This window comes from Calonectris borealis, chromosome 18, assembly GCF_964195595.1.
Source record: "Calonectris borealis chromosome 18, bCalBor7.hap1.2, whole genome shotgun sequence".
In the NCBI taxonomy this organism is placed as follows: domain Eukaryota; kingdom Metazoa; phylum Chordata; class Aves; order Procellariiformes; family Procellariidae; genus Calonectris; species Calonectris borealis.
In genome coordinates this window covers 782,213-926,391 of record NC_134329.1, presented here as the reverse complement: position 1 = coordinate 926,391, position 144,179 = coordinate 782,213, and the positions used below count along the sequence as shown (strand labels likewise).

Below are 144,179 nucleotides of genomic sequence, written 5' to 3'. Positions count from 1 at the left end.
GAGGGTCACTCTTTTGAGGAACTGGACCAGCTTTTCCTCAAATAGGCTTATGTTAACCTCCTCCCCATTCCAAACAAAGGAATCTATTAGCAGAGTTTAGACTAACTATATTTCGATAAGGAGAGGCAGCAGCAGTGTCCTGCTTCCCCTTCCCTCTCCAGGTCGGTCCTGCTCCTCATCCAGAGCAGGCACAGCTCAGAAACGCTGCCTGCTCCAGCTGAGTCTGCTCCGCCATCAACAAAGCAGCCAGATCAATGCCTCGCACAATCAGGTGAGGTACCTCCCTGCACAACATGGTTTCCCCCAGTTTTTTGAATGACTGAAGCATCCTTGGCTGCCGAGTTGCTGTGCTCTCCCTGTTTCTAAGAACAGCTAGCGTGAAGAAACATCAAAGGGGACTTTCCAGTCTGCACTTCGTAAAACACAGCACTAGGCAACAGCAGATGGGAGCTGGCATTATTAAATATGCATAACCTCGCAGATCACAAGGTAGCACTTTGCTATCCTCTAATTAAAAGGCAGCTGCTTCCTAATACAGTGGAAAAAGCCTGCTAGAAGACACTAGATTTTCCCAGCATGATGGCTGATTGATGAGGAGCCCTGTAGCTCTTTGCTGCCCAGCTCAGAGATGCCAAAGGGACCCTTCAGCCTTCTGCAGCCTCTTTCCAGAGCTGCTGAGAGTCTCTGCTCAAGAGGCCCTCCAACCAGGCAGACAATGGGGATCTCACTTGATTTGCTAAGCCAGTACTGAAAAGGTTAATGCTGAGAAAAGGTGGAAGAACTTTTGGACATCCATGCCAACTACAGAGCTGCTTCCTGCACAGAAGAGCTTGGAATGAATAAAAGAAATATTGTTGCACTGAATCAGTCCCTCTAGCAATGAGCTCTGGCTTCCCATCGGTTATTTTCATTAATTAATTACATTTGTATTCATGGAACATGCAAGCATCCCAATCATGGTCCAAGGTCCCACTATGCTGGGGTCTGAACAAACAAACAAAACAAGACAGCTCCTTCTCCAAAGAGCTTCAAACATGGAAAAAAGAGATGAGATGACTGCAGCCAGCGAGCCACAGGGTGCAGTGAGATTGTCTTGGCCTGGACGGGGCTGCTGTCTGAACATACTTTGGGCCACCACTGTAGTATTGCATGCCAGTGTGATACCAAAGGTGCCTTTTGCATCATTCGCTTGTGCATGGGATATGGAAAGCCCAACTGGATCCTCAAAGTGATATTCCTCTAGAGGACATGTTCTAATCCATGGGCTCAGCTGGGAGAGACAGGGTTTTCCCCCAGGCTCAGCACCCCTTTTTTCCATAATGCAGAAAGCAGGTAGTGAAGGAGGCATAGCTCTGGCTTTCAGGACCTTGGCACCTAAGTGCTGACCAGAGCCCAGGGGTGCCGCCCAAAGCATCCTTGCCCCTCACTGATGAGCCTTCCAGAGGACAGAGCAGGTTTGAGATCCTACGGGAGGGATCTGCATACAGGTTCTCATGCTCAGCACTATCCTCTACGGCATTGTGGGATCAAAGAGACACTGACTCACAGTCAGCAAGATGCAGATTGCATGTTAAGTGGCTGCATACAGCTCCCAAATGAAGCTTCCTCTTAACAAGAACGGAGTGATTAGAAAGGAGCCAGTTATTTATGCTACAGAAGAACAGAGACGATGCTGAGATAATATTCAGAGGTGCTTCCCGTTCTAGCAATAATGAATCACAGACTCTCCCCTGCCTCTCACTTTTTTGTCCCAGTTCCCAGCCCCTTGCTGAGAACCTTTCCTGGTGGCTGGTGAAGTTAATGTGGCCCCCCTGCGCTCTTCCAACAGCCTTGAAACAATGCCTAAAAACCAGGCATGCGAGGAGAGGGATAGGGAGGGAAAAAAAAAATCAACCTTGAATCATATATATTTTTAATGTGAAAAACTAAAAAGCAAACAAACCCTGGATCCATTTCAAAGCCAATGGGATGAAAAGAATTTGCAGTATAAATATATTAGGTCTTTTTTCCTGCCTTCCTATTTATACCTTTTCAGCTAAATCAAGGGATAGATTCCGCCCAGTATCTCCCAGCACCACAGAGCCTTCATGGGTAATATCACAGGCACCCAGGTGTGTGCGTGGTACTTAAGGTAAAGCACAGCTAAAGACTTTGCAGGAGCAAGGCCTGAGCTTGTTAGTAGATCTTAGATACGAACACTATATGTGAGGCAGAGAGGGCTACAGTGATTTTTGCATAATCCCTCCCAGGATGTGAGCTACTAAATCTGCAAATATTTGTCAAAGATAAACAAAGAGAAAAGGGTTACTTAATATGAAATAATGCCCAGTGAGGAGCCCTCCTGGAATTAATTTAAGAGGGAAGATAGGCTGAAGCACGGATTAGAGCCTGCTGCAGAGATCAACTCCAGGGAGGAAGGCTGGGATCTCATCAAATGCAGCACTTAGCCCTGATGAGGATCCCATGTGGCATATGCTGTATTTTTCTGGTAGCTCCTGTGATGACCAGGGGAGTCCTCTCCCCTTGCACATGGGGGTGTTGCCCACCTGGGCAGAAGCTGTAAGATTGGAAGCCAGGTCTCCTGTCTCCCTGTTCACAGCTCCCCAGTTCAGAGGGGCTGGCCTTACAAGCAAAAAAAAAAAAAAGGATGAGGCTGCCTAGGTAGACAGCAAGGCACTGGGAGATGAAGTCCTTGGGACATCATGTCATCACCATAGGACTAGAGGGAACAGTGCTAAATTCCCAGATCAAAACAACCTTTCTGACTGGTAATAGCAACCTGATGCGCACCCCCTTTGCACGTGTAGGTGAGCTTGCACGTTTCCCTCTCCACCAGGTTCCCCCTACCCTTCCCACCAGGTTAGATTTCAAATACACTCACTGCAGTAATGCAGGATGCATCATATGTATCTTGAGCAGCTTCCCTGCACTTGGAGGCAGCAGAAAAGATGTGGAATTTATGAGTAACCTTTTTGTTTTTCTCCTGTGAACTGTTTTCAACATTTAGAAATCATTTGAATATTATGCAAATTGAAGTGACTTGGCTTCTAAATATCATGAAAAATGCCCACTCCGGCAGCCTGTGCCATATGGAAATTACCTCTGCTGAGATGTTGTGAAATAAATCACCATTAAGGGAAGGATGGATTGGCCAAAAGTGAACAGATGACATGCTAGAAGCGAGGTTTGTGGTTAACTCATTCAGTCCGCAGGTCAGCGGGCCCCCCAGGACAGATCCTGTTCTGGGGGGAGGACGGGGTGCTCACACTGTGGAAGGGCACTGCTCTGCCATGGGCAGGCAGGTTGCCTCTGTGCTTTCCAGGCTGCCAGCTTGAAGGCAGGTCATGGGAAGTTGCTGATTCACCTCCATTTCAGCAAACCGTGTGACTTCAGGGTGCAATGCTTGGGAAATGATTTGGCTGGAACTGCTAAACGAGCTGATGTGCTGGGCACCAAGTCAGTCTCCTCAGGAAACAAAGAGATGGTGATGGTCCAACTGCAGTCTGGCGTCATGAGCAGATGATGATCATTGTCAGCCCTGCACCATCCATCCATCCATCCATCCATCCATCCATCTGCAACTGCAAACAGACAGAGAGACATTGCCCATGCACCCAGCCTAGCAGTGTAGATGAGACCTAGGAGGGAGGATGCAGATATAAGTGGTAATAGCTACAAGGAGACTGGGAGAGAGTGCAGAGGGACTCGTGAGTCCCCATGAGCATGAATCAAGGCAGGAGGAGGAGAAATTTCGCCAGTCTTGGTGCAGCTGCTTCCAAATACTGTGGAAGAAATCCTGCTAGAAGACACTAGATTTTTCCTGCATGATGGGGAGAGCAGAGGAGAATGGGGAGGCAGAGGAGGAACCCTGTGGCCCTTTCCTGTGGAAAGGGATGTGGGATCCATACCATGGGGCTGCCTGCATACAGAGCAGGGCCTGGAGTGGGGTGTGGTGAAGCACATGGTAAGTGGGACCACTCGTGCTTATTTTTATCAGGGAAAATAAATTTATCTGTTTAGCCCCTCTGCATTTGAAGTAAACATTCTAGGAATAATCTACTACAGAAGTAATTAACTCTCTCAGCTCTATAGATCCATTAAGGAGATTTTCCACAAGCTCAGAGAGATTCAAATTTTTTTAGACACGGGTAAAAACTGTGTTATTTACATGGGATAGAATCACCAGCTCGGTCTGCATATAGTAAGTGATATAAACAAAATGAGAACTGATCACAGGTCACAAGTCCTGGGTTGGTTCTGGCTTTGCTGAAACTGCCCAAAGGACTCTGGGCTTGGGTAAGCTGGATCTGGGAAAATGGCTTAGAAGAAAGAAAAGAAAATTGTTTGGAGGCTAGGGGAACAGCAATAGTGGGTAGGTCAGAAGCTGAGGACAGAAAGAAAGAAAAATCTGTGGTCCAGCTGCCGGTCCTCTGTGGAGCTAAATGCCCCAATGTGTACCGAGGCAGTTGTACATGATGGGAAGGTCTTTGGCCCTGTCCTCCATGCAAGAATGATGAATGAGCAATCAAGTAGATGTTGCAAAGAGACTTTGGACAGCAGAAGCCAGGTATGGCTTCAGGAAAATGTGCCCACAGGGGTGAAATATTCTCAGCAGGTATGGGAAGAGACACTAATTCCAGGTAAGAGGGGGAGGTTTGGAACTAATGCTTCTTTCAAGGGAAAGAGAGGTTTGGACGAACAAGCCCCTCTTCAGGGGCTACCTAACCCTCCGAAGAACCCCTAGTAAAAGCATCTTACGGCAGCAGAAATTCGGGAGCTCAGCAGAGAAGTGATGGATGGACGGGTTTGCAGCCATCCATTGCTAAAACTGGACGCTGTGTAATGTTGTAACCACTGCCCGTGCCCCAACAGTACTCAGATATATGGAAATAAAGATGGAGCCGTGAGCAGGGCTCAAGGTCTCCTGGGATGGGCTAGCATCAGTGGGTGAGCCAGGGTGCCCTATAACTGCAATCCTTGGCCTCAGTGCTGCCACTGAGGTACAAATGCAACAGCGAGTGCTTATGGCTCTGGGCAGCACTGCAAGGCTTTTCTCCGGGGCTGGCAAAGCTGTTTGAAGTTAGAAAGTGCTCAATAAGTGCTGAGGATTATCAGGCAGGTATTTCTGTGCTCATTTGGTAATGAAAAGCTTTACATTCCCCTGTAACTGGAAGCCCCTTTGATGCAGAGGACAACACCGATTCTCTGCTTCATTAAATCCCATTATAAACATTCCCCTGCTCTGCTTAGCAGCTGACTCCAATTGAAATTCAGTCTGCCCAGTGGAACTAAACTCCCCCCACCACCCTCCCCTGCCTCCGAGTCGTGAGCTGTATTTTCTGCAGTACCGTTTTACCAGGAAAGGCAGGACAGAAGCCTCCCTGGAGAGCACACCTAGCCAGATGCCTTTTCCCCCCCTCCTAACAAGCAGCAGGACGCTAAGTTGACTGCAGGCAGTGAATCAGAAATTGTAATTCTGTTGCTCTTCATCCCATGGGAATTCTCCTCCCTCCTGACACAGGCTGGGTGAAAGCAGCCCTTCCCAACTCCACCACAACCTGGGGATTAGAGCAAAATAAAGGGCTAGAGAGACGCAAGAGGAGAGGGGCTCTGGAGTCTATTTTTTCTCCCTTTTCTGCCCCCACAACATCCAGCAGGCAATATAGCCTTATAAGGCAGAATTTCTGACGCACTGGGAAGAGGAAAGGTTTATTTTGAGGTTTCCAGCAATGGTGTGAAGTGCAAATCTCATTCAATAGCAGCTGACTCGCCTAAGTATTAATTGATTTTGCTGCGAGGCTCCCTCGTGCCCCCTCACTGCCTTTCCCCCCTCCTTTGCATGATGTGTGCGCCCACTGTCATTTTTGAGCAGACGAACTCTGTCCCAGGACCCTAGAACCTCCCCTGCTCTCCTTCTCCCTGCTCCTTTCACCAGCTGGTTCCTCTTTTCTCCTTTATGTCTCACTTGTGCCTTCACTGCTGTATCATCTTCTCTGTCCTTTTCTGTTGCCCACCTCAGGTGGCATCTCTGCCTTTCATCTCCCATTTTGTCCGGAGAATCTTGGCCTTTTGTATCCCATGTTTGTTGACTTTCCACCCTGCTCCCAGCATATCAGACAGGTCCTTCAAACTATCTTTGCTACACTGCCCACCAGAACAGAGTCTGACCATATTGGCAGGTCAAAGAGCAAGTAGTCCAGAAAAGGTAATAAAATGAGTTGTTGTCTAGTAACTCATAAAGCTGTGATAAAGCCTACTTTGCAGCTGTATTGCCTTCATATTCCTCATTCGTTTCCTCCCTTTGGTCATTGACTTGTGCGTTAAAAAACTTCCTTGGGGATGGAGCTCCGGAGCTGCTGCAGCACTGAGTGAGGGCCTACTGTTGTCCACAGGCTGCTGAGCATCTGCCAAACACATAGTCATACACTCACACAGCCCTTTCCCAATGCTGGAGCATGGTGAAGCTTCTGCTGTGTGGCTTCAGCCTTGCCATGTGCAGCCTTTGCCTCCTGCACTCATGAGGAGAAGCTATGGGAGACCCACCACTCTGTGTGAGTCCATCAGGACTTGCCTGGCACAAAGGGTCTCCAGGGCTTTGGGGTTTTTAGGCAGTACCAACTTTATAGAAAAATACAGCCTAGAGAGGCATAAGCAGCTAGGGAAATCTTGCTTTCAGGGCTGGTTGAGTGATGGGTTTCCTCTGAATAAAAATGTCGATGGAAAGTGATTTTAAAGTTTCCCTAAACATTTTCTATTCTTCATTAAAAAATTAAAAGGGGGGTTTATCTGAAATGTTTTTGTTAAAAGTTCAACATTGTGCACAAGAAGAAACTTTGAAAAAAATTAAAGAAGTAGTTTAGTAAAAAATATTCAATTCTCCATCAAAATATAGCTTAACTGGGGAAATATTAAGCAACTGTAACAATATTGGATCAGGAGGGAAATAGCCGCAGATAGAATCTTATTTCTTAAAGCTGACTTTTCATCAAAGCTCTCAAGTTTTTTCTGCCTAAAAATTTCAATTGAAAATGTGATTTTGTATCCCCACAGGAATCAGGTACTTTCTGAAATCAATTTGGTTTAGTCAAGAATCCAACTTTCCATCCAGAAACAGTTTGGCATAAAATGCTTGCCTTTCTCTCCACATTTCAAATGACACCCTCTTCCCCTCCCCCCAGATCCCTCTTCTGCACATCACAGAAATTGCTGTTGAATTTGTTCTGAAATATTTGTAGTCCCTGAAGAGGTCATTAAGTAGTTCTTGGTCTTTATCCCCTCCTAGCTGTTTTCTTTTTTCCTTTTTCTTTTCTCCTTTTTTTTTTTTTCTGAGCATGATGAAAGTCTTACCTAGGTGGACTGCAGTTAGGCACATGGACTTCCCATATTTATTGGGACTTGGAGCTATAATGAGTATAATAGTATCCCTCAAATATTGATCGTTATCAAATTAGTTACATATTAATGGAACAGGCCCGAAGGAACTTTTTTTGCTATAAACCTTTGGGCACTGTTCTGTGTACAGAATAATTGATGGCATGTTATAAATGTTTGATTGGCATGACTTTGCGATGGTGCATTACAACGCATGAGCTGAGCTAGTTATTCCAAGTGAATGCCTGTTAAACACCAGACCACTTTACGCTATGGACACCATCAAGAGAGCTGCATAAACAGGTTTTAGGCTTTTCAGAGGTTTCCCTGATCCCTGCATCTGGTCTGTCCCAATTGTCATAATACCCAGGCTGAGTTCCCAGGACACCAAGGCAAGGGACAAAGATGCCCTTAGCAGTCCCTAGGAAGAATCCACATGGATTCTCCACATGCAACATTTCAGGTTTCCTTAACATCAAAGGGACTGTTTACTCATTTCTTAATTTGACTTTTTCTGAGAGCAAAATCCTCCCCACTTTGTGGTGAAAAGGGAGGTAGGAGATGCTGCAGAAAATGCTGACTGTTTCATGCTGCCACCAAAGGCTTTACGAAGAAGCCCTGCCAAAGGCAAAGATCTGGTCAGCTGGGAGCCCCTTGCCTTGTGCAAAGCCTCAGGCTTTGTGTATGGGGGCTCCCATACAAATTTATAATTGGAGAATTAGGTGCCACATGAGCAAAAAACAAATAGCAAGTGCCTATTTCACAAGGTCTTAAAAGCACTGGAGAGGTGGATTTATATAAAAGATAATGAACCATGGTATATTTGTTACAAAGCTAAGCAGCTAATCTGACATCCCCACGAAACGACTGCTGTGTTTGCTACTGCTTCTGACGGGGTAATGTGCTGTGTTTGCTAATGAGATTCTGTAACAGGGTGTTTACCGGGAATCCCATTCAGCACAAGCTCAATTTGAATGAGTGTCAGTCCCTGCAAGACCCTGACTACTATCATGAGTAGAAGCAGTAGTAGTAGTACTGTGCGGTGCCACGTGCCCCCGCCATGAACCAAGACCATGGTGCTACATGGCATACAGAGATAAAGGCAGGGAAAACATCACAATTGGAACATCTCAGCACCTTAATGCTGGGGTTTGTCTATGCCTTTTGGCTTTGATTGCACTGACTGCCACAGCTGCCTTGGGACTTGGAAAGAAAAATGTATCTTGTATTTGGAAAGTTGTTCCCCTGAGCTGCAGGATTGGCAATAGCCTTTGGGAAACTACCACTTCCACACGACCATCACCTTCCACCCGATACACTGGGACTATAAGATGGACATGCCTGCAAGACCTGTTGCTATCTCCACTCTATGGTGATGGAGCCAAAGTGAGAACATGCCTAGTACCAGAAAAGTTGGAATTTGCTTGCTTTGCCTTCAAGCAACACAGCTGTATCCATGCAGCTGAATCACAGAAAGGGTCCTTCCAGGCTGCATGGACTCCAGCACTGCCACACGGCTGCATCCTATTTAGCTGATCCTGCTTGAAGGAAGAACTGGTGTCTCAAGCCTATGTATTTCCCTTGGCTATGAAGAGTGGTCCTGGATGACCCAGATACGTGTATCTTTACTGGAGCCATCTCCAGGCAGTGAGCTGGATCCCATCTTCAGTGCTCATGTCTCCATGGAATTTTGGATTTGCCATACTTTCAAGCATGACAACTCCCAGCACATCTGCTAAAAAAAAAAAAAAAAAAAAAAGAGAAAACATTGAGATTACTACATGCAGTGTGGGCTAACCCTACCCCAAGAACTCCTGGTGGCAACAAATGTTCCCCATTCAGCTTCATCCCCACTCTACACACAGCCATCAAATCCCTTCTTTGTGAAGCTGGAGTATTTTCCGCCCATATGAGAGCTGATCTGTATCTCTGTTCATCCTCCCTGCCCTTTTCTAAATGTTTTTTTAAAATTCTACTATAGTCTTCTTGAAATGAGACATCCAGAAAGGCACATGGACTTCAGGGGGCAAAAGCTCTCTGGGTGCTTCACTTTATGCTTCTCTGGTCCTTATTCCTTATACTCACCAAGTGCTCTTTGCCTCCTGCTGATTAGAGTGCGCTAATACCTTCACAGCTATGTCAAGCTTTTCTCCTTGACCAGCAAGAGCTTGTTTAGAGCTCACCATTGTACTAATGTGGAAAGGATTGATTTCCCCCTGTGCTTTCTTTTGCCTTTATCAACACTGGTTGTGCCATGTAACTCCCAGCCCTTCTATATTGTTGAATACTGCTCCGTTTCTTCATAGCCAGTTTCAGATTTGACTGTTTTCAGAACCAGCACATCATATGCAAATGTTGTCTCCTTTCGATTTGCTCCCTTTTCAGGTAGTTTATGAACATTATACAACCCAAATCTCAGCACAGACCTTTGGGGAACTCTACTGGCAACCAGTTTCATTTATTCCTGCTCTTTATTCCTCTCTTTTAACCTATGATATGTTCCCACTTATGCCAAGACATCCAGTTCTTGAAGAGCTCCTAATGAGAGAGCATGCAGGATGCATTTGGGAGATCCATGTGTGGTATATCAAGCTGGATCAACCTTCTCTACATGCTTGTCATTCCTTCAAAGAGCTCAAACTAATGTCTGAAGCATTTCTTCCCCCTGTACATCCATGACTACTCATTTATTCTGCACTACAGCTTTTTCCAATTTTCCCAGTGCAGAAGTCAGACTTACTGTTCTGTGCTTCCCCAGGTTCCCTGGGAGTTCGTTTTAAAAACTGGTATCTCATTTGCCACCTATTCCTTTGGCACTGAGACCAATTTAAGCAATAGGTTACAAGCCACAGTGAGCAGCTCAGCAATTTCATATCTGAGCTCCTTTACAATGCTTGTGTGAATACCAGCTAGTCCTGATGATTTGTCATTATTCACTTTAACGAGTCAGTCTAAGATCCTCCTTACCGACACTTCTGTCTGAGGTTGTTCCTCTGTCTTGCCTCTCCCACCACCCGAAGGCCCCAGTGAAGGACTGTCTCCATATTCTAGTGCAAAGAACTAGCAGAGCTTTTCTACTGTCACCTTACCTTAACGAGCACTTCTCCACACTTTGGACACCTGTTGGCTCTTCCACGTCTTCAGCAGATTTCCTGATGGCCTCTCCGTATCAGTACTATTAGCTGCTGAAGGACTGAGGAGAACTGAGGATTAGAGAAGGTTTTGTCTTTTCCTGCTTTTTTTCCATGTGAGCCCAAATGCCCAGACAAGTAATAGGATGTCCCCATGAGAGGCAGTATGAAAATAGTTCCTTCAAGCTGGCCTTTGCAGTCAACTGGGACAGCCTCAATCAGCCACGCATGAAAGAAGCAGGCTATATCATCTGCCTAGAATTTCTACCAGTCCCTGGTGATCAGGCTTGGAAATGAAACATATGGCAGACAGAAGCTTTTAAAAGAGTTTAAGGAGTCCTGTGTAGCTGTCTTTTAGTTTTGAATTTCCCCCCCCCAAAATTCAAAAAAACCTTGGGGGTAAAATGTATTTTTTCCCCTAGTGTTACCTATTCCCCTTGACATCCCTCCTGTGACTAGTCCCTTCCAGCAGAGACTGGATTTACCTACAAATCAAAACCAGACATTTTCCTGGACTCAAAATACTGTGTATGTCTCATTCAGATCCAGCTGAGGAGGGGAGTGAAATGGGAGTACAGCTTTTAAGCGCTATATATGCAACCCAATCTCCACGATGCCACAGCACGCTTGGCCCTCCTCTCCATCATGGTATTTCTAAAAATGGCCAAAGTCCTTTAAAGACTGGGAGTCCCATCTGAGCTCCTTTTCTATCCAGGGCCATGCCTTTCTGGTGCACAAAAGTCTGTAACCCACAAATAAATATTATTAGAGGCGTTTTCTGTACCTGTTTGTGAGCACTAAGAAGAAATGAGCACTGATCACTGCTTGCCATGACAGTGACTTCATGCTCTGTTCCACGTGAGCCCCTCCGACCCGGGTGCTGAGCACACTACACAAACTCCTGGAATAAAGGATTTGGGCTGGCATGAGCAGGGAGCTGCAAGAGCTGCACCACACTGGCATCACATAGCCATTAGTCAGGTTCCTCATTAATGTTTAATGAAAAGAAATGCTTACAGAATTGTAACTGGAAAGAAACCACCTGGACAATTAAAGACACCGTCCTGAGCCTTCAGCCTGCTCCATTTCCAAGGAGACTGCCAGGGTGAGTGGATTGCAGCAGCAGAAGTAGACAAGGGGAGAATCTCCCCACCTTGCAATCATGCACACACATTCATACTCACACTCTCACACACACACCCTTCTGGATATGCTTGATCAGCAAACCTAGGAGCTTGTGGAAGTCCCTGTGGCATGAAGGCAGCACCATGCAGAAACCCAGCTTCATGATGATGTGCATGTACCAGGATGCTGTCAGTGGGAACCACAGTCTGAAGGTCTGGACACAAAAGCTGTATCTAACCCTTCCCCAGGCACGGCTGCAAAACAAGGACATGTTTTGCAGTGCTCACTCCGAAGGGCTACTGAGTGACGCTGCTTTGGCTGAAAGCAGTTTTAGCTGTCCACACAGGTCACAGATGCTCTGTAACAGAGCTGAAGCAAAATGTCCTAACACTGGGGAATCGAGCTATGAAACAGTCCCAGCTGCAGACTTTAGAGCATTTGCCACCCTGTGGGTAAATGCAGCTTTTTGGCTAGCTTGATTTTGTCCCAAAATGGTGAGAAGGGCCCTTTGGTGAAGGACAAGGGGACCTTTGCAGAATGGTACTGAGGAACGTGTGCCTTGGTGGTCAGTGCCTTCCACTTCCTGGGTTTCCAGAGTCATGGCTTTTGCTACCATATCAATTTATTTGTGGGGATAAACTTCCCTTCCGGAGTTATACACCGCCACCACCTCCCCCCCCAGCATTTATTCCTCTGGACAAATTTGCCATCCCTGGCTTAATAAAAGAAACAGAGCGTTAAATGCAGCCCCAGCAGCATGAGAACCTCCACACAAATTCCAAAATGTCACTTTGGAAGTTAGCACTTCATCTTTTTTAGCTGCGAAGGGTAAAGATCCTCCTCAATGTAAATTAGCACTGCAGCAAAGATGCCAAACCTTCTTTTCCTCCCCCAGTCGTGGTAAGATTCAAGATTGCCGCATGATTAAGCCCTGGCAGCTTTCCCTCCCCTCCTTTTTCTAAAACAAACATTAAATTATGAAAATAAATGTAAAAAATCCCTTATGCTACTGAAATCTGGATGTTATGGATCAAATGGGCTGAAGTCAGAATATAGAAAATCAAAAGGTTGCAGAGAAATATCAGCTCTTCATCCTTCATTTCACAGACTTTAAATAAGTATTAAATGATTGCATTGAGAAGGCAGAATATTAGAGAGGGAATTGGCTGAAATTTTGTAGGAATACTTTTAGTCAGTGAAAATGCAAATGTGTTAACAACAAAATGTTTTGCAAATCCATATTTGTTTTGCAGCTTGTGCATCTATTTAAAGACACTTGGGCAATATCATATTCTTTGGTTTCCATTCATTGTGCTTTTTATAGTTTGAGGTTCATTAAAAAAAAAAAGGATGTTCCAATTTTAAATTGAAATGTTTGTGGTTTGTCAAACAAATTTTCACTTTACCTGAAACAAATTCTTTGAGTTTCTGGTTTTCCAAAAATTTCAGTTCCAGTTTTGCTTTAGCTTGGAATTAAATTCTCTGTTTCTATGAAAAAATCTGGATCTATAGATAATCTAGGACAGAGTTGAAGTTTTCTCCAGAACCTCTCCTTTTGTATTTTTTAGCTCTTCAATTTGCATCCTAACTTTGGGGAGCTTTTGACTTTTATTGCTAAAATTTATTTTAGTAAATATTTAGTCAACAAATTAGTCAGAATCTCTTCTCCTTCCTTTCTTCCTTCCAAGTGCAAAGTCCTTTCGTGATGAAATCTTCAGTAGTCAGTGCTCGGAACGAAAGGACACGAGTAGGGGCATTCTTCATACTCAGCTACTTAGGCCTGTTAAAAGCCTTTGCCACACTCGAAAATTGTCATCTTCAATATTTTATTATATGCTACCGATGGGCCATGCAACGGTTGTACTTCTACATCACTCTCATTAAGTTCCCAGTATGTTAGTGCTTTCTTCATGGTCACGTTGCTGTCCTCCCTCCCCAACATACTCACCATCTCCATGTGCTTGGGATAGTTGCAATGGACCAGTGCTCCACTGGGATGTCCTTGATCAAGCCCTTCTTCTGAGATTCATGGGTGTGAAGGGAAGTCCCAGTGGAAAATGGAAGAAGTCAGAGGTCTTTAAGGATGAAGCCAAATACCTTTAGTGCTGAAGGACATGGAAGGGGATGGACATACTGTGAGCCAAAAATACATGGAAGCACTATGCTGTGTGCCATGGAGACCACTGCAACCAAGTGTGTAGTCCATGGGAGAAGGCCAACGGACATCACACGGACACTGCTCACTGCATCCCTCAGTCATTCTCTGTCATGCAGCTGAGCATCTTGGGTAGGAAGGAGAGACCCCAGCCTGTGGAAGACAGTCCCCAAGCAGGTGTCTTCACAGTACAATACAAATCCCATCTCTTCTCATAAGACTTCCATCACACAGGAAGGCAGAAGAGTATCTCCATTTCCTAGGCAGATGATAACGAAAAAAAAAAAAAAGGAAGGAAGAGAGTAATGCCCGATTGGGTAAGCAACCTTCTGGAGCTAGTCCTACATTTATTGTGGCAAGAGGCTAAAACAAATATTTCTCTTTCCCAGGAGCAGACAACCTTATTCATGCTCTGAACCCTCCCAACCCTTCCAAGTAGAAATCTTAATAGTCACGATTGGGATTCAGTGAATCAACTACCAAGTGGCAGAAGAAGAGGAGCTTCCAAACCATGCCTACAAGTGGGCTGTGTTTTGACACTACGGTTGTACTCAGATAAAATATGCCAGAGTGTTTGGTGAGGAGGACACAGTCCCAGTGCTGTGACTGACCGTGATGGCCATGTCTCAGGGCTGGGGAAGCATCATAAAGCATGCTTGAAATTCATGAATTGTACTAGCTGAGAAAAAAGCTGGAGTCCTGAGGAGATGCAGGTATAAAACTGGAGTGAGTGTACACTGACACTGAAGCTGGAAAAGGTGCTGTCCGTGCTCTGGAGTGCAGCACCCAGGTATGCGTGTGGGTGAACCAGACCCCTCTCACCTCAACCCAGGGGTAGGGCATTCACCAGTGGTCTTCCAGTCCCGCACCCGGTGTTTCAGGAGTAAAGCTGGAAACTAGAGGAGGAGCAAGGAAAGGAGAAATTTATCAGCCCAAATTTATACCTCTACAGTCTAGGCGCATGCAGTCAAGCTAGAGGTTTCAGCATGCAGGTCACTGCTTTTGCTTACTTAGATATCTCCCTTATAGCAAGACTGATGGCTTTCTGGCAGAGATGATTTCTCCCTGTTGACCATAATGGGACTCTAGATGATTACTCAGATGGAGACATCTCCACTCTGCATCAGTGTTCGGGCAGATGAATCCTGCCAGGGTCCCAATCACTTTAAGACATGCCTGTACACCAGGAGGGAGCACTCTGCCTCACATGATTAATGGCTCAGCATATTGGACGGGTTCAGGAGGGTAAGGATCCTGTCTTTCTTGCCCCATAGCCCAGTGTAGATTGTGTCTATCCAGCCTATAGCTCTCTCTTGAGCCATAGGAGTGCTGGGTTTCCATCCCAGCTCCAACACAAGCCACGTGAGCAGCTACGGAGTAAAACTCCCCCCTCCTGTAAATCAGATTAAAAACAACTCACCCAAGATAAAACAATTCACTTCTTGTCAGAGGAAGTGTTTCATTTGACCCAATATGAACTGTTTCACTTTACCAAAAGCTCTGTAAAGTTATGGTTTTGGGTCAACCTCACACAATTATTTTTTTCTGGATCACTGGCCAAATCAAGAAAACAATTACTTGCATATCTCTGCTCGTGACAATCAGACAAGGCAGTCTTATCCTCCATTTCAAAAACAGCAGAAGGAGGTGAAAGATCTGAGCTGTCACTAACATACACGCAATGTTGCCAGCTCCTCGGGCCTTCCAAGGCCCAGAAAAACAAGCGATTTTACAGGAAGTGGTAAAGTTAATTATTTCTTGAGCTCCTTTCCCTCGAGCAGTGAGGGAGGGATGGGGCTGTGATTCAGAGAATGCACGTGGCTTGGAGATTCATAGAAAAGTGTGCTCTTGTGCAGAGGTTAGCGAAGAAAACGAAATGCAAGCAAAACCACACATCACAGCCGGCACTGATGTTTCTAGGAAAGTGAGTGTAACCCTCAGAGTAGGCATGAGCTGAAAGAGAGTCCAGCACCTCTATCAAGAGCTGTTTCTGATTAGACTTATTACAGAGGTGATCTAATAATGACTGATTCTGGCCTGAAGATATTGATGATTAAATATTTGCAGTTTCTTAGAGACGTTCTGGTGATTTTTTTTAATATATACGCTGGAGGACAGTTCTACTCTTGCTGCTGCCATTTCTTTTAGTAAATGAGTGCATGTGAATCAGGGAAATTCAGAAAATGGGAAGCAAATGCATTGCAAGTTCAGCATAATAAAGGAGAAATGCTTTCCAAGGCTGTTAGCTGCAGGTTCACATCTTCTTCTTTCTAGCAAACCTTACAGCCTTCCTTCATGCAAAGGGATTCACAATTGCAGACAGCACTGTTGTGGTTTAACCTGGCAGGCAGCTAAACACCACACAGCTGTTCACTCACTCTGCGTCCCCCCAGTGGGATGGGGGAGAGAATTGGGAAAAAAAAAGTAAAATCCGTGGGTTGAGATAAAGACAGTTTAATAGAACAGAAAAGGAAGGGAAAATAATAATAATAATAATAATAATAATAATAATAATAATAATAATAGAATATACTAAATAAGTGATGCACAATGCAGTTGCTCACCACCCGCCGACCGATGCCCAGCCAGTTCCCGAGCAGTGGTCGCCCCCCCTGGCCAACTCCCCCCAGCTTATATGCTGAGCATAACATCATATGGTGTGGAATATCCCTTTGGCCAGTTTGGGTCAGCTGTCCTGGCTGTGCGCCCTCCCAGCCTCTCGATGGCAGGGCATGGGAAGCTGAAAAGTCCTTGACTATGTAAGCACTGTTCAGCAACAACTAAAACGTCAGCGTGTTATCAACATTATTCTCATACTAAACCAAAACACAGCACTATACCAGCTACTAGGAAGAAAATTAACTCTATCCCAGCCGAAACCAGGACAAGCACAGAGGATGCACTGTGTCTGTTCGAGCCATCTATCACCTGGAAAGTGATGGTTGGGGCTGTAGCTGCCAGGCAGGATGCATGGGAATTGTGGGTGTTTGTTCGCTGGTCATTCTTGGGGTGATTTCCATTGTGGTTTCCAGTATGTCCCTTGTTTTCTTTGATGCAATTTCCTTCTCCATGGAAAGGGACAATCCACTGAAGCAAATTCCTCTTGGAAGGACAGGGCTGAGATCAGCAATCCTGATCTTCACTTGCCCTTGACTTTTATATCTGGGATCAGGAACTAATTTCTCACAGTTTGTGAAATGATGGCACAATGTGCAGCAGGCTGTACCCAGTAAGCAGGGAATAACTGGCACCCAGAGTAAGAGCAGCAAACCCAAACAGGCCAGTCCGACATCCCACATAGCAAGGTTTCCTGACCTTGCTATTTCTGCCTGAAATGTGAATTTATGGCTTAGCATTTCCTCTTTCTTTGAGCAGACTGAAGCATTAGGGTCCACTAAGGCAACACCCAAGAAAACGTGGGTGTTGGACATGCCTCTGGGTGTAACACAAGAGCACACATCCTAAATTTCAGTCCTAAAATGCCATCTCAGGCTGCAGCCTAAAAAATCTGCTGTTTTGGACTTTGTGCAGCTACAGGGCTCTGGATTTCTATGCAAGATCTAGCCCTTCCAATCTGGACCCCACAGTGCACAAGCTTCAATGTGTCTAATTTTTTAGCAGTACTAGCAAAAAGTCCAGCACTTCTTAAATAGCTAACATTATCATAAATTGCAGTCTGTACGTCATTTTCAGATGCAGTCTTCCATGCCTGCAATTTCCTACCACTGGATCTTGATCTGTCCTTATCTGCAAAATTAGACACTGTTTTGCTATCAGTAATCTGCACCCTATGGGTCGATTTTTATGCTGTGACTATTATTCATAAACTTCACTTTAATAAACTGAAAGATGGAGCTCCTTCTGTTTGTCACACTCAGGCAGATTTTCCAAACCTTGACTCATCCTTGCAAGTCTTTGTCTACCTTTTCCAACCTGACAACATATTTTAACAATGTGGATATCAGATATAGATCGAGTAGTTTATCTTGCTCTCCCTAATATTGTAGACAGAAATCACACCACCTCTTTCTACCCAGTTAGCATTTCCCTATGAATGAATTTTTGGCTCATGTTCACCATCCCAGTTTCCTTATCTTAGAGTGAGCTTCCATTAGGTGGTTACCTCAAATGATCTCCAACTCATTTGTGGGGTCACGGCTTTACCATTTCTCATATCACAAGTATGATCTGTGCTGTCCGTGACTTGATTTAAGTCCTTGTGTCCGATGGGTTAAGATGCACATCGTTCACTTGAGCGTGCCTTACTGTGTGAACAGGATTGGCCCTTTACCTGCCATCTCTCCAGTTTTCTAAGACTACTGTACCTCATTCCAGCTCAGCAGTGAAGAAGTTGAATGATTTGGGGCTGAAGACAGACCCACCAGAACAGCTAGGTTGGTGGGCAGCTCACTCGGCTGGGGCTGTGCAGCCTGAGTGGGGGTTTGCTACCTGGCACGGTCAAAGATTTGCCATGTGGGATGACACCACACCACAGGGGAAATAAGTGACTGCCTTACCAGCTTTCTCATCAAGATGAGAGGAAGATTTTAAATGATTCCTGTGTGCTTTGAGAAAAAAGGTGCTAGTTACTGCATAATACAGTTTTTTCCTCTGCTGCCCTTATATTTTCCATCATCAGTGATGATGCCAGGGTACTTGATTCTTCCCTTGTCAGAGGAGAAGAGCAAGTTTCAGAGCACCTGGCCAGTTTTACTTGCTGCTTCCCAGGTTTCTGGAGGAGGACTGAGCCTCTTGACAGCTAAAAATTTACACCCAGCCCCTTGTGCTGCAATCTGGTGCCTGCGGTGCTCACAGAGAGCTACTCTCTTCCTATAATAAAGCTATCAGAGCCTCAGTGCGGGCTCCCTCTGCTCTTCACCCAAATCAGAGTGGACAGTGCTGTTGTGTTTACCACACCACTGTGCAGGTGTGAGATTTGGACGCTGTACAGAAAATTTGTCCAGCAGCTGGAGAAAGATGCACCAGAGGAATTTCTAGCTTTGCTCCGAATGGGATAGCAAGACAGGCTGTGCAGCAAAAACATTTTGCAGCTTGCTGAGTGCATCACCACTGGGGTATGATTAATGAAGGCCCAGCTGCAATGGGACAGACACGTGGGTCAGATGGACACAAAAACACCCCAGCGGTTCCAAGAACTCTCCAAAAAAGTGCATGTCAGCCAGGTCTTTTGAAATACCGCTTGCAAAAAGGCAACAATAGAGCAACTACCTGGGGGAAGGCTTGGGCAGAAACAACAGCCCTGGGAAAGAAAAAGCACCCAGCGTGAACGGTGCAGCAGCAGGGCAACACCGTTCCGTCCAGCTGCACAGGATCCATCACAGCAGCACCACTTCCAAATCTATCCCTTGAGATCAGAACCAAACTTGAAGTGTATTTTAATCAAAATTCAATCACATTAGGAAAGAAATATGCTTTTAAGACAAATACCCACTGCAGAGAGAAATAGAAGCTAATCGGTTTGCAAAAGACCCCATAGCCAAGGCCAAGAATCCAACATGTGCCCCAATGGGTGAACACGGGGCCAACCCAATGGGTTGGGTCAAGCAGCAGCTACAGGCACAATGCCAGCGGTTTGTTACTCATCTTATGGGCTCCTCCTGCCTGGCATTTGCCAGTGGAGACCATTGGATGAAGCGGTTGTACTTCCCTTACAAATTTATAACCAGAGGGGACTGTTATGCTGATCTTTTCTGATCTCCTGATGATCACAGAGCAATAGCCATCCAGCCCCTTTTATGGCTAAAGAAGAACAGATGCTCCAGCAAGATGTTAAATCTTCATCTAAATGCTGTATCTACACAGAATCCTCCATGTTTAAAGGCTGTGGGATAAACTTTGTACTTTGCTAGGGGAAGAAGGGAAACATTCTCTTTACCCTGGAAAGCTGGTCTTACTGCCTGGAAAGAGGGTAACACCCCCCTGCACACAAAGCATCTACACTCTGGCCAGACCCCAATTTCTAAATTTTCTCACTAAATATGAACATAAAAAAAAGATACAAGGAGGGAAGAAAAATTAGAGGGGTCAGTGCACAAAACAAGATGCAGCTATTGGGAAAATATGAGAGCCACCAAGCATTAATTCCCTGCATGGACATGGCTGTGACACTGTGAGGGCTCTTGCTGTGTCCCATGCAGCCCCACAGAGCTCCATCAGTACTGTTGCAGGGAGGCTCTGCACTGTGCTGTACAGTGCATGGTAAAGATGCCCCAACACCCTCATGGTTTATGTGGCCGGGAGTATTTTGTGGTGTGCAGGGTATGCAGTGTGATGCCATTCACACTGGGATTTTCTCATGTCCCATGATTTCCAAGCGCTCTTTCTCAACAAAAAAAGTATTATTATGGTGGCTTTCTGCTACCCATCCCTTCAAATTCAAATGATGTGAGTATCACAAGCGTGTCTAATTCACATGAATAATTTATGCGAAGTAATAAGTTCCTGATACCAATAAACAGAATAAATACAACTCCCAGAGATGACATTACAAACTAGAATTCATTTTTACATAGATATAAAACTGTTATGATCAAGTAAGGGGAGAAATAATCTCCATCAATAACAATTCCTTATTTCTTCATTGTTTTATTTGCACAGTGCTACATCTCTGTATAGTGTACAATCCATCCAGCTGTCCTGGGGATGCCTATGAAGCTATTCCAGCAGGTATTATATTAATCATTTCTCATCACCAGACAGACATTGTTGGAGGCTTTTCTTGTTTTGCTTGCAACATTAGATCACTTTTAGCAACAAGCAGAGTAGGATTTAAACATATTTTCCCCTGCAGATACTGAGACACAGTCTTATTTGTAAAATACATATTTTCACTGTTAATTTCATAGTGACATTCTCTGCACAAGACATAAAACGGCATTATTGGACACCAGTAGCATGTCTGAATTCAGGAGCTAAAAGTCAGTGAAAATATTGCGTGTCACTCTTTGTTTGTTTTGATTTTTGCAGATTTTTTCTTCCATTCAGGTCCAGATCATCTTTTCCCATTGTTTCCCAACTTCTACCATTTTATCACTCGCTAAAGGATTTGAGAGCTCAGCAGAAACATTTTGATGCACCATCTACTTGACATTCTTACTTTTATGGCTGTATTCTGTGGACAACCCTAATATCCTACCTTTCACGTAGCAACACTTTCCTTAAAATGGATGGGGGAAAAAAATCCTTTACTGGGTAACTACTGTTTTTCCTCATTGTTTACCTGATTTTCTAAACTGCTTAGCAGCTCTGTTGCACAGACTGTGCAACAATCACCTAAAATTCATGTACTTTCATTTTTGACAGGAATTTGGGATTGTCAGTAAATAGGTAAAAAACACCTGATTTAATACTTTGCAACTTTTTAGATTTAGTTAGCCAGATTACAGCAAGGACAATATTCAGCTGCATTTAGTAAGCAGCACAAATTAGAATCATAGAATCATATCATAGAATGGTTTGGGTTGGAAGGGACATTAAAGATCATCTAGTTCCCACCCCCCTGCCACGGGCAGGAACACCTTCCACTAGACCAGGTTGCTCAAAGCCCCATCCAACCTGGCCTTGAACACTTCCAGGGATAGGGCATCCACAACTCCTCTGGGCAACCTGTTCCAGTGCCTCACCACCCTCATAGTAAAGAATTTCTTCCTTATATCTAATCTAAATGTACTCTCTTTCAGTTTAAAGCCATTACTCCCTGTCCTATCACTATACGCCCTTGTAAAAAGTCCCTCTCCAGCTTTCTTGTAGGCCCCCTTTAGATACTGGAAGGCTGCTATAAGGTGTCCCCAGAGTCTTCTCTTCTCCAGGCTGAACAACACCAACTCTCTCAGCCTTTCTTCATAGGAGAGGTGCTCCAGCCCTCTGATCATCTTCGTGGCCCTCCTCTGGACCTGGTCCAACAGGTCCATGTCCTTCTTATGTTGGGGGACCCAGAGCTGAACGCAGGACTCCAGGTGGGGTCTCATGAGAGCAGAGTAGGGGGGGAGAATCACCTCCCTCGACCTGCTGGTCACGCTTCTTTTGATGCAGCCCAGGAGACGGTTGGCTTTCTGGGCTGCAAGCGTATTTTGCTGGGCCATGTTGAGCTTCTCATCAACCAACACCCCCAAGTTCCTTCTCCTCAGGGGTGCTCTCAATCCATTCTCTGCCCAGCCTGTATTTGTGCTTGGGATTGCCTCAACCCATGTGCAGGACCTTACACTTGGCCTTGTTGAACTTCATGAGGTTCACATGGGCCCACCTCTCAAGCCTGTCAAGGTCCCTCTGGATGGCATCCCTTCCCTCCAGCACGTTGACAGCACCACACAGCTTGGTGTCGTCGGTAAACTTGCTGCGGGTGCACTCAATTCCACTGTCCATGTCACCGACAAAGATGTTAAACAGCGCCGGTCCCAATACCGATCCCTGAGGGACGCCACTCGTCACTGATCTCCACTTGGACATTGAGCCACTGACCACAACTCTTTGAGTGCAACCATCCAGCCAATTCCTTATCCACTGAGTGGTCCATCCATCAAATCCATGTCTCTCCAATTTAGAGACAAGGATGTCATGCGGGACAGTGTCAAATGCTTTGCACAAATCCAGGTAGATGACGTCAGTTGCTCTTCCCTTATCCACCAATGCTGTAACCCCATCGTAGAAGGCCACCAAATTTGTCAGGCATGATTTGCCCTTAGTGAAGCCATGTTGACTTTGACTGTCACCAATCACCTCCTTATTTTCCGTGTGCCTTAGCATAGTTTCCAGGAGGGTCTGCTCCATGATCTTGCCGGGCATAGAGGTGAGACTGACTGGCCAGTAGCTCCCTCAGTGGGAATCTCTCTCATGCTCAGCATGGAAAACATCAGGTCCTTTTGGAGGGGGAACACCTCTGCAACTCTTAATTGCAACTGTTAATTGTAGGGCTGGAAGCGGCTGGCTGGCTAAAAATGGGAGCTGTAGATGATAAAGGGAAGATGAAAAGAGAACAAAGGCAGCAGCCAAGTGCAAAGCCTGTGTGCTTTGGAGGGCAAAGCCGTGGGGATGGGCAGCCTGGGGACACAGCAGGTCCCTGGCAAAAGGGCCAGTCCAAGCAGAATTTCAAAAGGCAGCAATTATGTGTGGAAGAGCTGAGTTTGGAGACAGAGGGTGGTGTCAGCTGGGGGATGAGCCCAAAGCATCCACGGGGCTGCGCTTCTTGGACTCCCTGGCGCATCCGTGCTCTCCCCTCTTCTCACACCATCAAGCTGCAAGCCAAGTCTGCGATCAGCTACACAAAAAGCTGTCGTGGGAAGGTGAGGAAGGAGGAGTTTGTGGTCTAGCCCAGCTGTCTCAGATGCTGTGAGGAACCGTGCAGGGCGTGCATGAAGCTGCAGGCTCAGTTCTGGCAGAGCTGCCTGTGCTGCCCAGCCATGGGTGCAGGCAGGGTCTGCTGCACAGGTTACGCTCAGGCCACCCTTCCAAGGGTTTAATCACACTAGGGGAGATAAATGTGTTTTAATGATGAAAGCTGCAGTGCCAGGGCAGGCTTCTACTGAAAAGAAAGGATGCCATAGCAATTATCTCGGACACCTATCAAGGAACCTACAGTTCTTTGCCACATTGTACAGGTGTTGGGAATAAATTTAACTTGGTTTGTCTCCATCACTAGTCTGAGAAAAATCTTCCAAAAGGGCTCAGGGAAATAATAACACTAAAACTGCTAAGAAAACTATGGAGGTCTTTGATTGTTTTTTCAATTACTGTATTTTCAGGAAGATAAGAAATCTCTTTACAATTATTTTCATATGAAGATTTCATTTTCCCACACAGAGTTTGTGATTTTCCCTCTCATTTGATCTTTTTCCAGTTCAAAAACATGGGCAAGTGGAGGAGACCACCTCATTTTTAAAAGGCAAAGCTTTGATTTTAATTATTCATTATTTCATAGAGAAAGCTACCCTTGGAAAAGGTTTGATTTTATCAGGTGGCATGAGCTGGGAAGCCAATATCCATATGAGAGAAGTTGAGTTTTCTCCATTCTCACAGGTTTTTCAGTGGCCAAAGAGAAGAAAAATCCACACACTTTCAAAGTCTTGTAAAGAAGTTTGTTTCTCAAACATTTTGCTTAAAAATAGAAGCAGGGAATGAAAAAAGTAATTGAAAATTAGTGTCACTCCTTCAAAAGCAATTTCCTTCAGAGAAACACTGTTTCCTGAATAAAAAAAGATACTTATTTTTGGAATTTTTCATGCTACTCCAATTAACACCATCTAGACAAATACTCTTGTTTCTGAGTATAGGACAAATCTAGCCAAATCCACACATATTGTTTTTATCACATTCCTATGGCATTGGATATGGATCTTTTCTGTCCTCTATCAGATCTAATGTCACTATTTAAAAATCCCGATGGCATTTTCCTGAGTGAACCATATTTATTTGCAGTTTGACCTTGGGTTCCTCTATACTAACTTTGGCAACTCACTGCGCAAAAGCAGTTCTCTTTATCTTCAAATAGTACTAAGATGCTTCGTATGGGTTGTCCTCTGGAAGTCCCTGGTGCTCTGGGTTCCTCTGCAGGAAGCAGCTCAGGTTTGGGTAGCTACCTTTAATTTCTCTGCTTGTCAGCAACACTGTGAAGATATCAGTGCTCCGTCGCCCATGCAGATCTATTTTAAGTGTGGGATGTGAAGAAGGGATGGTCACTGTCTCTGGACAGTCCCATCATCTGAACAGGGGTCTCTACATCAGTGTGAACATCAGGCACACAGTTCCTCCCGGGATTTGGTTTGTGCCAGAATTCAAAGCAGCTTTTCTTGCTCCATGAAAGCATGATCAAAGCCTCCCTCCCTTGAGCTGATTCCAGCAATATTCCTCATCAAAAAAAACCCCCATATTTGCCTGTGGTTGTCTTCTAAATAAATCCTGCTATCTCAGGAGGCTTGGGGCTGCTTTCTCACCCCCAATCAGCTTCAGTGCTGCTGGAATTATTCGTTTCTCTTCATCACCTTTGGAAAAAATCCCCCTATTGTAGGAATTTGAGATGTTTACATCTGCTTATCTTCCTTCTGATCTCAGGATTCGTATAATGTTAGCTGTATCATTAGTTCTGCGCAGATCACTGAGAAAAGCCTTCTCGCAAAGCTTTGCCTCTGAAGCCAACCCAGCACTGGTGCCCCGGTGAGAGCATTTCCACCTTCCTCTCCTGTGGCCTCAGCTCCCTTTATTTATCTTGATAGCTTGCAAAAGCTTGTTTTATTAAGCAAATCCAATGGCAACCCAGTGGTTGCAGCCAGACCCTGTTCCTCCTGCACGTCTGTACATAAAAGAGGTTACATTGCCTCTAAGGTCTGTATGGACAGTTCCTGTAAAACACGACATTGCTACTAAGGTTTCTCTTTCAGAGGTGCTTGCACTGTTTCCTTTCCAGGCAGCCACCTGGCACCTGCCTGTGCTGGAGACCTGCATCCATGACAGTGAGCAGCAGTTTCTTTCCATCCATGTGCTGATCAGGCAGAGTGGAGATCCAGTTCTAACCTCAAAGCTAAGCAAGTTTGCCTGACGGCACATAAACTCCCTCATGGGACATATATAACCTCCCCCGGAGCAGAACCAGGTTTAAAACACACTGCAAAATTGCAGGGGACCCGGGTGCCCTGGTGCACAGGGATGTTCTTGCTCAGGTGCAAAACTGAAATGAACTAAATGCAGGAGAGCCAAGACAAAATAGACTGTCCAAAAGCCTCCAAACCTTACTTCTGTAACTGCCATGATGGGTGCAGCTGAGCTGAGACCAAAGTTCTGGCTCCAGTGGGTGTGGTGGTCCTTGACCCCACTCTGAACGAAGCCATACCTTTATTGTCTCAGGGAAGCTACTCATAAGACCGTTGTTCCCTTATGTACCTGTAAGACCACACTACCTGGCCCAATTTTTATGTTCACTCAACTTATTTAGCATTGTGTTAGGCACGTGAGGTGGGAGAACATTTCAGGGGCAGGAACTGGCATTTCAATTCACCATGAAGCTTTATGATGCACCAAGGGATGTTTCAAGAGTCAGCTGCATCTACACTGTCACACTGGAGCATTCCCAAATCCCTCTTGTCTTCACTGCCCCCATACTGATCTCCATCCACTTGGGTCCTGCCCTGATACTCCCTTGGGAAGAAAACTCAAATGCAGCTAAAAAACCAGCGTACATTTGACTTCTACCTCATCAGCCTGTGAGGTCCTGGCACACCAGATATGGCTCCTACAGTGGGGATTGTGTGCCAATGCAAGAGCCAGGCCCAGCGCCCATGGCAGCGTGAGGTTGAGTGTGGTGTCTGGGAGAGCCTGTCCTGGTGCGTCCAAGACTGATGGGTGTCTGTGTGGGCTACCCTGGGCACTGCCCTCTGCCTTGTCCCAGAGCATGCACGGTTGTACAGCCCATCACCAAACACCCCCTCCACGGCCACCTGGCAAGAATTTGGGGATTGAAGTCACCCTATAATCTCCTGCTTAAGGAGGGCTGCATAAACCAAACAGCAGAGGGGTGGCAGTAAGGCTGCAATGCCCCAGCTCAGCGTTCAGGTCGATGTGCTGTAAGCACATGGCCATTGCCTGCCCACCAGTAACACCAGTTATGATGCTCAGGGAGAGAGCAGTAATCCCACAGCATGAATATTCCTTGGAACTCACTAAGCAGAGAGTATCAAAGGGAGAGCATCTTTCTACCAGTCCCATCAGTGTCTTATATAAAAAGTTAAAATTACCTTCTCTACCCTATCCTCGATCCTCTTAAATCCTACCCCAATCCCTACCCTGGGAATGACAGCCAGCACGCTCACCTTCTGCAGATCCCTGTCGGAGCTGGTGCCTTCAAGAGCTTGCGTCTGCCCTGCACCAAAACAGCTAACACTCGTCTGTCTGCGCAAAAACACTTTTTAATTGAGCAGCCCCGCTCACCCAGGAATTTAGCTAAGTCTGTAAAGCTGGTTGCTTTTATCTGTATGTGCCATTCTGCCAGATTGATGTTATCTGCAAATTTTAGATTTATTTTTAGATAATTGATAGAAATTTTGAGAAGTACAAAGACTTCACTGTTTCCTTGAGATCCCGACAGAAATGTCCCCATTCAGTGACAGTTTTGTGTTGATTACTAGTGTTTTGTAGTCTGTTGTCACTTCCCAACCCATTTAACATGGATTACGTAATGCTCAATACTAATGTTTAAAAACAGAGTATGATGTCAGATCCCTTGCAAAAACCTTTTATGGGTTATATCTGTCAGCTCCATGCTGAGGGAAACTTCAGTGCCATGAAGCCCAGCTATTTTGTCAGTGTGTCCTGCTTATTCATGCCATACACAATGGTCCTTGAACCTCATGACCAAACAGCACAGAAGCAAAATTCAGACTTCAAGGTCCAGGAACCTCAGTCCAAACAGGAATTCACTCTGCCCTGAGGACTGACCCTGTTGTAGCAGAGCTCCTGTATTCCCAGTCACTGCTCCTTTTGAAGGAAGTCTCGTGGTACTCCAGCAGTAGCACAACCTTTCTGCAAAGATGTTGACCTGCTCCTGCTGCTTTTTTCAGCACATCCCTATGATGCTATCAGCGCAATGAATGGGTTACCCATAGGGAGAGGGGAAAGGAGCTCTGCAGGGACCATGCTCAGCAGGTCAGCTGTTGCCCTGCTCCCCAAAGTCATCCTGGCTCCGACCCCGAGAGCGCTGCAGCATCAAGTGATGCCTGATGCATCCCTGCAACGCTCTGGCCCTATAGTGCCCTGCCTGGTCCCCTCCCTCTGCGCAGCTCCACTCTCGCTGTCCTGCCCACCCACCAGGGTGGAAGGATGAAGGCAGCTCTGATGGTCTCCCTGTGGCAGCCTCGTCTGCGCTCAATCCAATTAATTCTCCCTCCTGTCCACTGACTCTTTAAAGGTGTAAACACCAGGCTGTATGAGTGCTTGGCAGCAGTCCAGGAGCAGCTCGATGTGTCAGGATGCAATAGGCACTTGCAGTGGGGATTTTTATTTCTTTTTTATCACCAAGCTCAGCTACAAACAAACCTTTAATTAATTCCTCCACAAAGTTCTGCTGAGCTTGTGGCCTCCAATTCTCCTGGGAGGCTAATTAACCTGATCCTCTCCCTCCATGCTCCTTTCTCAAGATTGTCAGTTTTCACTTGTTGAATCTTAATGCCTTTCACTGGTGTAACAATCTGCTCTTCTTCACCAGATGCCTCTCGCCCCCAGTGCGCAGGCTACATTTATTTTTTGCCTGTATGAGCTCATGCTACAGCTGCTTGAAAACCAGCACAGCTCACACTTCTTTGCAGGAAAAATTGACTTTTTGCAAAATTTCCCCTTAGCACTGGAAAAGGAAACCGCCCTGGAATTTCAGTTTTCCACTAAAATTTTCAGTTTTCAAAAACTGTTGCGGTTTTTTTCTGTGAAAGCTAAAGTGCTGTCGAACACATTCCTGTTTCAATGTTTTCAGCGAAAACTTGAGGAAAAAGAAACCAAACTGATATCTGCACAGATACAGATGTACGCAGGCATTTTGGGCAAAAGCCCATTTTTCAGAAGGGGGGACTATTTCACTCGGCTCCATCTTGATCAAAAGCCCATTGATTTCAGGCGTGAGGCACCAGGCTGTTTTCGACATGCATCTCCAACCTTGAAAAACATTTCCTGAAGCTGAGAAAGAGAAGCTCGTAAAAGCAATTGGGTTGTTTTGGAGGCTATGCTTTCTGTCTTCTTGTGACTCAGTTCCCTGAGATTGATGTGGGAGCACTGAGCTTTCCAACCTGCCCCAGGGAGTGACACTGGGCGGAAAAGTGCTTGCAAAGCTTCAAGACACTGATACGCACCATGAGCCAGTGGCCATGGAAATGCTGAAGGCACGTGTGGGGTTCAAGTGCAGGAGAATGAACTGGCACCCTAGAACCATGGAGTCAAGTGTGGGAAATGGCATCACTGCAGAATACGGGCACGAGACATATGTTTGCACCTTGTGGGAAAGCCACAGCCACTTTGTTCTATATAAAAGCAAGGTTAGGACAAGGTGCTGCAACGCTCCCCACGTACAGGTGAGCTTGTGTAGTCATAACTCACAGAGATCACCCTCTGCACCAAAGCATACCATCATGGGGGAAAAGCCTTGTATGATGCTGTAGCCTAGGGACAATGACCCCCATCTAAGAGGGATTTCAGGGATTTCACAACCAGCCCAACATGCAGTGTGAGAAGGAGCAGGGGGGATGCCCTGGGACCTTTCTTTGCCTCTGGCATCCCTCCTCCCCTGGCTGGCCACTGGTGAGATTGCTCTCCTGAGGGACAGAAGTAGAGGAGGGACCAGACCTGCGTTCCTCGTCCTTGGCAGAGCTCCCAGGGCTGGGCTTGGGGAGGGGAGATGGCCTCCGCCTGATTCTCTCGGGGACCGGTGTTATTTCCAAGCTTTTGCTTCCACTGGAGAAACCTGAAATAGAATCAGTTTAACAGATTATTTTATTGAACACAGAGTTTTCCTCTTTTCAGCCCTCTTGATGAGGGGGGGTGGGGAAAAAAAGTGGAAAACCACTGACATTTTTGTTGGGGCCAAACTCTTTTGGCCACTTAATGCCTCAAAGATTATTTGCATGTTGGTATAATTTATACCACTCTCATTAAAGATGGCTGGGAAATGCTGCCTGTTAGCTAAATGTTTGGGAAGGAAAAGAATAGAAATATCACAATTTTGTTTTTTTTTTTTTTCCTTGGATTTTTTTAGTTTTTTTAACCTGTGTGGCATCCTCAAAGCAGTCAAATCATAGATATTTTGTTTGCTAAAAGGGAGGAGGTTGGGAGTGACTTTCTGGCAGTTTGCTGCTCTGACAAGCCAAATGCCATATGTGTTTTGAGTGGATTGGAGGGCAGCAGTACCAAATTCTGCTCTCCAAATGCCCTGCTCTCCAAGCACCTGGAAAGTGCTGCCTACAATGGTCTTAAAATAATCTCCCCATTTTACAACGGTCTTGAAAACATCCATGACCAGCTCAGAAGCACTCAGATACCATAGCAATAAGCACCAGGGCATTTACAGTACTATATTCAGAGCAGGGCTGGGTGAAACAGGCCACACGTTAAGTGGTGCCTGTGGAAAGGCGAACAGAGCAGTCGTTCCACCCTGAGTGCTCTCCAGCTTGAGTGAGGTGAGGCTGTGTGGGAGAACTATGAGATCATTTAGCACCATCCGAAGGCATGCTTGAAAGGAGCCTGCAGCAAGACCGCGTGGGGAGGCAGCCCTGGTCTTCCTACTTGTATAGCATTTGATTGAGCATCACCCTACCACAAAGTTGCTCTTCAAGCCAGGCTTTCCAGCTACAGCTGTCCATCTTGTCTGAGGGAAATGAGCATCTCCAAAATTGACTCAGACCTGCTAAATTCCACTGTTAGTGAAACATGAGACTAAATACAAAGAAGAAACTGTATATAAGTGAATATCAGTTTTCAGCCTGATTCGGGAAAGATGCCGATTGTTGCTTAGTTAAGGATTTAAATTCTCTGCATATATTAATTGATAAGCCCTGGATGAAAATGTAGCAGTTGGTGTCCAAATCCCACTTCTGCTATCACCCTTTAAGGCCACCTGGGGCATTTTACCCACTCAGAGCCTCCATTTCTCCCATAAGTAATGACAATATAGGGCTGAGCCCTTCCTAGAGAGACTGAGGTCTGGAAGAGAAGTACTGCACAGGAGCTCTGCCTCACTTCATAACTCTTGGGACACAGAGGGCTAATGGTCTGTTAACCTCTCTGCTTTGGCTAGGTTTTGCAGTTGCAGGTTGTGGCAAAGGATGGAAAAGATCCCAGGAGTCCTAACGTAACAGCCTGCCAGCCCAGCAGTATGGTCCTGGGTCTCAGGGTACAAACACCCTTCCAGGGACTGGTCCCCATTCCCTGGCGAACCTCCTATGGCCAACATAGCACCTGGACTTTGTCCCCCCAGGTAGCCTGCAGCCTCATCCAAAACAGGAGACAGCACCTCTGAGTGCAGGTGTCCCAATCTCTCTTGCTAACACAAGGCAAAACAGACCTGGAGGAGGGAAGAGGAGGAGGACAAACTTAAAATAAGATTGTTGGGGAAAGCAAAAAAAGAAAAAAAACCCACCACACACCCTCTCAAACTCGCATGCTTTGAAAATGTGTGAGTTTCTCTGAGGCTGCAGAGATGACAAAGAAGGAGCTCCAGGGAATGGGTCTAGGGAGGGGGCCTCCATGGAAATGAGAAAGCCCCATATAACAGCACCACTTTGCAAAGGCCCTGCAGGGGTGGAGAGGGATGCCAGTTATCCCATCACAGCATATTAGTGCACTTTGTTTCTGTATTATTACCCTCCTGTTGCTAGAGCCATTAAAAACTGACTCTAAATAGCTCGGCATGGTGATTTACTAATTGAGTTAACTTGGCTGCAGTGACTCTGGTGCTGAAGGATGTGGTTTGTGATTAGATAAGACCATTCCCCATTTCAAAATGAACAACATATTAAGAGGTTTTTCTAGGTCATGCTGGACTGCTCAGCACAGCACTCTGCCAAGCACTGCACAGCCCAGGGCCTGTGGCCCCAACCCAAGACAGACAGTCATTACAGCTAATGAAGGTTTGTGCTTTCCTTCCCCTGGAGGAGGCACGGTGCCTGAGAAAATCCCAGGAGCATCTTCAAGCTGGAATCAGTCTCTTCTGTCTTAAAGTCTAGGGAAGGCCAGGCCAGGCTGCTTGGACTTTCCAGGTCCTGCTGCCCCGTAGTGAGTGAGGGGTCCCCATGCTCGCAGAGGAGGCACGTGCTTAGATCTCCCCACAAGACGAAACTTTGCTTGTAGACCTCAGTTCAGGGCACAACGATGCCGTGGCATGATGGTCTTTCACGGCAAAAACTACTGGTCCCTCCCCTGCATTTTTCATGCTGTCTCTCCCCCAGATCTGCCAGCACCATGCTGAGACTGGCCAAACCACTTGTTCTAGGAACAGCAAATGCTGGGTCAGACTTTTCCTCACTAGGACACGTCTTAGATGCATCTTCCAAGTTGTTGAGAGCTGGAACAGACCCACACCAGGGAGGACATGGCAGCTACAGTCTGCCTCAGTTTTGCAGCTGTTGGCGCACAGAGGTCCTGGGCTGCCCGCAGGAGAGTTGATAAGGTTGATGGATCTCATTGCTCTTCCATGCACACACCTATAGTGTTAGGTGAACTAGTTCCTGAGTTCACATGGGGCCCAGCCTCCTTGGTTGTCCACACTAGTTAGCACTGGTGACCATTTAGCTCAGCTTTGTTGGGTCTTCCCTTGGCAGGAAGACATACGGCTGCATGGGGCTCAATCGTGGCAACCGGTTGCACAACCTAGAAGCAAGTTGTGTGATGCTGAGGTCCCACCAAACCTCAAGAGTTGCACCACTCCATAGAAGGAGTCAGCCCAAGGGGATGATAAGATGACAGCCTACCAGCATGTTCATTTAGGTCTGCCCCAGTGTTTCTCAGACCCTCGTGTCCTCCAGCTCAGGCTGACAAAGAGTTTGAGGCAAACCCTACATTTCTAACATCGGAGAACTCAGTACAAAGGGATTCTTCTTCCCTCAGTAATGCTGAGGCTTACACCTTTGCCTGCACCACTATCCCAAAGGAGCAGCCAAGGGAACTGCCGGGGACAGGCATGGGGGAAAGCAAATCTGGAAAAGGGCTGGGGACAAACCATGAGGAAAGACCACTGCAGCCAGGGTCCTGGAGCCACCTTTCCACCAAAGTGCTTTCAGCTGTGGAGATGCATTTGAGAAGACCTCCCACCGATGAGCAGCTTCTGTGTCACACCTGCCTATGCCTGCATTGCTCCACAGTGGTGGCGGTGGCTGAATCTGCCCCGCTCAAAGCACGGAGGGGAGCTGCAACACATCAGAGGAGACAAAGCTGCTCTCCTTGCAGCTCAAGCACCAGCCAAGTGGGTGTACTGGAACATGAAATAAAACTCCATTTAACAAGAAGCCTGAAACTTTTAAAAAAGTGAAATCATCTTGGATGGAGCCTGGTTCCCCCCTGTCAGCTGAGAGCTTCAATTGGCAGCCAGACGAGCACCTGTCAGGGCTGGGCTGGAGTCATTAGCAAGATCAGAGTGCTGGCAGAACAGTGGGATGCTGGACTCGATGACCTAATTTGCGTCCCTTCTAGCTCAAAAAAGTCTGTGATGTATTTTTAATGAAGCGCACACAATAAACCGCTAACATAATAATAGAGGCTCACCTCAAAGCTCAAATAGGCAGGGAAATCAAGGTGAAAGTTTCTGAATTCATCATTATTATGTGTCACTCATCTTCACTATGACAAACCCTGGGCACACCAGATGCTTCCTTTCCAGTCTTTGGTACACGATTTGGAGCCCACCCTCCTCCTCATTTTTATCAAGCAAACCAGAAAGAACCTGGAAAGTATAAAGCTTGGCTAGACACCCCTTATACATATATGCATTGTTCCAGCCCCACAAAAGGTTTTGCAAGCAGCTAAATTTAGTGACTCTGGAAAAGGCTGGGGTCATACCTTAGACAAGATTCAGGCCACCTGGGTTGCTTTTTGTTCTGCTAGCCCCTTCTCATCATATAGCTGATGTCTGTAAGGTTTATGATTTCATGAGATATGTCAGGGAGCAGCAAGAGCAGGGCTGCTCCCTCAGGGAAGGCATGCAGGAGCTGAGTGGGATTCCACAGCTGGAAGGGGCCTCACCAGCCACAGCCTGTCCCACAGGAGCCGAGTGAGGAAACAAGACCAAGAGATGGTGGCCAGGTCCAGCCAAGAGTCCACATCATAAGGCAGTATTACAGCAACGAGGCAGGTCCAAGGTGAAGCCAGGAAGTGAATCCACAGGTCAGGACCAGGTCCAGTTAGGCAGGGAAATGCTTATCACCAATGCTTATCACCTGCTTATCACCAAGCAGGTCCATAGTGAGGGGAGAGATCCAAGGTAAAGCCATGAAATCAGCCCACAGCTGGGATTCAGAGCAGCAGGGCTCCGTAGCCAGGCAGGGACATGACTATGGCCAAGCTGTAGACCAGCGTTCCTCCAGCATGGCTCCGGCAGGGACTGAAGGCACCAGGCTGAACATAAATAGAGCTCCTTGGCCCATGGTTTGGGTGGAGACCCCGAACAAGGCTGGTCAGCACCATTAGGACCTATGTTAACTGGGGGCCTTGGCAAGATATATGAGCCGCACCAGTGATACAGAAACACATAATGGAAAATGAGATGTCCATGTGTCACAGTTTTCTCCTTCCCAGAACTATTAGGCCACTCTGGCAAGAGAAAACAGATTTTTTCCCTGCAAACACCCATTCCTTCTGGGATGGCTCCCATTTCACCCAGTGGTTGGAAATAATCTCTTAGGTTGTTTAAAGACCACAACCCCAGTGGAAATAAGTAATATATTCCAAAGGTGGAAACAAATCAGAAGCCGAATGCTCCTCTGACTGCATAAATAGTCCTGACCTCTCCAGGTTACAAAAGTTGGCCAAGAACAATCTGGTCAAAGACGAAAGCACCTCCCAGGTCCAACCAAACCAACAACACTGCAAGAACTTACCCACATGGAGTGCGGAGGACCTTGGTATTGAACCCCTCTGGTGAGCTGCCATTGCTGGAAACACTCCTAGAAGTGACACACAACCTCAAAACATACATAGTAAAGTCAAACATCCCAGTGTACTTCCACCCCCACCCCTAACTCATAGAAATTAGGTGTGCATATGAATGCATTCCCAGACCTCTCTGTTTGGGAGACTTCAAGTTGCTTTCCCTTCAACACTCTCATCCCCACAGTCCCAGCAAGGTCAGTCTGAGAGCAAGGGAGGGGCAGTGAGGAGCAAAAAAAAAAGCATTTAGCAAAATAGAGAATTTAATAGTCTTGCTTGGAAACCTTGTTAAAATTTCAACTTTTACTGCCCAAAGCAAATGTGAACATTTAGTCCTAGCGTCTTGAAGTCAACTTGAAATTCATGTGAATGTCTGACATCGCCGGGTGAGGAGCGTGCCTGTTATCCAGCCTTGCTGCATCTTGTTTGAGCTCAGTCTCTAATTGTCATGCAGAAAGGGACTGAGCCTTCCAGGTAACCCGGTGTTAATTTCACTGCAGGGCGGAGGGGAGGATGGAGACAGCTAATGAACGAGCAAAAGTGATTGATTCCTGTCTCAGTGTCAGGACACTGAATGGCTGTTTGTCAAGAAACAAGAAAATGTCACTGGGATTTGTAAGCGCTTGTAATTATTACATAAAGCACTTTGACTAAGAATCGCATAAGATAACTTTCTGAGACTGCTGCTCTGAGAGTGTGTTAATACAACCACTGGCTCTTCTTGACATTTCTGCAAACAACTTATAAATATTCCATGGGAGTGGCAGCTCCTGCTGCCGCTGTTGCGGTTTGAATGGAAATACCGGGGGAGAAAAGAGCAGCTCTGCCCTTATTTAGCAAGCGTGCAGCTAAATAAGAGTCCTCTGTCAGCCCACTCCAGGGCTTTGCTCCAGTGAAAACGAAAAGCAGTTGAGCATCCTGCCCTTCTCCTGCTGAAGGAGAAGCTTGGATGTGTGTGAAGACCCAGCACAATCTCCTACCACCAGCCCCTCCGCACCCAGATGGGCGCTGGGAAAGAGGTTAAATGACTCACCCGAGGTCTCGTATTGTGCTTGTGACACTGCTGGAAATTGCAGCTCAGCCAGAGCTGTCTCTGTTGCTTTACCCCAAGGCTCAGAGGCTAAACACAGACTTCCTCAAGCAGGGCAAGGCAGCAATGGGGAGGCTGATGTCTGGGGGCCTGGGGGAGGCAGCACCATGTGTATTTGGAGGCTGTCCATGGTGGGTGCTGTAAAAGAAAGATGCCGTGCCACTCCTCCCAGACACAGACACGCTAGTGCATAACGCGCCTTTCTGCTCACGGGCAGCAGGGAGGATCCCCGGCCTGTTGGGGCGATGGGAGGCATCACACAGCAGACCTGCTGAAAGATGCTGCTGTGCTCCTGGAGCCTGCCCCAGGGACAGGCAGGACCACATCAGCTGTCCGTGCCATGAAGCTTCTGGTCCTTCTCTAGAGGCGCTGGATGAAACTGCGCTCAACAAGCTTGTGCAGAAAGCAGAGCAGGATCTTACAGCTCGGGCAGCAGCAGGCACACATGCAGTGAGTTGCAGGAGTGCCAGTGCAAACCCCGCTGACCACAACCAGCCAATAGGTGCAGCTTCACTGTTTTAAAATGCTAGCTACCCACCCACATGGAAAAGTCCAGCACTCCCTCCTCATATTGGATTTTGCGGTCATTCCCTTTCTGCTTTAAATCCAAGTGATAATACTCAAAACCAGCCACAGAACAACAAATGCAAGTGGGAGCCAGCCACGACACCACCACAAAGGAGCTGAGCCATGAGCAAACCACTGCCAACAGACCCGACCCACAAATAAACCACTGCAGATGGACCCTGACACAAGTAAACCACTGCAGACAGAGCCACCCACAACGAAAACGCTGCGAAGAAGCCCAGCCCATGACTCATCCCAGCTAGCGCGCCTGTGTTGGTGCCATGCGGAGTGCGGCAGCCTATCAAAAGCTATGATTTCATCCCAAAAGACGTTACTGTTTTTATGCTTGATGACAGCTGGGCCTTTTTGGAACCTGCTGACCTAGAAGAAGTCTCTCAAACTGTACTGAAGGTGGGTCATTTCAAGATTTGAAGTGCCTCATTGTTTAGTGAGTGGGCAGTGCATATCTTTATTTTCATTGTGCCTCTCCTTTGCCAAGTCTTCATTTTCCCTATTTATAGATGCCCTGGGAAGCAATTCCATTAAGTCTCACCTGCCTCAGCATTTCCCCATGCGGTGCCCTAGTTACAGCCAAATCAAGGGGTCTCTAATTAGTGTTTCTGTCTCTAGCCAGATTCAAATGTTTGGGCTTGGCTTTAAAGGGAAGGTCTCCGCATAATTTCACAGATTCCTTGCTCTCACCATGGCTGTACCCAGAGTTTGTGCTATCTCCAGAGCTTCCCATCAGCAACCGTGACACTGTGGTCCAATACCATCCCTAAGAAACCTTTGCCTCTCTTGCCTGTTCTCTGTTCTTTTGCCCACCCCCATCCCTTGATGACTCTGGGGTTTTTTATCCTTTTCTGCTTTTGAGAAGGAGGCAGAACGGCAATAGCTCTTCTTCCTCACTGTCTAATGATAGGGAACTAATCTAGAAACACAGCTTTGAATTAGAAAAGCCTTCCAGCCTTTATTATTTCTATGCATCATGTTTGTTTGTAGCAAGACTCAGCTGCTCAGATAATCTTCATGTCAGAGCAGAGAGATGTGGAAACACCACTGGCTCACAAGGTTTAGGAGGTCCTGTTTAGGAGCAGAGATCTCAGCCCTGTGGAGTCACAGGCATGAGCTTTTGGGGAAGGATGGGGCAGAGATGCCATCTGCCTGCAGCCCAGGGCCAGGGTTACAAGCAGGTACTTGTCCTCACAGACAGGTAACTGCAGGCATTACTGCCAGAAGCAGGTTCCAGTCCCCGACAGAGCATTGCCAGCTCTCAGCACTGTCCTGAGTCTTGTGAGCTTTGGTGTTTCTCTGGTGGTTCCCCGACTCAGAGGAGGAGTAGGGAGACTTCATCCTCAGATGAGAAAAGCTTGGAAACATGGTCTCCAAAAACAGTATGCAGCTAAGCAGAACTCAGATGGGCTTCAATAAGAAGCCCCACGTATTTAAGCTGATTTCTGTTTGGGGACCTGAGTAATGTTTTTTAGCAGTTGGAGAGTCACAGTGCTGCTGTCTGGAGGTCCAGCTTGGAAATGGGAGTCCCCTGTCTCAGGTGAAGGGCAGGAGAGGCAAAGGAAACTTGCATGTCCTCTCACATCCAGTGAAAGAGGGGCAAGAGGGGAGGAAAGCAGCTGCCACGAACACATTTGTGGCAGACTCCTGAAGTCTGAAGCCAAGAGAGATCTGGGGGTCTAGCTCTGCCTGAGCTTGTCTCCCTCAGGGCATCTCCCTTGCGTGCAGCAAAATGACTGTTCCTGAAACACTGTTGGGAATGCAATTTGCTGTGTGCAGCAGGCAGAGAACAAAGCTACCAAGGTCCAGTGCCTGGACAGGGTCAGCTTTGGCTGGCCTTGTCCTGCTCCCAGCCTCTCGTGGTCATCTGATGATGTGTTTCCAGCAGGGCTGATTCAGCAGCTATAGCAATGAGGTTTAGACCCAGCCCTGTGAGGGACTTTCAATGCACAGACCCAGACTGTTCATCTTTTGAAGGCTTGGAGAGGGTCTGGACAGTGAAAGTGAGGAATCCTCAGGAGACCACACCTTATACTAGAACTGCTTGAGCTACATGTGTCAGAGCATCTAAGTCCTTTCCAGTCAACATCTAGGATTTCTTGCCAACCAGGCCATTAGTGGGGTTTCTTTCACACTGCATTACCCCTGTCTTCCTCCCTGGTTTTGATCGAAAAGGTCTTGCTGATGGAAACGGTGACAAAGCCACAGCATCCCTGTAAAAAGTTTTGATCTCGGTGAATCAGAGTTATCCATTAAAAAAGAAGAAGAAAGCTTTTAAAACCAGTTTGATGAAATTACTTTTACGTAAAATATAAATCCATGTCAGATGTTGCAACTTGGCAGCATGGTAGACAGAGATAGGGACCTCTGGAGTGCGGCTCAGGTGTGTCAGGCACCTAATTTAGGATGGGACAAATCACCACCTGAGGACACAGGCTTTTGGACTCCACTTCCCCATCCATAGGCAGAGGTACAGTCCCATCTCCCTGCCCTTTGCAGAAGGATGGGAAGATGGAGGGAGGGGGCAGAGGATAAATACACTTCACATGTTACCCTGACAAGGAGGGGCATAATCATCTCCTTGGCTAGCTTGGAGCCTGGCAGTGCTTACAGTGGACCTGGAAACCTGGATAAAGTGTTCCTCTTTTGGTACTGTTCCTGCTTGTTGCAAGGACAAGTGTGGAACTGGCAGCAAAGGATAAGTGTGGACCTGTGGAGGCAAATGCTGTCAGAGAAGTAAGCATGAACACAATGTCTTTCCACCATTGCTTGAAGGCCTGTGTTTTTACTGCATCTTCAATAGTGAGCACTGCATTATCAAAGGTCTGCATGGTGACAATGTGTCAGGGACACTACATGCAGCTCTGTGCTGTGTGATGGGGAGTCCATTCTTGCCAGGACAGTCTGGACGGCAACCCTCATCCATCCAGAGCCGTTCTGGCTCCTCACTGTTGACTTTGTTTTTTTGATTTCACTCCTGGCATCAAGGATGTGAGCAGAAAATTGACTGTGACTTCCACAGTGAGAAAGGAAGAGAAAGTATCATGAGATGGGGAACAGTCAACAAGGTCCTGAGCCCTGCTGGGTAAATCCCATTTAACTCAGTGACATCTGAGTGTAAAATAGGTCTAGGAATATCTGGAAGACTTGTGCCAACCCCAGCAAAGCACAAAGCAGAAGCAAAACTGCCTTCCTTGGAAGTCCTCAAACCCTCCCTACCCTCACCAATACCAGAGCTCACCCTTTGCCTCTTCCAACTTCCTACAGGTGTTCCTGCTGTCCACTGCATCTCCTTCTTCAATAATTTGTCATTCAAATGGCCTTCTAATGCCTGTAAACACAGAAATTGGCATCTGGACAGCAGGAAATCTAGGAAATTAGCACAAGGGACTCTTCTGGGCTTGGGGCCAATATATAGTCCTAGGAGCCACTGAAAGCACAGCAGAGTCAAGCTCTAGAAAGCAGGAAGCGTGTCACTGGCTTGGCATAAAGCGACTCCTAGTCCATTCAGCGTAAGTGACAGCAATGCGCTAGTCTGACAGGGAGCATCAAAGCCAAACTCCCTGCGACATCGATTTGGGCATGGACAAGCCCAGGTCTCAGCTCTGTTCAGAGCCCATTTAGTTGCTGTGGGGAAATGCCACAACACGCAGCTGTTCTCTTTTTTTCTTTTTTTTATTTCAGGTTCATCCTGATTTTTGCCACCTCGTCTGGTTTCCTCATGCCCACAGATCTGTGGGCACTGATCCAAGCATTTTGACCACAAGACTCACTAACTACTGTACAAGGGAGACACGCGGTGTGCCCTGAGACTATGACCAAAACGGGAGTTTCCACAGCAGCCCGTCACAGCATCCAGCAATTCTTCTTTTCTATGGACTTTGGAGTGGTGCTGACCCTGTGGCCAAGCCAGGCTGAGCTGTACTCTGCTACTGTGGTTCAGCTTCAGATGTAGGTTTGAATCCCTCAAGAGTTTGAATGATGCTTTTGGATGAGTAGGAGAGGACAGAGCCTGCTTTGGGCATGCAGGACCTTGGAAAATCCTTCAGTACTGGCATGAATGGGACAAATCCTAGCACGTATAGCAGAAAACAGCTGGTAACGTACTGATCACTCATCTGTGTGTGTGGATAAGCATGCATGCAAACTGGACATGGGTGCAGACATCAGGATTGTCAAGGCTGTCTAGCTTACCAAGGCACTTAGGAATCCAGCACAGGGCACTGACTTCTTGCTTCATCCTTCGGGCAGGACAATGTATTTGCATTGAAACATGCCTGGCTCCTCTGCAGAGGCTGGTCATGGAGCTGGGATGGCAGCAGTCAGATCTACTGGGATCCCAGGGCCATGCTGCATAGCATCTCCTGCCCAGCGATACAGCTGGTACTGACAGATCAGTCCCCATCTCAGTGCCAGGAGTGAGCTGTTCACTAGTACGGGTCTATGCCACATCTTTTTGGCAGTCCCAGTGATGGATTTGGAGGAGACAGATCACAAATGCAACAGTTTGGGCATTGCCCTCCCTGTCATTCACACAGGTGGAAACTGGCTGTGGCAGAGGTAGAAAGTACCCAGCAACACCCCATGAAGTTGTTGCAGGTGGGCTTCAGATACTGCCACGCTGGCTGCCAACTTGCAGCATCACAGTCTCTCTGGGATGTGAGCCATCCAAGCACCCTCCCTTGCTTCTTCCCATGGTCATTGTTCCCTCCTCATGAACCACCAAGCCTAGAGCAAGGCTGGCACTAAGTCATGGCCCTGCTGATATCCTTCACTCCTGGCTTGCAATGGTCCCTCCCTCCTCCATGTGTGGTTGTTCTGTGAAGCTGAGCACCGGTCCCAGTGTTGTAAACCCCAACGGTGGCTGGTGCAGCCTGGAGACCCTCAGCCTGACTTGCACACATAGTCCTCTAGTGCATGTTCCTAAGACCTTGTTACACCCATGACGCTGCTCTTGCTCTTCTCTGGCCCACACTACATGCCATCTGCATGTGACAGGCTGGTCTTGCATGCATAGACCTCAATACCGCAACAGTCTTCCTGAAGAGAGGAGCACAGAAGAAAATCTATAGGTTGATAAGGAAAAGCAACCTCCTCGCTAACTCTCTGCACAATCTGCCATAACCTGGAGTACATGCAGAGTGTACTGGGGGGTTGTCTGCAGTACAAGAAGTGCACAGCTAGATCGAGGCAGGTGCTTTATGGCCCACTGTGTAGTATGGGGGCACCCAGACATCAATGTTTTAATTTTCATAGCATCCCGAGGTCAAAGATGGGCATCATACAGAAGATGAAGTCAGTTGCACTGTGACTGGTGGCACAGCCAGGAATGGTCACCAGCTCTCCAGCACAGCCAGCCTGAGCTGCAAGGCCAGGAGCTGTGTGTTTGGGTAGATACATCCTATTTCTTAAATCCAAGCCTAAGTGCTGCTCCACTCTGGAACTACCTTCTGGTTCATTAATCACAGAGCTGAGTCCAGTTATCTGTGCATATCAGAAGAAAAATGGCGCTGCCCGACTTCTTGGGATTGCTTACTAATGTTCCTCTACCTGCAACCTCAGCTCCAAGGGGCTGGGCTAATATTTCCTGCTATTCTGAGCATCCTGAAATATGAATGATGTTGGGCAAATGAGTGGGACAGTTCGAAGGGAAACAGGAGCATTAGCAAAGCATGTTCCATGCAAGGAAACCCGTTGTTGGCACCAGTTAAAGATTTCATAACCATGCCGTGTATGTCTTATTTATTACTGTCATGTTAAATGCTCAACCTGCCTTCAGATCACAGATTACTCAACATCCTTTCAATTTTTCAGCTTTTTAGATGGTTAGCATACTTCACCCCGTGCAGATGACAACCATTTAGGAAAAAGAAATCTTTATTTTATATTTTTTTTGTATACTTGTACACAAGTAAAATAAAATGCATATCTATATATACTGCAATCTCGTGAAGGAAAAGGTAGCATTCTTTAACAAATGCTGCCCGTAAACATGGCGTGATGGAATGAATACGGAAAAACTGCAATATTCATAAACATAGGATTAAAACAGCATCAAATTCATTACCTCTGCAAATGGGAACCTGCAATATTGTTCAGTGTGATGTCAAGTTACAAACAGATTTTAGACATTCTTTTCGGAGCATTTCTTACACTTTTTTTTTTCCTGTAAATAAACCGTATTTCTTTACCATCTGCTGTAGCAAAAGCTGCTTTGTGGGCAAGTGCAGTTCCGAAGACCAAAGGTATAATTCACAGGATTCAGAACAAATAAATTATGTACATCTTGGTGTTTGTCTTTTTTGTTTTGTTTTTTTATAAAGGCATCCAGTTAACTTTTGTGTAACAAAGCTTTCTCAGGGTGGATGGTAGTTTTGCTTTTGTTTGCAACATTTATGGAGGTCAGCAAAAGTCTAGTATTAAAGTGTCATCAACCCAGGAAAAGAGTTAATTTTAGCAGAATAACAGTAAGCTCCACACCAGGGGGGGGATCAAAAGGCTTAGGCTGAGCTGTAACGTGGAGCTGTTTCCTTGCTGGGTGAGGCGGCACTGGGCCTTTGATTTGTTCTTTTTAGAGCAGCCCTGCCTCTTTTTGGTTGGGATTGTGGAAGGTTCAATAGGCTCTAGAAACTCTGGTTTCAACTTGGTCAATGGAGGGTCTACAATGCTGGGAAAGGTCCCAAAGGGGGAATCGTTTATCTGCTTGTTGCTGCCATTTTTGGAAGGGTCCGTCTCAACGTACTTGGTTTTGGACATGTTCTCCTTATCCTTGAGAGGGTTGTTGGAAGATGGCCGGCTGCTGTGGGAAGAAGGACCTGCCTTGCCTTTAGCTTCATAAATAAAAGATTTATCTGTTTCTGGCTGGCAGCACTTCGCGGAGCCATCGTGGGAACCGAGAGGGGGGACCCCAGTTGGCAATTTACCAGATCTGGTCTTCGTGCTAAAAACGCTTGTTCGTATCTGGTTGAAGGAGTCAACGCATCCTTCCAAGTCGGCGCTCTGCAGCCTTTTGAGGTCTCTCCCTGCCAAGCGGGGGGGAAGGTGGCACTCTAGCTCCGAAGACGATCCTTTAAACTGCTTAAACCAATTCCAGAGAGACCGAGCCTGGCAGTCACAGATCCACTGGTTGCCATTCAAGCGCAGGTACTGGAGGGACACCAGGGGAGCCATGGTTTCCCCCGTGAGCACGGTCAGGTTGTTGTTAAACAGATACAAGGTCATCACTTTCCCAAGGTCATGAAAAGACCGGCGGTGAACCAGACTGACCCTGTTCTGGTGCAGAAGCAGCCGGTCCAGGTTGATTAGCCCGCGAAAGACGTTCTCTGACAAGCTCTTGATTTTGTTACCATGCAAGAACAGGTAGGTGAGGTTTGCGAGATCTATGAAGGTGTCGTCCAGCAGGTTCTGAAGATTATTATCCTGAAGGTAGAGGTATTGCAAGGAGAACAACCCTCGAAAAAGCCCTGTGGAGAGCTCCAGGAGCCCACAGCGATCCAGGTGTAAGGTGTGGAGGTGAACAAGACCCCGGAGAGTGACAGGGTTGATAGATTTCAGGTTCGTGTTGTCACTGAGATCTAACTCCTCCAGTTTGTTGAGCCCATAGAAGGCTCCAGGCTCAATGAGGCTGATGTTGTTGGAGTGGATCCAGAGAATCGTCATGTTGCGGCAGGAGGTGAAGCTGGTGGACCTCACAAGGGTTATCTTGTTGTTGTGCAAGAAGATGCGCTGGCTCTGGATGGGTATCTCAGTGGGGATTGCTGTCAGTCCTTGCTGCTGACAACTTATTGTAATCTTCGGTTCACTGTAGCATACACACGCCCCGGGGCAAGACTCCACTTCTGACTGGATGTTCAAGCAAAGCACCAAAATCAGCAGTTTGCTTCCTAAAGGATAACAAAAATAGTATGCAAATTAGCCAGGGTCATGAGAGAGCACTTTCCTTTGCAACTAATAGATGAACCTGAAAATCACCCTTCTAAGTGGTTGCCACTAACCACAAACAACATATGCCAGGGGAGCCAAACAATTAAAATGCAGAATTAAAAATGCTAAAATCAATATACACTTGTAGTTACAAAGTCTGAGCACCTCTTCAGCCTTTCACACTTTGGTGGCGAAAAAGAGAGTGATGGTTGTGTGTTTGTATTGTGGGTCCTGAATGCACATCTAACATAAGCCCTGTTCCAAAGAGCTTACTTCTGAGCCAAGGGGCTGTCTTCTGGGGGGCCATTTGTCTCTGTCACAGGCACATTTAGTACAGTTCAGCCTATGGGAAAGCATCTGCCCAGCTGTGGCTGATGCCTGCAGCCATGGGGTTGTACTACAACTCGGTGTCCCATTCCAGCAGTGCCACCAGCTCCTTGTTTTTTGGGATCATTGAACAACTCTCCAGAACAAGCAGGTGTCCCTAGATTGCACTCAAAATGTAAGATGGAGATGTGGCTTTTGTGACTTTCCGTGAACAATTTCTGACTGATCTGATCTTTCTGTAAGAAATAACTGTGAGGGATTCCCAGAATAACTTACAGGTCAGACCTGCCTGTAGAGGTCTTGGGGCCAAGAGCATCCTTTCCTTCTTTTGGTCAAACCTTTACGCCACATATTCTTGCTTCCCTTCCTCTCTCCCTTTTTTCCCTTTGCATCTGTGCAGCCACTGAGGCAGAGGAGAAAACAGCATGTTTTTCCAGAGGGCAGTACTGTTGTTGGAGGAAATCATGTGCAATGCTTGATTCAGGGATTCCTCAAAGTTTGCAAGGCAGAAGTAGGTTTCATGTATCCCAAGCACGCAGGCAGCCCACTGGGGTTGAAGAGCCCCTGAGAGGAACATTTTTTCATGGAGGAGATGACCACCCGCTTTCCCGGGAGCTGGGGTGCACAGGAATCACAAGGAAGCATTTTGATTCACCAAATGCACCAGCCCCAGCTGGTCTTGGGAAAGGGCCCGGAGGATGGGCAGGGAAGGGCAGAGCTGTGCAGCCAGCATCATCTTCTGAAAGGGGACCTGGGAGGAAGGGTCAGCGTGAACCTCCATCTGAGACACCTGCAGAGAGACCTGCTGTTTCCTACCCACAGTGGGGAAGGCGGGGAGGAGAAGCAGTTTCAGCAGTGCTTTACCAGCAATTAGCAGCAAGTAATTAGATTGCTTCCTCTAAACCACGTACGGGAGCTAAAATGAATGGGCAGCAACTGTAGCAGCGGGAGGCTCCGTTTGTGAAATGCCACATGTGAGCAGGAACACGTGTGTCTCCTTCCCAGCTCATCACAGCACCTCTGGCAAAAAGACACGCTCCTCCCCATCACTGGGGATCCCCAGCCCAGGGACAACAGCAGCTTTCCCTCTTCGCTGTTGTGGGAGGTTTTTTCTTCCTTGAAAGACTGAAAACATTGTTCAGGCATGTTGATGCCTCATTACACCTTAGGGTAAAATAGCAGAGCTCAAAAAGTCAGGCAGAAAGAGACAGCGATGCAGACTGGGGCAAACTGGGGAGACTGGAGAGCGCCCCGTTGCTTCCAGCCACACATGCACGGTGCAGCATGCTGGCTCCCGCGGGGCCAAATCCTGGAGACAGCAGTTGCATCTCACAGAAAAGCCTGAAAGGCAATCACAGAGCTAATGAAATCACATCATCTCTGCATAGAAGTGGCAACTTCAAACCCCAACAATAAAGAAGTAAATCACACGGAAATCTCACCAAACTCTTTACTGAAGCAATAACAAAGGTATTGGAGAAGCCAAGGCAGGAAAGTCGCTTTTCTGCAATAACAGGCTGGGATCCCAGGCCTGAGTTTCACTCTCATCAAAATAATTCACCGTGTGCAGCTAATAAATCTGTGGTAATCCAACAGTCCAATATAGGCGGGAGACTCCTATATATCACAATCCACATGGGAGAAAAAATAACAGCTCAGCATGCAGAGATAATTTGAGCATGATATTATTAGCTGCTGAGCATCCCTGGAAGGCAGTGTGTTGAGCGCAGTACTATGACACATTCTGGCTGGCTTGTCATGTTTTGACATATCACGTCCCATTGTATGGAGCGAAGTAACACGAGACAACTGAAATCCCCTGGTGGAGACATGTCACACCAAGAGGAGCCTCCTGGGAAATTAAAACAATGCTGGCAACCCTCTGACCAGCACGATTCCTCTCCAGCTGATAATGAAAATCTGTAGCCAGAGAAATATGACTTTCTGAAGCCTCTTTCTTCAGTTTCATGATTCACATGATGGGGGCCGGGGTGGTGCTGGAGCAATGGGATTCACCTCGCTACGCAACACCACCCGCTCCAGCAGAACAGCGCTTGGACTGCAGACACCGCTGCAGGCTCCACGGCTCTTCCCAGCTGCTCCTCCCTGCCTTGGCAATATCGCAAGAGCTACAGCCTACTCGGGGAAAATCCAACCACAACGCAGATGCATCCCACATGCCTTATAACTATGTGACACGCTCACAGCGGAGTGAATGCAAAGAACCTTTCCTATGGGAGAGGAATCACAATGACAACGGTCCTGTTCCAGCTCCAGTCAGGGGAGACAAGTGCATAATAAATATATGTATACATGGGGAGAGAAAGAGAGAACATGAAGCAGCTGGCAGAGAACAAGCCATGCATATGAATACCGCCCTGCCCTGTGCCACCGCCTCCTGACAGCCATGCTCCTGCACCCTCTGGATCACTTGATCGCTTGTGCCCTGAGCGTGCACCACCAGCCCTTTCCGATAGACAGAGCCGGGCAGCAAGGTCCTGTCCCAGCCTCTGGGTGTGTGCGGAGCTGGAGGCACGCTACAGCTTCTCCCCAGCACAGAGGAGCAGAAGGGAAGGGACAAATCCTGCTCCGTTCTGAACCACAGCTTTTATTCTCCCACTGCCGATGCCTCTGAGGCTGCTGGGAGCTGTGAGTCAGTGGCACTGATAGCTGGCTGCCAGTGGAGCAGCATAGGGAAATTAATTACAGGCAGGGCTAGCCTGTGTGCTTTAATTAGCGACCTGGTGTTCTTGAGCTGCTCGGATTAGCTCCTTCCACCGGAGACAGTTACTGTCAATCATCTCCCAAAGCTTTTTTCCAGTTAGTTTCCTGCCGTGCAGCTCAACCATGTCCTGACTGATCCATGACAAAGCTCAGCACCCAGCAGTCATCAGAGAGTCCCTGGCCAGCGCAGGGCCTGAAGCAAGTGCAGGTGTGGGTGCAGTCCACGGACAGCCTTGGGAAGTCAAGGTGATGCTGCAGACCCTTTCTTCCTGAGACAGACTGGGGTGTGCTGTGGCGGAGACTGGAGGGACCATGTCTTGGCCTTCCCCTGCTCCTGCAAGGAGCTTCTCCATCACTGGTGTTCAACCAGTAACTGTGCCTTGCGCTCAGTGTGCCCCAGACCATAGTGGCCACCAAGTGCCATGAGCCATCCAGACCTTGCACCAGGACAGTTTCATCCATCCAATTCTAGGCAATATTACCTTGCTTTTTCTGATCAGGTGCCAAGTGACTACTTTAGGACAGGGATAAGCACAAGGCAGGGTCCTGGGACAGGAAGGTTGCTAAGACCTGGTATCAAGCCACTTTAACACAGCCACACAGTTTTAGGATAGTTTGAAGCACAACAGAGCTTGTTCATGTCTGCCTGGAATATACCCCCACATTTTCAGGTAATCTCTTACTCTAGACCAAGTCCTGCAAGATCGAGACAGGCCAACTGTATCACTGCCCTGTGCCGCCGGGGTTGGAGCCCATCAGTTGGAAACAGGCATGTGTTTTGGGGCCCAATGTCATGACACAAAGCACAGACCCTAGCCCCTTTATGCTGAGCTGAGCACTGCAGCATGGTGTGGAGCATCACCTCACCGAGCCTCGTGCTCTAGCATGGAGCTGGGGCCATAACGCAGAGGAAGGAGCTGGAGCACTGATCTGAGGACTGCATTGCAGAACTGGGCAGAGGAACCAGGCACCCCAACACCTATCAGCTGGGCACCCTGGCACAAAACCAGGTGCTCCACCTTCTTCTGTTCTCCTCTCCACCTCCCCTTGTTCCTCCCCCTTTTTGATGACCTCCTCCTTTCCATCCTCTTCCCCTCCTTCACAACCACCATGTCCCAGGGCTTGTTCAGCTGAGGTGAAGGCAGCACCCAGGCAAACCAGTCCATCCCCAGAGAGGCTGGGACACGTCCTGGCAGTGCCCAGAGACTGTATTGCTGCCCTGTACACCACGCTGCAGCTTGTTTCCCTTGGCACAAAGCAGAGGAGAAGGATGAAGACCTTCAGAGGGTGGCCAGGCAAAGATCACACAAACACAGCTTAAAAATTTCCAGGAATAGTGAGAGTGTCATGGGCTTCTGCTCCTCTTGGGACGCACCAAGTATCCATGATGCTGAGGGGTCCCAGTGGGTGCTGCCCTGAGCAGAAAGGTCAAAGCCCTGGTTGAAGGCAGATGACAACAAGAATCCAGAGGACCTGGGCAGAAAGAGCCCAGCTACTCCGCAGCCTGGCTGGCACATGCAAACACCATAGTTTGTTTTCCTGGAGCTCTGGCTGTGGGCTCCTTCCTTTTCCAGGAAAAACACACCCTGCCCTTAGGCCAGAAGTACAGGAGATATTCACTGTCACAGGGAGGAGGGAGGTCAGAAGGTCCACTGCATATCCGTTCCCAGAAATACGTGCCAAATCCAGGTCCCAATGGGGAACTACAGCGTCCTTCCCTCGACCTGCCAGATAAATCCATCCAGAGCTCTGCATATGCAGTGTGCTCCCACCACCACTGCCGACTGATTGACGCTGGACCCTTCACCACCTGCTGGACTCTTCCACCTGCAGGACTCAACCTTAGTGCCCATTCCTGAGAAAAAGGGTCTTGGTGTGACATCCATTCCTTCATCTCTTAGATGAGAAACCATTCCTACCCCTTCCAGAACATGATTAAAACTTAACTGGATAGTTCCAGTCAAAAGCAAAAGATGAAAGAAAATCCAGTACCTGGAACCTTCAGTCCCTCCAAGACTTTGGCTTTGAGTTCAGCATTTGTTCCTCCAGAGCTTTCTTAAAAGCCAGAAACCTCCTTCAGTCAAACTGCCGCACTTCCCCTTTGCCATCTCAGAAGTGTTATGACTCATGGAACTGGGAAGCAATTAAAGTGGGTCCATTATCTGTCTTTCCGCTAGTCCCCTGTGCGATCGCATTGTCAAACATGGCAATTAGAAAGAAAAGGCTCCGGGGGCCTCTAATAGATGCTTTGCAAACTTTTTAAGAGGCCAAAGCAAAATGCAATTTTCTGCAGTTTGCAGAGCCGTGGCCTTTCTCTGCCGCTCTGAACTTGTCTCTATTGATTTGGAGATATTATAATGCGGCTTTCCTACAGTGGAGGGTCAATAATAATTTGAATTCTCTCCTGGTTGGACATAAAGGGAGTACTTTACAATACAAAGCCTTTTGCTGATGCACACAGCACCTTGCCTTTGTTTATAGTACGGAGACACTATAGCTGCTTAATTCCCTGTTCCGAACCGATAGTGTTTGAAATTCAGCACATGGCTTTGAAAGACACTCTGCAAAGCAGCTCAAGTGTCTCCCGCTTTGTCCTGTGGCCAAAGATGGGTCTATGTGTGTGAGTGTGTGTGCGCCAAAAGGAAGAGGGCAGCACCTTTATGCATTTCAAGTCAAAGGTGAATTGAGAGGTGAATGAGGAAGAATTGGTTTGGATGAGCCTCACCCCAGGCTGGAGTTTCTCTCCCTTCTGCTGCTTCCTCCCTCCACTGCAGAGAGGAAGGCTGGTTCATGATGGTGCAGCTGGAGTGGCTTTAGGGTGAGAAGAAGAAGAGAGGAGTGATGCTCTGCCACCGCTCAAGCATCTGGAAGAAGCAACCAGTGTTACAACTCTGGGTAACTGAGGCCCCGGAGCGGGTACAAACAGAGCAGGTCTCGGCACGCAGGCGCCCACTGCCGTGCAAGCATCCTCAGGCAACTGCCTGGCAGCCAGCTGCAGCAGAAAATTTAGGGGCTGCTGCAGGTCCTGTGGCATATCTGCAGCTGCATGGGGATGTTGGGGTGTCAGGCACGCCTGTCAAGGCGAATAGTCAGTGTGGCCACTGGAACGAGCGAGCTGACCACAGCTCCGTGTCTGCCCCGGGCTGCTGAACTGCTCTCCAGGCTCGGCTGACTGGGGCAGCTCCATCTCCATGGGCTGTTGCTGCAGCTCAGAGTCCCAGCTCACACCAAAACACCTATGTCTTGTTCCAGTGCCGAATCCCATCTGCCTAAAAAAGGTGGCTAATTCTCTTTTAGACACCCTCAAGAGTCTGAGACACCAACACCAGTGCTGGCAGATTTGACACAGGTACTTTAGGAGACCTCTGCTCTTCCAGCAGCTGGAGCTGGGTGTGATATAAATGGCAACAGGCAGCAATGTTTAGGCACCAGAAGCCCACCCCTAACTTCTATAGGTACACTCTCTGATCCCACATGCTCTGGGACTGCATTCAGATCCATTAACCTTTGGGACTGTGGTGCTCTTCATTCCCATTGGCAGTACAGCCTCAGTCCTGCTTTTTGGTATACCCAGCCTCTACTCTGAGCGAGACAGGATTTCAGCAGAAAAAATATCATATGTGGTCAGAAATGAAAGGTCATTTCCGTAATGCATCCAGGCAGGGGATGGAGGCAATAGATGTGCCATTTCCTAACTTCTGGGTGTTCTTCTTTTCCACCTAAATCATACTCCCTTAATGTGATTTTTGGACTTAATATTGCAGGGATATTTTTAAGGGAAGAAGGTAAAAGCGAGTTATATCATGTGCAATTCTTAGAATCCATCCTCACAAATCTCCAGAGGGGTTTGAATGCTGATTCTTCAGCATCGCTTAGGGCTGAACTACATGACTCATTATGTGAGCTGAGTGCAGCACAAACCTTAACCAGGGCAGCTCCATCCGTTCACGGGCATGTGCCAAAGCAGCTCCCGGCCGGCGGAGCTCCCCATCCCTGCCAGGGGCTCTCCAGCGCTCCCAGCATTTTGGCAGCAGCGTCAGTTTAGCCTAACAACATTTGGGCAGGGTTATACTTTTGGTGGTTTGCCAGCACTCCCTCAGCAACATCAGGGAGCTAAAGGAAAAGGTGATAGTTAACAGTTTATATTTCAGCCAATTTGAATATGAATTTGATGAGGAGCAGAAAAAAAAAAAAAAGAAAAAAAAAGCTTCTTCTCTAGCCGGAGGGTTTTCCTCCTGCTGAATTTCAAAGGCTTGCTGCAAGTCATGGAGGTGTGAAAAAGTATCAAAGAAAAGGTCATGAGAAACCTTCACAGGGGAAAATATCAAGGGATTTAAATGCAGGAGTCATTAGGTCCCTGTATAACAATAACACTAATATCAATTATTATAGCCTAGTAATGCCCTGTGAGGCCAGGAAATGAGAAAGAGAAAAGCCCTCGTTATAATACGAGAACATGAGAAGAGCTGCACTGAGTCAGACAAGGGCCCATTTGGGCTGGTCTGACACAGTGGTCAGGAGCAGATGCGGATGGAAAGGCAATACTAAATGGTGTGAGTGTTGCCTTGGCATCTTCTCCAAGCTCCGGGCAAACAGTGGCCCAGGGCCTGCCTGAGGCAGAATTTCCCTGACTCCTTAAAGCCTATGAAACCTTCTTTCCACTCTCGCAGGTTTTCTCCAAGCCCTAGGTCATTGTACGACTGCTACTCCAGACATTTTTGCTGTGCTTCTCTGCATCTCTTCCAGCTCCTCTTCACTGTTGGGGTGGGAGGATAATACCCGGGATGCAACTGCAGCATGGACTTGTGCAGCATCTAAACTTGACATGGTTTAGATGTCCTGCTCTGTCCCTTACAGCTCCTGCACTCTGCCTGCCATCGTTCAGCATCAAACTGAGCTTTTCAGAGAGCCCTCCACAAAGTCCCCAAGATCACTTTGCTGAGTGGCAACAGCTCATTTAGAGCCCATCATTGTGTTTGTTTAGGTAAGGGTCTGGGCTGTTTGCCAGTGTACATTACTTTGTATTGCTGAATTGCATCTGCCATCTAGTCTGTGGTTACAAATTTTACCGTGAAACCCCTTGCTGCAACAAATCATGTGCCCAAATATCCACTTTCCTTCAAGCAGAAATATTATCATAGTTCACTGTTGTGCCCAAATCTTAAAATGTAAGCTGGTTGTAGCAGTGATATCTTCCTGATCCAGCAGCCAAGCTGCAGCAATAGTTCACAGAAATAAGGACTTGGTAATCCCAACTTATCAACACAGGTTAAAGATGCTCCTTAAAATGGTTTACATAAAAAGAGGAATAAACTTTGCTCATATCTTTGATATGAGGTTATTCCCTTAGGCTTTAAAAAGCTGACCTAGTTATCATGCTTCCTATGGATAGGTATAGGAAAATCCTATGGATATCCTAGGCCATGCTTCAATGAGTGCTCTTGCCAGCTCTATGCTCTGCCACCTCACCTGGTGGGACTAAGTCTCTGCCAATTCTATCAGCAGCAGAATTTTCAGCTTCTCGTGTGAGATGTAATAAATATGTCTGTTTTCCACCTATCCTATTTCCAACCATCTATCCCATATCCGGAAGGGAAAAGGGAAAAGCTTATGACCTTAAAGTAAAAATATGGAGAACCGTAGAAGAGGCCTCGTATGTGGGTTTATACCATTCAGGGCTGGGCCTGACACCGTTCAACCCTGGTCCTTTCCATGCAGATAGTGTAGGTCCCAGATGCTGCTGGCTCATGCAAGCTCTCCCAGTATTCCTTTCTTCTTCCTCAGAGGCGAGCTGGTTTCCCCGCTATATGCAGAAATGTGTCCCCTTTCAGGATGTGATCATGTACGGTTGCTTAACGCTGGAATAACCATGGCCATGCTCAGTTCTCCTAAAGACATAACACAAAGCCTTGCTCCTGGCCCTCTCTAGTGTCCCCTCCATGACTGTGACAGCGCAAAGGTCCCTGCACCACAGCTTCCCCCAGGCCAATCTCAGCATCAGCCTCTGTACCCAGTACAGCATGTGGTATTTGTAGGGATCTGGCTCTGGGCAGGTGAGTTTGACATGATACCGTGCCAGTTACCAAATACTATGGCAAGAGCTCGAGGAGAGGCAAAACTCTCATGCAGATATCCAGTGTCGGGGACTGCCTGTGACAAAGGCAGGAGTCCAAGGCAAATATCTGATGTGGAAGTCAGATGAGAGGCAAGAGGTGTGGGCAGAAAATGCCCAGTGCCCAAAGGGAAAGTGAAAGCACATGGCCTGGAATGAGCATTTGGAGCACCTATGGCATCCCTTGGAATAATGAGCACGAAGGAGGGAAAAGGAAGAGGATGGGCAGGAAGGCTGTAGGCTTGCTGCAGGAGAGCCAGCAGAACAAGGATAGACAGACATCCATGACAGCCTGCAGGTACAAGTTGAACTCTCCAAACCCACCTGTCCTGCATTCATCTTGGACGACCAGTCTGAGTAACTGCTGTGATCCTAAATCCACCACGCAGAGCCGCAGTGGTGCACTTATTGCAACGCTGAGCTTGGCCAGACTGAGCACAGGGCGCAGAAAAGGAAACGGGCTCCTTCCCCACAACCTGGGAGAAATGTCACATCTGCCTTTTTTCCAAGTCATGGCCACCAATGGCCTGTATTACCATAGCTGTCCCTGCCACACTGCCTTTTGCAAAGTGTCATATGACTAAAATCCATACCCAGCCCAGTAAATCCTAGCAGATCCCGGGTTGCCTAAGAAAGCAGATTGAAAGAAGCTGTGACCAGTCCCCAGCACAGTGGGTGAGGGCATCATAAGTGGTCACAATCCTCATTTCCATCTTATCTGGATGGGACGCATCCAGCACATTGCATGAACAGAATCATCTATGATATTGCCACCATTCAATCCTCACACTGTGAAGAATGAAGTGAGAAAATATGCATTGTGAATCACAACTAGCTCCTACAGAAGTTAGTATTATCTGTGCCATATTTGTAAAAAATCAGGGACAAACGTGTCCAAAGGAAATAAACTCTGGTTCCTGAGTTGACTTAGATCTCCCAAGGACCCCAAAGTATCTCAAGAGTGCTTCAAAACATTATTACTAGGAAGCAGAGTTTCCTGCGTGTCCAAACCTGGCACTGGTGAAAGCAGTTTGCGCGAGTGACTCACAGAAAGGAGAGGTAAAGCTCCAGATGGCATTTACACCTGCTCTCCCCCAGCCATCTGGGACGGCACCCCACCTGGCAGCTGCGAATCCCACTCCCACATCTTCAGCACTGGAAGTGTCCCATTGCACCAGGCAGCATTTTTCTTGTTTTTCCTCTAAAATGACACTTATTTCAGCTTTTGCTTACAGACCCAGCATCTGCAGATAATGTGGAGTTCTAGGAAATTCTAGGAAAGAGCCTGGAAGGGAAAGTTGCTCCAAAAATTTCCCATGACCTCAGTTTGGTTGTCTGCACGGATGCCGACAACTCTTGCAGCTGAAGAAACAGCTTGGGAGCTAATGCCCCAGGCAACACAAGTAGGATGGGGAGAGGGAGAGCATTTTAATTTCAACTTTAAACACAACTACTTTTTCAAAGAACAGCTAGAAACGAAAACATGAGAGCAGACACGGGTGACTGAAGGTCATGTTTCTCTACCCTGCTCACAACTTGATGCTCTCCTTTCTGAGCCTGGATGACCAGAGCTCTCCATACCACCCCATGAGTTGTCACCTTGGATGGTGGAGTAGCAGAGCCATGCAATGAAATGTAAGGTCTCTACCACGCAGCTGCCTTACAGCAAGCTCTGTGGTGCAGACACAGGGCATTTCTCAGCACTCCCCTGGACACCTAGCCCCTCCGTCCACGCGATGGGACAGAAGCCCAGTCCAGCCATGCTTCCCCCTCTGCCTCCTTTCCCCTGTCTCTCTTGGCGTCCCTCCCAGCTCCCTGGCACGCATCCCTGCTACGTTCACATGGCTCATTCTTTCATTCCCAGATAAAAGCTGGGACCGATTTTTAATAAGTGTGCAAATTCAACTGCCGCTGTCTTTATCGGTTGTCGGCTTTGTCTCCTTTGCAGTTTCAGCATTAGACATGCTTGCCTGCCCTTCTGCAGCTCTCTCATGCACTCTTGCCAGATAAGAAACACGACACCCACAACTCTATAAACGTATTTCTCTGAGATGTGCAGGCTCTGTGAAGCCAAGCTAAACAAGAATACAATAGGATGCTAATGATACGCCTTTCTGTTTGCGTGGAAACCGGGAAGCGAGCAATGGGGAAAGGATCCCAGCCTGCAGCTGAGGCAAGGCTTGAACCTCATTGAAGGCAGCAGCCCCTGGTGCCTGGCTGAGCTGTCCACCTCTCTTACAACAGATATCCACCCTGAGTTCAGAGACCCCATAGGATACCACCAGAAATTTGCACCAGATTTCCATGCCGAAAGCCCTCGGTTCAACTTCCAGCCTTTGGGTCTCATTACAGCTACAGTAGATTACAGCACCTTCCTGCTTTTTAATCAAGGTGGATAAAAACTCCCTATTCAGACTTCAGCTTCCCCTCTTTATCTGGAGATCATGTTCATCCATTTCATCACTACAGGACATTAAATGTTCATAATCACCTGTTATCCACCATGGCCCTTAAATCAATTTTAGAGTCGCTGCCCTCGAGCAGGCAGTCTCCCAGCCTGACGGAGTGGCCTACATTCTGCGCTCGGAGATGGATGACCGAGCATTTAGCTGTATTAAAATTCATGTTGTTTCACTGTTGCGAGTCTACCAAGCAATTGCAATTGCTCTGCATTAGAGACTTACCTTCATCATTATTTAGCATGGCAAAATTTGAGTCAGCTGCAAACTTTATGGGCAACTAATTTATACATATTTTCCAGATCATTCATGAAAATAGTGAAATACATTGGGGTGAAAGCTGAATTCTGCAAAGCTACCGTGCAAGCAGCTTGTTCGGCAATGATCCTCCAACAACAATCGCATTTTGAGAGCTTTTAGCTGCTTGTTTCTTAAACCATTTAATAACTGTCCATTGATTCAATAGAGAGTATATTTTCGACCAAGTAAATCAAGTGCCTGACATAAGTCTAAATATATTATGAAAATCCAGATACATGAGCAGAGACTGGGGTTTTTTTTGTCCACATCTAATATACCAGGACATTAGTCCGTGCCTGGGGCTTGTTGGCATTGTGGCAATATGATTAGTAAATAATAGTGACAGCAATATCTTTAAAAGCAATATCAGAAAAAATTGAGAACTCAACTGGATTTAAGAATACTTTCTGGGAAATCTACCAGTTGAAATTGATGGTATTTCTATGCCTTTGATTTTTAGCTATGTTAACATTTCCTCTTTCTCCTGCAGCACTGAGATCGAACTGACCAGCTTATCCTTACCTTCTGGGCTTTCCCACTTGCTGCTTTAAACCAGTGGTGGGCACTGGCCTTTCCTGCCTCTGGGACTGCCCTGGTTTTCTGATTTATAACAAATTGGAACTGGGACCTTGTCAGCTAATTTTGACAGCGCTGCCATGCACAGTCCTTAGGAAGAGGCTTGCACATCCATCCACGCTGGATTGCTGTCACTCTCCATAAACCACTCCTGATGGATGGTGTCTCACCTCAGCTGGGCATCCCTCTCCGGAGATGCTACTTCACAGCCTCCACAGGCAAGTTGCTTAAGCACTCAGGACCACTTCAGAGAAAATAAAAGATTTCCTTAGCACTGACTCCATGAGACTTGTTTTTCTCCAGGACCGGGTGGGTATTCATGTCACTCTACCACCGCCCTGTCAACCAACAACCTTTCCTTACTTTCCACAGCAGGCAAGGTAGGCATTGCTGTCCCACTGCTGGCCTTGTCTGAGAAAGGGGTGTTGTAGCAACACACTCTGCTTCAGCCCCTGAAGCATATTACTTAATTAAAAGAACCAAACCATGAAGCTTATTGAAGGCAATCTTCATCCTATAGCCAGGACCTGCAAATCTCCACGGGGACACAGACTTCACAGCCTGCAGTTCAGTCACTCCATGCAGAGCAGTTTTAGTGCAGCAGGGCTAATTTCCCCTAATACTAAGTGGCTATTAATATTTCATGTTACGAAGTGAACTTTTTTTCCATTTCATTTGCCATCTTTATTTGTTTAATTCACCTCCTTCAGCACTGGGAGGGAGACCAAGGACCAACTGCTGATTTGGGGGAAATAGGAATCATGTCATCAAAGGAATTAACTGAAGTGAAAAAAGGAAGAAATTGGTCAAAATATGAATAGAAATTACATCAGAATCACAAAAATGCACCTGGGAAGCTCAATTCTGCAGGATACCCCTGAGGTTAAGAGCAATAAGATCAGGCACCAAAACAGCACCTGATAGGAAATATATACATTTACAAGCAGAATATCCCATCTCTTACAGCTTGGAAAAAGCTCATCCCAGCATATTCACTGTTACTTTCTTCGGGATTTCTCACACTTGATGCAAGCCAAGGAAAGATAAAAGTAAATCTTGTGGGTTTGAAGACAGAAAAAATTACTCCTCGTTTTCCCCTGCTCTCTTTTCTCTGCCAAAGAGGAAGCAAACTCTCCTTTCTCCGGGGAAATAGCTTGCGCAACTTCTGACAGGAGCAAGGACAAGGAAAGCAAACCCTGCCGGTTCCAGCGGGCACTGCCCAGACAACACGTTTCAAAAAAGCGTGCTTTGTGCCAGCCTTGGCATACAAACCTCTACAGTACTCTCACCTCCCGAAACCAAAACTCCACAAAATCTGCCCAGCAAACCATCTCAGCCCAGCAAACCCCCTCCAGCCTTGTGTGGGGAATCAGGCCAGGGATCTCACATAGGGAAACCACAAATACTTCAAAGTAAAGCTAGGAATTTCAGATTGTCCTTTTCTGCTGGTGCCTCTGTCTCTGCCTTCCCTAGAGATTTTTTCAGAGATGTAGCATTAAGCGAACTTGGACAATCTCACCTTGATTACAGAGAGTTAGAAAGGCTCCTGCATTACTACTTACATCCTCATGAAAGTCAGAATTTAGATGCTGCCATTTCTGCTTCACCACCCTTGGCCTCTGCCTTGCTATTTTCCTTCTAAGATGTTATCTGGACCCTGCAGAAGTACAAAATGGTGAGCAAAGGGAAGCACAAGGCTTTGCTCAGGGCAGAGGAAGACTTAGGTTTGTGACAGGGTGACATCCCCTTCACCCCCACCTTTTGCTGAGAAAACAGTCCAAAATAGCTTCCATTGTTGGACAGCTTGGTCAAACTGGCACCATCCAGTAGCATCGTGTAACAAGCAACAGCATCCTGACACACCAAGCAACCAGGGAAAGCACACAGAGCAAATCAGGTTGACAACAAAGGGAATTGTAGACAAATTCTGCACTGACGGATAAAATGTCACCTCAAGGAAGGGTGTCTTCCCAGTGCTTCAAGGACCAAGCCTGTGCTGTTTCCAAAGGGGGGCAATCTCTTCTTGACCTTGCACCGCTTTTATCCTGGTCTCTGCTGATGTGTATACGAAGCATCTCCTGCCTGCATCCCTCTCCTAGCTATCACCACAGAGTAGCCTTTCTTCTTCACACTGCCACAAACCTAAGTCTTCCTCTGCCCTGAGCAAAGCTTTGTGCTTCACTACTTTGTACTTCTGCAGGGTCCAGCTGCCGGGGAGGTCTGTGTCCTGCCCCGGAGGCATCCATGCTCCCTGTGTCTCCAGCCATGTGTGCTGCTGGGTTCAGCTGGTGGCTTCGGCTGGTGACTTCACATAGGTCTTGCACTGATAAGATACCTTCTGGATCTTTATTCTTCGCAGGTGATAGCATCCCCCTGCTGAAGCCACCATGTGTCCCGCATCCTTAAGATAATGCTTTCTGAATCCCTAAATCCCCTTTACTATCAAAATATTCCAGCTCTTTTCCCGGCAGTCTAGAGGTCACCGTATGTTTTTTCCATTCCCAAATGTATGGTTTGACATTTGCTAATGTTAAAATCCAGCAGCTATTTCTTTCTCCTCTCCTCTTACGTGTTTAAATCCTGCTGAAGGTGACGCATGCCTCTTAGCCCTCGTGTTAGTTGCTGGTGCCCAGAGGCTATTATCAGGGAACCGGCTAATCCTAGATTTGGAAGGTCCCTCTGGGGCTTCCTGTGACGGGGTAGGGGGTGGGGGTGTCTGATGGCTGGGTTTGCTCAAAATTGCTGCCTAAATTAAAAACAAACAAGTTCGATGTCCTCCTGTTCATCTTCCCTGGGACTGTGGCCGGTTCCCACAGAGCAGCATCCCCTCATCTCCGGCTGGTCGGAGAGCAGCAAGATGAGTGAAACAACAGTGGCCAGTTGCTGGGACAAGGGGAGCTCTTGCAGTGGCAAACCTCCCCCATAGCTGTCAGCACCTAACATGCAACTGCCACAGCAGTTCTCAAACTCAGCTGCCTGCGAAGCCAATGGCACATAAATTTTCTTGCCACCTACCAGCGTGAGGGTGCACGCTGCCACCTCCAGGTGTTGGTGGACCTCAGCATGCAGGGGTTTGCTTGGCCAACTGAGTATGGAGAGGCTTGCAGGCGTGCCCATTGGTGTATAACCGTTTCACCCATAAGCCTAATGTGGTGAGAGACCTGGTTGTCATATCCCCCCAATGCCTGACTTGAGGCAGAGACCTGCACCTTCACCTCCAGTTGGCTGGGCAAGGCAAGCAGATGGACGACACACACTACAGCATCGACCAGCTCACTCCTGACACATTACATGAAACAGCAATTCATACTGGACTGGAGGAATGACTACTACTGGTTGAAAGATCCCAACTGAAGCTTAATGTTAACTGGTTGATATATCGAGAGGAGGACGTGTGCTGTGATAGGCCATTGGGACCACTGTTAGACCCAGACTCATTAGGCACTCTCATTAATGATCTAGATGAGAATGGGAGAAAATAGCAGGTTAATTAAATTTGCCCCTACTGAGCTGGAGAAGCTTTCAGCATTAGTGGGGATAGATAAATGACAGGGAGGGTTGTGGAAAAAAAAATGGCAGATTGATACAGGCTAGAAAAATGCAGCTACTTCTGGGGAAAATGATCAGCCTTCCAACTAATCAGTGTGAAGGTGAAAGACTATAGATAAAAGAGCCATATCTGAGGAGCTGCCAGAGAGCTGCAAGATGATGGCTGATAATGAGTGAAGGGAAGGTGGTTTACTTGGGAGTGAATTTTTGCTCTGTGCTTGCATTGCCAAATGTTAGTTCTTGCCTGGGGCTCCTAGAGACTATCAGAAAGAATACAATTGTTATTATTGATCGCCGTTACAACAGCTCTTAGGTTCTGATGTTCTTGCTTAACCAAAACACCAAGAAACTTATGGAAGTGGTGAGAGAAGGAGCATTATCCACAGGTGAACTTGGAGGACCAGCTCTGTGCATAGGTTGAAATGTCTTAATTGTCTGTCCTAAGGGCTGCAGAATCCTGGGAAAATACAGGATGAAGCAGTGTAGCTGAAGGAGGAGCAACTGCCGTATGAGGCATTATAGCAAGGCTCATCAACAAGGAGATATGGAAAGACCGCAGGGGAAAACATGCTGTCCGTCCTCTCTATTTCAAATTTGAACCTCAGAAATGAGCTGTGCAATGGCAGGCTACTCCATGTAGTCAGGTTGGTACCCACATGAAGACAGAGCTGCAGAGAGCCAGTGAACCAAACACACACCAGGTCAACCCTAGGTAGGTTGTTTGCAAAGAGCTGGAAAAAAAATAAAACCAGAAAGTTTTGGACAAAATAGTCCCAGCTCAATTTCTACATTAGATTGGAACAGAGCATCTGGATGTAAAAACATCACTCAGACCAGCACAGCACCACAGGTCAATGTTATTGGGCCTCCTTTTCACCATCCTTATGCAAGGGAAGGGAAGGACATCTGGGGCTCCACAAAAATAAATTTTTCAGGAGAAAATGTTTGGAGAAAAAGGGACATCAAAATATCACCTTTTAGAGGTATAAATACTCCCAGGCCATGACAGATAGTAATACAAGTCCCCCCCCAGCTCTGCTTTGCACACGAGTCAGAACTTCACTGAAATTTGCCAACTTAAACCAGCTGCAGTCCGAGTGGTCTGTGAAATAACAGCAATGAAAGTCAGGGCCTGTGACACACAAGAAATTTCTCTCCAGAGGGGAAGCAAATGTGAGACAAAACTCTTTGAGAAAGAGGGAGACTAAGTGTACTTAAAACCATTTCTAGAGGGAGTAACTTCAAAAAAGAGGGAGAAGATATTCAAGGCAAATATGGAAGTCTGCCTACTTAAAACAGCTACTGAAGAACAGAGACAAGGCAACATGGCAATCTCTGAAAAAAAAAGTTAAGGCTTGATAGTAGCATTAATGCACAAAACCAAAGCAATTTCTTTAACAATGGCAAAATAATTTCTGCATGTCATGAGGAGCATACCCACAGCTTCCAGAACCACAGGAGCCCTCACGCCTGGAGGGGAGTTCAGCTATTCCTGATAATCACAACAATATGAGGGAAGCCCATGGCTGAAAGAGATTTACAAGAGACAAGAGACTGAGAAGAAAATCTAAATGAGAAAGAGAAAGAGAGAATTGAAAAGCACTTGCAACAAGAGACACATAAGGTTTCTGCTAAGATGCTTGTAAGCTTTGGTGCATCTGAGGCTTGCACGGCCTTGCAGAAATTAATAAATAGGTGATGTAGGGTACTGATTTAAAAAAATAAACATATATGTATATAAATGGTTGTCAGCTACAGACCACTCATTTGAATATAGATTGTGTAACCACTGATCAGATCACATGCAGACACAAGCAATTCAGCAGAGAAGACAAATGAAATACAAGAGGCATGAAATCAGCATTTTTAACTTATGAGCTAGTTATAAACTACCTAATCTGAGAGAAGAAACACTCAGGATAATAGGGATAGACCAAAAGGCTTCAATTTAGTTCTGTGTTGGTGGATATGGAAGATACTGAGAATGTGTGGTACTTTAAAGAAGATATTGAATTGGTTTTGATGGAGCAGAAGATCCCACCGGCCTTCCACACCAGTGACATATCCTCTAAAGGGGCACATCATCACCTCTGGCTTTTCTGCATTTGCTTCACCCACCCTTCTTGTAATAGGTCAGCTGGACCTCAGTGTAAATTTACCATCAATCACCCCGTCTCTGTGGACTATCTGAAATAATATGCAAAGTCGAGAAAAGGTACCATAGCTTTGTCTAAGATCATTAAGAACATTTCAAATCATATTTGCGTGAAATTTGAACTAATGAATGCACCGACGTGACATCAAGAAGGACCAACCTTTAAGAGAAATGGTCTGAGCTGAACTTCAGATGAAGTCACTGACCCGTTATCCCCAAAAGAAAGTACAAATAGTCTGACATTTTAGAGCATGACCTCTCCAGTGACTCTGACATTAGAAAGAGAAAACAACTTTAGACTACAAGAAGCGTTTACATAGCTCCAGAAATCCAGGCTGACTGGAAACAACCAGGTCCAGTGCCATCCCATCACATTCACAGCACTGGTATGGCAATCTGGACTCTGGAAGAACTGAGTTAGAGAGGGTGGCCAAACACAACACTTTCCAAGCAAAAGCAGATGTTGATGGACTGCCTACCTAAGCAAAAATGAAGAAGTAAATTGAGATATCCTTGCATATAAAGAGTACTATGTATTTTTAGACACCTTTAACAACAGTGAGTTAGTGGACAGAGGATGAGAGAGATCCTAGGAAAACGGAAAGACTATTTAAAAGGGTGGAAAGCAAAGCCCCTGTGTATAAACTGTGATCTTTTAACAACCAATAACATCTCTCTTAAGACGATCAGCTGAAGCTCTCATTACAATGTCACAAAATGATGCTTTTCACACAGACTCTGTAGACTGGCCAGGCTCTGAAAACTGGTGAGCTCCCTCAGCAAAGTGGTGGCCCCGCACATCTGCCCAGAGAGAAGAGCCATTCCTCAGCAACCACTCAGGGCTGGTCCAAGGCACATATATCCTGGGAGCAGAGCTGTCAGATCCCACGCAGGTTAAAAATCATCAGTTTCTAGCAAAAGACACTAGTGGCATCAATTCATAATGATGATGATGACGTAGGAGCATCAGAGCACAAGGAGAGGCTCCTTCATAGACCTATGTAACTTGAACGTGTCTACCTGCACCTCACTGCCAAATTCACAAGCTTAAAGCTGTACTTGTGCATCACTAAGCAGCATCTCAATGGTTGGTGGGAGACTCCAGAGAAAGGGGGGCAACTTCAGGCATCTGAACTCTCCGGATCATAACCACATCCAAGTGGATTCAAGAGGAAGCGATAAGCATACTGAAGGGCTGGATCAGTAACCTTAGCAGGAAGAACTGAAAAATGAAATGTGTTGAGCATGGGTCTGGCATGACAAATACAAGAAAAGCTTGCAAAGAATGAGGCAGGAGATGAACCTGAGACCAGGACAGAGAGCAGAAGGGAGAAGGTCTATTTCAGTCCCTGCTCAGAGGACTGCTTTTGTATTTGACATGACACATCTGGGAATTAAAAATCAGAAATGCTCCACTGAGGAGGGATGAGGAAAAAGGACTCTCTTCCCTGCTGTGTGCTCAGGCAATAAGCTCATGCCATCCTCTGCTTGCTCCCTTAGGATCCTTGCACTGCTGGCTGCATCTGGGCTCAGACGCAGAAACTGCACCCCCACTCCCCACCACCTAACAACAGTACATCACTTGGGGTGGCTGTTGAAAGCCAGAAAGCCAGCCAGCATGGACCACAGCGCTTTCTGACTCAGTCTTGGCTCCTAAATCTCTCTTTCACCCCTGTTGGCAGAAGCATAGACAGGCTTCACCCTTAAGCTACCATGAATTATTTGGAGTTTATTCCTTGCTGGCCTGATTTTCAGAGGCATCCCAAGCCCACAGCTGCAGGTGGGTGCCAGTGAGATTGACAGAAGGCGATGAAGCTCATTTATGTCTGCACTCGCAGTCAGAGCTGTAGGGGAGAGGAGCATCCTGCACAAGAATGCCTCGAATACCCAACAGCAGCCTGGGTGCTGCAGCCCTGCATGTCACTGTGCCATGGGAACATACCCTCCCTCACCCAAGACTGAAGAAAGTTATGAGATTCACTAACTTCAGGACTTTTCATGTTCACTGAATACCTAAGAAGCTCTAAGACTGCAGCACCTGCATGCCACATCCCCTAAACAGTGGGAATAGCTGCTCTGCCCTATTATACAGCGGGGATGTATGGCTTACCACACTGCAAGGAGGGGAGTTGGTGTTGGTAGAGTGACCAGGGCCAGAGAAGTATTTTCAATGTTAGGCACCAAATATGGCAGGCTTCGTGTTGAGAAATTATTAGTAAACGCTTGAGTGAAAAGATGTCAGGCCCCGGAGAGAGGGAGGTCATCAAGGGTTTGCCATCCTTTGCTCCTAAAACATCGTTTTCCAAACAGCTGCCACACAACTGTGCACTACGACTGCTACAGCAACCTCTCCCCAGTGCTGAACTCCAGTCCTTGCTCCACTTTCTGCACCCAAAAATGCCCCAGCCTCACTCAGAAACCAAAACAGCTCTCATCTCCAAGTAAAATCTTTTGGGGGAGGGATGACATTTTATCACAACTCCCTTGACACTAACATTGCAGACAAAACAAGAGGGAACTCTGAAATGCATTTAAACTAGGAGAATTCAAAGAAGGAAGTCAAAACATCACCTGTGGTTTCCTAGACAGAATATGACCCACACGATGACTTCCCCGAGTGAGATTATAGAGCTGTCACTCATTGCCACGGCACAAGACGGAAATTAGCGGATCAGGCTGATGATGAATGTATCTTGTCTTCACGTTAAATGTAGGCTGCTCTAATCCCATTGCCCCCCTCACTTGTTTGGCTTCGGAAAGGCAAGGGGAAGGGAGGCAAGGGGCAGGAGTCCCACCTGAGCCTCAGCCCGGCCATCAAAGGCAGGGAGATGTGTGGGCACTCACGTGCTACAGGTCTTGCTAACTTTCAGGATTTTATTACTGATCTTAAGATATTTAGCAAATTTTTTTAAGTCCCAGCTTCCGAATTCAGGAGTTCATCACAGCTTTCTTTCTAATGCTAATTTTTTTTTTTCTGGCAAAGAAGATGAAAATGCTAACTCATCTATCTCCCCAAACCTCAAAAGGAGGTGGTGAATGAAATGTCCCAAATTGTGTGTTCTCTGAGAATTTCCTTCCCTATTCAAAGCTGAGGTTTGTAGCTGCTGTGGGCATACACGGTGGATGAGAAAAGGCTCAATGACAGGCTCACAAATCACAGCACCCCCCAAAGAGGGTGACACCACTTTCCTGAGCAACAGGGTACCATTTTCCATGATGTGCTGATTTTAGCTGGCTTCCCTGTGGCTCCAAGCAGGGTAGTGTGGAAAGAGCTTGAGAAGGTCTCAAAACCAGCCAAAGCCCGAGTATGCACTGTCCTTAGACTGAAAAACAGTTAGCAAAAGTGAGTTTGAACAGAGGGAGCATAACGCACAGGGATTGTATTGAAGAGGATGGTTTGAAAGGACAGCGAGGAGTGAGGAAGATGCTGACAACCCGCCAGCGCAGACTCTGCGCTCAAGGAAGCGCGGCAGAGGCATTGCTTAGTCCGACCTGTGGGTTTTGATTTAAAGGGCTGTGCCTTCTGGAGTCCAGATGACCAATAAGTGCTTGTCGCTTTTAAGAAAGCCCTTGTGCCTTGCAATAATTCACCACTGATTGCCTACATTTCCTTAAAAGAGCTCATTTAGAGTTGATTTAAGTACTCTTGGGGAGGGCAGGCAAGCAGGAGGGGGTGCGGTGATTTACGGACCTGGTGTCAGCTGCAGAAGCAGCAGAGGCTTTCCTGTCTGCAGCAGCGATGCTGGGGACTGGCTGGAGGGTTACTGTGGAGAATGTGAGGGCCAGGGACCCCCCAAAAAGGGCCATGGAGATGATCCATGGCAGCCAGAACTCTTACGAAATCCTGTTTCCTTTTCTTTAAGGGGCAGCTCCGATGCAAGCATGGATTTGCTGTGTACCACAGATCCCAGATACTGATGATGTTTGCAGTTGCGTTTCACTATTCTAATTTGGGGGAGGGGATCTGATTAGTCTGGGCTACAGACTCTGGGACACAATTCAGCTGAGAAAGTGCAGATATTTAGAAAGAGAAACATCATGCTCCGGACTCCATTGACTGTAAAGAGTGCAAAGATGACTTGCTTAGATGTAGACATTCAGGTTTGATCAGATAAATGCCACTGGACAACCAGATCAGATGTACACATCCATACTGGGCTGATCCATCTTTTTTTTGAAGTGACATCTCCTGCAACTGACATCGCCTTCAGTGAGAACTTGTGTGGACCTTGAGCATAGTAGGTATTGCCCCACTAGATGCTAGTTTAGAGACCCTCCTCGCTGACGTCTCCTGGCTCTGCAGATAGCTGTTCGGCTATGGACAGCCTTGGAAGCAGAGGCAGAAGCTCAGTAATGTGTGTAGGCAAACCCCTGATGGTTTCCTCTGTTCCCGATCATTGCACGGCATCTCTGCTGAGCATCATGCCTGAGTCAGAGATGTCTGAGAATGAGAGGCAAGTGCCTTCCAGGACTGTCCTGCTCTTCATTCTCACCCACAGCCCACTGTGGAGCACAGTCAACCCCAGGAGCTGGCTGGCAGGTCCCTGCAAAGCTCTGTCTCCTGACAAGGAGTGGAAAAGCACGAATAATCCAACAGAGTGCAAACTTTTAACCACATATATCCTTTCTTTGTAGGTGTGCTGCCTCTTTAAAACACTGTGGCTTATATTTCTATACGTTCCTATCTGGAAGGACTGAAAAAGAAGAAGAATAGAGAATAGGAATAGCAAAGAAGAAAAGGATCAGTTTAGAAATGAGCAGAATGGGGAGCTTTCTCCCTCCCTGCCTCAAGTCGCCCTCTCCATTACTGCCCTCTCAAATTGAGAGCAAGGCCAGCCAAGCAGGGAGCTACTCCACACTTGCCCCAGTGAGGTGCAGAAGAGGATCGGTGCCTCTCTCGTGTTCATTGTTTCCAACTCAGAATTCTTGTCTCTGATTCCTCCCTGGATGAGGACGAGAGAGCTCTCATAACAGGGACTGGTTTCCATAGCAAACCCAACATTTTCAGATGGAGAGGCTTAGCCCTGCATTCACTAGAGCTGAAAAGAAAAGTATTTATTCCCCCATAAGCATGAAGGACAGGGAGAAGTCTAATGCCACGTGTGGTTTATATTTCATGAGCTTCTTCAAAGCAGAAATAGCCTGCTAGTGAGTGCCTGCTGGCAGCTTTTCTCTCTCTAACTCAATACACGAGTTGAAGCCTTTGCAATTCAGAGCTGAGTCTTGCTCCCTATTTATCGGTTTGTTGGTTTCACGCAGTATCCGAGGGCCAGTGGTGGGCCACGCTGTGCACAGAGGGAGGACATGCTGCTCTTGGCCCACGTGCATTGCTGAGAAGCAGAGATAGAAACCAGCACAAGGGCAAAACTGAATTGAAGGCACCGTAACCGCAACAGTAGGCATGGTAGGACAAGATAGAGGGGCAGCCACTGGACATGAGATGGAGATGACCAAGAGTGCTGCATCCAATGGCAGGCAGGAAAACAGAAAGCAAGAACCAGGGACACATGGGATTAAAAGCCAGATTCTGGAAAGCACCTGGGGAGGGGTTGGGCATTGCCAAGGCCAAAAAAGATAAGAGCCCGTGGATTAAGAAGGGTGGGGCACCCTCATCATCAGAGCTATTCTCAGCTCTGCTCTATACCACCCTGCCTGATGGCGGTCATGCTCCATGCTCCCAGGGAAGCTGAGACTGGACCATCAATGCTCTACAATCCTACAGCAACCATGAAAGTAACACAGGGGCCACACTCACCCTCCAGCATCTCTGCTTCTCATGCAAAGCTGTTTGCACAGGGACATGCCCATGTTTTGGGCTCTGGCTGCACAGCTGCATGGAAAAGGGTGGAAAGGACTCTTTCCACATGCAGCTCCCCATGCACAAGTCCATGCGATATACACAAGCTCTAAAACAGCATACGGCATTTCTTACAGCTAATCAGTGTTGTGGATCTGTTGATTTGTGGTTCTGCTGTTTGAATTCAAATGGGTGAGTTATTTCATCTTTTTCCACAGCCATCTTGACTATAAACCACTTTAAAAATTAAACCCATGCTCCCAGAAGCTAGGGTTTTCAACAAAGGAATGGTGTTACAGAAGGCTGGGAGGGAAAACTTGTTTAGCTGACAAAGGAGAGTGAGAGAGATACATTGCCAAGGCCATGAAGGGTTACAGAAAGCAAGGGAAATTATTTCTCTCCTCCTCTGTGACTAGGGATCCACAGCTCACTTCACACAGGCTCTGTACAAGTCAGTCTCCGTGGTGTCATCTGCAAGGCTTTGGGGACTGGGAAGAGCCTGAGGGTGGTGGGGGCATCTTTGCCTGCACAGGGGCCAGACCCATGCTTCCAGGGGCACATACGAATCAATCCTTTTCTGGACTGGTCCTTGGCATGCAGTACTGAAGAGCACCCCAGGAGAACAGGGATCACCACCCAGCCCTGACCCAGAGCAGTGAGGGTATTCGCCTGTAGTGGCAGTCCTGTCCCCAGAGCCCTTCGGCAGGACTCGTGCAAGTGCTGCACAGAGTGATGTGTCCCTGTCCTCCAGAATGAGTTATCATGTCTATGCAGAGCAGACAGTGCAGGAGTTTATTCCTCCTCCAGATGGAGAGATCTGCATTTGCAGTGGACATTAAATTCATAGCAAAGAAAAAAAGAAAAACTGTGCTGCAGCCATAAACCTCCTTCCCTTAGCCAGAGAGCACAGAGTGCTTGTGGGGCAGTAGAAGGGACGTTGTCCAGCCCATAAGAGACAGGAGGGTACAAAGCACTTGTCCTCTGAGAGGTCTCACCTTTCTCATAGCGACACTAAGGGGAGGACAAGCATTTAGCTCTTCCTGCGCCTGACATCCTTGTGCAGAAAATGCACCAAAGTATTTGTAAATGTGCTGGCAAGCACCAACTCAACCCCCCCACCCCCTGCGTTGCTTTTTCCTGGCTACGAAATGAACATCTTCAGTCACAGATCGGGGCTGAGCATTTTGCAGGTAGAAAGGAACACTCTGTTTCCCAGCTTGGTGCCGGCAGCTCGTGGTGCGGCCCTGTGCCCAGCTGCATTTCGGGGACGGTCTGCTTCCTCCTTTCCTCTGCCCTATGACATTCCCTTTTCTGTGGGAGGTGAGAACAGCCTGTCCTGCAGCCCTGTGCCCAAGCCCTCTTCCATGGCCAGGAACAGACCCCCATGCTCTGGTGCAGGAGGAGACTTCCAAACCCATTTACCTGTTGGTTAAGGAAAGATGGTAAAGGAGGGAAGATGCTCTTTTATGTATTAATTACATGTCAACTCATTTGCTCTAGAACTACACTGGGAGCACATGAAGAATTACCGCATTAATTAGAGAGTAAACGATCCCTTACTCATAACAGTGGTCTCCCAGCTTTGGCAGCCATTTGTTAATAGCAATGAAAAGCACCAGATTTCATTACAGAACATAACAACACACATTCAGGGCAGCAGTGTTCCCCCACCAGAGCACAGGGAAGTTATTTGTCCCACTGAAATCAGCAAAAGCTGCTGTATATAACGCTCCTAGCATCTCACGTGTTTGATTTTGGGACCAAGATCTTTTTCCTCCAGCTGAAATATCTGTAGATGCCGTCGATGCAGCTCATCAGAGCAATGACCAGCGGCAGCTTTCACTCCTCTGCGGCTCTTCCCAAGCCAGAGATCCAGCAGCCTGTGCATTCTTAATTGACAGAATTAGGAAGCTTATTTGAAGAATACTTGAGTCCTCAGAGTCTAATTTCCTGCTGTATAAATAATACATCAGCAACAGCAGTCTCCAGGAAAAAAAAAAAAGAAAAAAAATAAAAACTAAGAAGCCCAGATAAATATTCTAGCTTCCATCACACTGTGAAAATCCTTTGCAGAGGTTTTTCACAATAGCCCCCAACTGCATTGTACCATTTCTCGCCTCGTCTGATTTAACGAAGGGGATAGGAGCTGAAAATTACACACTCGGGCCTCGCCACTGCAGGCGTGATCACACCTTTTGATGAGCACAGCGAGAGCCGGGGCTCTCTGGAATAAACACTCCAGCCTCCCAGTACGAAGCCTTCAGCTGTATATCCAGTGAAGCCCCTCACCTGCATTGCCAGGAGCCCTCCCAGCCCCGCTCAGCAGGTGGCAAAAGGGCCCACGATAGCAAAGCACTGCAAATCTCCCACCCAGTGTCAACCCCGGCGCTCCCGGTTCAGCCCCCACCCCTGCCTTTCCCTCCCATGGCAGCCTCGGGGCTGGCACAGCTTCAGGAGATCTAATAGCAAGTGCTTATGTTATTAAAAGCTACGTCGTTGTACATACATATTCATGGGTGGGGAGAAGATGACAACTGCACAGGCATCTGTAATTTTGGCAGATCGCAACTTTTTGGGGCTGAATTTGTAACTGCAAACTCCCTCACCAGGTCCAGATCCAGGGTGAAGCGTCAGTCTGGAGTATCAGACTGGAAAGCGCCGCTCTGGTCTTGCTGGACCACTCCTTGCCCCAGCATCATCCAATGCTCGCGTGTTCCATCCTTAGATCATTTTGCAAAGATCATTAGATCATCCTTAGATCATTTTGCAAAGCTGTACGCAGCAGCTGACACCTGGACTTTGATTTACTCAGCACTGGGACCTCTACGTTTTGATTTCATTCTTGCTTCGGCCCCACTCTGCTCTGCAGACATTGCTGAGAGATGCAGGGAAAGCTTTGCCCATCTTTGCTGGGCAGCGCTGAGCTCCTGGTGCTGTGGATACTGCCCGCAGGGAGCCATCACAGCCATGGGACGAGGAAGGAGCTGCAGCATTCGGGTGTTCAGGGGTTTGCCTGCCAGAGCCATGCTGTCTGCAGGGCTCCCACAGACCAAAGAGCAAACAGGCCTCCGGAAGGCTAAAAGGAATTGAGAAGGGGAGCTCCAGGGCTTCATCAGAAGTGTTTCCGCAGCCCAAATATTTGTATTCCTCTGATGCGGGATTTACAAGCACACATTCAACTCCGTCAGGGAGAGCCTGCAAATATGAGCGAGGTCTTTATGTACTTACCACTTGCTCCTGCGTTCCTCTGTCTCTCTGGCTTTCTGTCTTGTGTTATCTGTTATTTTTTGTGTTCCTGAACCAGGGAAATGTGGTTTCTGGCAAGCGAGCCAGTTAACGGGCGCTCTCACTAGAGGCAAACAAGCCCTGGAGAAGGGGGGCACCGAGGAGAGCTGGGGGTGCCCGGCTGCAGTGTAACTGCTCACAGACTGCCCCTTTGCTTCCCCACAGCACGCAGGGCTGGGGAGGTATTGCAGCCTGTCCCACGCAAAGCCCTAACGTCCCACGCAGGGATACGTGGGCAAGCGCGCAGGGGCAGAGGTGCCAGGCACCCCGAGCGGTGCGGAGACCGCAGCCCCGGCTGTAGGCTGCGGCTGCCCTGCTACAGGCAGCTCCACAGGAATCTCTGCTGCCTGCACAGTCGTTTCCTTCAGCTGGCTCTCGACAGGTAGCCCCATAGTTTCAGGGGAATTCCCTTGTTCTCACCTGATGGGCAGAGTAAAAGAAAGGGCTGTGGCAAATGGAGTTGTTCCTTTCCCCACGCTCTGCCTCACAGGACCACAGCATCATCTCTGCCTTGGAGAGATGAAATCTGGAGCAAACGCAGCAGACAAAGGGGCCCGTTTGAAACAGCGCTGCCAATAAATAATTCATGGGAGAGAAGTGGTGAGTCTCAGGGGAGCCAGCGCGGGGATCTGTGAATCTGGATGAGTTTGCAGTGCTTTAATTATGCAAATTGACAAATGTCTCTACACTGAGAAATTCTGCTAGTCCTGCAAAAGAGCAAGAGCTGGAAAATGGCAAGAATTTCCCAAGACCGCGTGCCTAGCCAGCTGCCAGCCACAGCTGGCAGGGTGAATCTCACCCTGCTAGCTCTGCTCCTTTAAAGGGCAGCCAACAGGATCCCCCATGCAGTAGATATAGAATATAGTGCCTTGACAGCTTCAACTGCTCTACGTAGCCACGGCCTCAGCCCCAACCCCTCTCTTGCACCAGCACCCTTTCCTCCCAGGATGAGGCAGCTCAGGGAGTGAGAACGAATAGCCAGCTCAGGGCTGTTGTGGGATCACAGATCATGAGTTAACACCAGATAACTTCAGCAAGGACAGCTGGGGATCCCCTGAAGACCTTTCCCACTGATTAGCTCAGCTGTGATAAAGGCAAAGGGTTGTGTGGGGAGATGCAGTCTCTTTCCCTCAAAACACATGGGTGGGAATGTGGGACACTTTCTTCTGCATGTCTCAGAAATTGCTGCTTGGTCCTCTGTTCCTGTCTCATGGCCGCAGCCTGGGCGCTGGTCTCCCCCGTGCTGGCCCCAAGCCCTGCATCAGCGGAGCCAAACACCCAAAGGATGGAGGACCTGCAGTCGCCTGCTGAGGGATGCTCACTTGTGCCCGGGTGGATACAGGGGCTATCCATCATGGCTTGATGAAGCACAGCCTTTGCCTTTGCAGAGACTTTTGTCACATGGAGCTTTTGGAAAGCCGAGCCTTCCTCGGCCTGTCAAAGATCCAGGCAGAAATAGGGCAGAAGGAAGCTGAATCTAGGGCACCGGGGGCTGGCAATCTCCCCAGAAGCAGCTAGTCCACGTGGGGTGCATGGAAGTCAGCCCCATTACAGTGCAGGCATCCCCCAGAACCCCAGACACTTTTGGCGATGAGCAAGAGGAGGGACCTGAGGTCACTGATGCTGTTGTCCCCACTCCCCCCATGGCCTTGCACGGTCAGGGCTGTAGAGCTGAGGGGCTGGGTGGGACACAGCACCCTCCTCCTGTGCTGCAGGCTGGCCAGTTACAGACTCCAATTCCTCTCTGCAAACTATTCAACAGATAGTTATAATTTCCCCACTACATTAATAGTTGTTGGTTTCATTTCTGAAAACTGAATTTTCTTCTGTTTTGAGGAGAAATACTTGATTTTCTCTAAAAATATGCAGTCCTCTGTTACCCAAACCCAGACACTTTCACTGAAAAATTAACACTGCTTCTGAATTTTTTTTGTGCTTGTCTCTTTGGAAGAGGGTGGGAGAAGAAAGTAAGGGAACTGTATCATTGAAAAAAAAATGGGAAAATGTCAACACAAACAATATTTTATGCAGAAATGCCTGGTTTGATTGAAAATCCATTTTCTCACAAAATAAATTTTTCATGAAAATTGTGTCAGAGCCAAATCCAAACAGGGACAACCTGGAGCAGAGACAAGCCACCTCATTCTACTGATGGTGATTTATGCCCTGCTGCCTGGAAGCAGGAGCTGGTGGCAGCTGTCTTGTCCTGTCAGGTGCAGTAAAAATTGGTTGAACCTCCCAATCCCAATGCAAAGCAGGGAACCACGTGGCTCTGGTTTTTGCTCAGGTTCTTCCCAGCACCTTGGCAGCCAGAGCATCACGTTGCTGGCTGCCCCGCTGCCTCCTCCCTAAGCAAACCGTCCTCTCCCGTCGCATTTTTGGCAGCCTGATACCGGGGCAAGATGAGGGCAATGGTTGAGGTGAAATGCAAGGTCTATTCAGGGGTGATCTGCTCTGCCACAACCCAAGCTGACACAGCTCAAAGCAGGAATAGTGGGGCACAGCCCAGCACCACATGATCCCCAGGAGCCCGCTGTTTCTCAGGCTTTCCTTCCCTAGAAGAGACGGGAAAGGTGGCACTCCAGAAGTATCATACTCCACTCTAGGGCTGCAGAGCAACTCATAAGAGGTTTGGCCCTTTCTCAACGCACCCATCACTCTGTGGATGGAAAAAGCTGCTCATGACTGCCAGCCCTCAGGGCTGCATCAGCAGCATGTGACACATCCCAGTTTGCAAATGCCTGCAGAGCTGTTCATCCAAGCAGGATGAGCAACTGGCCCTTCAGGGGACTTGGGATATTCTGGCACCAGCTCTGTGCTGGAGGCAGGATGCTGGCAGCTGGATGGGGTATCCAGATCCCCTCCGTTTCTCAGTCTCCATCATGGGTTTGCTAAGTGAGCCACCGGTGTGTTAAAGATTCATCACCCGCCACAGGCTCAGCGCTCACAACAGTCATCAGGTCAGAAGCTGGTGTCTTGGAGGTGCAGGATCTGCCAGGGGTCTGCCCTGCACATTGCATGGGTGGCTGCATGCCAGGAACAGAGCCGGGCAAGAGCACACACCTCCCAGCACCCCCAGCACAGTCACTGGAGCTGCTGCTCACATGGAGAACAAGGAATGAAGACCAAGAACTACATACGAGAAATGTGTTCTGGCCACAATCCCCTTCCTGGCAAACAACTCCCATATACAGTGGGTTATCCCCTGCACTTCCAAGCAAAGGTTTGGATACTGCACTGCACCGGCAGCTCCAGGATAGCTTGCAGCATGCAGGAGCCTTGGCTGGATTTGGGTAATTCTTGGGTAGATTTTTGGGTATGTCTTCAGGTCTCTGCGCTTCCATTCATCTGCTACAGTCATCAGCTCTGGGAACACGTCAACTCCTGCCAACCCTTCCAGCTGCCCTTGCTGCTGCAGTTGCGCTCCAAAATCAGAGCTGAGATCTCCCCTGTGCGCCAGCAGGACACACGTCCGCACGTGCAGAGACCAGCAGAGAGCACAAAGGGGCCAAGAGCTTCTCACCATGGCACGTCCAGCCCCAGACCTGCCATAAGAGCAGAGGAGCATGGTATGGTCCTACCACAGAGCCAGCATTTGTCAGACGCATCAGCTCCTTTGCCCTGAAACCAGGTAGAGATGCATGGCTCGTGGCTGGCTGGAGCCATGCTTTTGATGCATTGCAGCAGCAGGTCCATGCCAGTGGCCACGTTCCTTTGGGACCACCGAACCCTTTGCAGGGTTGCACTGCAAGCTCTGGCTCTTCTGCAGCGCAGCTAGTGAGTCTGTTCCCCCCCTCCTCCCTGGGGAAGAGACCGTAACGATCTCTGCCAGGTCCTTGGGTGAGCACAGCCTTATTTTGCAGTTCTTTTTTTGGGCAGCTTGGCCAGGTGGAGAGAGAAGGCTGCACCTGACCTTGAGTGGGGATCAGAGGTTGGTGCAAACTCGCTTCATTCGGCACGGCCCAAAGAGGCGAAGGCCCCATTATTTTCTGCCTCAGCACTGGAGACAGACAGCAGCGTCTTAAAACAGGATTCTCTCATCAATCATTTATTGGATTTATGCAGCTTCACTTAGGAACCTGATTTATATTTCCTCTCAATTTACTGCATTTGAATTGTTTGCAAATAGGCACGTGAATCATCGGTTGGAGCAGAAAAAAAGCTATTTTCAAGCTTCATTTAGGCTGTTCGAAGCATTAATTTTTAGTTGCAAAGGCTATTTTTTGCTAAATTGGTTTTTAGATCTTGTCTTCCTTCTGCTGGGTTATAAATTTAGTGCTGCTGGAGCAAAAATCATCAGAATTGGATTTTTCAGCCTTCTGAGGCAGGTGCAAGGGCCCCATTCTGTGCTGGTTTGCACTGCGGCACCAGAGAAGATAATTTGGCTCTTGCTGTTGAGACAGAAATACTCGTCCTTCCCCCCCCCAGCACAATTTAGCACAAGCTCTTGAGGACAAACTGAAGCCCTGCGCACACTCTCCTGTCTTTCTTTGGCATCAGGATTGGATTTTTCCTTCAAGCATATTCTGAATCCTTAAGCTACCCTCCAAGGCCATCTTTGGTCTTCGAAAATCACCTTTGAATCTAGCATGGGAAAAGCCTTCAACTCAGCTGTTTTAAAGGTGAACTTGTTTCAGGGCCACAGCATCTCAGCAGCATGTGTGGGTGGTTGGTAAATGATGTTTTATTTAAACACAAAGGCATGAGATTCCAGCTCATTTCAAACAAATCCTTCGGTGGGAAAATATGCACATATTTTTGACACAAATCTGTCCGTGACTCCATTAATTCTCTGCCAAAGTGCTTTACCTGCTGGAGCAGATGATAATTCAGCAATGTAAACAGAGCCTTTTAATTTCATTTTGGGATCACGAATGGAAACAAACTGATTAACAAAAGCGGGGTAAACAATGGTTCTGTCTCCTCCTGCTAGTATTAATATTCACCTAGTATTCATGCTGTTCTCCCAGGAGCCTGTGTCAACACAGCGAGCTGGGTGCTGTGATGCCTGCACATTGTGCTGAGCCGTTCGCATCCAAGGACAAGGTTCAGCACCAGAAAAATGGCTTTTGCAGCATGCATGCGGGGAGAGTGCCTTCTCCACAGCAAGGTAAACCAGCAGAGAGGGGAATGGATCCCCTTGGCTTCTGCTGCCTTCCAGGGAGCTCCATCTTCCCGTGGCCAGGGGCTGCCCCACCATCCCTGGGGTCCACATCCTTGCATGCCCGGTGCTAACGCTGCAAGGGAGGGACTCTGAGGTGGGACGTGAAGCTGCCTGGCAGGTGAGCCCTCAGGCATCCCCATTGCTCAAGGGCAAGCGGAAGGGATAAACCTGTGACACCAGAGAGTCCCTGACAGCAACCTCAGCCTACGCACTGACGTGCATGCTTTGTAATGCCCCGGCAAGGCGGAAAGTAAGCAGTGTTTGGGAGGTGACAGAGCACGTATAAACGTGTCGGTAATCTGCTGTAAATTATTTAAGCACAAGCATCGGGGAGTGCAAAAATGTTATCCCAGCTTGAGCAAGGCAGAGGGAGGTGTTCAGAGCAGGTCAGGTCAGGACACCTCCACCCATATTGCAAAGCCAGGAGAGACCGTGCACCCATCATCCATAGAAGCACGGGGAAGAGTTGGCTCTGTCCGAGGGTCGGCAGGGCACACAGTGGGACTGGGGACAGGGGTACATTACAGCTGCTCCTTCTCCACACCACTTGATGCAACAAATGCATGTTCAAGCAATTAAAAATAGCCGAGACGTGGCTCCTGCCTGGACAGCAACTCCACCACAGCCAGCTAGCTAGAATTTGGCCCATGCTGAGATGCACACAGGGGTGGCAGACAGCTTGTGGTAAATGTGCCCCTGGCTCCTGGGAAAGGGGAAGGGCTGCAGGACAAGCTACAGAGATCATGCCCAAGCCACAGCTGAATTAAATCTTGATCAGGTTTGTGTGTCATTCCAGCTGGCAGAGAAGAGAAACCTAGAAGAAGACAGCAAAGTTTTGGTGCTACAAACACAGCTTTTACTTGTTTTACTTTTGTGCTAAACACAACAGCTGCTCTTTTTGCTTTGTAGAATGATAGGCTGGACATCTGCAAGGGACTGGCACATGTAAGTCACTGCAGGGACAGAGTAGGCGAGCATCGTTTAACACACCTCTCAACCCAGTATGAGTCACGAGCACCATGATGCGAGAGCTGGTTTGGGGAATGCAAACACTGGAATCAGAGGATGTCATCTCCATTGGTAAGTGAGACCTCAGGAAGCCCTGAAGGAAACGCTTATGCCCAGCCTGGTGTGTTTGGGGACAAGAAGGAGAACAGAAAGAGAACCCTGCAGGTCTTGTAGTGAAGTGGTAGCTGCTTACAAGAGATCAGGGAGGTGAGAGGAAGGCACAACATCCACACCAGGCTTTGCTGGGCCTGGGAGTTAAGAAGGTGATGTATAGACCAAGAACTCACTGAGATTACTTATACAGATATCTGTATACTTATCCTAAAGCCCATGACACTTTGGATCCAAATAACAGATTGCACTGGCTGTTGTAGACCACTTACTTAATCCTGGGGCACTCCAAGGTGTTGGAGATGTCAAGCTATTTGCTGACCTGGGTAAGAAACCTGGTCGCATGCTTCCTGCTCAAACTGTGGCAAGTCAAGGTCAGGGGGACAACACATTCCTGCTGGAGGGACCAAGAAAACGGGTGGAAGTAAATTCAGGGTGAGTGCTGAAGTAGAGAGCTGTAAGGCAACAGCAGAGCTTTTCAACAAGGGGACTATGAAACCATGAAAAGTAAGGGTTCTAGGAAGAAATTTAGAAATTGTGTAATAACACTGTAACCACCTGTGTGCCAGTTTGTTGCAACTTAATTTGAATTCCAGGGTTGTCATAAATATTAAATAAACAATGATTTCTGAAATACTCTTATTGCAAGTTCTTTGTGAAGTGGTGAAAAGGTTCCCTTTGCAAGACGTGCTGGTAAGGAGAGGGAAAACCGAGCTCACACCGTGAGAGGACACCAAGGACCTCCTATAGTGTGTAATATGCAAACTGTTACAATATTTCTTAAGACTGCAGTTCAATTACCTCTTGCAAGAAGAGGTAAACAGGTTGAAAATCAGCACTTTGTTCATCAGAGAGATTTCTTCTCAAATCAGCTTAAGAGCATTTCATTAGCAGGCCTGCAGATGCTCAAAGGCTAGCAGCAAGACCCCAATATAAGGAAGGTCCAACAGTAGTAGAATAAAAAGATCCTTGAGATGATGTCTGTGATGTAGGTAGAAATGACTCCAGAGTCCCCAGCATATCTTTGGATCCTGCATTTGAGCTCTGTGGTTCCCCTGCCAAGGGCACATCCAAGCAGTCGGCCAGCCCAGACAGGCACCTGGTGTCTCCACTCTCATTTTGTCCAGGATGACATGCCAGGAGGGGTGGAGCAGAGGCCAGAGGGATTCATCGATCGAGAGCTGGGAGTGGAGCTGGGTTTGCTGGTTGGCTTTACCTACCTGTTACGTTCTGTTAACTTTTTGTAATGGGTTTATGAAGGTTGTCAATAGGAGGATCCCTTTGATTTTGGTGAAATCAGCCAAACGTACTTTTATTCTTTTAACCCCATCAAGAGGTAGGTGTGATCTCCAGGCCACACTGGCACACGCAGGACAGCAGTCCCATGGTGACAGCATCTTGGTGCTGGTGGCACCTGGTGGTCCAGCCAGACCGACTCCTGACCCAGCACACACAATGAGAGTCTGGAAAGCTGAGGCAGACACTTGTCACCATCCTCCAAGGGACATGTGCGAACCAGTAACATCAGATGTCCTGACTACAAAGAGAAAAGTCCTTGGGAGGAGATAGCCAGGCCCCTCCAGCTTGGAGACAGCTTGAGGAAGGTGAGTTACTGGTCCCATCACACTCACAGCAAACCTTCCATCTGATAGATCAGAGCACCACAAACTAGGAAAGCCAATACAACTATTATTTGGGAGCTTTTGTTTAAAAATAATTCATACTGTTTCAGAACATCTGCAACGTTTTACGCTACTTATGTTCGCTGTGTGATTTATACACGTTTTACCAAGCAGCTGCATGGTCTGTCTGTCTTTGAAAACTAAGCAGTTAGCACCAGTGTACTCTGGATTTTCATGCACACACACACACGTGCACGCATAGACACACAGAATAAACCAACCAGAAAAAAAACATCCGTGGTATGCTTTATTGTAATTTTAGAAAACCGTTAAAAAAAAATATAGGTAAGAGATAGAAAGAAATCTCAAGCTTCTAAAAGTTAAATCCCTGTTTCTGCAACACTGAAGCAGCTCTGAATCTGGGTCTTAGCTGCTCCTGTGAAACCTCTTTTTAATTCTTTTTTTTATACAAGAACTGGCATATTGAACCAGAACAAAGATCATCAGAGCTTTCATCCTGTCTCTGACACAGCCAGCAGCCTCCACTTAGGTAAGAGTAGGAAAAACAGAGCAAGAATATGATAGCCCTTACGCTGACACACCATCAGAGGTAATAGTCAGCGGTTTGGAGACTTCCAAAATTGGGATTGAACAGGAACCATCCACTTTATGGCCACCAATGGATCCCAGAAAGCCAGTTTGCCTTTCCTGTCTTTAAACTCACTCTCTTCTGACTCCCACAGCATTCTGGGGCAAAGATTTCCAGAAGGGATGGATGTGCTGTGAAGCTCCGGCCTCGCCTTTTACTGCGTGCTACCAGCGTTAAAAATAGCGACTAATTACTCTCTGCTCATCTGCCCTGCCCCACTCATTGCTTTGGAGACCTTCATATAAAAGATCTCCAAAAGTGTAAAAACCTCTACATGGGTCCTTCCCCACCTGAGACCTATTTTGTACCTCTGATCATCCTGGCTGCCCTTCTCACAGGCTTTTCCTTTACTACCACATCTTTTCTGAGGCAGGGCGACAAGAAAGATATGGATTATTCAAAACACGGACAATACCATGGACTTATTATATATATATTAAAAAATCTTCTCTCTTAGTGGCATAAAATCTTTGCACATTCAAAACAAATTGATTCCTTGTTAACATTAAAAAGTGATCTCGGTTTTCAATGCACGAACAAAGTTGCTGTAAAATTCTTGTACATACAAGTTGACATTTCCAAATGAAGCAGTATAAAATTAGCGTCATACTCCCAGCCGCAGGGAATTAGGAAGGGTTTTCTAAAGCATCTAACTGCTGGAGGAGCCAAAGTCCCAATAAATTCAACCTGCAAACTCTGATGATGGGATATGGTCAAACCAAAGCCCAAAGCCCCTTGGCTCTCTCATTGGGAGACTCCTCAGTGCATCAGAAAGTGGAGTTTGCTGCTCAGCAAATGTGTATCATTCCTATAGCAAAGTATTTCCTTGGGCTTTGGCACTGCTTTTCAGTATGGATGAGCATTTTAAGCACTAACCTTAAGAAATAAACTTCTTCAGAAGAAAAAGTCTCTATGGAAAAGCTAAGAAACTGCTAAGAAACTAATTAAAGAAACAAGCACAAAACAACCACTTTAGCAGCACAAGCCTGTAAGTCGACAAGAAAATGCAGACCTGCAATATGAAAAGAAATAAAACTAATTTAAATTTTAAAAATATCTTTTTTTTCCCCCAATTGCTTTGTGCTTATCCCTACTTCTCTGCACATAACAGCCCCTGGCCACAGCTCAGCCATTGCCATTTCACACACACATCGACAGTCCTCTGCAAAGCTGTGTTTGAAGCAGATCTGTGCTCATTCGGACCACCAGGTCCTCCAGCAGGGTCAGGAACAGTGTCTGGGGCAATGTATGTGCCTTCACCAAGGATCTTCCTCCTCTTAACACGCAGTCCACTACAATCCTCTGCAGGGCAAGGGATGAAGCCCACAAGCCTGGTCGCTGATCTCTGGCAACTGTGTGTGCCATGGGGTGAACAGAGAGGCCTGGCCACGCAGGAGACAGGTCAGGGAGATGAAGGGCGAATAAAGCTGCCCCTAAGGCAGCATCCCTTCCCGGTCCACAGTCACTGGCTGGAAAGCCCTAGGAGACAACCGTGTTCTCTGACCTCCTGCATTGCAGAGACAGTAAAACCACCTGGATTTAATTCTGCTTCAAGCTCAGAGCTGATCAAGAGGGAAATGCAAAATCTGTCTGCTGAACCTGCCAGTGACACCAGAACCACCATCGCCCTTGCCGTAGCAGCTAGCTCCTGTTCCTGTTAAACATGTGCTTTAGCTCCAGCTCCTGACACCAACCCTTATCTAACCTTTGTCCACCAGTCTGAAGAGCCCTTTTCACTCAGGTGTCATCTCCTGCATGGGCCTTGGCAGCCGTGAGCCACTCCAACAGGCAGCCAACTCAAAGATAGGTATCTGAGCTGGGGTTGGTGTAGCCATGGTGGGCATGGGACCCACAGCTCTGTGCAAGACCCTCTGCAGGCAGACGACCCTGCTGACTGCCCCTCTCGCCTCCTGGGAAGGAAGCCTGCCCCATGCAGGTCCAATCTCCTGCATGGTGCTGGTGTGACCTCCTCCTCCAGTTTGGAGTCCCTCAGGTCTGTTCTCGGGCCTTCTGCCTCCTCTGTCTGTATTTCTGGTGCCACTTGGCTCAGCTGACTTCAGCCAGAGGAACTTACAGACTCAAAACTTAAAAGAGCAGCGCACCCCAGCTAGCATCATTACGCTGTGTCTTCCCAGAGTAGGAGCAGCACAAGCATGGCACACATGGTAGGACCCATGTGTCAAGGCTGTGGTCAGACAGCCCTCTCAGGAGGCACAGCACTTTTCACTGACAGCATCCATGCAAAGGCTGGCCCAGGTCTCCACGAGCCCCATCAGAAGCACCCATTGTGGATGGCAGGGCAGGTCCCTTGGGAGGCAGCTGCGGCTCTAGTCTCTGCCAAGGAGAACAGGCTGTGTGGGGTCGGCGGCGTTTCCAGTCACTTCATAGCCTGAGCCTCACACTCAGAAATTGCAGCAAGATGGGAAAGGTCGAGCACTAAGAGTCCTTGATGCAATTCTTTGCAAAACCACTCTGCAACCTAAAAACACTCAGCCTGCTATTTAAAGAGGGGACTTTCCCAGGAGACAAGGTTGGCACAGAGAATAGGAGAGGAAGGAGTTATTAGCCTTCCTATGCATTGTCTAGGAGAGCTTTGCTGCTAGCATAGCCGTGGCCTGGCTTCGCCTGAAACCCATGGAAATGAGTTGTTGTCCGAAACGAGTGTTGCAGACTCTGTGCAGGGAGGAATTCCTGCAGAAAGTGTGGCCAAGCATGGAAAAGGAGGAGAACAAGCAGTGCCTGCTTGGAGGTATTGTGCAGACCCAAGTGTAACTCCCTGTCTGTCAGCGGGAGTAGGAACAAGCTCCTGGCTAAGGGAGATATGGACATGAGCTCTCTCCAGCTAAGCTCAGGCTCATTCTTGCTTTCTGCACCAGCCATGACATTGCTGGTGCCTCTACCCCCTGCTGCACTCCTTTCTGATGGGCACAATGGGGACAGCTCAGCATGAGACCATTCATGTAGGGACATGGGCAACAGGGCAAGTGAAGCTCAGAGTCACCATATGCCTTGGAAAGGAGACAGACACCAAGAAGCACGGCATAGGGGGACAGCAGGACCAGGCTCCTCTGGGTGGACCACAGGTGTGTGGGTGTTGTCCCTGCCGGAATGGAGGTTTTGTAGGATTTGAGCCCATTCTGTCTAAAATCAAATGCTGTTGCCCAACTGTCAAGTTTTGTCTCTGTTCAGACACCTGCAAAGCCATCACCTCTGCACCTTTGTGCCTCTGTTCACCCTCTGCAGACAGGGAACCGCAGCCCAGCCTGTCTGCTGGGGGCCAGCGAGGACAACAGCAGCAGAGGAAGGGTCAGGTCACAGGCAGGGGTCCTGCCTGTCCTGGGAGCCCAAGGGAAAGCCGTCCACCCGCTGAAGTTTGCCACGGGCAGCGTCTGCAATCTCAGGAAAGGGTCCTGAGCCAAAGAAGAGGTGCTGCCCTCTACTAGCAGGGCTCCTGGTCCACCCCCAGCCCTTCTCATGTGTTCCCCCCACCACCCTGAGTGCTACGAAAATGCTGATTTTTCACTTTGCCTGTGTTTTTGCAGTGAAAGGGAGTATTTCTGTAAAACTCAAAGAGCTCATTATGAACAAAGGAGGAGGAGTCAGCAGAACCAGAGGGATTTCCACTAGACAGATTTGCAGGGCAGGGAAAGAAGAGGGAGAAACTTTGTGCACATGTACATCTGTCTTTGCTACACGCCGTGTGTGCCTGTTGTGCACACACACCTGCAGTTCCTTCTATGTCCCTGCAATTTAGGCACTTTCTACTTAAAACTGGCAATTAAAAATGTCACTGCCGTGAAAGCAGGCCCGCTGAAGGACTCTGATGGTTCTAGCTCAACATCCCAGGATAACCATGTCCAGCAGGCTACTAGGAATTTCTCCTGGACCTACCACAGCTCCCAGTGGTGATACAAACCAGGGGGACCTACTAACCCACCGATCTGATCCCTGCAATCCACAAGGGCAGTCACGCTCCGAGAGCAAAACTGAGGAGTGATGACTGGCTTGGGGGGGAGCAGCAGGTGGTTGAGTGCGCACCAGTCCCTGGTCCCCGCAAGTTGGAGACAGGTCCCAGGTCAATTCTGGTCCAAGTCTTGGTGCCGCTCTCCCTTGGCATTGGCACGTTATCCTTGTTATCCTAGCCTCAGCTGCCTTTTCTCTGCCAGCAGGAGAAATGAGCTGGGACGCTGGGCTGCTAAGAGCAGATGCAGCCCAGCAGGACTATCAGGGATGCACAGCACCAGTGTGCAGGGTCATTGCCTTACTGGCTTGGGCTGTGTGAGTAGTTCCCTGGTTTGGTCATAGTCTCCAGCTCTTTTGGGAGGTCTAGGGCCCTGGCATGTCTTCTTTCTCCAGCTGAGCCTGGATTTCTGACCACTCCTGGAGAATGACATTTCCCCCCCTTTGGAGGGAAAGGACGTGTAGGAGTAAAGCCAGTTCACCTCTACTTTTGACCATTTTATCCACCTCCACTTAACGCCTGGGCCCAGCCATTAGCCACACCTTGAAATCTCCAGTGGCAGAGTGGAGTTGGCAGGCATTGCCTCCTCCCAGGCTGGGAGGAAACAAGGTGGAGCGCGTCTCCATCCCGTGCACCAAGCACTGGCATTGAGCAGCGAATAAATGCAGGGGAAGGAGGCAGAGCGGCTGCCGCTGTCCAAGCAGAGGAGACAAGAGGATGGGAGAGCTGCTGGCACAAGGCCAGACAGCTTCACACAGAGAGGAATAAAGTAGAACAAAACTTCATTGCCCGTATCCAAACGCACCAGATCCAACTCTTCCTGCTCCCCAGGTCTGCGAATCTGCCAGGGCATGTCCAAAAACAGTAACAGCTCATAAAAAATGCAGCATCCAGCCAGTGTCATAGCTCAGGTCACAAGTGCTGGGATCGAACGCCAGCAATAAACATGATCATACATCAGTGGCCTTCTGCAAGTCCAGAAGGGAACTGGCCCATACTGCAACACAAGGAAGGCAGGATTACAGTATCGCTCCGGTGCAAAACCATCCCATTCAGAGACAGGCACAAGCGTGGTTACAGCCAGGGGGATCCACCCCACGCTGAAGAGGGGGAGCAGTTGCAAAGAGCCTAAAATGATACCAACAGCCAGGAAAAAAGATGTGAGGTTGAAGACACATGATCTGCCTCTCCTCTAAAGAGAAGCTAAAAGTGGTGACCTGATAACAGCACCTAAGCACTTTCAGGGAAGAAAACTACAGGGAACTCAAAGGTTTTTTAATCTAGCAGAGGATGGCAAAGCAAGATCCAGTGGCTTAAGGTTACAGCCAGAGAATTCAAATCAGAAATGAGATGAGTCACAGTGATTAACCATAATCATGAATGGTGGAGGGAAACAGCAGCTCCTCCATCTACTGTTGCCTTCAAAGCCAGACTGTCCAAAATACAAGCTGCATTTCCACACCCAATCTTGCAGGTGTAGCAGGGCCAAAGACCTGTAGCAGCCAACAGTGCATCTCTCACATCCCTGCTCCCAAGCCTTACCAGTGGGAAATACCAGATCTTGCCCTCTTAGAGAGCTCTTGCTGATGCACACAGCCCTGGCACAGAGGCAGGCAAGGCTCTGGACCTGCCTTTGCAAGTATTTCCCATTCTCCCACGGCATGTCTGGGGCACTCCACTGCTGGCCCCATGTACCATCTCTCTTTCAACAAAGCCCCACAGCAAAAAGCCTCGATTGACTGATGTGAGGCATGTGGCAGCCAGTCCCTGCAGCATGGCAGGCCCAGGCTGTATTTAACACTTGCAACTCTTTCATCAGATGTCCCAGGTCTGGGTTCTCAAGACAACCCTACAGCCCTGTATGGCCTAAAACCAGTGCCTCACACTGCCAAAACTGGCCCTTTCAAGGCAGGACTTCTACATTCATGGTCCCTTCCACTCCTAAAAGCAGATTATAATATGCATACGCATACAGGGGCACACAGCAAGCCCCAGCAATGCAAACGGCACACAGCTACTTCTCCCCAGGGCCTGCTCACTCTTGCTGCCCTCTCTGCTCCCAGGTTCTCAGCATTTTGCTGAACTCAGTGCAGCAAAGTGATGCACACAGCTTCCCCCTGCTCGAGGAGGGAAGGAGGGTTTTGCAGCACGTGCACCATGTGGCAAATGAAACCTGCCACCTAACCTCCTGAGCACACTCTTGCCTTGGCCTTCATTGCTGTTTCATTGCCAGCTTTGCCCTTGGCCATCTTTGTCCTGGGCCATTTGCTCATGAGCTGAGCATCACCCTATTGTGCCTGATTTTCCAGCCTCTCCCGGCGCCCTGCATCACACACTGAATTGTTGTTTGCGACACCTCCCAGTTTAGCACCATCTGCACCTTTCATTACCATGCTGCATGTGCCTGCCTCCAGCTCACTAATGAAGCTGTTAGATAAGAAACACCAATTGCCGTGTGTGTCCCCCGCACCCCACGCACAGCCTCAGCACCCCACTCTGCGCCCTGCCATTACCCATCCTTGCCCTCTGTTTACAACCCCCCAGTCAATCTTTGCTCTTTATGACAGCGCTTACAACCCAGGCTGTTAAAACTCAGTCTGAGACAAAGATTTCAAGTGAGTCTGCACCAAATGCTTTAGTAAATCTCAGTCTTGCACAGTCTCTTCATTTTGTAATTCCAGTCTAAAGGGTAGAGCCAGCTGAGATGCCTTTGACAGAGCATTTAAAAAATGCAGCACTCCTGAAAGGGACCACAATGAGGAATCACATCTATTTTGACAGAGCTCCCCAAACAAACACCTCAACACAATTTGCTTTTATTTCTTTGTTTCCTGAACACTCAAACATCTATTCCAAAATGGATCCTGTAGCTTCATTTTCATTGGTGAAAAGAATATATATTACTCTGCTTGGGAAGTACAGAAAACAAGATGCTCCCATGTTTGCAAAGCAGCCGGGATTGTATTTCCATGGGAAAACTTAAGAGTTATTTTTGTTCTTCCTTGGGAAATTTGTGGCGGGGAGAAGAGGGGGCTAACACTGAAATCTCCCACAGAATACAAATGTTGTTTTTTCAGCACCTCTTCTGAATAGTAATCCAGTTTTCTTAGCAGGATTAATTCCTTATAATCCTAGGGTACAGTTTGCCCTTGTGTCAGCTCTTTCCTCAGCCCTTGTTCCTGAGCTCAGCAGTGTCAGATAGCATTGCCATGAGTTGCCCCTGCAGCAGGACTGGGTCCCAGGTTGCTGAGAGGTCTTTTTCTCCAGTTACCCCTTGTCTACCGGAGCTAGCTTTACAGGAGAAGGGCCCCATACCTGTCGGGAGCTGCACACTCAGCACCTGCACAGGTTTGCTGAGGCCCAGTTGCTGTGTGCCCAGTCCCACTAAGCTGTAGACACCATGCTTCCCTCTTGCACAAAACTCCTGTGCAGGGAGGCTCCAGTTACGGAGCTGGACCCATCAACCTCTTCCAAAGGAGCATGCATCCTGCGGGGCTAAGGGACTAAGCAGCTCTGTTTGTATCACCAGGCCAGGTCCCTGTTTCAAGGACACAGATCTCCCCTTCCACACCAGGGAATCGTTTAGGGACTCTGGGTCTCAGCTTCAGCAGTGGCTTCCCCAGAGGGGGCCACAGGAGCTCAAAGCTGCATTGGAGGAAACTGTCCTCTGAGACCTCATGCCATCATGATGTTTGTCATGGAGCCGTTCAGCAGCTCAGCAGCAGCTCTGTGCTCAGAACCAGCTGGGACACCAGTTGACTTTGGCCCAGGACACCCAATTTCTTCTCCCGTTTCCTCCTTCAGCAGGGGTGAAAGGCACCCAGGCATTCACTGCTGCCCTGGGCCATCCTGGCTGCCCGGCCAGATCAGCACCAACTTTTTCCTGCCCCAGCCTAGGAGAGACCTCTCCATCAGAAAAAGTGCATTGTCTTCACCTGAAGACAGCAAAGTTACAAGGCAGGGAAAAAACACAGCTGGGACTGAAGAAACCACCCTGGCTTCCTGCTGAGTGTAAAGGGAAGAGGTGATCCTACAATCTTCTCCGTGGCCAGGTAAGCATGGGCTCTGCAGCATTACAGATATGAAGGTGGTCCAGGACTGGCCATGGCCAGCTTGGATTCCCAGGGTGGGAAAGCTCCAAGATACAACCAGAGAGGATCCCTTGGTCTGGAGAGGGAAGGTAAATTCACAGCTTAGCAAAACACAAAAGGCATCCAATTGGCTAGAGCACATCTTCTGTTAGTCAAAATAAAATGTAGATGCTTAATTATTAATCAGCTCATATGCAAAATAGGTCTCATAGCAGAATGGGGGAGGGGGAACGCATTGTTCCTTAATAATAAATATTTAACATGATACAGAACAGCATGAATTTTTAAAGAGAAGTTTTTGTACCTGCTGAAGCTCTCGAACTGCTAAAGAAGCAGAACATCTTCTAGCAGCAATGCCAGCTTCTAGAGTGGGCAACAGCCATTTCCACACGGACTGTAGGGGAGGAGGAAGAACGCGAGAGTCTGGGCCCCACTAATGGCAGCTTTGCAACCATCATCCTCCTACAGCAAAGCAGCTCTAAAAGTGCAGCTCCAGTTGGCGGGGTCAGCTGATTTGCAAAGGGCTCAGCCTGCCCTGCTGTGTCCATGAAGAAAACCCAAGTGATTCCTCCTGATTTCAGGAGTCTGCACAGTGAGAGCAAAGGCTCAGGGAGCTGGGATGCTCCAGCCATTTATGTTTTTTGGAACGTGTGAGGAAGGCTCATGCTCTCGATCCTGTGTGGGGTTGGTGGTGCTGATGAATGCAGCATTCAGTATCTGCGACCCTGCTTACACCCACCCACGCTCCCACTCTTCCCCTTCCCCGCTCCTTCCAGTGCCTCGGCACCCATCAGCTGCTTCGGGCCCTGCCTGCAGCCTCAGGAATGAGTCAGAAAGGGAGTTATTCTGCCGGTCCCTCTGCAGGGAATACAGTCTGCTCCAGCCCAGCTCAGTCCACACGACTCTCTCGCCCCAGCATTGCCAGGCATTGAACCCAGAGGAGCCTTTCTCACCCCTGTGCTGCTCGGGGCTCGTCCAGCAGCTCCCACTGGGATGCTGCTGCTGCAGTCAGCAGCTGCTGTGATCCCCAGCTCCCAGACAAACTTCCAGCTATGAATATCTGGTGCATGCTAGATGAGGCTGACACGCAGGACCCTGTGTTCCCGCTAGGTAAAGCAAACAGAGCCGGAGTGATTCCACCCACCACCAGCTCAGCTCTCTCCTGCCTAGGGCAGCTCCACAGACAGGGCATCACCTGGGGCGGCTCTGGGGTGGGGGCAATGGGGCATGGTACCACGGGACAGAGAGGAGGAAAGGGCTTGTGCAGCAGAGATCAGACCCCACAGCTCTATCCCCACCCTCCTAAGGGCTCGCTGGCTGCTTAGAAGAGCTATGGGGGGTGAAACGGGAGCTAATCTGCCTGTTCAGCTTTCTGCTTGTCAGACAAACCAAGGCTCACTGAAGCCATTTTTAAGGCAGGAGCACCAAGAAATGATGCCGGCTGAAGGGACACCTTGGGGCCGGTCCCCAGTGCTGGGCCAAGGGGCAGAGAGAGCCCAGCAACAGCAGTACCAGCTCTGGGAATGGATGCAGGGAGGGACAGGAAGGCCAAACGTGCCCATGGTCGGGGGCATGGGCATGGAGAAAGGGTGTGCATGGGACAGGGCATCTGCAGGAAGGTCCCCCAGGCAGGGCAGGGAGTCTGGTGGGAATCGGCAAGATCTCTGGCCCCACATGCCGCATTAGATGAGTTTTGGGAAATCTCCGCTTCTTAAGTTTCCCATCCACTGCCAGAAGCCGAGGGGCTGTGGATACCACCTCCAGCTTCCTCCCAGCACAGACTTAACATCTGCTTGCAAGCAGTGCATGGAGCAAGCTGCAACACCACTGCGAGGCAGTGGCAGGATTGTCTCTTCCCTGCTCCTAAAGTGAAAGAGTTAAAGCAGCTACACTGGTGAATGATCCCACAGCTGTCCCTGCTCTCAGCAACTTCAGGATGGTCCCTCTCTGCTGATGGGCCACATGAAAGCTATTACACTCTCCCTTGATATATACCTCCCATAAATCCAGGGACTATAAATTAGGGTAACCTTCTGCTTTAAGGGCTGTCTGAGCTCTGCAAAGACATCCCAAAGTCAGGCAGATCCTCACCGAAGCACAGGTACTGTTCCTCACTTCCCTGGGGAACCACGGCCCTGGGACAAGGAGCAAATGCATCCCAGCTCAGGGGCACAGGGAGGCCATGCCAACTGCTGTATTTGCTCAGGGCTTGGGGAAAACCCCGATTTCTGTCCTCAGAGGGGAGGGGAGAACAAAACTGATCTCTGTGCCACTCCCGCTGTCGCTAGGACCTGTCACCCCTCCTTGCGATGCAGCTCCGCTCTGCTACTGTCCCTGTGCCTCTGGTTTGGATGAGCGACTGTCTTGCTGTCGAACAACAAACTGCTGCTGCGCTGAATGCATGGGAATGAGCACCAAGTCCTCACCATCGCCTCTCAGAGGTCAAAGAAGAGGGCCATAAAAAAGATGCAGCACTTCCCTGCTCATCTTTGAAAGCACGTTACCCTGTAATGACTCTGCACTCTGTCTTGGCAGGAGTGGAGACAGCTCTGGGCTAGCACAGAGCCTGCTCCTCCCCTCCTCCACCAGACGTAAGTGGGTCACTGTGGCCATGTGTCCGTGCTCAGGATCCAGCCCCAGAGCTGACCCTCACTCCACCAAGACTGCCCGAGCTCACTCTGCCCTGTCTCATCCTCCCCTCCGCCTCCACATCCCAAACCGCATTCCCGCTGCCTGCACAGACGCTCCAGGCTGCGCTGGGAACCCCAGGGTTGCAGGCAACAGAAGTGGAAACGGAGAAGCCAAACTGGTATTTACCTTCCTGGATCCAGCTCCAGGATGCTGGCAGGAGTAACGCCGCTGACTGCAGCCTCACAGGAACAGGATCCACTGGTCACCCATTGTCCTGGGGCAGCAGAAACCCCTCACAGAGTCACACCCCTTCTACACGAGACTTTCACCTGCTTCCTTCTCACTTGGCTCTTGGCTTCTCCTGGAGCATCTCTCCTGCCTGCCAAGCTATGGGCAGCAGCACGAGAGCTGGACCCACTTTACAGAGCCCACCTTGGCCTACATGAGCCCAAGCCTGTGGGAACACAGCAAACCGAGCCCTCCAAGCACATGGCACGTAAGGTTGATTTTCCCACCCTGGGGAGATTGGACTCACCGGGCTGGGGAGGATCAGAGGGGTGCAGACACATTGTTTGGGGGGCTGCGCTGCAATGGGTCTGAAGTTGCCACCCCAGCGGAGATGCAGGTTTCAGCTGCGTGAGGACTCCCAGCCTGCGGCAAAGCCAACTCGGGCAAGAGCAACAATCCACACATCCGCAGATAGCTCGAGTCCCAGACCATCTGCAAATGCACAGGCGACAAAGACCTGCAGGACTAGGGGGTGGCTGCGGCACATGGCTGTCCTGTGTCTGGCAGGACTGCACTGCCATGCACGGCAGCTGGACCTGTCATGACCTTGTAGCCATGGAGGACACAGGAGTTGGAAAATGACAGCCAAGAGCATGGAGACATTGCCATGGGCCTATGCCACACAGGGCAACGCTTGCCAGCCATGATCCAGCTTTCTGCCTTGAGAAGGTCTTGTTTTCACAGCACCAGCAATGTACGTGCATTAAAACACACAAGACCACGTGCAGGGCATGACAGAGCAGATTCCCATCGCCACGCTGCCATGGACTGCCATAAACTCAGAGGGTTCAAGGCAAGCCTGCCCAGATCCGCATGGGATTGACACCTTCTCTCTCCCGAGCTATGGGCAGGTGGCACCAGGAGTGAAGAGGACAGGACCTAGATCTAGAACTGGAGCAGCCTGGTGTAAAGCCACTGCATGCTCCCCGATGAGCAGCCTCACCCCTGGCTCTGGTGCTGCCACCCAGCGCGTCTCACAGCCTAATCTGGGCAGAGCATTAACACACACCAAAATTTAAAGTTGAAACTAAGCAGATCAGCTTCCCAACAGAAAACACCCCCAAGAAACCAGCCTGCTCATCTGCTTCTGGATGAAAAATCTAATAAAGTCATTGAGGTGAGTTAGGGCTGGGCACCATTATTCTCCCCCAATTTGCGCTGTCAGCCCCTTGTAAAACATGACATATGACTCTGAAAATTCATCTTGGGCACCAAGCAGAATTTATTCTGCTGTAAAAAAGAAATGTGCAGAAAGAGACGGTGAACAGTGGCCCAAGGACCTCCACGCCACTGAAAACACACACGCACTGATCTCAGCAAACAATTGATTTTATTCCCCACCGCCGCCATCCGTCTCTGCTCCATCCATTGCCCAATCTGGCTGGCAGGAGAATATGAGTTTTAAAGGTCACCACTTAATGATGTTAAGAAGCCATCCTCCTTCCCAGATAAAATACTGATCAATCTGTAATATTTCTGACTGGACTCTGCTCATGGAGAAGATACAGGGGGATTCTGTTCGCCTTTATGTTTCAAATATGTTTCAGCCTTTTCTGTAATCAAGCTGATAACTCACGCTGGGGACAGACACAGGCTGGAACTGACACATCATGCGTCCAGTTTGCAGGCAGGAAGCCAGCAGAAGGGGTGATGAAGTGCAGTTTGGATTGCTCTACAACATAAAGTGCTATTATATCCCTACATAACTTAATGTATAAATGTTCGGCTATTGCTTCTCCTGTCGCCTGTGGAGAATTAGAGCAGTTAGAGCAGCCCTGGACCCACTTTTCTCCATGCATTTCACACTCCTGGGCTCCCAGAAGGCCTCACATGCAGCTCAGAAGTGCTAGTGCTGCAGCTCTGCCGGTGTACGGCACCACTGCTCGATGCTCAGCAAACTCATAGAGCTGGAGCATCATCTCCCCATACAGCTTTGGGAGGCTGGGACCCTGAACAGGCACAGGGACAGCGTCACCCCTGTTTCTGAGTGTTGCATCCCAGGGACTTATCACTGAGACAGTCCTGGGCAGTGAAACATCCCTCCAGTGAGGTTCCTTGTGGAGCACTCTGGCAAGGCCTGCCCAATTTTTTGCTGAGCCATTTCCAGGCTGCTCTCAAAGCACAGCAGCCAAGAAGAGCTTGTTTAACAAGTCTGGCTCCCTACAGCAAAATCCCTGCTCCAAGGAGACCCGGCAGCACCTCTGTGCCCCGTCCCTGCCTTGCAAGAGAAGCACCGGGGAGCCCTTCCACAGCCCAAGCAGGAGACCTGAGCTCTCCTCGCTTTAAAAAGCAGAATGATCTAAACATTTGCCTCCTGAGCCCTCTCCAAACACCGGCAGCCTGAGGCAGGAGCGAGCGCTCCCTGCTCGGCACTCAGCGATGCAACCAGCGCGGAGCCAGAGCAGCACACACCGCCTCACACCTGCACCTCCCTCCAGCCCGCTCGGCATCCAGGCTCTCAGCCAGAGATAGTCCCCTCCTGAGTAGCCTGAGAAAAAGATAAATAATTTGAATACACAATCTTCAAAATGAAGCAAACAGCTCCATTTCAAATTACACTGAAGAGTATTTAATTTGCTTTTGGATGTGCAGCCTGAAACAAGCGCTCTACCAGAGGAAGTGTGTTTATAATTTATTCAGCAGCCAGCGCATTTCAGAGTCTTTCAGAAGTCCTCACAAAGAATGCCACAGATGGGGGGGTAGGGGTATATTTTTTTTTTTTGTAAACAAAGTGAGCAGGGTCAACTCTGAACTTCTAAAGCATCTCAGAGATCTCATTCTTTTAAAGCTCTCCAGAGATAGCATTCACATCTTTTCTTCCATTCTTGCTCATTTTGCTCTGCAAAGCAGATCCCTCCAACTTTGTCTTGAAAACAACACAAACCTACCTGCCTTGCTCACAGAGCAACCAGGCTCCAAAACTCCTTGGTTCTTTCAGCAACAACAAAGAGCAAATTAACATCCTAGACCTGTCTCTATTCCCAAACAATTCCACGTGAAAATAATCTATCTTTTACTAATCTAGGCCAGGAGCTTAAACCAGCCAAGGAGCCTGGACTGAGCACACAGGCAAACAACAACAGGTCGATTTTTTTTTTTCCCCCTTTTCCCTCTAGCTGGATTTCAAATGAGCATCCCAAATGGATGCAGTTTCAGCTGCGGTTGAACGAAGCTGCATCACAGAGGGCTGGAAAGACCCTGAGCCCACAGAGGCCTCTGGATGCATCATGGAGAGTGGGATGTGTGGCATGGCCTCCTGGACCTCCTGCCCCCCATATGTCCTTGTTTCCCCAGAGCCTCCAGAAGCACCTCGGGGACAGGGCTGCAGCCAAACCTCCAGGCTGCCACCTTTCTCCTTCCCCAGCAGAGAAGCAAAAAAGAGACAGAGCATTTTGAAGATCCCTTAATTCAGAGCTGCCCCACAAGGCTTTTCCCAGAAATGCCTGTCAGGGACACTGCATGATCTTTTCAACCTGCGATCTATCAGATGAAGCTGAGCAGGGTTTCAACTCCCTTAGTCATTGACAGGGGCTCCTTGTTTAAATACCATCAGCATTTTACAAGCAGCCAGAGTCCCAGACCAAAGTCAGGCCCCCATCATGTCCAATGCTCCTGCAGACACAACCCCTATCGAAAAGAGTTGCATTAATCCAGGGAAAGGGGTATGGGGGTATGAAGGCAGCCCCTGTGGCTGGCAGGAGCTGTACCACAATGCTACAATGGCAAGACCTCCCAGGGCAGCTGCCGTAGCTTGGTGGCAATGGCGGGAGATTGCCAACTTGTCCAGCTATCAAAGGCACAGGAGAAACAAGGCATGTGGTTTAGCAATAAATCTGACCTGTAATTCATGTTTGTTTTACCACCTTCTGGCGAACAGTCGCCAATGTTATAACCACGGCTCCAGCCCTTTGCTTTGCTAGAATAAAGTCTACTGCTGAACGGAGAGCCCACTGATTTCCTGCAAGCAATGCACAAAACTACACCAGCCACTGTTTCCAACACATCTGGGCACCTGCAACCCCAAGTGAGATCGCAAGGGTCTGTCTGGAGAGCTGGGGGGGATGCTCTTGTGATCTTGTGAGGGTAAAGGGAAAAACCTCCCCTTTAACTTCCTGACCCAAAAGGCAAGCAGTGGGGAGAAAGCCTCCAACAGCACAAACAAATGCAAGCTGTCCCAAGGGTATCAGCCTGCCAGAGCAGTCTCCTCACTAGACATGCAGCCTGTTGAGCCTTCAGAGCAGCAGGATTCACACAGCTCGGCCATTTACAACTGCTTGCCAGCAAGGAATTTGTAACTCAGGGCAGGAAAGGGTCCCCATGAAGGCGAGACAGCCACAGCCACTACCGTCACACTGGGTAGAGCAGAAAACATCCAGGTGTTCCCCTCGATTCTCCCCAGGCTCAGGGGCCAGATCCCGCTGGCTGCATCTCAGGCTTTAAATAATTAAGAATAATCAATAGTTCTGGTTCCTGAAGTCAGCTCATGCTCACAGACCTCCACACAGGCATAGAGCATCCTCCCGCTCACGAAGAGCAAGCAGAAATTTTGCTGCTGTCCACCTGACCTGGGAAAGCAGCTTAGGGCTAAGCACAGAGATGAGAGTAGGAGGGAAGGGGCCAGCACACCAGAATTAACTGCACAACGGAAAGGGGATTACATGCTCCGGCATGTCCTGGGAGCAAGCCAGCAGCCACAGGGCTGGCAGGCAAGAGCTAGCTGGGGACGGAAGAATAAAGAAGTCAGGGCTGGGCTGGCCAGGCAGGAGGCTGGGGATGACAGGGCTCTGCAGCATCATCCCAGCTCGGATGCTGCTGGCAAGGTGCAGCCGTTACACAGGGATCAGTGCGAAGGGGAGGAAGCGTGCCATGCACAGGGCACAGCCCAGCTGGGCATTTGCAATCACCAGGGGAAGCGACCACCGTTGCTTACAATACCCAGAGGTCAGCAGGGTGTTCAGGGAGCTCAGAAGGGCGTGGGAGGGTGTGCAACCTGGAGACACGGTTGCACACACAGCGATGACATTCAGCCACCTAGCAGCTGGGCAGCAGATGGCAGAATGTGAGCAACTACGTTTTGCCAGAGGTTTCTGTGATGTGGGTTCTTCAGTGACCTACCCACCCTCACCTGCTTATCCCTCCTATTGCCCACCCAGGCCATGCCCCCCCACCAGCTCTGTGCATGATGGTGTCATGAGGCTGCACCTCCCCCCACCAGGAAGGTCTGTGCTGTCTCTGTGGATGGTGCTCCCATCCCCAAGCATCTGTCCCAGCTCTGCTGCAGAACTGCTTCCTAGCAAGGTAGCGGCAAAGTGACGAGCTATGCTGAGAAGCTATGCTCCATTCTCCTCCAAAAAACCGTGATACAGAGCACAGGATCTGAAGAGGAGAAGGTGCTCATGCCCACGGCATAGGGGAGGAGCACCCGACAGAACAGGAGCTAGAGGCAGACATGGAAGAGCTGCATTTACCAGCGATATCCCAACTCTGAAACAGTGTAGATATAGAAAAGAAATAGAAGCAAGAAATGTGGCAGATTAATGGTCTAGGGCTGAAATATGAGATCAGAAATTTCAGAGTATGCCTGCATATTCCAGGTGCTTTTTAAATTTGTACAGTCTAGTTACTCTATTACGTAAAATTTAATTGCCTAAGAAATCCATATAGCTTCATGCTTTCAGCAGCCAGAGCGGGGGTTTCTTATTTTTGCAATCTTTATTCAGGTTGGTTTTAAAGATTGAAATATGAGCTCTCCTGGGTAACGGGATTTTACTAAATCAAGCGCCACTGTTGAGCTGGAGCACAGAAGGGCGCAGCCAAGCAGTGGATGCAGGCAGGGTCTGCGCGGCCAGGCTGCCTCCCTTTGCTTCGCATGGTGCCCTGCTGCCAAAGGGTCTGTGGGAGGGCTGTGAAGGGTGCAGAGCAGGCTGCCCAGACAGCCCTTTTGGTTGGGATAATCCACCCAAAACCAGCTACTGGGATTTAGCACGTCAAGACACACAGGTCCAAGGAAAAGCCAAGCCCTTGCTCAGGCAGAAATTAGAAGGTTTGTTAAACTCTGGGCAGCAGAGCCGGCCTGGCACTGCAGCAGGGCACCGGCCAAGCAGGAGGGTTCATAACACAGCACCACAAGGGCTTCTGCCACTCTGCTTTGCTGAGCAGGTGCTTAGGGAGCACAGTGACAACCCACAGACCACCGAGGATGGTCAGCACCACCCCATTGCTCCCCTTATCACTCTCCCCGTGAGCAGCCTGCATGGAGGGATGGAGAGAGGGGAAGGCTCAGGAGCAGCATGATTACAAGAGACTCTGACACTTGCTTTGAGCTCTGGCAACACTTTTTGAGAAAAGCCCATCTCTTCTGCCTGATCTGCAAGGACGAGGGGATCAGGGCTGATCTTGTACTAGGCAAAGAGCCCATTTGGATGGGAAGAAGCTCCTCAGCGGGGTCTGAATGCGGAAGCCTGTGAGTCATGTCCACTGGCAGCACTCACCCAGGCAGCACAGCCTCTCACTTAGAGCCTCCATTCTGCCTTCGACTCACTCTGTCCTGGTACTGGTGCCTCCAGGGCAAGCCCAGGATCTGCAAGACCTGAGGGCAAGCAAGCAGCTTCTGCAACATACCAGCAACCAAGGAGAGAGAAATGAGGCACTAGCCTGCGGTTTGTGAGCCCAGCCCTTGCAGGCGACCACGGGATCCCAGCACAGCCTCTCCAGGTGGAGCAGAGCTGCTCTGCCATCTCACCCCACTCACAGTCCCTGCGAGCATCCGATCGGCTGTGGAATAATCAGCCGCTGAAAGGCAAGCACTGAACTGTGCTGCTCAGGAAATCTCACCTGCAAAGCCATTCACGCCCCTCTTAAAGCTATCGGGCAGAGCTGGGCATGCCGCAGAGCGATAGCAGTAAGTAATCCCCTCAAAAGACACTCAGCCTCGCAGAAGCAAAGCAACCAACAAAGGGATATTTAAGGTTGCTACTGAGCACTTAATATAGTTTATATTTACAGCTTAATGGCTTTTCAGCATCACTAACTTCCATTCCAACAAGAAGACTTCTACTGTATTGCCTCAGCTTAAGTGCTAACTACATCTTCACATTAATAAATATTTTAAAACAGTGGAACTCTAAACTCCTCTGGCACAGAGCCGGCATCTGCTGAGCTGGAGTTTGCATTTGCACATGACAGAAAACAGATGGAAAAACACCTTCCAGATCCCCAGGACCACATCAGCATGAACCTCTCCAGACCTGTGCCAGAGTACCTCTGCCTGGGGGAGAGCTGCTTTCCCTCTCCTCCACCTCCCAAAGCGGTGGCCACAGGGCTCCCATGGCCCCTGCAAGCCAGCTCCTCCTCTGGGTCTGTACTGGACACCAGGCTGGCACAGGGGGCAAACCAGGCTCTGCTGGGTTTGTTTCCTGGGACTCACCCCTGGGTTGATGGGGCCAAGCCCTCAGCTCTGTCCCCCAAGTGCCCCTCAAAATTCCCCTTCCCCCCCGTTGCATCTATACATCCCACACCCTTTCACGCCTGAGCCCTGGGTGCTAGTACCTGCAGGGGGAGGCCCTTCTGTGTAGTACCCCTGTGCCCCCCAACCCTCACATACACCCCAAAGCCTCCTTCCCCTTGCTACTGAGTCCAGCAGATTCAGGCCACAGAGCAGCTGCACGGGCACGGCAAGGAAATCACAGGCTTTGAGCAGAAGATGGGCAGAATTAGCTCCAGAAAAAAAATTTAGCTCTGTCTTTGCTCAAGCCTGAGGGAGATCACAAAATGGGCAGGAGACAGAGACACTGTGGGATTTGGTGGAACAGACCTTCATGGAGTTAAGGACCACCTCAGACCTTCCAGCTTCTGACTGCAGCGCATAGCGCATGCCTTAAAACCACCTTCATCAGCATGAATTCGCAGTGTGCAAGAAGCAATCCACATCACACAGAGTGATACACACATGAACTGCTGTCCACGCAGAGGAGAGGGAGACAAAAATGAGATGAGCAGGCTCTAGGAAGATCTCCACATTGTCTGGTGGAGACCAGGTTGAGCAGAGGACCTGAACCATAGTCTTCAGAGTGTCCTTCTCATAAGCCTCTATCCAAGACTCTCCCGTAGACACTGCTCCTCAAGGTCTGGATTTTCCCACAGAAAGGTCTCAGAGCGCAGAGTTAGCACTGGCTGCACTGGCAGCATTGGCCCAGCCTGGCCCACCACAGGCTGCACTGCAAAGCTTGGGACAAGGGAACAGGCGGGAACATGGTTCCACCTGCCAAACCACAACCCTCAGAGAGGCTCAGCATGCACTGCCCCACCTGCAAAGCTGAGAGATGGGTCATTTGAGGGTGCTGTTCCTCATAAAGCTCCTTTCTGAGAGCATTGAGACAGTTCAGCTCGGGAACTAGAAGAAAATACAGAGTGCATCAAGATGGACTTGCTCACAGCAGCCACGGGTCCTTTCTGCAGCTCTTAGTCCATGGATCACCTTAGCTGTAATATGGCTCTGTGCCTATAGGGCACTCTCCACTGGTGTCCCTCCAGGCCAGGCTGGGGCTTGGCTTGGACCTCAGGTGAGCGTGGTTCTCCCATGCAGACAAGTGCTGTGACTTCAAAACCCTGAGACATGCAAGGAGAAATCTGAAAAGCCAGTCAAGGTCTCATCCTAAAGGCCATCCAGGCTCAGGGAATAACTTGTAACAAGCCAGGGGACCACTAGCAATGACCCACCACTGTTTAGAAAGACTGACAAGAAAGATCTGCTCAGTCATCCCAGCTGCATCAGCCAGAGGAGCTGAGGGCCCTGGCCTCACCACCAGAGGTGTCCACCAAGTCTTCTGCTGCCAGCCACAACACCTAGCTGCTGGCCTTTAGCCGTGGGCTGCAGAAAAGTCTCCTAAAACTGTCTCCAAGCTAGCTATGATATTAATGGAGCCATAGAGAAAGGCATATAAATGTCCAGTCTCACTTAACTGAGACCACCACAGGAGCTCAGCAACTTCCAGCAGGTCCCTTGAACCACACTGGAGGGTGGTTCTCCCACAGTGACAAAGCTGCCAAGGAACAGCACCACTGGGACAGGGACTAGGAATGGCTCCTGATACAGGCTCTGCTGCTCCGCAGACATCCTCGCCCTCAAGAGATCAAGATGCTCTGCTCCTCCAGTAAGCCTGCATCACGCAAGCAAAGCAAGCTCTTGCAGATCAAGGTCCTATGGATCACGGAGATGGACCATGCTGAAGAGTCCACCCTCTCCTTGCTATTAACCATAAATTCCTGCACAGCCTCCACAGCTAGGAATGAGGCTGTCCCATGCTAACTACATCAGCCCTCACAAATGTAAAGCTCTTGCCGCAAACTCGTCCCTTGGCTCGCAGTGGGGGATCCCGCGGGCGAGGGAAGCAGCTAAGAAAGCAGGCAGAGGCACCGCTTTCATGTGCAGCCATAGGATGGGGTTTTGTGTCCCCTCTGAGGGACCCAATTGCACAAGAGTCACACACACACACGCACGCACACACACACTCTCTCCTCTGCAAATCCAGCAAGCAAAGCTATGGCTGAGAATAGCATATATCAAGCACAAGCTGGGTGATCTCTGCTTTTAATTGTCTGGATGGTTTGCTACAGGAGGGAGGGGAAAAAAAAAAAACCACTTTGCTCTCAAGGATCCAGCTTTGTAAATGGCATTATGCCTCGGCTTGTATAGGAAATTTTACAAAGCTCAGTTGAAGGAAAACCTTGACTTGTACAGTGAGAGATAAAAATCCTTAGCATTCACAAATGAATATACCCATCTGCTGTGCACCATATTATCTCGCTTAAAAAGAAAAAAAAAAAAAGAAAGAAAGGAAAAAAAGAAAAAAGTGAATTGAACTTTGGATGCTTTTCATTTCCCTACAATGTGCAGCAAACTGTGATTCCTATTCATTAAGAAAGAAGATTGACATTCATTATAGTGTGCATTAAATTCCTCATTCTTCTTCTACCCTCAAAATTAGTCTACAGAGGGTAGTAACTAGTAATTTCTATATTGAATTTCTAGTAACTACACTGGGTTTTTTCTTCCAAATAAGCAAGGCAATTATAATAAGACACACTTCTTCCTGAAATGGTAAAACAGGCAGTGCCATTTGAAATCTCTGTTGCTTTCCTTTACAGCTGCAGTTAGACATGTGCACAAGCAGCTCACACGTTTGCTCCTGAATGAATTTTGGAAGAAATGCCTAACCAGAGCACAGGCAGCTCTGCTGTAGTTGCAGCTCTCACCCAAAATGTCTTCCAGCTCTGGATGCGTGCGACCACAATATATTGTCAGATATGGGAGACCCATCAATCCTGCCGTGCACACATGGGCTGTGGCAGGGAAGTCACAAATGTGCCCATACCCGCACCGCAGGATGCTACACGTGCGAGAACTTTGCAGCCGAGCTCCCTGCAAAGGTGCCTCTGCACAGATGAGCCAGGAGTTCGCTCCCCCATCATTTCTTCTTCCTCAGGTGAATGCCAGAAGAATTAGTCCATCCATGACGCCTTTGCTATTCCTTCACTGCTGGCCAAACTCCGCCAGCTCACAAGAGCAGACACAGCACACCGCTCTCCTCCCAGGCATGACCCAGGCCCAGGGGCAGGGTGCTGCAAGGACCCCCCAGACTCACGGTCCAAACCCAGCTCCAGCCATCATCTCCTGGACTGCACACGGGTTACCCCGCTCTCCTCCAGGACTGGACTGTCTCATGTGTAGCTTAGCCACCACTGAGGTCCCTTGTCTCTGGAGAAGTAAGAGATGTCTGTGGCAATTCAGATGAACGTGATCTTAGCAGTGCCATAAGGATAAGTAATTAGCGTCTGTGGTTTTAACTAAGCAGCCCCATCTCTCCTCAGACAGGAGGGGACCTGCAGACATTACACACAGATCAGATATCACACGGCAGAGGTGGAGAAGCAGACTATCTCCAGAGCCAAGCAAAGCAGCATGAGGAAGATGGGAACGGGGACGGACACCCCTTCGTCCCTGCAGCCCACAGCTTCTGATGCTGGATGCATGTCCAAGAAGCCATCTCGGCTTGTAGAGGCTGCCCTGCTGGCAGGGTCAACCTCCAAGGGTGCATGGAGGGCCACTCACCGTCTGTGCAGACTTTTTAGCCAGCCTGGAGAGAAAAGCACATGGGATGGAGAGCCTCTGGCCCTGCACAGGGCCTGGCTCCCCCTGCCTTGCTCTGGAGGACATCCAGCCTCTCCTGCCAGCCCGAGGCACATCCAGGAGGCAAAGCACTCCAGGCAGAGCCCCACGCTCTCCGCTCCAGCCTGTGCATCCTCCCCTGTCCCAGGTTTGACGGCGCAGCTCTGCTGCCCCAGGACTCCTCAAACAGCCCCTGGTTGCAGCTGGAGCAAGAGTTGTTCCCACATGCCTGGCTGGCCATAGCCTGCTAAAGTAATTTCTTTGCAGGGCAGGCAGCGTGGGAGCATTATGCAGTGGTGGGGCAGACACGGTGGAGTGCTTTAAGCTGGTCAGTAACTTGTGAAAGACCCGTTGGCACATGTAGCCCCTATGCAAAGCCCTCTGCCACCCGCCATCCAGCCCTTTGATGATGCTGTGGGTGCATCGAGGCCACAGCACCCAGCTTTCAAGCACAGCAGGTGCCCCAGTCTTGGGTCACTGAAACTGGACCTGTCACCTTCCCTGGAAAAGGAGTTACAATAGAGAGTGGTGGCTGGAAAGCTTTAGCATAGGTACCCAAGGAGGTGGGCTGGGGTGACCCCTTAGGGTCCCCTTGCTGGGGATAAGGGACCACTTACTGTGTTGCACAGCTGCCTCGGAAACAGCTGGAGATGGCCAAGTCAGCACAGCTGGAGAGGTACATGTGAGTGCCATCACCGCACAACCCCCCTGCTCCTTTCCAACCCGCCTGTTCTCCATCTAGACAGAGAAGCCTGAAACCAGAGAGACTCTTTTTACAGAGACACAGCAATTGTATTTATTTTGCTATTTTCAGGCCAGACTCCAAGGTCCCAACCTCCATCCCTAAGGGACAAACTCGCAGCCTTCGGAGCTGCCCTGCAAGGCACCGCGGGGCCAGGAGACCTGGCAGCACTACCCAGGACAGGGAATTGTCAGGAGAGGGTGCAGGTGCCAGGAACGGACATTGAAGGACACGATGGGTTTATGAGGGGCTGAACACTCTGCCGGCACAGCCAGCAGAAGACAGATCAGTATTTCTGCCCCAGGGCAGGTGGAGAATAGAGCCTGTTATAGAAACCACCTGTCTGGAGCCTGTCAGGGCTTTAAGATGCTATCTGAGGATTATTTAGATTTTGCATCTTCGCCTGGCGAGCTCTCCTTTAGCCCTGCTGATTTGTGAGCGCAGCACCCAGACGCTTGTCACACACACATCGCCTCATCAACCCTCAACTGACACAAATTGGGAGTACCGCAGGGAGTGAAAGGCAGTTTGGACAAGGCATGCTTCACAATGGGCTCAAACATCACGTTATCAGGATCAGCCAAGTAATGAAACTTGTCAGGGACATTCAGACCCCTGAACCCACCAAGCAAGGGACACAACTGCCTTCTTGCTCCTGAAGAAACTGCACCATCAGTGCCAACACATGAATTGAGATAGCTTTAGTAAAGCAGGCTACCTCCTTTTACTGGCTTCACTCCCACCCAGTAGTAATGCTATGTCCCTCTTAGCTATTGCCCTTGGCGTCCTAAAGACAGTGGAGACCAGGAAAGTCCAGTCCGTCTGGTGGAAGAGCAACATGGAGAAGAGGGGCAGAGGAGTAGGTCTGTCTTGGTCTGACACTTCTCCCCAAGGTACGAGCATAGTAATGTGAATTGAAATCCTATGTCCCCAGAGGCAGTATATCACAGAAGTGGGTGACACCAGCACAGCATCAGATCTGGGAGAGGAAATGCTTCCCGAAATGGAAATATTCCTCAGTGAGCTATTGCAAAAAGATTTGGAGACAAAGGAGAGGAAACTGCTCCATGTCACTCAGAAAGCCTGTGGACTTTTCTTACCAGCTCCCAGAGGACAGGTGGACAATAAACCCCTCTTCTCAGGACCTAAGTTCCCTGAAAGAACAACCCATGGGATTTCCTTGCACTGTTCCATCTGCAATAGGGCAATTCTCTCCATAGCTTTCCAGGGACATAAACCCATCACAACTCGGGACTTGAGTTCCGCACCCAGGAACCCACCTCCTTCTTGCATCTGTGTATTAACCACACCTGCAGCTCAAACCCCAGCATCCTTTCTCTTTAGGCAAGTGAGGACTCCCCTTCTGAGAGGTGATTTTTCATCAGAAAATGTGAATATGGTGGAAGCTCCATATATTAGTGCTGGTTTCAAGAAAACTTGATCAGGAAGGAGTCTCTCTGGACCAGGAAGGTATTTCTGGTCAAGGAGCATGCAAAGCCCAAAGTTGTCCCAGTGGTCAAGGCACTCATCCAGGCTTTGGCCAGTTCAGATCCCAGTTAGCCAGTAGGGCCAGAAGCATGCTCCGTGCAAGCCATTGCTGTGAGGTGCTAATCCCCATCTCCATTTGGAGCCATTCTTTGTGTAAATAGTCCAGCAACTTTCAGTCCAGAATGCCTGCATAGCCTTGGGGTGGGCTGTCTCTTCTGGCTACGTCTGGTACAGGGCCCTCTTCTTGCTGCAGGGGCTTGAACCAGTGTCCCTTGGGTGACACCCGCCATTGGCCATAGACTCTCAAGTTGCACAGGACAGGGAAACCCATCTCTGCACTGCTCTCATCTTTCCGTCCACATTGCCGAGACAAAGACTGTGATGTTTTTTTGGTCCCCAAGCAGCCCAGGGAAACATTTGGCAAAACCAAGGGCTCTGGCAGTAGCTTGAGCCCTCAACTATCAGCTGTGAGACCAGCAGCTTTCCCCTGCGGAGCCTGCCACGACTCCCTTTGCTGCACTGCCTTGCTCCTAGGGGATGACGACTGAGTGGGCAGCATCCTTCCCACCTCGTCTCATTGCTCCGCTACTTGGTGTCCACCCCTGTCCTGTGTTCCTCTCTAGTGCTCACAGCTCTTCTCCTGGAGACAGCTGTGTTTATTGTTTATTAATTAGGAGATTTTAATACACCTTGTGATGGATTTGTAATGGGTCTTATCTGAATTTACAGAGAGTTGCAGAATACATAGCAGAGCTTCGACATTCTCTTAATTAGCACCCAAGCAAATAAGAGCACACTAGATCTGGAGATATTCAGGGCCTCATGCTCCCCTTCTCAGAGCCACTGGAGATGTGAGTGTAATTTCAAACAGTTAAGACTGTTTGGAAGGGCACCTCCAAGGTATTTATCATCACTTTCAAAACCCTTATTTACTCTCTGCTGTTTCCAAAAACCCCTCTGGGAGCAGGGAAATGAATCTATTTTCCTACTGAAACCTATCACATGGACATCCTGCCTCGCTATTTTTAGGGATGCTTGTGAAGGCAGGCTGCATTCTGCTCTGTTATTTCAGGGTCTTGCTAGCCTGGAGCTGCCCATGCTGGCTGTTATCAGAGGGTCCTGGAGGAGAGCCCAGCTGCACACCTTGGCTTGTTCTTTGAGAGTTCCTGCTCTGCTGACCCTGCAGCATTTGTCCTAAACAGAGACAGATCTGTACTGGCAACTGTAATAACTCTGCAAAAAGCTGCAAGGAACACCCTGCACCAGGGCCACACAACCAGAGCCATTCACAGTGCTCTTCGGGTGTATTCTGCCTCCCTGAAGGTGGCACAGCCTACACAGGTATGGTGGAAATGCTGCAGAGATAGGCATATCCTCGCTGGCAGGAGCTCATAAAAGCAACAGAGCTGATGTGGCAGGAAAGGCTTTGCCATGGATGGTCCAGCAATCAGGACAAAGCTCTCCAGGGATGTTGATACAGTCTTTGATTATTCACCTTGCTGAAATCCATCTTCTTTGCACAGTCACTCCTGCCCACACTATAATCACACCTTTTTTTTACTCCATAGGTACCTCCCAGGGCCAGCCTGTAAACTCAACTCTTCATCTTAATCTCTGGTCTGAGCTAGGACAGTCCTATCAGTCACTGCTAGCTTTGACAGCTGGGATTCCCTTCAGCTCTTTGTCTGCCGCACATTCAACTGAACAGGGAGCTCCCTCCTGCTGCAGCAGCATCATCTGGATCCGACCCTGCAAGCGCTCCCCTCCCTCGAGGAAGAGGAGCCCTCTCTGGCTCTGGTGCTGGCTCCCAGAGCTGCTGTGAGATGTGTCACTGCTGACAGCTCCCCTGCCCAACACCCAGCAATGGGGACATAATCCTCCTTACGTCACTCAGGAGCCAGCTCAAGTCACCGAAACATGTTCCACCCATCACATCACATCGGTTCAGGGCAGCTTCTGCTGACAGCAAGGCAGAGCATGTGAGCTCCCAGCGCTTCCAGAGCACAGGAGCTCCTGCTCACAGGGAACACCTAAAGACTCCCTGGAGGACCCAGCTCCCCATGCTGTGGGCCGGCCGGATGCATCCCCAGAGACAGAGCATATGCTGCTGATGCCCACTCCCCTCCCGAGACGAGGCAATCCCAGCTTGATACCCTGAGTGACATTTCCCAGGAAAAGAACAGCACAGTAAATTCAAAGGTTAAATTTGCATATTTCCTGGTGCTGCTCTGAAGAGCCAGACAGTCGTTCAGGATGAACTGCTGCCAACCTGCTGCACAGGGAGCACACAAACCCTGTGCCCACCAGTGCTGAGGGACCCTTTCGGGTGGCACCATGCAACTTCTCCACAGAGGCCTTTGGTTCTGAGAGGGAGAAAAGCAAAGGACCACAAGCAGTGGAGGGGACGAAGTTTTGACCATGCATCTGCAGAGCAGCCCAGGCACCGAGGAGGAAGCCCGCATTACCTCCATTACCCCATCTGAGGAACAGCCAGGACTGGATGCATCCTGGGAAGAAGCAATGGAGGCACTTCTGTATTAACTAGCATGACATCTGCTTTCAGCAGTGTGCCTGGGACTGTATCGCTCCAATAATGTGTCCAGGGAGGCTAAAAAGAGTCTCCACAAAAAGCTCCAAAGGCTACAGGCTCAGCAAAATGCTGCACATTAAACACTCTTTATAGTTTGTGCAGAAGGACTGTTACAAATTCAAATGAACAAGCCGCGAGTGAATCACCCGACGGGGAAGGGTTGGCAGTTAAGCAGAAGCAAAGCAGCAGTCGAGGGGGGGGTCTCAGTGGGAGAGGGCTCAGACTCAGCTAGAAGCTACTAAAACACAGAGAGAAACTCTCCAGCAGCACACATGGTGGGAGAAACAGAGGGCCTCCCCTGAAGTGTGGTAGGACCACCCTGCAGCACCAGTTTCCCAGCTCAGCAATGCCGTGTAGCTCAGCGTCAGTCCTTCAGTAACACTAAGCGATGCATATCCACCATTGCTAAATGTGTATTCAATATTCATCTTTACCTACCACCTTTTTTTGCCAAGCCTTGTTTCTGCTCCTCCAGATGTTTGTGTTATGCTTTGAAGAATAACCCACTCTCTCATCTCCTTAGCAAGCTCCTCTGAAGCATGAAACCAAGGTGGCAATGCTTGAGAGGGAGCAGGTCGCAAGGATGCACCTGCACCCAGAACTGTTGGGTGAGGAGAAAACAGGGACCAAAGAGGGGCAGTGCCAAAGCTGGTGGCATCACTGCTGGTTTTCCAGAAGGAGCTACTCTGTCGGGCACTGGTGATGACCCCTCTTTGCATTCCTGCGGGCAGCAGGGCTGTCTCGTACCCTCGGCTCTCCTCCATCCCTGCCAGAAGTGGGAAAGCCTGCAGATTGGCGTTGCTGGATGTTTTCCTGAAAATATAAATACATGGCCCTTGCTGCACCTTCCGTGGACTTTCAGCAGAACCTTGTGGGAGGCAGCTCCGGAGGACTCTCCTGCTAGCGAAACATCCTCCTCCTACGCTTTTCAGCATGTTGCCATCTGGCTGTTGTATCAGAAGCAACAGCCAAGCTATCCTCCCTGTGCCATTTGTCACCGTGCTTTCTCCCATATACTGGCCCATCTTTTCCATCTCCCTTTGACATCAAGTAGCTCCAGCCCCTTTAGCTCTCTTCATGTCAAACTCTCTTTGTGTCCTCAGAAATTTAGGTCTTTTTGGAGAGAGGGGGTGGAAGGAACCATGATTCTCCAAGGGAGGAGGCACCACTGATTTACATATAGACCTTCCATTTTCTCCTTATCCAGTTTTTATCCCCCTTCACATATGCTCCCATTCTGGCTTCCAGAGCCCCACCCCGAGGCATGCACCAGGCTCGCTGCTCCCCTGGCGTCCAGCGCACAGGTAAGGACAGGGAGCACCGCTATGCTTTTCTCAGTGCTGAGCCTCTCACCTCATCAGCTGCAAAAACATGAGATCACACAGGGCTCAGCCCCTGAACGATAGCAATGCTGACTGCTGCCCAGATGCTTGGCAGAGCCTGTCATTAACCTGTATTCAGCATAGCCATTTATTTAATTATTTTTGTTCCGTGTCCCTGATTTTCCTGTCTCTTTTGAGTGACAAACAAGCTGCAGCCCTTCACAAGCTGTGTCCTCATCCCATGATCATCTTCACCCAACCTATGATAGAAACAAAGGCAGCCGCTCATGCAGCACTCACCATGTCCTGCTTGCTTGTCCAAACACACGTATGGCCTCTGCTCACATAGCCCCACATGTGTGCACATGATACCATGCATCCGGGCATGTCCACACTCTGCAATGGTCTTACAACCATGCATACAGCCTCACGATCCAGAAGGGTCTGGAGGGCCCCTGCAAGGCTGCACAAGCGTACACTTGGCCTGAATGATTGATCTTGCCCATCACCTCATCCTTCCCAAGCATGAGAGGTTTGGGGGAAGCAGGAGGGGGGAGCTGGCGACCATGCAAGCGGCTCTGGCAGGCTGACTCCAGCCTGAGGCAAAGGTGGGTCAAGGCTCTTTTACAGGAGCTGTTGGGGTGCACTTGCAAACACTGTTCATCTCCTTTTCCTCTCTGTCGATTTTGACACTCACAACGAGGTGCAATTTTCCCTACTGCGTCATTTAGCTCCCATCATACTGAGAGATTCCTGTGCTATTATAGCCCTGCCTCCCATTATCACTTCCCACGTCTCCTGGTGCCAAGTGTCAGGCTCATTCCTTTAATTCACAGGATCTCTCAGTTTTAAAGAGAGCAGTAAACACCTGCTCTGCCCCAGCCCTGCATGCAGGGACAGCTCGCATGTCTTTTTTAGCAGTCCAGCACTGCATTTCCCAGGTTCAGAGCAAGTGGACCCAGCACCTGCAGTACTGCAGGCCATCAGTTTGCCTCGATCTCCTCCCTTGGGGACATTCAGCCTGCACTCGGTCTCTTCTGACACAGGGGATGTGGGGACAGGCAGCGGGGAGGCAGACATAAGGACTGTCAGCCTCCTCTCCGGACAGAAGGACAACAACGTGCTGACGAGGATTTATCAGGAGGGGCTGCATGCCTCACAGGGGCACAGACAGGGGCGGTGGGAGCCATGGCCCATGGCCTCTGTATGTCACACGCTAAATCATTTGCCTGACAGCAGGTCACCAGCAGAGCTGGACCTCGCGCCCCGGCCAGGCGACCCCGTGCTCTACTCACTGGCCCGTGCGTTGTCTGCATTGCAGCAGACAGCAGCAGATGCCTAAGCTCAACTACGCCCGTCTCCCACCGGCACACAGCGAGTGGAGCAAACCCCAAACTCGTCACCGGGTTTTTTAGGAGTTTCAACATCAGCAGTTTTCCCCCATTGAGCCCATGCCTTATGGGGTGGCTTTATGAGCAGGAAACAGGGCACAAATGTGCACGGCAAGGGAGTCATGCTCAGATGAGCAGCAATGAAGCCTTCATTTTAGGAAGAGAGGAGCATGCTAGAAAGGCTCAGAAACCCAGCCAAAACCAACACAGCTCAAACACTTCCAGAGGGTCCATCTCAGCTGCAGCAAGAGGAGGGAAGAGGATGCAGGCAGGGAAACGAGTCCACAGCACACAGAGAGCCGCCTTGGCTGGCACCCACTGGGTGTTTGCCAATAAAACAAGCTCAAAAGGCAGGCACTGAATACGTCAGAGGTTTGGGATCCCCCTCCAGCACTGAAGACAGAGACTTCAGGGAGCCCAGCACAGCTCCTCTCAATGCCTGCCAGTCCTGCAGCCCATCCATCACAGCACAATCCCAAGACATTTTGCATAATGCTACACAATTGGCAAGGCTGGAGCAGGCAAAGTCTGTTCTGGGGGATCCTCATGACAATAAAAACATGCCAGGTGCACCTGGGTGAGGGGCAAGCCTAGCTCTAACACCTATGCAACACGCACCATGCCAACTTGCCACCAACTCATGCACACAGAGACACAACGGTTCCTTCCCCACCTGCCGGCTCCCCCCAACAATATACCGGCCGCCACCCCTCCCAAGGGAGAGCAAATTCCCTGTCCACCTGATAGGAGAGTGCCAAGTGGCTTCTCTCCCACCTTCTCCGTGCAGGCTCCAGCCACAGATACCTCTTCTCCATCAAAGCGGCGTGTGCACATGCCCCAGGTGGACCCAAGTCAAGCTCTCCCAAGCTCCTAGTAAATCCAAGGTCCTCAGGAAATGACCAAGCAAACTGCTTTGAAGACTTTGTCCATGCAGCCCAGCTGGCCACCCAGAAGCTTAGGATTAATTGTCAGCCTAGCAAAACACTAGGAAAGCCAAAAATAAATACAGCGAAAGAAGAGCATTTCCCACTAGAAAGCCATGGACAAGTAAAGTCAGTCTCTTCTGGGCTGGCTCCCAGGAGGCAGCTCAGACTCATTTACTGTGCCACTCATATAAACGTCTCTCTTTGGCTGTGCTGCTCCCTTGGTGCTCACTTCCAACCTAGGAGAAAAAGGGCCCATTATTCAGACACAACGCCACTCATCGAGCAGGAAAGCGGAGCCCGGGCAGGCACATTGCTCGAGCACCAGCAGCAACCCCAGCCCCACACAGAGCCTCTTCCCAGGGCTTGGGACCACCCTCCCCTGCACACAGGAGAGGATGCAGCCTCGGGAAGACCAGAAGAGTGCTCGCTGACCTGGGAACACCATTTAAAAAACCACTGCCTGATTTCCAGACACTGCATTTCCCTCGGAGCACAGCCAGTGCCCCAGCAGCAAACAGCATGTCATGTTAGAAATGGCTCTTCCTAAAAAGACCAGGAGACATGGCTCATCTGTTTTGTGGTAACATCAAACCCAAAGATGTTACCTCTTCCACTCTTAGATACAAGCCACAGGTCCCTCGGCCAGGCTCTGCCTCCAAGCCTCCTGAAGTCTCACCTCACCGCACCATGTCAGAAATCGAGGCTTAAAGATGACACGTCAAAGACTGCAAGAGCTGACACCCCCATAATGCCCAGACAAGTTTGGCTGCAGAATCCCTTTGCTGTTTCACCCAGAAGGCCTAAAATTCATTTTGTGGATTGAAATTGAACCAGCCAAGCGAGGGATTTGGCAGCTGTAGGTCTCCACAAGGGAGTGCAAATGTGGGGGGGGCAGGGGCTGGGATGGAGCGATGCAGTCCACTAGCCCAGCCCGGGCAGTTCCCCAGGGACTTCCCAAACTGCCCTGGCTGGGCGCGTGGGCTGGGAACATCCCACACCATGGGCAGGGAAAGGCAACACCAGCACACTGCCTTCTCACACCAAAATTGCATGGTAGTCCTGCACTGCTGTTGGTCTCTGGAAAGAGCTGGGCTGCTCTACAGACCTTTACATGCGCCATCAAAACCCCAGGGCAATGTCTGCAGAGGGGTGTTAGACAGCGGAGCAGGGCCAGAGCAAAAAGGCACGGCAGATATGTGACATGAGTCAGGCAATGCCCTCCTGCCTGCTCCCAGCTCCTGCAGCAGGTGACCAGGAGCAGAGACGGCAAGGCAATGCCTGCCTGCAGCAGGTGACACCTGAGCAGCAAACAGGTTCATCTCTGATGCTCAGCCCAGGGACATCCCTGCCCTGAGTTCAGGTGACAGCAGATCTCAGCCTGCTCCCGCTGCCGATGCCCCTCCTGCAGCATCTGGCAGCAGCTGTTGTCCCAGCCCACGAGTGGTGGTGGACGGAGAGCAGGTCCAACAGGCCATCTCCATGTCCAGCTTCCTCGTGGCAGAGCAGTCTCCCACCACCCATCACTATGGATGTGGTTAATGCTACCGCTCAGGACTGTGAGCTGCTGTAATTACCATTATTAATTCCCCCCTCCCTTCAGGATATATTAGCTGCAAATTGAGAAAAGAGGGAGGAAAAGAAGTCCCTGGGCTTGATAAATCAGCTGCTGACAAAGAACCGATGTCTGCACTTCAGTGTGTGCAGGATGCAGCCCCAGAGTGTGCCCAGCACCGCTCTCCCTCCCACCAGTACCTCCCCTCTCCTGGCTCCCGGCCACCTCACCGCATCCCCCCCTACTTCCAGCCCGGCTTGCTGAAGCAGACCCTTGTTAGCAAAGGCTGAGGGACTTGGCTGCTCTCAATTAACACCACTTCTGCCCTAACCAAGCCAAACATTGACTGCACAGGCATCCAGAAACGGAAACAAATGCCCCGAACGCAGCTGGCACAATGCACTTGGAAGTCACTGAGGGGCTTGTGTTTGCAGTTGCATCTCTCCAGGCAGCCATACTGCTTTAAGGAAAGGTCTGAATTCAAACCAAGATTGTTAAGCAGAGGTAAACCTCAGCTAGTTTCATCTTCACCAGAGTTAAAGCCAGTCTAGACGAAGGTGAGTGGGGACAGAATTAAACAAACCTGTGATATGAGTGCCTGCAAAGCAATTGGCCTTCATGGTGGCCAAGGTCCCCACAGAGGTCCCAGCCCTGCTGTTAGCAGAAGAGCCAGAGAAAGCCACCCCACCTGAGCTTATGGAACGGAAGCTGCCAAATCTCTTTCAGCCCTAGGACACTGAAGACCCTACTCCTGCCCCCAGGGCAGCCATTTCCAAAGCACCTCCCGCCTGGGTGCACTCCACAGCTTGCAGAACTGGATGTGCAAATGTTCAGGGCTGCAGCTCCTCGCAAGCACAGGGCAGCAGCAGAAAATGCCACATTCCTGGAAAACCAGAGCAAGCCCCTGCGCTAACACTCAGTGCTATTACTCCTGACAGCAAAAGTGGCCTGAACAAACAGGAGGGGAAGACTACCGCCAGTTTGAAGCCTGCTGGTTCTTGCAAAAATGCTGCTGACCTGTGCAGGAGAACACAGTGCCTGGTGATAAAACCAGAGAGGCTTCACTTCACCCGAGACAAACAGCTTCAAAGTGCCCTCCAGACCAGGACACAGATGTTCTTGTGCAGCACGAAGAGAGGTGGTGAGCAGTAAATACAAGCCCGCATCACATTACCCACCTGACAAAATGGGCCGCTGTCAAATTGTGTGGATACTGTGAACGACAGGAGCGTTCCCAGCACACAGACTCATGCCTTTTCTCTGAAGGGAAAGGGACAGACAGCCCTCTAGTGTAAAGCCAACGCTAACCATGTTTGCATGGGCACGGAAAGCATTAATCACAGCCAGATCCACACTGGACGCGTGCGCTTAGGAAGGGACCTGCGCCAAGGGAGAGGGTTTTGCTCCCCAGCTGCTTGCGCTGCAACTTCCCAGTGCCCCTCAAAACATGCTGATGCCGTGGAGACGTGCAAGTCCTAAAGGTCCCAGTAGCTTTCAGGTGATCATTTTTCTCTGCAGAGACAAATACAATGCTAACAAACTCAGTATTTGCTCTCAGGATTTCAAAAGATGCCTTTTGTCAGAGGAGGGTATGTAGCCTTCACAGCCTGACACCAGCACTCGCAAAAGGCTTCTGAAATCCTGACTTGCCCGGCAGCTGATGGCATGTCTCTGACAAAGCCCCCCATGGTGCCTGGAAGCAGGAAAAGCTGAATTGAAAAGCCAAATCCAAAGATTTTTTCCTTTCCTTTCCCTCCTCCCTTCTGCTTAAGAGTCAGACTGAGTTCACATCTCTTCCCTGCGCACGTTGCTGTGTTATGCACGTGGGGTATTGTACGTGGCTCTGATCATCACTCACAGCCTTAAGAAAGACACACAATTAAAATCAATATTTAAACTCATCAAACAAGCACACACAAATTTTAACAGCCACACAATTCACTCTGACATAACGATGCAGGGTACAGAGTCGAGAGCTGTGCTGGAGTGCCGAGAGCATAGTTCTGCCCACAGTCTTCAAAATTTAATGAAAACACACCAGTTTTAAACACTTTCCCAAATCCAGCTCACAAAATCTGTCACTTTGATGTGAATGGTCCCAGTCTTAGACTAATCAGTCACTTTTACTTTCTCTTTAGTAGCTAAAGACACAAATGAACTCCCAGCAAACTGCACAGCTTCAGGAGAAGAATTTAGCAGCCAGATGGTTCTTGCAAAAGATTTGTTCTTAAAAAAAAAAAATTAACCCGTTTCCCCAAAGAGCAGCACACAGGAGATGATCTGAGACATCAGCAAGCAATTCTGCACTGTTATCTTAGAGCATCACTTCTACCATAGAAGTGCCCGTTCTTCCTAAACCATCATGTAAATTATAATTATCACTAATAACTGATCAATTAGTACAAGTCCATGCAAGGCACTATAATTATCCCATGCACTCAGGGAAGAAACGAAAGCATCAAATTTGAATGCAAACATTCCTTTGTTTCCAGCAGAAGGTGCAACACAGAGAGATAAAAGAAAGCACAACCGTTAAAAAGGCAACAAGATTCAAAGAGCCATCTGAGGGAATGTGTCGAACTCCCACGAGATGGAGCAAAGCTGTGACGTGCTGGAAACTCCCATCCAGGCAGTGAATCTCATTCTACTGGTGTATTTGCATTTGCTTTCTCTGGCTCTTTTTTTCATCTCCATGTGGAATTGCAGCTGTGGATGGGGATCAAAGCATAGCTGACAATAAAGACTCTCCCGACCTTCATGGAAACCTCCTTTGATAAAGTACAGAAATGCAGGACAAGAAAGTTTTTCTGAGTCAACTCCAGAAGTAAACAGCAAAACAAGTATCACTTGGCAAAAGGACTTTGATCACTTAAGGATGTTGATGGCGGAAGGGAGAAGGCAACCCATGTCAAGGACTAGCTTCTCCTTAGCTGTCTGGACTGAAACTTGGGCACAGCACGGGGAACAACCATTCAGCAGGGTGATTTGGAGAAGCCAAGTGCAGGATGGGAACCCTGGACTTCTTCAAATGTTTCTGACCCACTGCTAAATAACACTTCAGTACAGTAAAGAAACAAATTCATATGCAGGTAGGCATCTGTTTACCTAAATGTCCAAGTTTTTTGCATGAGTGAAAGACAAACAGTATTAAGAAGTACTCCTCACTTGGTACAAGAAGTGCATGAAGTTCTGCATCTGAGGCAGAATAAGCCCATGCATCAATACCAGCCTGCAAACTGTCAGCAGCAGTCTGCTGTAAATGGCCTGGGAGCTATGGTGGACATCAAGGTGAATATGAGCAAATGGTTGCTCTTACTATGAATATAGCAACTACACCCTGGGCTGTGCTAAGAGGAGTGTGGGCAGCAGAGTGGGGGAAGTTACTGCCCCGCTCAGGACTGGGGAGGCTGCACCTTGAACACTGTGTCCAGTTGTGGTCCCCTGAGTTCAAAATTAACATGGGGAAACCAAAAAGGTCCAGTGGAGGGTGAACTAGATGGTCAGAAGCCTACAGTATATGTCCTACAAGGTCAGGTAGAAGGAGTTAGGATGGTTGGGTCTGGCAAAGAGGAAGCGAAGGGGCAATCCGACTGCAGCCTACAGCTACTCAAGGGCAGTTATGACGGAGCCAAAAGCACCTTTGTGAGGCTAGATGACACAGCAAGGAGCTGTGGCCAAGAACTGCAGTTTGGGAGGTTCAGTTCAGACATCAGGAAAAGCTTTTTAATCAGCTCCCATGCTGGGAAAGGCCAGCAAGTCTCCATCATTAGAGGTTTCCAAAGCTTGGCTAGAGAAAGCCACAGCAGACCTGATCTGACGTTAGCAATAGCTCTGCTCAGGGTGGGAGTCTGGACCCTCCAGAGGGCCCTTCCCACCCGCACCTCCAGGATTCTAGGATTTGGCCATGCTAAACCATGGCCTCAGAGAGGTCTCTGACACTGTACGGTGTCCAGGAAAGGCTTCCAGCACAGGGTGCGTTTGAGGACTAAAGAGTTTCTTGGAAACTCTGCTTTAACTAACTTCGATGTGGGACATCATGCTGGGAGAGCTGTAGCCAGTGTACAGAAAATACATCCAAGGGCTTCATCCCCAAATGCAGTCAGAAAAGCAAACACATGGGCGCAAGACAGAAACGTCTGGAAGTGTCTGCTGCTTTCCTGAGTGTCCCTGCCAGGGACCCTGACTGTGACCCCCACTCTCAGGTCCTCCTTGGTATCTCCCTCAATGCCTGAACTCACAGAGACCACTTCGTCCCATCAAGCATGGACTCAGGCTCTACATGCACCATCACTCCTGCTCCACCACTGCCATGCCTAGTGACAAACGAGGTATCCCGACTGTGCCAAATGGACATAGGCCACTCATGGTCCTGACTGAGGCCAGGTGACAAAGGGCTTGAGCAGCCTTGGCCAGACAGGCCAAGAAGTCTGAGCTATGGAGGAGGAGAGGATATCTCCATCCTCGGAGATGACATCCATCCTTGACAGGACAAGCCCCTGAGCAACCTGATCTAGCTTTGAAATTAGCCGTGCTTTGAGCAGGAGGTTGATTAGATACCTCCAGATGTCTCTTCCAAATTATTCTATGATTTTATGAAAGCAAATATTCTGTAACCCCTGCCTTGCCTGACCCTAACAGAGAGGACCCTAACAGAGAGGACCCTAACACTGCCGGCTGTCCGGGGGAGAAGGCTTGCAGCTGCTACTGCCAGTCGTGAGGCTGATGCCTCATACTACTGAGCTACCAAGAAACTGTTCTAAAAATCACAGCATTGGAGTACTTTCTTGCTTCCAACTTCCTCTATGTTTTGCACATGCTTGTGTAATGCTTCTGCTTTTCTTGACAACCAGGAAGGCTACAAAATAAAACTCAAGTACTTTTCTAATCCCCTGATTCCAGGAGCAGAGACTTGAGAGCAACAATAAATACTGTAAAATCTGCTGGTACTATTGATTAGCTCTGAGCTACAATGCAAAGGCTGTGAGGAAGGCAGGTCAGACCAAAGAGACAAACCTGCTGTTGATGCAGCAACACCCCCAAGGAGAATATCATCGGTCTTGTCACCTGACACAGTGTCACTGCTGAAGAAGTGACCAACAATTGCACAGACCTCCACGTTTTAGCTCTGGACTGACTTTTAAGCATATTCTGGGTCCCTCAGGAGATAACTCAGCATCAATCTCCCAGCGTTAGAGCTGGAAAAGCTGAAACTATATCACAGAAAGGCTCATTGACCTGGTCAAGGATACGAAGAAGTCAGAAGCAGGGCCAAGACCAGACTCCAGAAGCCCTGACTTCCAGGAGCTCTCTAAAAGCAAAGTAAATATGGACAGAGTCTGTGCAACACCCCATGCAGATGTATTCTGCCTTACATACAGGCAGGGCCTTTCCATGCATGCTGCACACACACCATAGGAAATATGTGTGTCACTTTGACGCCACTCTGCTCTCAGCGTACATATCGTCACCGAACACCACCATAACGGATAATCAGCCACCCAAAACTCAGGCTGCTGCGTGTCCCGATAGCCATAATAAGACACCAGCGCAGGTTGAGGTGAGTTTGCACATTTTAACAAAGGCTGTATGAATTGCTTTGGCATCACTGTTCAAACATCGAAGGATCCACCCTTTGCTTCTTTTAGCTGATTATGACCTTTCACAACAATTGCCTCCTTTTCCCTCAGTCTCTGGAAACCTCCAGGAGTTGCAACCACAAGCATGAAAGGGGAGGAGAGCCTGGGCTTTGTAGATCACAAGCCTCCCTCCCACACCTCTGTGTGTGTATGTGATGGAGAAGCCTGAAACCCTGTTACTCAAAAATCCCAGACAGATCCATCTGGCTCTAGGACACAGCACAAAGCTTTCCACACGGACAGGAGGGAGAAGCCCTAGTGCAATTCCCAGCCCTTGCAGGCACCATACTGTGATGCTGCTTCTTACGACACCTCTTTGCAGCGGTACAGGATACTCCTATTCCACTGTGTGCGTGCCTCCTGCATAAAAACAACCCTCTTTAGGAACATCAAAAGAGGAGCTTGGCACTCAGAGACATGTCTTAATGAAGGTGACAGCAGCAGAAAGCATTGCAAATCCAAGGGGAAGAGAATGCACACCTAATTAGACCGACTCCTTTCTTCTCCCTTCGGTTCCGCCTCCAGCTGGATGTGCAGGGTGAATCCTGCACTGGGACTGCAGCTACAGCCTCTCCACCAGGATGCACCCTCCAGCACGGCGGGACTGAGCTGCCTGAACAACCGGCACAGCAGCCGTGTGCAGGCTCAGAGCAGAGATTAGAGCTCAGCTCTTTGCAATCTTCCTTGTCCTGCTTTGTGCTGAGGCTCTGGCTCAACTGATTTTCCCCCTCCCTCCTCCTCTCCCTCAAGGCTCAGGAGGATGGGAAGGGAAGGAAGACACTGCGCTTTCCAGGGTAGGCAGCAGTTCCCCACAGCCAGTATCAGTGTGCATGCAGGGTGTGTAGCAGTGTGCCTGAGAGCTGGCCTCTGGAGCATCCTTCCCCTTTCCTGCCCCCATCTCACAGTCTCCCTTGCTGCTTCCGAGCTGAAGAAGGTGGAAAATTCACATAAGTGCTACTGGATTTTGCAGATTTTGCTTATTCCTTTGGAAGGCTCAATGGCCAAAGTCATCGTTGGTGTCAGAAGAAGATTACACACGCACAAGGCCTTCATTACTAGCACACTGATTGTCACAGAGTTATCAAGACATTTATGGAGATGTGAGTTGTGGACCCCCATATCCCCTGCCAGCTTCCAACTCCACGGTGAGCCACCAGGCCGAGTGTACGGACAGACAATCATTCCCCTGCCCTCTCCTTCCAAGCCCTCTGAGCAGGGCATGTAGCAGACGAAAGCAGAGGGAGGCATCTCAGTTGTGTGGCAAACTGTCCCCTTCCTCCCCTTGCTCCTTCCCACCACCACCTTTGCACTTATGAACAGCATAGGCTCCCAGGAGGTTTCTACTCAAGCGAAGCCCAGAACATCTGAAAATGGGATGGAGGTAATTAATGAAGGACCTGGCTTGTTAGGACAGGACTGCCATGCTCCTCATGCTGGTGGTGAGCAGCACAGGCACATGCTGCCCACAAGCCACAGCAGTGGAGAAAGCAGCGGCGGCTTTCTCGCCGCTTCTAATTAACTTATTTTCTGGACCAGCTTTCTCTAGTGCTCTTAGTGGGGAAAACATCACAGAACCAGCAGGGACACAACGACATCTGCACTGACACAACGCCCAGGCACGGAGCAGTGCAACGGCACCTCCACCTTTTTGCCCTGATATTCCTCTTTAGAACCTTTGATGGTCCCACAGAATATAGGTCTGAGGTATGTGCTGCCTGGTGGAGAAGGGGGGACCAAGCCCAGAAAATGCTGCGGTCCCTTGATACAAAATGAACATTATACTGAAAGGAAATATAAAATAACACACTGATGAATGGTGTTTTCTCTCAAGAAAAAGAAAGAGCTGCTCTCACAATAGTGAATAAGTAGTTTCTAAGCTTGGTGTAGGTTCTCAGAGGGTTTTGTGTTTGGGTATTTTTTTTAATAAATTTTATAAAAGAATAAGCAGGGAAAGACCTCTTTCAATGTAAAAAAATTGTGTTAATTAGCCAGTAAGTGCTGAGAACACCAGGTGAAAGCTCTGCCTGTCGAACTGCCCCTGGTGGCTATTTCTGGCTTACAAGGCAATTTCTGGCTTACAAGGCACCTGAAGTATCCTGGCAGCCCACGGTGGGAAATGTAGTCCAGATACAGTAGGATGGTCACTCATCTAAACATAATCTCCCAAGGTTCATAAGGACTTTACAGTCACGCCTACCAGCAATCCAGGCTACCCTGCCTCTCACAGGAGCAATTCATAAACTGCAGGAAAAAAAAATAATTCAAACCCAAACCCCTCAAAGCCTTGTTCTATAAATAAAGCCATTGTAACACAGTTTTTATATTTCATTATCTTCCGTGTTGTTTCACATTATGCTGGTAGCAGCCAGGACTGTCACAGTGTAGAGAAAGTGCTGTGCTGCAGCAGGATGGCGAACGACGGGGGAGAGGCTATCCTGGGTGCCTGTACCACACCCATCACCTGGATGCTGCTCTGCACAGCTGACAGCCGTCCTACAGCATCACGGTAGACACACAGCCCGCACCACCGGCTTGGCACCAGGAGTCTGTGCACAAGCGCAAAACCACTGGGTTCAAATCAATGGGTAACCCATGCACCAGGCTACGGTGCAGCACACAGCAAATGGATGCTGAAATATCAGTATCCCCTAAGGGCCCGCAGGAGAAGCCGACACTGCAACCTGCCCTGAGGTGTTTCCCAAATAGGAATAAATTGGCCATTTCAGATTTAAAAACGATACAAACTCTCTAAGGGAGGCAGTATGACATTTGGATCAGATCTTGGATATGTCCTTTGACCACCACAAATAAATCAGTCAAAGTACCCTCCAAAACACAAAGAAAGAAAGAAAAAAAAAAAAAGAAAAAGATTATATTTGTGTCACTGATGGGAACAGGAAGCAAGCTAGAGATGGCACACATGGGAAGAGACTCCATGCAGCAAGAGGCTCTGCATTGCCAAACGCTCCTTTGACCAGAAGCCTGGACAGCAGTGGGGCTCCTACAATGGGTTGATCACTCAAGTTAAAAATTGCAACCCGTGGGCTGGGTTTCCAGCAAACGCACCTGGGTGGCACATGCTTCTCCAAGTGGTCTGAACCTGCAGCGTGACAGCATGTGTTCCCCCAGATGTAGGTCTTTATTTCGGGTTTCACCCGGAGCGACTGCAAATGGCCAAGCCATGACCGTACAGTGGGGCAGCTCTAACAGCAGCCCCCGGCTGCGGCTCCCAACACAGAGCCAGCTCCATCCCTCCACACCGGGAGCCGGGAAGCAAAGACTATCGCCAGGATTGCCAAAGCAGATGAAAAAGGGCTATTTTCAGCCGGAGGGTCTGGCTGTGCCAGGCCAGCCTCGCCGCATGCTGTGTGCCTCTCCCCCGGTGGGGCGAGCCGACGTGGGGGGGTCCCCCCCGGATCCCCAGCTCTCCCCAGCCTCTGGCTAAAGGACATCAGGTTGAGACGAAGCAGGGGAGACCCTGCGGAAGGGGCGCTGCGGGTCGCACCCCGGTATTTGCCGTCCCTCCGCGGCGCCCGGAGCCTCCGCAAACTTCTCCAGCCGGAGGCACCCGCAGGCGGCCGGGCCCGGCGCGGCCCACGGCCCCTCTGCCGGGCTCCGGGAGCGGAGCCGGTGCTCCCCCGCCGGCCGGGCTGGGAGCGGGGGGAAAGCCGGGGTGCCCCCATCCCCTCTCCCTGCCCGCGGGCGCTGTGGTTCCGGCCCCCTCCGCGGGGCAGCAGCTCCGTGCCCCCGCGGGATGCGGGCTTGAGAGCAGGGGATGCCGCTTCCCCCGGCGGCACTTTGCCGGCTCCAACTTCGGGGGGAGCCCGGGCATACCAAGGCCGAGCCGAGGCAGGGGGCGGCCGACCGCCCCTCCGCGGGGCTGGGGCTGGAGGCGGCTCAGCCCGCTGCTCTCCTTCCATCCCGCTGCCTTGCTCCGCGGCTAGAGCCGTGCCGTGCCGTGCCGGGGCGCAGCCCGGTGTTCGTTCCCCCTCCGGCCTCGCCTCTCCTCCGCTCCTGCAGACGCGGCGCTCCCGCTCCCCCCGCGCCCTCCCCGCCGCCTCTCCCCGGCCGAGGGCCCGGCTCCCGCCGTGCCCCGCCGGCCGCGCTCAGCCCAGCCCAGCCCAGTCCAGCCCCCGGGGTGCGGGCCTCTCCCCCGGCGGGACCTGGCTGCTCCCGCCGACTCCGCGGAAAAAAAAAAAGTTGCAGCGAGGGAAGTTCCCGGTGCGGTGCGATGCGAAGTTGGGGACGTGGCCGCCTCGCCCTGCCCTGCCGCCCCCCGGGGAGCGGGGGAGCCCCACCGAGGGAGTGGGGAGGCGGGACGGGGACGCACCTACCTTCAGCTGTCGCCCTCTTCATCTTAGGGGTCGGGGAAGGCACGTCTGGAGGCGCAAAGTCGAGCGGCAGCGGTACAATCCTTGCGAAAGCGGGGCAGATCCTCGTGCAAAACTTCAGCCCGAGCGCGGAGCGGCGGCGCACGGGGAGGGGGCTCTCCCTGTGCCGGCGCCCTCGCTCATCGGGGGAATGAGCAGCCCCCGAACTGGAGTCAGCATCCAGGCGAGGCTCCCCCTCCCTGCCTGCCTGCCTGCTTGCCTGCCTCCTCCCTCCGTCCTTCCTTCCTTCCTTCCTCCCTCCCGCCAGCCGCACGCACAGAGCCGGGGCTGCGGCGGATCCCGCGGCGGCAGAGCCGGCGGCGGCGGCGGGGAGCGCGGAGCCTGCTGCACTGTATCCCGGGAGCGAGCGAGCGGGGCGCAGGGATGGAGAGGCGATGAATGTTTTATGGGATCATGTGGTTTGACGTGAGAGGAATCAGCCTAGATCGGATTTACTGGCTGGAGGAGTGAGAGGGAGGACGGGGGAGACGGGCACGGGATGGATGGAGGGAGGGGCCGCTCCGGGGGCAGACGGTGCGCGCAGGGGCCGCTCCGACGGCGGCGGCGGCGGCGGCTCCGCGGCGGAGCCCCCGCGGTGCGCGCCCGCGGCCCGGGCAGGGCTGCGAGAGGCCGGGAGGCTCCGGGCGGCTCATTCCTGGAGGAGAGGTGCCACCTAAAGGAAGCCGCGGATAGGCACGCCCGGGCGGCTGCGGGCATCGAGCCGGCCCGCTCCTCTCCGCCTCCCGCGGCAGCCGCGCCCGCACGGCCCGGCCCGGCTCGCCTCAGGGTCCCCGGGGGCTGCCGGGCCCTGGCAGTCCCTCCGGGAGGCAGCGGAGCCCCGGCTGCTGGAGGCCTCGGTGGGTGGTTTTTCCCCTGCTATGGTCCCCTGGAGCCGGGCCGCTCTCTGGGGAGGCGGCGAGAGACATCTGAAACCGCAGCGCTTCTTCCCGCGGTGCTGGCGAGGCCCCACCGCCAGGTTTTGCTTCTGCTGGTGCGGAGCTGCTGCGTTCCCCGCAGAAAGCCTGGTAAGACAGGCCCTTGGGTAGAGTCCGAAAGAGAGAGCTCTTCTTCCCCTCTTGCATATCTGAGTCCTCTCACCACATCCCACCCCTGCTCTTTTGGGATCACTCTCCCATGTACAGGAAGAACAACAGCTTACCTCAGTTTACCCAAAACGCATGAAGTTTACACTGGTGGTAGATGAGGCAGGGTGAAGCTGGCTTTCCCATCCTCCTCAGCCCTCCTGCAGGCTTCCCTCCTTCCCTGTCCTGGAGCGGACAAGTGCTTACTGCATAGGCGGCTCCCATCTGCAGTTGTCCTGGGAAGCAGAAAGACTTTTTTATTAAGTGAACTCATTTGCTCAGTGGGGAAAGGAGGAGGGAAGGATGGTGCCAGAGAAAGCTGAACATCTTGCAACATGAAGGCATGGTGGCTCTGTCCCTGCTAGTGAGAGGTTTCAAACTGCTGCCAGATATGTGTATATATCTGTATCTATGTACACATAGGTATATGTATGCTATTGAATATTCATTCCTCTCTTACAGCTTGTCACCTTAATATTGACCATCTCTAGAGAAGCTTGCACTCAGGGCTTGTGTCATAACCACATCTCTTGAAGGCCTACCCAGTTTGCATCTTGGAACCATTGTTCCAAGATGAGCCAGAAAACTGTTTCTCCTGTGTACAATGACCCTTCTCATCTCACCAAAAGATCTGTGGGGTACTTCACGCTGACACCACAATCATCTATGGAAAAAAGAAATGCTACAAAAGGAAGGCCTAACTGGACATTTGAGGCAGATGGAGGTAGTTTACCAAGTGTGGGCTTTAATTATGCAAACAGCCTCAGCTGTCCAAAGGTACCAGGGAGGTATGGCTTCCAGATGTCTTCTGGATATCTTTTGCTGACACTTTATTGGTCACCTGCAACCAAAGTGTAAGAGCAGAGCAAGGGAAAGGCTGCCGTTAGGATATATGGGTAGGTCAATAGAAGGAGCGTGATGGAGCAGGGCTGAGATGCAGAGCTTCCAGGACCAGAGCAGGAGGGCTGCAGCTGGCAGAACTCTGGAATGGACCCCAAGTTGTGTTCTGGGGGTCAGAGCAGGACCTACCTCACCTACAGACCTTTCAGGACCTTCAGTGCCACTAGCAGAATAGAGATGAATCTGGCTTTTCTCAGGAAAGGGCAAAGCCTGCCAAATGCAGCCACGTTCTCATGCAATAACACTCATCTTTTGAGGCCTACATTTTGGGGACTTGCTGAGAAACAGCTGGAAGCAGGATGTGCTTCGAGGAATGCCCACGCACAAGTGCTGGTGCCAGGACTAGGCGTGCGGAGAGTCTGGGGGCAGCTACCTCCAGAGCTTGGCTCAGAGGCAGGATGGTGTGGCACCAGGAGATAGGCTGGGGAAGAAGCATAAAGGAGGAGTTATGAGGGCTGTGGGGTACTGTCTTCTACTCAGCTAAGCTCTGTGGGTTCAGATCACAAAGAGGGGTGCAAATAAACCTGTCCAATTATGCATCACATAGTTACCTTGCCTTACAAACCTTGTAAACCTTTTCACCTTGGTCAGACAGTGCGCCCTCCCCTGCATCAGACTCCTCAGCCACCGACGGTTCCAGTTCCCGCTTCTCCTGCTGGAGTTTTCACTTGCAGTTGTTCTCCTTTTGAAATTCTATGTCAAAATGATCCAGAACTGTAGCCACCCTCTAAAATGGTCCAAATGTAAAGGTATAGCCTAATGCCTTGAGCCCCTCTCCTCCATTCCCCTGGAGATGGGAGATGATACCTGGGGAGGGCAGGGGGATACCTGGCCCTCTGAGCACTATCTTTCTGCCCCCACAAGACTGCAAGGGTGCAGGGATTATTCCCTAGTTCTCTTCCTTCCCACACCTCCAGCCTGCATACCTAATTGCATCCCAGCTTAGGCATACACTTACCTTCTCTACTCCTTTTGCCTTGCATGCCCTGTTCCCTCTACTTGCTCTGCATAAGGGCAATCTCCAGCTGTATCCCTGCCCATCCTGTATCCATGCCTGCACCCTAACCAGTGTGTGCTGCACCCCTGCCCTAACCTGCACATACTAGAGCTTGGCACCATACAGCCCCTCTCTTCTTTGCGAGTCCTGTACACACAACCCAAGGCAGCACTTAATGAACGTGCTGCCAAGAGAGCTCTATGCCCACAAGGTCGAAGGCTGGGACCCTCAGATGGGACCGTGACTTTCAATACAGCTGTCTGTTTTGGGTGCTTGGGCCAGTCTGTGGCAAGTCTGCTCTGAAGGAACAGAAGGGATGTCTGGGGGTGTCAGGGATAAAGGAGAGGTGAGGTCTGGGAAGAGACAAGAAGCATTCCCATGCAATCTGCTGGCAGCACGCCTTGTTGTTGATTTGTGGACACCTTCTGGGGAGGGAGGATGATCCTGTCTTGCCCTGCTGTTTCTGCCATGACAGTCCAGGTACCACAGGTTAAGAATATGCTGCTCCTCGCTTTTAAACACACCTTCAAGCACTCGTGTTTCAATAGTGCCCTCTGACTTTGCCATCCCAAGTGGTGCATCAGGAGAGAGAGGTCACCTACGTGCAGAGCATCAAGATGGCTGCAGATAAAAGGATGCTGGAGCTGGAATTATCTGGGAGAGGGCTGGAGGTGAACATGAGCAGCAAAGGAGTTAACTGAAGCTATAGTCACAAGGCCGAAAATTACAGGTTCTACCAGGAAGGCAGCCAGCTGCGTGTGGCTGTTTGGCTGACATTTCTGAAAGGTTAATCTTGAAATGGAGAAAGCACATCTGTAGAGGGCTGCGACTGACTTTTCTTGCAGATTCCTGCACCACTTTAGGCCGGTTTGAGACCCAACAGTTTGTGACACACAGGTAACCATGAAGTAACATGGTGGCTGTGACCTTGGCATGCAAAGTAGTGCTCCACAGTGTGATGTGTGTCCTAATGCCAGCTTGCTTTCCAAACTCATGTTATAAGGCACAGGAGACTGGCTCTCCCCCTGTGCCTGCATGTTGGACATTTGCACTTTCCATTTCCCGACATGTCTAAGTGTTGTCTAGCAAGGACTGGGTGAAGGAGAAGGAGAAGGAGTAGGAGATATCCTGGGGGATCTGAGGTGGCTTGCAATTACAGCGTGAGTAATTCTGTGCAGTTCGCTTGCAGCTTAGAAAGGAGCCAACATTCACTGAGATCAAGAGACACCTTGCTTTGACTGGATAATTACATGTTCGTCTTTACCTAGTGCTTAATCACACTTAGATCAATTCTCTTCCTTTGGATTGTGAGTCTTGTTTGCAAAGTGTCAACCGTTCACCTGCTCTCTTTAACACTTGTTTGTGAGCAGAGTGGCTCTGACGTGTTCAGGGCACATTCCTGGGTCTAAGGGTGCTGAGGAGAAGGTGGAAGAGAGAGGTGGATGTGGAGAAATAGAGAGGGCACTATGAAATGGGAAACCATTGCCCTTTGCCACTCTCACACCCACCTCTTTTTTGGAATAGGACCTAATGAGTTGATTCCTGAGTTCCAATATTAAAGTGTAGCTTTTATCCTTGTGCTGATCCAGTAAGGACTTTTTACCTTTCTTCCCCACTGCCTTGTGGCTGCACCTGTCCTGTGTCTGATGTGGATGTGAGCACCTGAAAAAATCTCTTGGAGGAACAAGGAGGCAGAAAAAAGGCACTAAAAGACCAGTTTGTTTGCTGTTGTGCCTAGGCCAAGTTCTGCAACTGCCCGTGCTTGCAGGAGGCAGGAGCAGACATGAGCACATGGTGCAGAATGCAGCATGGGCAATCAGCAGGTCAGGGAATATTACTTCCTCCACTATAAGGAGATATAGATAAGGACCCCTCTGGACCCCTGGACAAGTCATACTTCCAAGAAGACCTTGTCTTGAAGTAGTTTTCACCTGCTCTGAGGACAGGTATAGGCAGACAATGCAGGGAGAGCCCAATAACCAGAAAACTGAAGCATGGCCCCTCCTAGACTCCCTTGCAGTGAGAGATGTCATGCCAGAGATGTGCTGATTGAGTCCTGGGCCCTGGTGTGAGCTTAGCCTGGCTTGAACCATCCACCCCCCTATGGCAGGCATGACACTCCATCTCTGTCAACTGTCTTAGCTCATTACCATATCGCATTAATTCAGGAAAAGGCACTGAATATCTGTGTTGTTCTTATGTGCTGTTTTGCTCCTATTGCCAGGAAAAACTGCGCCAGAGCCTTGCAGAGCCTGGATGGGCAAGGCAGAGTGAGAAAAGCTTCCTCTCTGTCAGTGCATCCACCCCCTGCACAGCCAGCAATTCCCCACGGATGCTGCCTCTCCCAGGAAGGTGAATTATGAGCCTCATAGCTTCTGCTTTGTGATTTCTCTCAGATTTCAGGCCTCTTCTGCCTGAGCAATAGGGTCGGCTTGGACGAGTTGTTCCTGTAAATCATCTCAGCACTCGCTTCAGCCTGACACATCAATCCCCTCTCGTCATGCAGTAAAAGGTTCCCACCTGGTCCTGGCGGCGCTGCTGAGATTGGGATGTGCCAAGAATCCTTCAGAGCATCATAGGGCCATGCAGGAAAGACCACAGATTTATTCAGGCATCTCTTGCAGAAAGCTGCTTGGTTTCAAGCCTTAGGGGGACTTAGCTAGATAAGAGCTTGCATGTGGCTTGGAGATGCCCTGAGTTTGCTCTGCACTGACTGTGAAGCAACTGGGAACAGTCCAAGATGCTAAATGGACTTTGAAGATGGGGAAACACAAAGCCCTAAGAGGTCTCTTCAGGGAGCCAAGAGGAGAAGGGCAGCAAAAGTCCAAACATGGACCAAAGGTAAAACCTGCTCCTCCATGGAGCTGAACCAGAGGACCCCTGTGCACTCCATGTGTGTTGACTGCAGAGTGAATGAGGGCTGGGCTGAACTGGCATGGCTGTGTGTCTCAGAGGCCCACCCAGTGACCTGGTCGAGAGGAGCCCAACAGAGTCATGGCTTCTCCATTTCTCCATTTCTGCACTGCTGCTCTCTGCAGCTCTCATCCACAGCTGTGTGAATGCCAAAACCCCAGACGAACAAAGCATCCAAAACACGAAAGGTGTTTGGGTTGGAAAGCCCTCCCAGTGCCCCTTCAGTAAGACCTGGTAGCCAGATCTTGCACATACTCTGCAGCTATCCCTGGACCACCAGGCCATGTGTTGGACACAGTGCCCAAGGAGTGGGAAGAGTCCCGAGAGCAGCAGTTGAAGAATGGCCGCTTCATCACAGCCACGTCAGGATGATTCAATTGGGATCACCTTCCAGATCCTGTAACTGCTCACAGTTCTGCATTTCAGGAGCTGTGCTGTTCCCAGGTACAGCACACTCATGATGTGGGCTGTAGCTCGTATGTTCGTTAAAGGGGTCAGCTTTTTGTCTTCCTCCAAGCTGACAGTATCTCCACTGTGATGGTGCCAATCCTGGGTGGACATTGCTGCATATTGTTTCTTTGCCTTGAGTTACTGAGACATGGTTTCTCCTACTTGTTTTGGTTTTTGTTTATTTGTTTGTTTGTTTTTCAGTTTAAGATGAGAAGGGATTACTCATTTTTTTTAAGGCTGACTCCTACTCTCTTGATGTTGATGGATGTTCTGGCAGGGGCAGTTGTAGGGACATGCGGAAGGGCTACTGGAGAGCACTGGCAGAAAATGAACATCTAATTCGTGACTAGGAACATCTGCCCTTACAGCCTGATTCTAAACGTCACATATATTTCATGGAGGAATGAGAGCATGGCAGTACCACATGACCAATCAAACCAGCTCTGATATCAGATCTGCAGTACTCCCAACAGAGTTAGCAAATGAGTTGCAGACCGGGAACTATCTGCAAATAGTTTCCAATAATGAATTGAGGTGCGAAAGCTGCAATCTGCTCCTAGACAATCTGTAAACAGAGGGAAGGAAAATTCACCAAAATAAATTATTCATTTCAGATTAGTCTCCTATCTCATGTCTTAACTTGAAACCCTCCAGGGCCTGCAGAGATTTCCAGGGATGGTGCTATACCTTAAGCAGTGCTGTGTTGGGGGCAGGCACAATGACAGTGGGGGTCAGATAAAGGTGTCCTGTCACCACTTGGCCAGCACTTATCCCTCCCAACTGATGTGGATTTGCTACCAAACATGAACCAGCTCCATGGGTTGTCCAGAGACAGTGACAGTAAGGCTATTCCAGGCCAAAAATTGGACTCTTCCCCTCTCCCTGCTGCCCTCATCAGAGAGAGATGGAGGAAAGGGAACCACCTTGGAGCAGGAAACAAAATAGAGGTGGGAGGGGGAATGCGGGGGGAAAGAAGAGTGCATGGCTAAGTGATAGAGGAGCAGGGCAGACTGGAGGCAAATTATAACTGCAAGCTGGACCAAACCATGTGGGACATACAGATGTGCCCCATCATGCTATGGCATTCCTGAATAAGGAATGGATGGAGCTCACCTGTGTGATGAACCAGGAACTGCACCCAGCCATCCTTTGGAAATCTTCCAAACAGCCTTAGGAGAAGAAATTGGCCCCTAAGAAGAATGAGTTCCTTAAGAGTAGCTTGAGGTTTCCTGAGGGCACATCTGACTGGACAAACACCACTGACCTCAGGCAGACTGTCCAGGTGATGGGGACGACAAGCAGGCTGTGTTTGAATGATGCGAGGGATTCAGTGTCCCATGCCCATGCGCTCTTTCTGATGAGTTTAGGACTTGGCATGGCTTGATGCATGAGAAACTGGCTAAAGAGCAGAAAAATTGCATATGGTAAAGAGAAACATATGGAGCTGGAGGCAGGTGCAAGATAGGAAGCTAGGATATGGCAGTGATTATTTGTTCAGTCATCTGCAAAGATTGCTGCCTCTGAAGTGGCTTGAGCTGTTTATGGGTCCTCCTGTGCAGGACCTTCAGGTGGGACAAACCAGGTTTAAGTAGCTTTGTCATTTTGACTGTTGGTGGCCTATGGATCTCCAGATGCCACAGTCTGGCTCTTTTGTTTTATAAAAACCATAGTGCAGTTGCAAGTCTTCAAAACTCAATATGCAAAACAGCAGACTGGACTGTAGTGCGTTAAGGTGTTTCACAGAAAGGTGTGAGGCACTATTGTCATCTTTTATTAGGATTAAACTATTAAACGAAATTCTTGTGCATGTTTTCCTGAAAGCATAGTGAGCTGACATGTGGAAGTGCAAAGTTCAGAGCAGAATTTTCCATCCCTGGTCATGCCAAACTGGGCAGAAGACTTGAGGAACAATGTATTGCTCACAATATAAGAAGGTTTTAGATTAAACGTGACCCCAGACATCACCTGGAGAGAAACTGTGTCAAGTTGGACTTTTTCAAACCTTATTTTCTGCCCTAAAACTTGCTCTATATTCAGGGGAATTCAGTAATACTTGAACAGTGAGCTCAAATCTGGTGGATTTGTCCTTGATCCATTTTGGCAATTATTGTCCCAAACTACTGTGATCTCCCCAATTGCCAGTGTTTGGCCTTTTGGAGCTGCCTGTCTTACAGCCCAGCTAACACTGATCACCAAACCACAGGATTACTGTTGCATTATTGCTGCTCTGGACCACAATGATTTTTCAGGAAGATGTGTGCTGAAACTATTGAGGCTTTACAAAAACCACTTCAGCTTTAAGAAATAACCCAAAGAAAATTCTGGCAACGTTGTTCAACAAGCTCTTAATGAAGACTTTACAAATATCGCTGTCAAGGCAATGGCTTTGCTCCGTTGACAAAAAGCAAGTGAACATTTGGGCTCCTGAGTCACAGAGGTAAACTGGGAAGTGGTGAGAGGAATTTATGGAAGTGAGTATTTTGGCAAAAAATACTGCCATGTACAGTGAGAAGGAGGTGGTGGTCTTGGCAGTGGCCTGAGCCTAGAAGACCTCCTGTGGTTAGGCCACCTCATGAACCCCACTGATCTGGTGGGCGCTTGGTCATCCGTCCTTTCATATTTCAGTTAAGAGGCTGAAGAGATGACTAAAAGCCTGTTCTTGCATAGTGTGTCCCCAGGAAAAATGAAGTGCCCACATAGTTTCCTAAAGAAAGTGGTTTTCAGGAAAAGACAGAAGGCTGGAGGTAAACATAATGCTTCTCTGTGGGAAGACTCAGTATCCCGTGGAAATCAGTTCTTTTCATTGAAAATTTGACTATCTGAAAACCAGCTGCTCGACTTAGAGACCTAGCAGTGGCAGTAAGGATTGTGAGCCCAATGTCTCTTGTTCCCATCTTCTATAAAACCATGACTCCTTGAGGCCATGCTGACCAGTCCTTGACTGGGTGAAGACACGCAGGGACACTCACGCCCTGCTAGCTGCTCATCAAGGGTAAGTCACAGTGCATCATCAGAGGTGAGGTCCAACTATGAATGCTGAAGGATGCCGTGAGAATGAGACACGCAAACCTCATCTCCAGAAAAACCCTGCCGCAACGTTTCTGAACTGAAGGGTCTCCACAGTTGCGTCCTGCCTTGACTCCTGGGTGCTGATGTTTGTGCCATCCCTTGGCTAAGGATCATAAAATTGAAAACGCAAGGATGCTGATTTCAGTTTTTTCTTCCAGAAATCTCAAAGCACTAGAGAGCACCTCGCAGTTTCCCATGCTGCAGGCAGAGGTTCAGAAGCTCTGGGGAGCTGGTGCAGGTGTTACAGCTGTGCCTTAATGTGAGCTCGGGGCTTGTCGCTTCTGCTTGGATGAAAGTCACCCTGCTCTGGCATTTCAGGTGCTCTCCTTGGACCGTGAATAATCGTGCTCTGCTGCTGCCTTGCTGAGGAAAATGTCCCATTAGATGAATACCCCTTAAGCAAGCGGAAGAGCACTCGCACAAAGGCTGTGTTCAGGTGGCCAGATCAGGCCATGTTTGAACTAGGGTGCCATATGGTACAGAGACAGTGCTGTCCATTACTTTGCAATGAAATAATATTTTGTTTTACGATTGTTTGCAATTAGCCTCCTGCAGCAGATGAATAATCTGTTCTTGTTGATTCGACAGAGACGTCGTTTGGAAAGGGGACAAATAGCATGTGCCGTCTCACCCAGCAATCATAGGCATAAAGGAAAGAAATACGGACACACCAATAATTCCCAGCGACCACTCCAGTAAATTTAGCAATGCTGGCATAAAGCAAGCAATAAATGCAACAAACAGTGATTGGAGGAGCCACAAAACCTGCTGCCACAAGGCAGGTCAGCCACTTCCACTTGAGCATGGCTGGAGAGAGGGGTCAGGGAGCGGAAGGGGGCAGACCCCTGCCCCAGGCTGCTCAGCTCTGAAGTGTGACAGCCAACAGCACTGCAACCCCCGTGGGAGAGATGCTTTCTCGCAGTCAGAAAATATAAGCCATTTTCAGAAGGCGAACAGATTTTGGTTGGGAGGTGAGGGAAGCGGAGGGCCAAGAATAGAAGGGAACAGTGGGCGTAATTCTGACTCCCTGCTGCATTCAAAGTAAAGTACAGGACAAGTTTCAAGGAAACAGCAGGCCAGACCTGGGGGGAGCTGGCAGAGAAAATCGAGCCTGGCAGGGTGTTGGTGATCCGACCGTTGGTGCCCCAGAGGAAGCAAGAGAGCATCAATGCAGGCACATTGTTTGAGTAGCACAAAGGCGAGATACATCATGCACTTATCTCAAGCAGGGTACAGAGGTACAAATTATAGTCCCCTTATTAGGGACTATAAAGGAGAGACGTGAAGCAGGAGAAGATGATCCTGGGTGACAGTGGTGACGTGGATCTTAAGCACAACAGAACTGAGCATGGAACAGAGTGATATAATTCAAGTCACCGATAGTTGATCACTATCAAAACATAACATTTTCATATATATATTTATGTGTGTGTGTGTGTATCTGGCCTTGCAAACCTGTGCACGCATGGGCGTGCTGCTAAGCACACTGGTACGCAGCAAACTGCAGAGCACAGCTTAACGCCATCTATGCGGTGAGAACAGGAATTGCATTAGGCCTTCCCAGAGCAGAAGGGATGGCAGGATGAGGGGAGGACATTGCTTTCTGCTCTGCTGTTTGCCTCTGTTCCTTCAAAGTGCAGCATTTTCAGTGGCTTGGCATGGTGCTGCCGGGTGCCTGGCACAGACCGTGTGTATGTGTGTGATGACCCATGCAATGATGGGAACATCAGGTAAAGCCAGCAGCCACAGGGCACAAGGCTGGGGGACAGCAGGTGCCAGGCAAGACAACCCTGAGCACTTCCATGCTGCAGGAGCCATGACTTTGGCTTCTTTTCTCCACGAGTGGTACCTGCAGGGCAGGGGACTTTGTGCACAGACTGCTGGAAATAACCACTTTTACTATATTTGCTCAGCACTGCAGCTTTGGCTTGGGCACAAGCTGAGGCAGCGGTAGACGGGCTGGAGGCAGAAGGCAGTGTTAAAAATGTACTGCTGTCCTGGGCATCTTGGGAATGATGAGCACGGTTGCAGGGGCCTTCCCTGTGAATTGGTGTGGAGTGGAGGAACCATGGTGCCGAGGCTGTCCACAGCCAGAGCTGCATCTCTGACAGCGAGCAGGAGTGATGCTCAGGGAGCAGTGCAAGAACAGGGTAGATATAGAGGAGACCAGCCCCTGTCAGCCCCTGGCCACCCCTGCAGATGCTGGCATGTAAAGGAGAGCAGTGAGGGGCGGGAGGGCTCTGTGAAAAGCCTCAGCATTTCAGCGCAGAAGCTCCTTCCCTGAGCAGTGGAGAGATGACCTACCTCTGCTCCTGCACATCACATCTGGCGAGAGGAGCTGCCCTGGGGGCACGAGCCCTCGTACTGGATACATGGGGGACTATGATGGTGGAGGTCTTACCCCTGCTACTGCCCAGTGCCCTGGGAGCAGGGCAGGACTCACTGCTGATTCCTCGTTCCTCCTCCTCAGGTTTTTCCAAAGCCCAGAGCCCGTCTGGCCCCTTTAGCTAATGCATCCACCTTAATGCCTTTCCCACACTTCACAGTCCTGCCTCTTCCTTTCGTGGCACTTGGTTCCATTTTCACCTCCGCTGCATCCCATAGCTGCAAGCAGCCAAGGACAGCAATTGCATCCATGAAGGAGCCCATCTGAGGACGCATCCCATCTAGCTTTAGCTCTTCTTGTGCAATTAATCACATCGAAACTGGAAGAGGGCAGGTCCACAGGACTAAGCAGGTTCCCCAGCAGTTGGTCTGTGAGTCTTGTTGGTTGTCTCACCTACACTAAGCCTGGCTGAGTTCTCACCAAAGCAGCAGGGGAAGGCCTCCTGTAAACACTCCTCTATCTTCCACAGCTGTTTTCATGGCAAACATCTTTGATCTGGTCTAACAGATGCCTCGTGGAGAAGGGCTGTCAGTCACATGCACTGGAAAACTGCAGGCTGGGAAGTTCTTGCACCATTGCTTGGGTGTGGAAGGACCTTCGATGTCTGGACAGATCTTGCGGCTACTCTCTTCCTCAGGCTCCAGAGGATCTCTGAATCACGCAGACAACTTGATGTCACGCTAAAGCAACAGAGAAGCCACCTCTGAAGGGCACCTTCCTGTGTGTGTGTGATAATGTGCTCTGAAATATATAAAATAGTTTCAGAGTGAGGAAGATCACTGGTAAGTTTACCAAAATTTACTTGAAAAACTGTTTCAAAGCATTACAAATGTAGCTTGCAAATATCTGGACGTGTTTGCTGTTCTCTGAGAGGAGTGGGTGTAGGTGCCTTTCTGCAGTGCTCCCAGGGAGCTGCTGTGAATATCAGAGCTTTGCAAACCGCACTTCTGAAATATCCCTGAAATGACAGCCCTGCAGCCCGCACATCGCTGGAGAGGGAAGATGGGCTCCAGGAGGATAGGAAAGTCTTTTCAAGTCAGACTGAATTTCATCCCACTAGCCCTTCAACTCATGGCCACAAGAGCATTTTTTCCCCTCTAAATTGCATAGAGTATCTGATGAGCTGCTCAGAGCTCACGGCTGGGTTGTCCCCCAGACCAGGGATGGTGATGCCTTGGGAAAACAGAAAAACAGGAGAGGAGACCTCCCTCAGCATTTGCTGTCAGGATCTTGTGGCAGCCTCCTGGGCCAGTTCCACTTTACAAGGAAGTAAGAAGGACCGATTGGGTTTGCCTGCTGCCTCTGGTTGGTCCCTTTTGAACCAGGGCTCAGGCAGAGCTGAAAGCACGTGTGAAAGTGGAGTGGGGCTGGGGGAAGTTCCCGAAACTGCTGAAAACTCATGGTGGCTACCACCCAGATGTGAAGTATCACCCAGTGGGGTTTCCCAGGCAGGCCAGTCTGGGTGTCCAGACAGCAGGTAGGTAATGCAAGTAGGCTCTGATAACCTGAGCATTTGGAGAGCCCTGAGAGATATCTGCAGCCATCTCCCAGCCAGGCTTTGTCTGTTCTCTGCGCCACATGGGTGATGAGCAGCCTGTCTGGCTCACAGCTCCTGACAAACACAGCTCCCCATTCACTTTAATAACAATGAGCAGAAAAGGACCGACAAAAATGGATTTTTTCCCCTTCCTTTTTCAGGAAACCTGGCAAGATGTCAAAATGCTCGGCTGCCACTCTGTGCATGGAGTGTGTTGCCCAGCTCTTCCGCATGCTCCTTTGCCAGGCCTGGAGCAATCACAGATCTTATTTTCAGCAGCTGAGCTGGCAGTGTAAGTGGGAGGAGAAAGCTTGGCTATCAGTCATCAGGAGATACTAATCACTCCCAAGGAGGTGTTTACTGGAGGGGCGTATGTGTGTGCGTGCATGTGTCTGGGAGATGAACTGCCATTAGAATTGCAGATCGTGCACTTGTTAGCAAAGTGCCTAGACCCTGCTTTACAATTTGCTAATAATAAAGCATTTGTTCCCAGGAAACAAACGCCCAGATTTATGTCTTACTCACAAAGGACTCCAATAGATATATTGATACCTTGTGAATCTGCAGCAGAGAAAGATATTGAAAAGCAGCTGTTTACTTCACTCCATCAAGCTCCTCTATTGATAACTGGGAGGCATTTATTTCACTATGGATAGACCACTTAGAATTGCTAACTCTCTGTTGCCGATACGTCCCATATTTAGGGTTATTATATCACCATAAAATAGCTTTATGGAGCTATGAATATAGGCACACATCAATATCCACAACTGCAGCCACAGCTCTTTCATTTGCCTGACAGCGCTGGGAGAGCCCAGGCAGTCCTGAAGCCCGGAGGACAGGGAACAGAGGTTTCAGGGGATAAATACGCAAAGGAAGAGCTCTTGGTGCCTTTCACCTGCCTGCGTGTAGAGCCCAGTAATGCCTCCTCTCTGGAGAGCTGGTATGCAGACAGTCTTGCTTTGGCACTGGTGGCTCAGTTTACCAGCACATCTAGACACTGCAGTACCACTGATGCTCTTGGGCTGGCCGGGAAGCTGCCAGGCACCAAAAAACAAGCGCAGGGGCTCTAGTCTTCCTCTACAGCCACGGCTACACAGTCACAGGGTGCTAGCTGGAGCGTGTAGGGATGGAGGCTGTTTGTGCCTCCGGGTGCGCATGGATAGGACGTGTCGGAGCACTGTTATTTGTTCTCCCATTTGGCAGGTGGTACTTTGCTCTGGGATCATTTTCCAGAAGAGCTCAGCTCCCAAGGGAAATGCAGCATGGAGAGAAGGACCTCAGCAGGAGGAATTTCTTTTGCAGGGGGAGTTTCGGACACAGAAAGGACAGACAGAAAATGCTGCTGGGATTCCACTGGGGGTTTTGCACCATCCATAGCTAAGACCTTACACAGCCAAAATACCTGCGTAGCTCTGGGCTCTCCCTTCCCACCCCATTCACGTGTTCAAAATATCTAACCGCATGCTCAGGCATGCCCTTATTTCTTGGTGATTCATTAAATCTGGAGTAAGCTCTCCAGGTGGCAGGTCTGCATGCACAGCACTGTAACTGCTACCAGAACGGGCCTCTCTGAGGCTGTTAGTCATTGCAGCTTACATCCTCTATTACATTTTAGCTGCTAAATAATGCACTAATGGAAAAGGAAACCTTAGCCAGGGCATCTAGATTAAGATGCAGAGCAACCACAGCTTTTAGCTTTAATTTTCTGGCTCCAAGTGATGTATTTCTTAGCTTTATTTCTACATGTGTATGTATTTTTTTGCATGGGCTTTCCAAGAAGAGAGGAAACAGATTTTGGCTATAGCACTTGAACTTCTGCTATTAACATTCTCCCTTGCAATGGATTTTTGCTTCACAAGGAAGATGCTGGCTCTAAGAAACCAAAAGCAGACAGTACCCAAAGCACAGAAAGGGCTGAGAGGTGCCTTCAGCCTTTTCAGAAAACTCTGTGAAGATGGTATAGCGCTTTGATGATATATTAGCTCTATCAATCTACCTATCTTTCTGCTTACTGCTGTATTCACCTTTGAGGGGGAATGGCCATTCTCTTTATGACCTGAAAGATTTTTATTCTGACTATTAAATTAATAATTAGCGCTTCATTTACCCAGGATCTCCAATGCCCAGACAGTATTGATTTATCAAAGATGGTACAGTGGAAAGATGGAGTCTCTCACTGAAGTCTTGGGCAGAGAGTCAACAGGGCTTCTTAGCTATTAAAAGGTACATTTCCCATGCAGCAGTCCAGAGAACAAGCAGGCTGGGAGAGAGGAGCCAAGGCGGGTGTATCGCTGCAGGCTGCTGAGCCCTGTGCTGGCCTGCCAAAAGCCCTTCTGGTGAATTGCCTCTGGGCAGGGCACTGGAGCTGGTAGCACCCCAAGGCTCCCGGTGGCATCCCATTCCCAGAATGGCACCATCACCCATGTTTCTGCTGCTCTTCTGATCCCCATAGAGAGCCCATGCTGAGAATCCTTGGGGCAGAAAACACCCTTCCTGCAAGGCTATGCTGCCTAAGGGGGGACTCCAGGCTCAGGACACTCCCCATGACTGGGCAAGGAATAGCCAAAGTCACCTGTTTGTTTTACCAAGAGCTTGTGATTCCTCTGGATCCAGCTGCTTCAGGAAAGAGAAACGAATATAGGAATTTGGCTAGGGAAATTAGTCTTACTTACCTTTTGTATGTCATGATTACTCTTCTTTCACCTTATTTTTAAACCAGAACATAACTCACCACCACCACCCAAAAGCTGGCTGGTCTAATCCCAAGCATTGAGCAATTCTTTTATTTGAAGCAGCTGTTTATGAACTAATAAAGCATCACTAAGAAATCATGGCAAACTTAATTGAAGAGACTGCCAGTCACCAAAGCAAAAGACAAGAGATTATCCAACTCAACATGAGCATCCACAACCCAGCACAGTATATCTCCTATCAATTCCTTTCAGAGTCATGTTGCAGAATACACTCGGGACCCAATGCACCCAGAGTACACCTGGAGTTCAAGCCCATGGGAGTGTACTAAGGGCATGGAAACAGTGAAGGCTCAGCAGGAGGCTCTGCTCATTTCAGTTGGAGCTGAAATGTGGGAAGGAAGATGCCCTGAGCAGCCATGCCCAGAGCACAAAGGCTTGAGCAGAGAGAACAAACTGCCATTCCCAGCGTTGCACCGTCACCCATGTTTCTGCAGCTCTTCTGATCCCCATAGACAGCCCATGCTGAGATAGACCGAGTGGCAGAAGCAGCACATTGACACAAACAGCTGTGCAGAGGATAAGCAGACTTAGCGAGGCTTTTGCCCACAGCTGTCCAGCACGAGGGAAAACATATGTTAAAAAACAGTCTTTACAAATAATCTTAATCTAATCTGTACCTACAAACTCTCTACACTTAACCATAATCACACGTCACATGCAATGACGCAAAGTGTGTTCCAGTGCCAGGTGCTGTTCACATGCTGGCTTGTAGGTTTTACAGCACCACACGGCATGTCCTCTCTGGGTCACAGCAACTGGGCCATTGTCACACTGGGCACCTGCATCTCACCTGCAGCATCACCCCTGGTACTGCCAAAGAGAAATTCAGTGAGGATCCAAATTGCACATATTTACAACATGCCATCTTGAGATAAAGACTGGAGACATTAAGGGATTAACAGACTTAATTTTTCTACCACAGCTGATCATCTTTCCATGGAAGAGCAGTTCCCAGTACAGCATAGTCCCTCCAGTGGAGTGGAGAGAGGTTAGAAACTGCTCTGGGCTCTCCAGGTATGTGGGTTTTAACCTTCTCCCACCAGAGGCTTGTCTTTCCCCATGGTGCCCAGTAGGAGAGTGTCTCTGCATACCCCACTGTCTGAAGGCTTCTCCTGTGCTATCACTTCCACCAGCAGCGGATTGGATGTCTGTATTTTCCCTTCTGCATCTCAAAGGTGCCTTGTGAGACTGGATTCCCAGCTGGGAAAGCATCCTCCTTTTCCCTGCTCAGCTCCCCCTCTTCGCCAGGCACCAGCCTTGCACTGGAAATCAATTCTGCACCGCAAGTCTGGCCAGCTGTGACATCCTGAGCAGGGGAGAAGGAGGGACCAGGCTAGCTCCGAGAATAAACAACCCAGCCAAACCAAGTGAGGTCACTCAGAGCTTCCAGCAGCATCCAGAGCACATAGCAGGAACAGGGGTGGGTTTGGGACAGTTCCAGAGACTGGAGTCAAGGGATGCCAGCTGTATCTCACCTCTCTTCTAAAATTTCTGGGGGTTTAGTCTTTAGAGCAAGAATTAAAACCCTGAAGACCTGACCGTCAAATGTCCTAATGGCAGGAGGCAAAGGCAGAGCCCCAAATGAGTGAAAGCAAGCATCGCCTCCACCTGAGCACAGGATTTTGAGGCCCTTTGGACAGCTAGCATCAGATGGCTCGGTGCTAGGAGCAGAGAGCTGCAGGAAGAGTCAAAGCCAAGAAAAGCTGGTGCTACCACTGCTGTTCTTTGTCAGACATGGACAGCATGTGCCTGTCCAGCTCAGGAGACCACGCGCCCAAGGGAGGGCAGCACCTGGCTGGGCTGAGACAGCAGCTGAGAGCAGAGCAGTCAGTCTGCAGGGACAGCACGAGGAGCCGTGGGGACACGTCCTCCTTGCTGGGGTATCCTACTCTCCTGGGTGACCCTCAGGCTCCTCTGAAATAGCCCTGCTCAGCTGCTGGCACCCTGGCTGCCAGCAGGCATCATCTGCCAGCTGCCACCTGAGCAAGTGCCCAAGCCTGGCATAGCAAGCATTGGAAGGATTTTCCCTTGCACTGGTTTGAACTGTGGCTGTAATGGGCTGTTTACTGTGCAATTCAGGAGAAAAAAGCACTGACTATATTGCCCCAGATGCCTCCCAGTAGTTAACAGAGTTGTGAGTAACCTATGCCACTGGAAACATCATTGAAAATTCATAAAATGGCAGGAAAAAACCCCAACCCTTTATGTTTGAAGCTAATTGAATGAATATTAATTGAAATGAATTTGCAAATATATGCCTAGGCCCCAGCTCCTGCACTTAGGGGACTTCTTAGATGTAAGAAGAAGCAACCAGTAGTCTGGCAAGAGGGGAACTGAGCAGCATCCAGGATGTTCTCCAAATAGGAAGCTTTTATGTTCTGGCCTCGTTATCCCAGATGGACTCAGGGCCTCCACAGGCTTACGCAGAAGCTAGTCCCCAGCTGGTGCGTGGTGCAGACACGCTGCTCATTTTCTGCTTCAGGGGCCCTGGTTGCTGCCATCAGGAGGGTCAACACAAGTCCTACAAATAGTCCAAACAGCTTGGAGTTAAATTTACAAATGTTTGTGGCTACTGGGAAGTTGCTTTATCTTTTACCAAGGCAGCAGGGCTCAGTCACAGGAAAGGAAGGAGGAGAAGAGGACAGAAGAAAAAAATCTGTAAAACTCAAGGATATTTGGAACAGTCTCTGAAAAAAAATCTAATTATTTTTAAGTTGGTTTCCTCATTTTTGAGGATTTTTTTTTTTAATAATTTTTGAACTATCAGGTTTCCTGGGCTTTCACAGGGGAAACCGAAAAACCCTTGGTATTCTGGGTAAGTTGCAAAGAGAAGTGGGATTTACCCCTCAAAATCTATGTATCTTCCATCACTGTGCAAGCACCTAAAAGTAGATTCCACAGCAAAGTGATCCTACTACCCTAAATACTAATGAAATATTCAGGATAATGTTAAACTTAACAAAAAACAGTTCTGTAAGTACTAGAGGACCATTTAATTTTTACAAGCATATAGTAAGTTTGGAAATTCCGATGCAAACTGGAGTCCCTGCGCTCCGTCAAGGCTACACGATTCGCCCTGCTCCTCCCTGGGAAGGATCACGGCTGCGTGACCGAGCCTGCCAGCGTCCGAAGTGAAACAAATGACACCGATGATTCAGGCCACTGCCTCTCTGCTGTGTTGTGGAGAAACCACCGAACACCCACATTTCGTTTTACAGAGCAGCATGGCCAGCTGAGCAGCCTGTCGGTTTGCTGTACCGTCAGCAGCCACGGACAGCAAAGCAGCTCGATCCACGAGAACTGGGGTGAGGAGCACCAGAGCAAGGCATCCATCCCCCAGAGACATTAGAAGAAACATTTCCTGGGTGGCTAGCTCTGGTTTGGGGGAACAGAGGTGTTCTCTGTCAACAGGGCAGAGGATTTGGGTCAACATGGGAATCCTTGTCACTGGAGGAGTGACCAGCACCCTGCCAGAGCTTGAAAGGACCTGCACATCCACCTCACCCCAGGGGTGCACACACACACATGCACACCCACCCACAGAGTACGCTGACCACCCTCTACTATTTGTCCAGGGGATGAGGAGAGAAAGGGAAATCCATCATTTCTAAAACCAAACACCTGCTGCATCTGTGGAGACCCAAGAGGGAATCAACACGGAGCATTTTCATTGCTGTTGTTCCTCATCATCTAGTATATTACAACAAATATCTCCTAAAGCTGCGCCACTTTTTCCTCTTATCCCCACACAGTGTACGAAGGGCAGGAGGAAGATGGGGATCCCTTTTCTGTGATTTTGTCAGTGTTTGCTGTGGAAATAAAAAGTTTTGAGCACTGAAGCCACTCAAGAAGCAGGAACAAACATGCTTGAAAAGATAAACCCTGGCCTCTAGAAAACAAGTTTCAGAGAAAAAAAAGTCAAGATATCTCATGACTGTCTACTGCAAAGAACTCCTTCATGTTTCATTATTTTAATTTCTTACTTTCTTGTATTATTCTCTAAATTTCCATCGTTGCCAATTGATCCTTTTTACCAATGGTTCACAGATGAATTTGTTCCCCTTTCACCTTTTTTCACATTTTCCCTCCTTAATACATATTTCCCTATTTCCTGTTCCTCTGCTGTGTTGTCACCAATTCAGCTTTCAGGCTGACAAGTCTATCTCCTCCTTTCCTCCTTTTCTTTCTACTTCTTATCACGTTTCATTTCCTCCTCCCAGCTTTGTCTCCCCTTAGGTCAGGTCTGTGCTGAGGCTGCTGTGGTTCTTCTCACTCAGAGGGACCAAAATAAACTTGATGAGGTGGGGAGGACTGTTTTTTTTAAAAAAATGAAAAAGCAGTCAATTGGGAACAGCCTGGCGTGAGCACTCCAGGGCAGTTCACTAGGCTGCAGTTTAAAGGCAGAATTCAGCAAGGAATAGATTATGATTATCTAGCAGATGTGTTTTGGGACATAACTGACCATGAGCACTGAGGGACAGCAGCACGGGACATGAGTTTGAAGTTAGCAGAGGGTGGGCAGCAGTAGACTGACTGCAGAGGATTTGGATCTGAGCTCTCCTGAGGGAGCAGGAGCTGAGCTTTCCTGAGGGAAAGCTTTGGGGACTGAGCTCAGGGAGCAATAAGTTTTAGGGTGAGCCATCATGGCGGAGTGGGTTGAAGCAGGAATGAGAGTGGCCCAGGCTTTCATAGGAAGAGCTGATGGTGAGTCAGCCCAATGTCTTGGGGTGAGTTCTTGGGCTGGAAGTTTTAATGCACCCACCTGGTAAACAGCCTTGGCCATCCTGCAGGCTGGAAAGCACTTTAGTTTGCACCTTCTGGGGCTTGGGTGGCTACCATGTGCGTATATCTTAGGGTGACTGCTCTGTGTATAACAGCAGTAGAGGTTCATTGACCTCAACGGGGATCTGAGCTGATTCCACCACCAGGCAAAATCTTCTTAAAATAAATAGGGCACCAGGGACCCAAGCCATTCGCTGTCGCTGCCTAGGGGGCAATTGTCAGTGAATTTGAAGACATGACCTGATGTGCAATCCAACAAGAAAGTAGTCCAGGGCAAGTGCTTGTGGGGAGGGAGATTGAACGAAGCCCTGCTGAGCAGGGCAGTCGGGTGGCTGAATAGGACAGTCTCGGCTGAGACCTCTCTTCAGGGTCAGTTGAACAAGCTGTGTGACATCTGACTACACTTAAAGGCAAGAGGGACACTGTGGGCAAAGCAATAGCACATTACCAGTGGTTAAGGTCTTGTGTCAATGACTGCCACAATACAAGAGCAAAGACGGCGTTTGGAGGCCATGCAGTTGCCAGGCTGTGTTGAGTGTTGGTAGCGGGTGTAGAAAAAGAATGATGGAGCTGGAGGTTCTCTGGTTTGGCCATACGACACGATGTTCTGCAAAACCATGCCTAAATGTTGCTGAAAATCCAGGCTTTAAAGCCAAGTCACTTTTCACAATTAAATCCCTCAGACATCTCTGGCATTAGCCTTTCCCTCCTGGCTAGACTCAGTACGTCGGGTGCTCACAGACATTTTGTAATGCTGAGTTTGAGGAAATCCAGGCACCTCCCAGAGTTTGGGGCTGAGCTTTTCTTAGCCGAGCTCTGGCTTGGCTACATGCATTATGTACCAGTGGCTCTGTAGAACAGCTCAGAGCCCTGCAGGTTTCCAGTGGTTTGCATGCAAAGCAGAAATCTTTGGCCCATTCAGTTTAATTCTTGGAGGGTTTCCATGGAATGTCTCATCCTGGGAAGAAAAGCTTCGGAAATACACCTGCCTGGAGCAGGTGAGTGCTACTGTCAGTGCTCTGGGAAATGAGGCAGTTAAGGACATTCAGAATAAATGTCAAGAAATTGCAAGGAGAGTCACCTGCTCATTATTTTTATAAGTTCTTGCTGAAAGAATGCCTCTTTAGGTAGCAAATTATAGTGCTGTGAGAAGCATAAATGTCATGACTTTTTTTTCTTAATTCACACTAGGCAGAGGCATGTGCCTGTTACAAGTTTCCAATAATGAAGGGCATGTAATAGTGACCCCATATAGCATAAGCGAGCCCTGTTTAACATGCTCATGCTTCCCCAGGTGTTCATTACAAAGCTGTCTGTGCCA

At 49.1% G+C, this 144,179-nt stretch overlaps 1 protein-coding gene across 1 annotated transcript; it reads right to left on the bottom strand.

The window, feature by feature from the left end:
* Window positions 1-41,932: 41,932 nt before the first annotated feature.
* RTN4R (reticulon 4 receptor) lies at window positions 41,933-122,339 on the bottom strand. Its single transcript, XM_075167080.1, has 2 exons — window positions 121,951-122,339; window positions 41,933-43,953 (listed from the first exon to the last, which is right to left on the bottom strand). The coding sequence occupies exons 1-2, from the start codon at window positions 121,970-121,972 to the stop codon at window positions 42,524-42,526; spliced, it is 1,452 nt and encodes a 483-aa protein (XP_075023181.1). The 5' UTR covers window positions 121,973-122,339; the 3' UTR covers window positions 41,933-42,523.
* Window positions 122,340-144,179: the final 21,840 nt, after the last annotated feature.

Excerpts from the sequence above, each read along its gene's own strand:
- RTN4R (XM_075167080.1), bottom strand. The coding sequence starts at position 121,972 with ATGAAGAGGGCGACAGCTGAAG. Across the intron at positions 43,954-121,950 it reads GAAGAGGGCGACAGCTGAAG|GAAGCAAACTGCTGATTTTG; the intron begins GTAGGTGCGTCC and ends GTTATCCTTTAG.